Source organism: Jaculus jaculus, chromosome 9 (assembly GCF_020740685.1).
Source record: "Jaculus jaculus isolate mJacJac1 chromosome 9, mJacJac1.mat.Y.cur, whole genome shotgun sequence".
Classification (NCBI taxonomy): Eukaryota; Metazoa; Chordata; class Mammalia; order Rodentia; family Dipodidae; genus Jaculus; species Jaculus jaculus.
The window spans coordinates 93,774,739-93,901,159 of NC_059110.1; the positions used below are offsets into that span (position 1 = coordinate 93,774,739).

The 126,421-nt window shown below is 46.4% G+C and overlaps 1 protein-coding gene and 1 long non-coding RNA gene across 7 annotated transcripts; one reads left to right on the forward strand and one right to left on the reverse strand.

Annotated features, from left to right (window-relative positions):
* Positions 1-13,736: 13,736 nt before the first annotated feature.
* On the reverse strand, positions 13,737-15,609 carry LOC123463587. Of its 2 annotated transcripts, none has more exons than XR_006639000.1 (2): positions 15,416-15,609; positions 13,737-14,828 (listed from the first exon to the last, which is right to left on the reverse strand). It is a non-coding gene; the product is annotated as an uncharacterized LOC123463587 (long non-coding RNA). The 2 variants fall into 2 exon arrangements; XR_006639001.1 differs by having other exon boundaries at positions 13,737-14,841.
* Positions 15,605-77,377, forward strand: Hnf1b (HNF1 homeobox B). 5 transcript variants are annotated; one of them, XM_004664549.3, is made up of 9 exons: positions 15,605-16,312; positions 20,887-21,086; positions 26,501-26,687; positions 28,345-28,580; positions 52,804-52,964; positions 58,666-58,798; positions 64,088-64,282; positions 66,673-66,791; positions 76,455-77,377. In XM_004664549.3, exons 1-9 carry the CDS (start codon positions 15,969-15,971, stop codon positions 76,473-76,475), a joined length of 1,596 nt encoding a protein of 531 aa, XP_004664606.1. In that variant the 5' UTR covers positions 15,605-15,968; the 3' UTR covers positions 76,476-77,377. The 5 variants fall into 5 exon arrangements, with proteins under 5 accessions (XP_004664606.1, XP_004664604.1, XP_004664605.1 ...); XM_004664547.3 differs by having other exon boundaries at positions 15,607-16,312; positions 26,423-26,687; XM_004664548.2 differs by having other exon boundaries at positions 15,608-16,312; positions 58,663-58,798.
* Positions 77,378-126,421: the final 49,044 nt, after the last annotated feature.

The following is a 126,421-nucleotide window of genomic DNA, read 5'->3' on the forward strand; positions in this document are numbered from 1 at the left end:
CTCTGACTCTTCCACTTTGGGCCTGGCTCCTTGGCTATACCTGAGAGGTGCTTAAGGGATGGAGTGGATCAAAGAGAGGTTCAATCACCTTCATTTACATTAAGAAAACCAGAGCCCAGAGGGGGTCATTTGCTTACCAGAGTGAGCCAGCAAGCAATCTAGGGCGAGCTCTGCAAAGAGCTAGGTCAATGGCTATCCTCCCTCCCTGTCCCAGTTGTAGAATGAATGAAACTAGTTAGAAGGGAATCAAGGCTTTTGATGGACTTGGACCCTTTGATGGGCTCATGGGATCTGACAAGGATCCAGAGGGGTTCCTGGTGGTGACAGTCAGATAGAACAGGGGTCTTGAATGGCCCCTTGAGCTTCTGGGATTTCTCTGGGGCCTGCAGTGTTTGCACTGGTCTAGACATTTTCCACCAAACCTCCCTGCAAATATTTGAAGGCCCCAATACAATACCATACAAATATCCCTATCTAAAGCTGTCCCATGTAAACAGCCTGAAGTCCTTGGTTAGTCAGCAGGGATCTCAGAGGAAAAAACAAAACTCAAACTGGCTTCCTCAAAGCAGTTTTTAGAAGGAAAATCTTAAAGACTATCAAAGAAGTGGTGTATTTTTGTGGTGGCTAATGACACATTGAGATTTATATGACTCATTGAAAGCTGGTGTGTGTGTATGTGTGTGTGTGTGTGTGTGTGTGTGCGCACACGCGCGTGTGTGTAAAAGAGCTTTTCTAAGATATTAGCAAATGTTGTTTTAAAAAGTGATTTTTATTTTTAGCTTTTAGTTTATCAAGGTAAGGTCTCACTTTGTCTCAGGCTGACCTGGAATTCACTATGTAGTCTCAGGGTGTCCTTGAACTCATGGTGATCCTCTACCTCTGCCTCCTGAGTGCTGGGATTAAAGGCGTGTACCACCACGCCTGGCTTAAAAAGTGATTTTTAAACTTCAAGAAATCATTTGCTTCTCGTTCCATCCCAAGCATTGCATGCACAATGTTGTTTTAGTAATGGGAAGGGGGCTTTGGAATTGGATTAAGCGGGGGAAGAGTACCCTGAGTTTATGAGATGGTTTGTGTAAGAAATTTCCTATTGTTGGAAAAGAAAAAGAAAGTACTATCTATTCAATCTTAGCAGATCTGACAGAAGCATTAAAGATTTCCTCAGGGAGAAAGAGGTTCATGTAATATCAATAGCAGTTTAGACTAGAAAAACCACAGCCAGGAACCACAGATTAGAAATTACAAAACCATTGCATGGCCTAGCTACTCAAGGTATACCATATGAGTAAAATAATATTTATTTAAGAGAGAGAGAGAGGCAGATAGAGAGAATGGGCATGCCAGGGCCTCTAGCCAAAGCAAAAAACTAGACACATGTGCTGCCCCGGCTTTATGTGGGTACTGGGGAATCAAACCTGGGTCGTTTGGCTTTGGTAGCAAGTGCCTTAACCGCTAAGCCAACTCTCCAGCCCTTGTAATTTTTTTTTAATATCTTTTTTAAAGTGAGTATTTATGTAGCCTAGAAAAATATTCAGTCATGAGACAAGGAAATCACAATGAAAATGACAAATTTAAGCTGCTATGAACTTGGGGAGTGCTTGCTAGATTGTTAGATGGGCAGGGCTCACCCCACACCCAACACCATGCCTATTTGCTTGTTCCATGTCCATGAACTAGATCCTGTTGTCCTGAAAAAAAAAAAAAAAAACAAGCAAGCAAACAAACAAACACAACCACTTCACCAGAATGAACAAGTAACAAATCTTCCCAAAGGAAATGAAAGTACTCAGGTGACAACAAAGGATATGGCTCGGCACTGTGTAACTTGGGCCCCAAGTTCTTGAGCCTCGTTATTTCCACACTGCCCACTCTGTGATACTGGGGTCTGAACCAAGGGCCTAGCACATACTAAGCAAGAACGCTGCCACTGGGCTGCAACACTAGCCTCCTTTTACTTAAAAAAAAGAAAAGAAGTTGACACAATCTCACTAAGTATACCAAGCTGGCTTCAAACTCATTTTGCAAATCAGGCAGGCCTTGAACTTATTGACCATCTTGCCTCAGTGTGCTGAGTAACTGGGATTACCAGACCTGTACTACCAGGCCTGTAAACCCAGTTCGCTTTGTATGTGACAAGATTATTTTGAAAGTCCACCTTTCATTGTTTCAGCTACTTATCATTATATGCCACCTGTTTCAGGGTTCCATCAACTCAAAAGAAAGAAAGAAAGAAAGAAAGAAAGAAAGAAAGAAAGAAAGAAAGAAAGAAAGAAAGAAAGAAAGAAAGAAAGAAAGAAAGAAAGAAAGAAAGAAAAGAAAGAATAGAAGGGAGGGAGGGAAGGAAGGAGGGAGGGAAGGAAGGAGGGAGGGAGGAAAGATTCACCAAGAAAGATTCACCAAGAAAGGATTGTGTGTGCTTGCATTTTGCATTACTTTGTGCAGCATCTTTGTATTATTTTATTTTGGATTTTTTTTTTCCCCATTCATTCTACATTGAAGTGGCTTCTCCTTTGTGGGTATTTTTTTTTTTTAATTTGACAGAGAAAGAGAGGGAGAGAGAGAGAAAAAATGGGCGTGTCAGGGCCTCAAGCCACTGCAAACAAACTCCAGAAGCATGTGCCACCTTGTGCATCTGGCTGACGTGGGTCCTAGGGAATCGAACCAGGGTCGTTTGGTTTTGCAGGCAATTGCCTTAACTGCTAAGCCATCCCTCCAGCACCTCCCTTTTTGTTTTAGTTTTTTGAGGTAGGATCTCACTCTAGCCTAGGCTGACCTGGGATTCACTATGTAGTCTCTCATCTTGGGGTGGCCTCAAACTCAGGGATCCTCCTACTTCTGCCTCCCCAAGTGCTGGGATTAAAGGTATGCGCCATCATGGTGGGGCTTGTTTTTTTAACAAAGATATAATTTCAAAGGTTCTAAGACTTTGAACACAATGGTATCCTGATTGTCTGTAAACCGGATTATCTCCCAGTTCCTGGGGAGGTAACACCCAGGTCAGAAGTTTCTCTGAAAGACCTGGCAGCTCCTCTGCGCCCCCATGGCCAGCTCTGGCTGCAAGGAGAAATTAATGAGGTGTGTGGGACAGGGATGGGAGAAGTCGGGGTCCCCGTCACTGCCGACACACCACTCCACCAAGGGAGGCCATGGCGGGGAACTAGCTACAGAGGAAGAGACAGAGACCAGAAAGTAATCTCCACTTCATTTGCTGGTGGTTCTGAGTGTGTGGAAAGAGGCCAATGTCCAGCTTATAGACGGTGACCCACATTCCTGCAATGCTGAGGGCTCTGAGCTAAGGCCAGGCAGAAAGTGGACACACTGCCCCTGAACAGTGGTATCCAGGAACATTGTCCCCTCTTCTCCCCTCCTTTCTCCCTTCTCTTCTCCCCTCCTCTCTCTTCCCCTTTCCTCCTCCTCACCTCTCCCTTTTCCTCCCCTCTCCCTTTCTTTCATTTCTTTCTTTTTCCTTCCTTATCTCTCTCACTTTTATCTTCCTTCCCTTTACATTTATTGTTCTTATCTTATTTCTCTTTATCTTCCTCATCTTTTTTTGCTTTTATTCCTTTCTCTTATCCTATACTTCTAATCAATTTCCCTCTTACTTTGTTTCCTCCCAAATCTTACAAAACCCTTGAGAAGAGGCTAAAATAACTTCTATCCAGATCTCTGTTTATTAAAAAAAAAAAATTATGGCAAAATATAATGACAACATTCCTGTGAAAATGCTGTAATAAAACCTGTAACTTTGTGTGCTAACTTAAAATTAATTAAAAAATAAAATTAAAATAAAATTTGGGGGCCTGGGGAGATGGCTTAGCAGACAAAGTGCTAAAAAAGATGGAATGCCTAAATTCAATCCCTAGACACCACATAAATAACCACAATCTAGCCAGGCATGGTGGCGCACACCTTTAATCCCAGCACTCTAGAGGCAGAGGTTGGAGAATGGCTGTGAGTTCGAGGCCAGCCTGAGACTACATAGTGAATTCCAGGTCAATTTAGGCTAGAGTGAGACCCTACCTCGTAAAACTAAAATAATAACAATGAATATTTTTGTTAATAGCCAGAATCTGAGGTAGGTTTCTGTAATCCAGCTGTGGTGGGCTTCTGTAATTCCAGCAAGATGGCACTGAGGGTAAGATGAGAGGAAGAGACAGGAGAATCTCCTGGAAACACAGTAAGCCCAGCAAAGAACAGCAGAGCAAGCCTTTAATCCCAGCACTCAGGAGGCAGAGGTAGGAGGATCACCATGAGTTAAAGGTCTGCCCGAGACTACATAGTGAATTCCAGGTCAGCCTGGGCTAGAGCAAGACCCTACCTCAAAAACAAAAACCAAAACAAGCAAGCAAAAAAACCCAGAGTACAAAAGCCTGACTCAAGTAAGGTAGACAGGTGGGAACTGACTTGAAAATTGTCCTCTGCCCTCCACACGCACGTTGTGAGGTGTGCATGCACACGTGCACGCACACACGCATATGAATAATAAAATAAAATAAAAATTTAAAAATAAAGTTTGTTAGTTCTGTGCATGAAGACAGGAGTCCCCAAAGTGTGCTGTTTAAGACGCCCCATGGAATGAACAGTAGGAAAATCTTAACTCTTGTTTTCATATCCATTAACTCCTTTTGAAGTTTTAAAAAATATTATATATTTATTTGAGAGAGGGAAAGAGGGGAGAGAGAGAGAGGGAGAGAATGGACACACCAGGGCCTCTAGCCATTGCAAATGAATTCCAGATGCATGTACATGTGCATCTGGCTTATGTGGGTCCTGGAGAATCGAACTGGGATCCTTTGGCTTTGCAGGCAAATGCCTTAACCACTAAGCCATCTCTCCAGCCCTCATTTTGAATTTTTATGCTGGTTTTATAACGCACATAAGAAGGTCCCTGGGCGAATGGTGTAAGGTAATTAGGACAAACACTGCTCAGTGACTGCCTTCCAACAGACCTAACAGCCCTTCCCCACCTCCTGCCTACAGAAGGGCAGAAGGTCCCTGGAGAGTCTCCACCAGAGAGCACCCTGAGCCACTGTGTCTGTAGCTGGGCCTCCTGGGACAATTGTCACATAACAGTGAGAGACTGTTAGGAGCTCTGGAGGTTGGATACACTTTGAATACACAGGTGTGTTAGCAATCCAAAGCCTGAATCGTGGTGTTTTGATTCCATCTTGGTCAATTTTGTAAAATGGAGGCAATGAGCATGACTTCAGATCACTTTAAAGATCCAGTAAGATAGCGGTGTAAATCTTGAAGTGCTGGAAGTAGTAACAAACAGTCACTCCTGTTGTTACAAGTATTCCTGGTTTTGATTTTTTAATATTTTATTTTTATTTATTTATTTGACAGAAAGAACGAGAGGGAGAGGGAGAGAGAAAGTGGACGTGCCAGGGCCTCCAGCCACTGCAAATGAACTTCAGAAGCATGCGCCACCTTGTGCATCTGGCTAACATGGGTCCTGGAGAATCAAACCTGGGTCCTTTGGCTTTGCAGGCAAATGCCTTGACTGCTAAGCCATCCCTCCAGCCCAGTTTTGAATTTTTGAGAAGGGTCTCCTGTAGCCCAGAGTGGCCACAAACTATGTAGCCAAGACTAGCCTTGAACCCCTGATCCCCCTGCCTTTATCTCTTAAGAGCTGGCATTACAGGTGTGTGCCACTGTGCCCAGCCTTTATAACCACTCTTTATAAAGCAAACAATGACATAAACCTTAAAAACTTCCAGAGAGTCTTCCTTCCCTAAAGAGAAATATTCAGAGCTGGGTGTGGTGGCGCACGTCTTTAATCCCAGCACTTAGGAGGCAGAGGTAGGAGGATCACTGTGAGTTCGAGGCCACCCTGAGACTACAGAGTGAATTACAGGTCAGCCTGAGCTAGAGTGAAACCCTACCTCAAAAGAGAGAGAGAGAAATATTGAGAACTCTAGGCCTACCATTCACGGTTGTTAGTCGCCAGCCCTGTCTTCCCTTTCTGCTGTCTCCCAACCCGCCATCACCTCTTCCCCCGTTTTCATAACTGTAAGCTTTTCCTCAGCTCTTCCTCCTGCCTGAAATGCTGTATGGCTTTTCCTTGAAGTCAGAATCATGCTTTTCCTTCAGGGGCGCTGAGTCTCCCAGAACTTTGCTGCCTCCTCTCTTTGAATGCGTGTCCATGTGTGTGTGGGTGTGTGCAGGTGTATGCGGAGCCCAGAGGTCAATGTCAATGTCTTCTCTAACCACTCTGCCTTATTTAGTCTAAAGTTTTTTTTTTTGTTTGTTTGTTTTTTTGAGGGGAGCTAGAGGGAATGATTCAATAAAGTGCCTTCCATTCCTTCCATTCCCTTCTCATTCCCTTCACCTTCCTTTCTATTTCCTTCCCTTCTCCTTCCCTTTCTGTCATTCCCTTCTTTTTCCTTTCTCTTTTCTTCCCTTCCCTTCCCTTCCCTTCCCTTCCCTTCCCTTCCCTTCCCTTCCCTTCCCTTCCCTTCCCTTCCCTTCCCTTTCTTTCCTGTAAGGCTGCTTACTTCCATCTAGCTAGCTGTACAGGTAGGTGTAGCCATGTCTATACCTCATTCCAACTCATTAGAGCAGCGCTCAAATCTCCTTTATCCCAATAGTGCCAGACTCCTGACACAGCACAGTCAGGCAACTCTCGCTGCAGCGGCTCAGCATACTCGATCTGGAAGTCAAGTCTGTGTCTAGTCACCAAGGCAGAGAAGGAGACCTTGGCGACTCCTTGGTGTGAGGCTGAGTGGTTATGCCTGTGTGTCAGGGGACAGGCTGTGCACAGCATCTTGCTAGGGCACACCAGACAGCAGGGCAGGGTGCTCTGCTCAGAAAGAGGAACTCTATGGTTGAACAGAAAGAGAATTCAGTGAGGGCTACCCAGAATAACATCGAGTGTGGGGGTCCCCAACTCGGAGCCTGTGTCCTCTTCTAATGCCTTTTCATGAAAGCAAAACAGCCAAAGGGCTTGTCTGTCACTCAAGCATGACATGAGGAGGGAACATGGCATGTTCTTGTGTCTCAGGCCTTGTGCCTCCTCCTGGGCTGTGCTCTGTGTCCAACATGTTGTTTTACAAACACAGTATCACGTTAGAGAAGCCTGGGGTCTAAATGCAAAAGCATTTGATCAGCATCCTTTCCCAGCCTCAGTTTCTCCATCTGTTAGCTATGGAATGCCTTCACAGGGCTCTCTTTATAAAAATTTTTTGTTGTTATTTTATTTATTTTAGAGCAACAGACAGAGAGAAAGAGGCAGAGAGAGAGAGAGAGAGAGAGAGAGAGAATGGGCACGCCAGGGCCTCCAGCCACTGCAAACGAGCTCCAGACACATGCGCCCCCTTGTGCATCTGGATAACGTGGGTCCTGGGGAATCGAGCCTCAAACCGGGGTCCTGAGGCTTCACAGGCAAGCGCTTAACCACTAAGCCATCTCTCCAGCCCCACAGGGCTCTCTTGGGGATAAAACCAAAGAGAAAAGCTCTTCTACACTATGCGACACTACAAGTATTATAATTCTCCTTACATCAGGAGCCTTCTCTGAGAACATGCGAGGCTATCTATCATCTCTCTATCCACCCACCTCTTGCTCCCTCCTTCCTGCCCTCCCCCAAAGATTTCTCTCCCTGCTAAGTGCTTGACTGCTCAGGGTGCTCCTGAGTGTCCCACTCTAAGTGGAGACTTGGAAGGTGCAAAATCCCAAAACTGAGTATTTGTCATACCATTGAGGGTAGGGGGGCCTCAGTCTCAATCCAAGGTATCAGTCCTCAGTCCTCAGCAAGTTCTTGGGCCAACCCTCACCCTCTCAGAGCTTCTATCTTCTTCCCATTCAAGTAGGAATGGTACTATCTTGCAGGTTTGTGAGAAAGGAAAAGTGTGGGAGGGAACTTAACAACGTACCTCATTGGCACTTATTTAAAATACTATTCTGAGCCGGGCGTGGTGGTGCACGCCTTTAATCCCAGCACTTGGGAGGCAGAGGTGGGAGGATCATCGAGAGTTCGAGGCCACCCTGAGACTACATAGTGAATTCCAGGTCAGCCTGGATCAGAGTGAGACCCTACCTTGAAAAACCAACCAAAAAAAAAAAAAAAAAAAACTATTCTGAAAACAGATTCCAAGACATTTTAGCAATTGTTTCTTTTTTTTCTGAATACTTCAGCCTGCCCCATGCCATTTATTTAATAAGCATTCATGCAGCCAGTGTCTACTGTGTTCAGCTGAGCCCACTGCCCGTCTCCACCTAGCTCCACCACGCTCGCAGGTGCTGCAGGAGGAGGAAGTGTGGGCTATTGTTCTGAAGTGAAGGCTCTCCGTGCTGGGTGTAGTATTTATTAGTTTAATATCATACTAGGTCACTAGTTTTTAATCTTTTACAAGCTTCTGGGAACACCCTATTTCTAAAAATGACCCAGCAGAAGGATGTGAATCAAAAGGAGAGAAATATCTACCCTTAGGAGTTTCCCTAAGGCCTGGTGATCTGATAGCAGCAGGCTCAGAGACAAAGAGTTCCAAGCTGGTGGGCTGGAGAGATGGCTTAGCTGTTAAGCGCTTGCCTGTGAAGCCTAAGGACCCCGGTTCAAGGCTCGGTTCCCCAGGTCCCACGTTGGCCAGATGCACAAGGGGGCACACACGTCTGGAGTTCGTTTGCAGAGGCTGGAAGCCCTGGCGCGCCCATTCTCTCTCTCCCTCTATCTGTCTTTCTCTCTGTGTCTGTCACTCTCAAATAAATTAATTAATTAATTTAAAAAAAAAAAGAGTTCCGAGCTGGGGAGAGATCTCTAGAAAGGAAGTTGATGGCTGTGATCGGTGGAATTTGGGATATAGCAGATTCTTGGGAGTGTTTGGTAGTGAACTTTTCCACAAAATGTGCTACATGCACAAACGAAGGAGGGAGGGAGGGAGGAGGTTGGAAGGAGAGCAGCAGGAAGAGGGAGGCCCTGAGCTGTGCGTTATGACTGAGCAGCCGTGGATTTGGGGACTTGTTTGTGCTGGCCCCATACAAGGCGCTTTTCTGTGTTACTTACTGAAGTCTTCCAACAACCCTATGATGCGTGACTTCCATTATTATCAACATTAGCCTGTGCTCATAATACACAACCTGTAAGAAGTGGAGCCAATTCCCCACTTCGCGCTTCGCATCCCCAGGAAGCAGCTGGAACCACCTGACTCCAAAGCCGGGATGTCCTTGTGCCGGTGTTAGATCTCTTAGGAAAACCATTTATTGTCCCAAATAAAGACTCTGCTTCCACATCCCAAGAAGAAAGAAACAAAGCGAGACAAATTCTAAGGTCCCTTTTAGATCAGCAGATTTTGATCTGCATAAACGGTTTGCCCAGGAATCAATGATCTGATGGGCCAAATTCAGTCAGCCAAATATTTTTATAAATAAAGTTTGTGGGGTTTTCTTGTGGAAGGATTTTATTGTAGCCCAGGTGGACCTGGAATCCACTCTATATCCCTGGGCTGGCCTCAAACTCATGGTAATCCTACTACCTCAGCATTCTGAGTACTGGTACGAAAAGTGTGTGACACCATGCCCAGATACAAATAAAGTTTTATTGGAACACAGACACAGGTACTGTGGCTCCATTTTTTGTATTATAGAATAAAATTGAATGGTTGCCACAGAGACATTAATGCCCACAAAAATCTTACTATGTGATCCCATACATATATATGGAGAGAGAGAGAAAGAGGCTGAGATTGTTTTCATGAAATATACTACTCTGTGGGGTTTGGTTTGGTTGTAATTTTTGCATCAAGGAGCTTAGGCTAGCCTCGAATTCAGGATCCTCCTGCTCAAACTTCCAAGTGCTGAGATTATAGGCATGCACCACCACACATCTTTCCAGTCTATAGATCTTCATGGTGATGAACTATATGTGGTAGACAAGATTCTGGAGGGCCCTGGACAAACTGTAAACAACTGGGGAGGAGGTAAGGAAGTGACTGCCACTGTTCACATTTAATACTTTGGGTTGTTCTTATTTTGTTTTTTTTATTAATTAATTTGTTTATTTGAGAGAGAGAAAGAAAGGGAAAGAGAGAGAGAATGGGTGTGACAGGGCCTCCAGCCACTGCAAATGAACTCCAGAAGCATGTGCCACTTTGCGCACCTGGCTTACATGGGTCCTGGGGAATTGAACTTAGGTCCTTAGGTTTTGCAGGCAAGCACCTTAACCACTAAGCCATTTTTTTCAGCTCTTAATTTGTTTTATTGTAGGTTTTTGAGACAGAGTCTCAGGTATTTCAGGCTGGCCTCAAACTCTCTAGCTCAGGCTAGGCTTAAACTCCCTGTCTCCACCTCCCAAGCTCTACCATGCTCCATTTTGGAACTGTTTTTAATATTTTCACTCAGTTATAACTTACATACATGGGAGTGTGTGTATATATATATGGAATATATATATATGGATATATGGGATATATATATGGATTAAAATGCATAAGTCCTACAAGTATGTCCTAATGATGTGTTCACCATCCCAATTGAAGCATAGAACATTCTAAAACTCCACAAATTGCTACCAATGTGAATTTATTTTGTTAGTTTTTAATTAAACAAAAGTGTAACTACATAGTATATAATGTTTTGTATCTTGGAGTGTTATTATTTTCAGAATATAATTTTATTGCTGATAAATAGGAAAACCTGACAAGTATCCAATATCGTTCTTTTTAAAAAAAAATATTTATTTGTTTGTTTGTTTGTTTGTTTGTTTGCAAGCAGAGAGATATAGAAGAGAGACAGAGAGAATTGGTACACCAGGGTCTCCAGCCATTGCAAACCAACTCCAGATGCATCTGCCACTTTGTGCATCTGGCTTTACATAGGTTCTGGGGAATCAAACTTGGGTGGTTAGATTTTGAAGGCAAGTACCTTAACCACTGAGACATCGCTCCAGCCTCCAATATCTTTTTATTAATAATTTATTATTTATTTATTTATTTATTATTTATTTATTTTTGGTTTTTCGAGTCTTGCCCTAGCTCAGGATGACCTGGAATTCACTCTGTAGTCACAGAGTGGCTTCGAACTCATGATGACCCTCCTACCTCTGCCTCCCAAGTGCTGGGATTAAATGCATGTGCCACCAAGCCCAGCTTCCAATATTTTTTCCCAATATTATTTTTTAAAATTTTATTTATTTATTTATTTATTTATTTAGACAGAAAAAGAGGCCATAAAGAGAATGGGTGCACCAGGGCCTCCAGCCACTGCAAACGAACTCCAGACATGTGTACCCCCTTGTGCATCTGGCTAATGTGGGTCCTGGGGAATCAAACCTGGGTCCTTTGGCTTTGTAGGCAAACATCTTAACTGTTAAGCTATCCCCCAGCCCCTCAGTATCATTTTTAACAATACCATTTAGAGACACCCACTTCTTCATTCATTCAATAAGTTTGTGTGTGTGTGTGTGTGTGTGTTGTGTGTGTGTGTGTGTGTGAGAGAGAGAGAGAGAGAGAGGGAGGGAGAGAGAGAGAGAGAGAGAGAGAGAGAGAGAGCATCTGCCATGTGTTCTGCAGCTCTCCAGGCATTGGACAGTAAGACATCAGACAGTCCCTGTGCCTCATGGAGCTTACTCTCTGTGGCATGATGTTTTACTTATTTTATTTTTATTTTTTGACTTTTCGAGGTAGGGTCTCTAGCTCAGGCTGACCTGGAATTCACTATGAAGTTTCAGGGTGGCCTTGAACTCACGGCGATCCTCCTACCTCTGCCTCCCAAGTGCTGCAATTAAAGGCGTGTGCTACCACGCCCGGCTTCTTTGGCATAATTTTTCATGGGCCACTGCTATGTTGAGGTCTATCTTCAGCTGTTATGTCACCTGCCTAAAAGCCTGGAAATAGATGTCCTAGTAATTTAAGACCCTTAAGGAATTTTGGATCATAGAAAAGTTGGGGAACTTAAATGGTATCCAAACCTAGGGTACTTTTTTCTAAGTACTGAAAGGCCAGAAAGAAAGAAAAAAAAAAAGTTCATCAACGCCCTTGTGGAAGATGAAGGGTCATCCAGAAAAGAGTAGTAAAGAACCTCAGGCTCCTGACCCTAAAGTCTGGAATATTCTCTAGGCTGCTTCACTGCCCTCTAACAATAAGGCTTCCAACCTCCCTCAGATTGGGATGGGGTGGTAATTATGTTTTATTCTAGAGCTGATTGAATTTTGAGGCTTCTATACACACCATCAATTCAATGGGAAAATCTATCTCTTACTTCCTCCTAATTTTTTTTAAAAAAATTTTAATGTGGGAGAGGTAGGTAAACACATTTAAAGGTTCTTTTAGTTTTCCTGCTGATTCTGAATTGTGTGTGATGGGCATGTATGCATGTTTATATGTGAGGGGTTCCACTGTACGTCAGCATGTGTGTGTGTGTGCATGCACAATCACGAGCGTGTGTGTGTGTGGTGTGTAGACCAGAGGGCAAACTCAAGTGTTATCCTCTAGAATGTCATCTACCCCTTTGAGATAGTCTCTCTCATCGGCCTGGAACTCACTGATTCAAGCTAGATCAACGAAGCACAAGCTCCAGAGATCCTCCTGCCTCTGCCTCTTCAACTCTAGGATTACAGACATGCACCACCATGCCCAGCATTTTACATGGATATTGGGAATTGAACTTGAGCCCTTATGCTTGCAAGGCAAGCACTTCATCCACTAAACTGTTTCCCCACCTCCTGAGTCTGAATGTTTGGGCCTGTTTGCCCAGCCTTTCCAACCACAATGCCACTCCCCGATCCTGAGAACTCTAAGCTATCAGAGTGTTAGATTTTTCCCACTGCGAACTGGCCGCCTGCCCTTCTCTCAGAGGGAGCAGCAGAAATTGGAAAGACCCTTCTGTAAGTAAACAAAGAAAGGGGGCAGTTGGGGGGGGGGGGTTGTGTGCGTAAGAGCAGAAAAAGAAATATCACTTCTGCTGCGTTACAGGGGAGGTGACTTTGCAGGAGCCACTTTCTCCACTATCTGAAAGGGCTGGCATAGTGCTCAGAAATCCTTCACAGACATGCACCAACTGCATTTCGACTTCTTGCACACCTGGGCCAACATCTCCCACAGCAAACCTCGATGATCAAGTACAAGAACGTAACATGGTCTTTTCACATTCCTGAGCCCCAATCTCGGCCGTCCCATGACCTTACTCCAGGAACTACAAGCAATCTCTTTAGCCTCCAGTGCCTTGCTTCCCCAATCATACCATGTTTTCCTCTCTTAGGGATGTTTTACTGATGGGGTGAGAGAAATCATTTAGTTAGCATCAAGGGTGCTGAAGAAAAATTTTTAATTTTCCATTGGAAGGGGTAGACATTGAAACTGCTCACAGATCTATAGGTGTGATTACTTGGTGAGCACTCACATTGCACCAAGCGACAATTGCACCGTGGGTCCAGGCAGGAAGATTTCAAAAGCTGCTGGATGTGAACAGTCAGATTACCTGTGAGACATACATGGATGCTCACTGGGAAGTTTACCCTGTGCCTTGTGTGTGGGTAGCTTGTTATGTGCATTCCCATAGGTGGCTGGGCTGGGGAGGAGAATGGGCTTGCTGACACCTGGATTTTGAGAGAGAAGGAGGCTTGGGAGCCTGGACGGGCCCGCAGCAGATGGAACTGTAAATCAAAGCTGTGCTTTTTAAAAGGGTTGTGATCACTGGCTTTTTAATGGGCTTTCCCAGCTTAACACAGAAACTAATGCTCATTACACTGGATGTTTCCAGCATGATCGTCAGTCAGAGAAAGAAAAAGAGGTTGTTCTTCCAGGGACATTTACTCTGAACACTTTATTATCCTGTTTGAATGGTGATGGGGAGGCCAAGAGTTTTCCTACTGGGTAGAATTACAAGTGGCAAGGATCTACCATATGTCACAACAACCTAGAAAGCAAGAAGGTGACATGAAGGATCTTTATTTCCATGAACTTAAGACTCCTTTGACAGGTAAAGGTGGAAACCTTTAGAAGGACTCCTCACACACTCACACACAGCCACCCCGTCCTTCTCCAGGGTTCCCACAGGTGAACCCAGGCACCTGGAACCCACCCAGTCCTCCAAAGAGGTACCCTCACTCTTGGCAGCCTGTCCTGCGCAGATGACGTCAGCCTTGACATATCCAAGACATTTGATCCTGTATCTAGCAGAGGAAAACCGCTAGACCCTTCTTCCTCGATGCTAAACTTCCTTTCTATTCCTAACCTAGCCCCAGGGTCTTCCTAACTATCTTTGAAAGTGGAAACGATAGAAAAATGTGCTCAAAAGTTCCTTGGCATTCTTCCTGCTGATTCTGAATGTCTATGATGTGCCCAGACCCTTCAAGCCCAGCTCCGGAGCTCAAGGTTTCTCAGCTTCCAGGATTTCCCGCTGGGAACTGGTCTCCTGCTTTCACAGACTGGAAAGTATGAACACTAGTTGTTGGACCTGTGGTTTGTTTTCCCTGGTGGTCTCACTCAGTTGTTTAGAATTGGTTATTAGGATCCTAAGGCTCTAAGAGGGCAAGGCGTGGTGTCTGTCCTGGCGTTACTTGTCTCTGAACTGTGGATCTAAGGAGCCTGTCACTGGTCACCACTGCTCTTGTACAAGCCAGGGCCGGGCCTGGAAGTGTGGGTGCGCTTGTGTCTCCTTCTTTCCCCCTCGGGGGTCCCCAGGGAGATGTGGTAGAAACTCCCATGGCGCTGAAAGGCCCATGGCTTCCTTCCCAGCCAGGCTTAAGTGAGAAGGGGAAGAAAGAAAAAACACCTTTTCCTTCAACGGCTTCCTGGGTGCCTTCTCTACGCGGCCTTCAAGACTCGGGGCAGCTGCAGGCGACCTTGTCTTTTGCAGAGCGAGTCTCTGGCTCCCCGCATCGCAGATGGGGGACACTGCGAAGAGGAACTGAGAATGGCTCAGGGGAACAGGCGGCTTCAAGTGTCCGTGCAGCCACAGGTCTAGCTTTGCATTCACCACTGGGAAGGAGTCCCAGGACTGGGAGGCGCTTTGATATTCCGGGCTTGCGCCGGAGAGCAAGCAAGCCCCAGGTGCCCGGCTCCCCCGCGGCTTGGGCGAGGCCGGGCTCCGGGGCAGCCCGGTGGCTGGGCAGCTCCACTTTCGCTACTCCCTCCGGCCATAAATCAGTCGCAGCCTCCTTCCTCGGGTCCCGCCGGCCTCCGGCACCCCTTGCCTACACTGTCTAGGCCGGCAGTCCTCGCAAACCCAAACGGCCAGCCCTGACTGGCCAAGGCCCTGGAGGTAGAAGTAAATGGGGTCTCTCCAAGTCGCACTGACGCGGGCCATGGCCGCAGCAACTTCGATCGGGGTCTCCACCCGTTTCCCCCCCAAGGGTGAGTTTCTCCCCCACCTCTCTGGCTCTCCAGGTCTACCACCTGCAGACGGAAGCACCCTGAACTCTTCTCGTCCTCTCCCAGTCCTGTCTTCTAAGAACACCCCACATTTGCTCCGGCTCTCTCACCTGGACCCCGGAAGCGCAGTGTCTTCTTTCTGGACTAAAGCCGACCCCGCCGCCGCCAGCGGAAAAGCCCCCCACCTAGGCCGCAAGCCTCTCGCTTCGCAAGTCCAAAGGTCACCTAGGGCCCGGCTGATAAACCCAACGGTAGAGAAGGCCTGCAGCCCCCCCCAGCCCCCCTCAGCGTGAGTACAATGGGCCCTGACAAGCCCCGGTCTGGCCTGGGTCTCCGGATCCCGAGGACTGCCCCCTTAGGCGCACCCCTCTCGGTTTCCACACCCCCCTCCCCACCACCATTTGCATCCTGCCGAAAGCCGAGCCCTTCCCACTCATTTGCATGTTTTATATGGCCTAATGGTGGCGATCATGGCAAGTTAGAAGTTTTCTGACTCCTCTCGGAGGAGACTCCGGGACCCGGGGGAGTAACAGGTGTCTGGAGGCTGAAGGGTGGAGGGGTTCCAGGACTTGGGGGTTCGCTTGTGAAAATCCCCTCCACCCTCCTCTCTCACACCCCCTCATCCCCCACCCCTTTTTTTCCCACCCCCCTGGTCCTTGGAAAATGGTGTCCAAGCTCACGTCGCTTCAGCAAGAACTCCTGAGCGCTCTGCTAAGCTCCGGGGTCACCAAGGAGGTCCTGGTCCAGGCCTTGGAAGAGATGCTACCATCCCCGAACTTTGGGGTGAAACTGGAGACTCTGCCCTTGTCCCCCGGGAGCGGGGTCGATCCCGACACCAAGCCGGTCTTTCATACTCTCACCAATGGCCATGCCAAAGGCCGCTTGTCCGGGGACGAGGGCTCCGAGGACGGGGACGACTATGACACCCCTCCCATCCTCAAGGAGCTACAGGCACTCAACACCGAGGAGGCGGCGGAGCAGCGGGCCGAGGTGGACCGGATGCTCAGGTGAGGCAGGAGCGCAAATCCGAGCTCCAAGAGCCTGGGGCCTGCACTGGCCAAACCTCTTTCTCATCGGAGAAATCCCCCGGCCGCGGGAGAGAGCTCCGCGTCTCTCCCAAATACCTGCACACTTCCCGGTGGTCCTGTTGGAGGGCCACCCTCGGGTCGGAGGTGCCATCTGTCCTCTGCCTAGGCCCAAGCGCCTTTCCCAGAGGGGACCCGGGTTCGGCCCCAGGAACCTAAGGTGTGCAGCCCTCGGCCCGGGAGGCCAAACAATCTGAAGGTGGAGGGTGGGTGCATCGAAACAGCTGCGATTTTCCGGGACCCGAGGCTTGTCCCTCGGGCCATGCGTTTCTCCTGAAGTGCCCTGGCTATCTGGCCGAGGGCCCTTGCAGCACCGCGGGCCCCGGAGGCCTATTCTTAGGCGCTTGGGGTCGGTGTGCAGTGCCCTAGGATCAGGGTTCCGTTTGCAAACGGGCTGCTTGCGCGCAGGCAGGGCCGGGGGGACCCGCGCGGGGCCAAAGAAACCACGGTCGTCGGCTCAAGTGGGGATCGGTGGAGTGCGTGTGGCTAAGACCCCCCGCCCCGCAATTGCAGAGGATTTGTGTGTCAGATTGGAAAAGGCGGCCGTGTACGCTTCTCTTCCGTAGACACCCGGGCGGGCGAAGTTCCCCAAGGGAATTCGGGCGGGCTGGAGGTCTCTCCACCGGGCCGGGCGCGGTGGCTCCCGATGCTCTCGCACCGGCCTAGGCTTTGACAGCTAGTTACTAATTATCCAAGGAAGCCCAGCGGTTCCCTTAGACCGCACGTCGCTCCCGGGTCACCCGGCTTGGGGAAGGAGCCCCACAGTGTGGCCTGGGACACTTTTAAGCCCCGTGGTATCGAAGGTTTCTGAGTTCAGAGCCGAAAGAGCCGAAGTCGCGCGCGCGCGCCCGGGGGCTTCCAGGTGGCCACCTCGGCCCGGCCCGCAGCGCGAGATGGAGGTGGGATGTGACCTTGCATTTGAATTTGCCATCTGGGGACCCTGTCGCTGCTAGCCTTCTAGCTAAAACAATCCGGAGGAGTCACAAGTTGCCCCACCACCACCAGCAGCAATGGTTTGCTATAATCCAAACTTGCGGCGCTTCCCTCGCCTTCGGGTGGCAGTGGTTTCTCCCTGGCCGGGGTTTAGAGACCCGGAAAGTGTCAGGAGCAGAGAAGCTAGGGACTTCGCCTCGGAGCCCCCGAGAGCGGCTGGGACGCCTGGGTGGCGGGTAGGTTGACCCGGGCCTGGTGCACCGACCCTGCTCTGGCCGTCAGCCATCCCCAGAACCCCGGGCTCTTCGCCCAGCCGCGGCCGCCGGGCTATCCAGCAGGGCACCGTCGGGGGCGGGGGAGCCGACCCGGGGCGCCCCACGGCAGCCGTCACTCCGCCGGGCTGGAGGCCCTCGGAGATGTGACATAAACTGCAGCACGTGGAGTTGGGGTGTTATTAATTTATTCCTATAAATCATCAACAGAAAGATACACAAAGAGCCGCGATTAGGTTGAAAAGAGAGGCGGGTTATTCATTGGTGAGGTTGTAAACGCGCCTTGGAAAGGGAAGGCCGTGGAGACGCGGGCGCGGGGACGCTGGAGGGGCGCTCGCGGGACACACGCCCCGCGTGGCCGGTGGGGACGCGCCCACCCCACCCCCACCCCGGGAGGGAGACCCCCGAGCCCCGGGCCCGCGTCACCCACACACACACAGGTCCCCAAGGAGGAGAGCCAGGAGGCCCGGGATCTGTCCTCCCCCAAAGGAGGTGAGAAGCAGCACTGGGGAGGCCCAGGTCCTCGCTGGGGGTGGGGAGGCAGCCTCTGACCACCCCCCCCACACACACAAGCTTTTGTCCCCTTCCCAAGCGGGCGCTGCCTTCCATCCCCCAGCCCTGGAATGCCCAACTTTATTAAAGTCATTTTTCAAGAAAAAATTGCTTGCGGTTCCCAGGTCACTGCACAGAAAGAACACCAGGCACTCCCCTCCAGTTTTTTAAAAAATATTTTATTATTTATTTGCCCACCCTGTTCCCCTAAAGGCGGAAAGAAAAGAAAGGGGTGGTGACTTTGCCGAGCGCCTGGTGGCCCTTCACCTCTCCTAGAAGTGAAAAGGCAGAAAGTTAGGTTGGTGGGGTGGGTGGGGGTGGAAGACATCGCGCTTCCTGGTCCCCAGCTGCCACCCCGAGCCTGGCGGGCGCGCGGGGCCGCAAGGAAAAGCCGGGGTTGGCTCGGAAGCCCGAGGCCAGGCTTCTGCGGCCCCGCGGCGGTTCTGAGGTCGCCGTGTGCGGAGGAGCCGGGCTAAGCCGGCCGGGCGACGCCGCGGCCCGCGCCTGGCACCTGCGCTGGGGCACCAAGGCCGCGCGCCACCCGGGACCCGCAGCACCGGGGAGGTATTTCCAAATAAAACTCACCACCAGATCACCCTGCTCGGCTCAGACATACCTGAGAATTCTGCAGCCCCAGGTAGAAAGGCGAAACAACGCCATTTTACCCCACAATTCTAGTCTTTGAATTCCGGGCTGAAAGGTTTTTGCCTTTATTTTTATTATTATTTATTTTTGTAGGCTTTTTACAAAAAAAGATTAACCGTCTCTCTAGTGCAGCTAACTCCTTCTTCTCAAAGAAACATTCACACTTAGAACCTGGAACGATTTCGCTAGGTTTCTTAAACACGCAAAATGACACAGGTAGAGAATTGGAACAAAGGAAAAATGGTCACACAATCTGTTAAAACAATACAATATTAACTGTTAAAATCCAGATACTTTCCCCCTAACTTTTGTAGCTATTGTTCATACCTGTTAGAGGTATTTTTCCTCCACACTAAAAGTATCTGTGGAAATATTTGCTGGAATTTTAAATGATCTCTGGTGTTTTCGTAGAGATGTCTAAAATGTGTATTGCTTTATTTGCCTGTTTGGCACCGGGATGCATTTTTCTTTGTTTTTGTTCTTGGAGTGACTTCATTATACTATTTTACTTGGAAGTACTTTTATCAATGCTTGAGAAATTTGTTATTAACTTACATGTAATTAATCTGAAAAGTTTTACATTTCTCAAAAAAAAACACAACTCTTTCAAAACTGGATCCTCACGAATCCAATATCAAAGCCTGCTGAAATGATTACAACAGTTCTAAGGTCCATAAAATATTTCATTTCATTTTTAGAGATTTTTAATACGCTAAGCCAATTTAACTTTACTTGACATAGGCACCGTTGAGAAAAATTTGTTTAATATTGTACCTAATTTGGTCTTCAAATTATTGTTTTATCTGAATTTAGTTTCCCCTTTGTTTTTTTTTTCAGTTTCTATTAAGCTAAAATATACATACATATAAATAAATATATATATATATCAACATACAGTAAAGGGGTGATTTTCTAAATTAAGTATGCAGTGGTATTAAATAAATACTATGCATGCAAATATTGCTTCTTTAATGGTTGTGTTTTCTACTGTACATTCCATCCTTACTTTCTTAATTTCAGTTTTATCATTTTTAAATCAACTATTTAATAAGCAAGAAAAGATATCTGGAAAGTTGAAAACATTTTACATAAGCCTCAGAGACACCATCCTAAGTGCCTTGCACACCTATGTTTATAGGGAATGGAAACAATGGCCACATTCTTGATCCAAACTTGAAGTTTACCTTGAGAAACATTGCCTTTGAGATTCCCCTACCCTATCAGAGGAGAAACGTAAGAGTACAGGAAAATGGGTGTTTTGGATTGTTAATGTCTTGCTCTGAAATTGAAACTACTCTTCCTCATTAGGTTTTATTTGGAAGGTGGGGCCGTGGATAATTTTTTTTTTTACATTACCTGCCCTTTCAAGCGGTATGATTCTTCAACGGGGGGGGGGGGGGGGGAGTTGTCATTGCATTTATGAACACTTTCTTAAAACTCTCTGAAAACAATATAAGTAGCTAAGAAGGAATCATAATCATCCTTCTAAAACATCTCTATGTGAATGCTGGTGCTTTTTTAATACAGTAAACAGAAGTAATTTCATTTGATGTAGCGCAGGAAGATTCTGTGATTCCTCCTTGCTTCTTGGGGGGGGGGTTCCCCATTGATCACACTCCTGTGCCAGCCTTCCAGAAGGAAGATAAGGTGGCAGAAGTTTGGGCTGAAGTTAAATGATTTTGGAAACTGATGTGACTCCCCTGTCATGGCAGGATCATCCTACCCAATGCACCCTCCTCCCCACTCTCCCCGCATCTCCACTTCCCAGAGGACTCCTGCCTTTGAAGTGTCTTGGAGTCCAGGGAAAGGAAGGGAAGAAGGGTAAAATAAGGGTTTTTTCTCTTCCACTTACTGCAAGCAGGCTGGCTCTTGTTTATTCTCTGCTCATCTCAGAAGAAAGAGCCTTCGGTGCCTCTCCCATGTAGGTTTTATTTTGGCCCCACACTTCTCCCAAGGTTGTAGCTTGGACAGGCAGAGAACCACACGAAGATCAAGGGTGCACAGGCCACCTTGTGTACCTGCTAGAAGTATTGTGAGTATTTCTCTGGGGACATTTCCCACCAGCACCCTAACCCCCTCTGCTTCTCTGTCTAGCGAGGACCCCTGGAGGGCTGCCAAAATGATCAAGGGCTACATGCAGCAGCACAACATCCCCCAGAGGGAAGTGGTGGATGTCACAGGCTTGAACCAATCACACCTCTCCCAGCATCTCAACAAAGGCACCCCCATGAAGACGCAGAAGCGCGCTGCCCTGTACACCTGGTACGTCAGGAAACAGCGGGAGATCCTCCGACGTAAGTGCTTAAATCCTGTCTCTGCCTCAACCTAGAGTGACCTTTGCCCTCACAATGACCGCTGTGTGCTGCCTCAGTTTCCCCTCCATCAAGAAGGACTTCGGAAGTGCCTGGCTAATGTACAGACTGGCAGGTGGATTTGGCCTTCAGTGTTGCTTCCCAGGGGCTGGCTTGTGCCATTTTCTGCACTCAACCCTCCGCTGCCCAGCCAGTTGCTTTGAAAACCCCTTCAGCATGTGCAGTGTACTTGAAATATTTTAGCCTTTCTTTCCAACATTCACTCCCTTGTCTTCCCTTTATATTTAACCACAAGTCAAAATTTCCAAAGAAGTTATTTTGACCCACCAATTCTTTTCCCCATTATACCTAATTTTAATTACATTTAGTTTGAAAGAAATTGTGCAAGAAAAAGAGGGGGGGAAGTGAACCACTTTGGAGCATCTTGCCCACATAATTCCCACCTCTAACAGCCTTACATTGTACAAACGAAAGTATTCTCCACACTCTTCATGCAACCATCAAAATTAGGAAAGAAGTGATGAAATAATATCACCGTTAAATCTTCTGTTCCAGTAATGACTTCTAGAGCAAATTATTCATGGCGGAATAACACATCAGTCTGATGGCTCAATTCCTGTCATTCCAATTCTTATCCCCAAATTTACCGTCTATCCCAAGAATGCCAAAAGATGTTGGTTTTGAAGTCAGGAGAACTTTGAGCTGCATTGGAATAAAACCAGTTTGACTAGCATGCTGGTTTCATGTGGGGAAAGTATACTTCCACAGTCCAGCCCTTTCTCTGGGGAAACTTGGCATCACTCAGTTGCCCACACATCACTGTCTGGGCTTTGTCAAATTCACCCATTTTCTGAGCAGGATTCCCCTCTCCCTCTCATTAGTCATTTTTAAAATCACTCTTTTTGCCACACACTGCTCCATGCTGGTTATGCTTGAATTTATTGTGTTATTGTCTGTGGGTGGAAAGGTCTTAAGATGGAAGGAAAGGTTGGGGGAATTCATCTGATGTTGGGATTGTTTGCTCTGTGTCAAGACATTCCATGGACAGAGTAGAAGCCCAGTAAGACTGCTTGCTGCTTACAGGAGGTGGCCTTTAAAGTGTCCAGTTACTCCCCCCCCCCCCCCGAACACTCAACCACAGTGATTGGTGTGAAGGATTTGAGTTTCTGACATGAAACAACTCTGTAGTTCCTGCATAGCCCAAGAAAATTCTCAGGACCAATAGTCTCCAAAGGCCAGAGCAGCCTTGAGACCAGCCCAGTACTCCAGGCTATGTTCAATGTTCCCTCATGAAGGACTTAGACCTTGTAACAAGACAGAAGTCCCAGAAAGAGTCTCAGGAAGAATGAGAAGGGTTGGTTCAAATCTGGTGGCAGAGTGCAAGGGATGTTTTTGTTGTCATTGTTGTTATTACTGGTTTAAGATCATAGGAGACATTAGAAATTAAGAAATATCATTCCCTCTGTAATTATTATGTGCAGACCTATTATGTATGAAGCACTATGCTAGATTGTGGGATACATAGGTTTTTGTCACTGAGGAAGTTGAAATGCTTGAATAAATAAGGACATCTACTTTCTAAGATCTCTTATAAAGGTATACAGGGGGAGAGCATTAGAGGAATGGCAAAGATAGCCTGGAGAAATGATGGAGGGCTTCCTTGAGGAGGTAACATCTGAACCAACTCTTAAAGGGTAAATGAAAGGGGCTGGAGAGCTGGCTTAGCAGTTAAGCGCTTGCCTGTGAAGCCTAAGGACCCCAGTTCAAGGATCGATTCCCCAGGACCCACATTAGCCAGATACACAAGAGGGCGCATGCATCTGGAGTTCGTTTGCAGTGGCTGGAAGCCCTGGTGTGCCCATTCTCTCTCTCTCTCTCCTTCTCTCTGTCTGTCACCCTCAAATAAATAAATAAAAATAAACAAATTTTTTTATAAGGGTAAATAAAAGACATATGAGCATGATATAAAAATTAGGGAGAGGGCTGGCTTAGCAGTTAAGGCACTTGCCTGCAAAGCCTAAGAACTCATGTTCAAATATGTAGGTCCCATGTAGCCAGACACACAGTGACACAAGCACATGAGGTCACACATGCGCCACAAGGGGGGCCACACATGTGTGGATTTCGCAGTGGCTGAAGGCCCTGGCGTACCCATTCTCTCTCTCTTTCTCCCTCTCCCTCGTTCTCTTCTCGCTCTCAAAAAAAAAAAATAGGGACATAGATGAAAGAGGGACCCAAGCAGTAAACAGGGCAAATGAAAAGAGAAAAAGAGAGAGGGGGGAAATAAAAACAGGATGATACATAGTTGCAAGTTATTATGAAAAAGTTAAAATTAATACATGACAGTATTCATGGGCTTGTCTAAATGCATACAACTTTCTTATTCAAACCAGCTCCCATGTCTAGGATGAGGCTGTGGAAACCAACCTCCTCATTGTCATTTTCATGGGCCCTCCTTCCATGCCTACCTACCCCAGAAGGAAGTAGAGGGGCGTCTGAGACCTCTGGAAGGCCTGTGGGAAGCTAGTTCTTCAACCTCAGTGAGGTCAGGCCGTGCCCCTGAGGTCAGTAGGGCCAGGGTGTTCCTGAGCACCTACAGGCGAACCCCTGGCTGATCCAGACATGTGCTGGGCTCTGTAAGCTGTGCAGGCTGCTGCTTCCCCAAAGGGCAGCTGAGACACTGAGGAAACCCCCATGCCAGGCAGCAGCAGACAAACAATGCCTCCCTGGCAGCAATCAGGTCTGGGGAGTCTGGGGGTGTATTGTTTGAGTGACTCACGAGCTAGTAGTTAGGTGCTTTGCCATCTACAGGCTGAGTCTACACCCTTCATATGAGCTTCTGTCCCAAGCGCACATGACTTTGAACAAGTCACTGGAGCACTCAGAACCTCAGTGTCTTCATCTGTAAACCAAAAACAATAGCTAGACGTGATGGCAAACACCTTTAATCCCAGCACTCAGGAAGCAGGGTTGGAGGATCACTGTGAGTTTGAGGCCAGCCTGAGACTACAGAGTGAGTTCTAGGTCAGCCTGAGCTCTTTCTCTCTCTCTCTCTCTCTCAATAAGAACAAAAATAATAAATAATAATAACAATAAATAATAAATATATAAATATTTTATCATAAATATGAAAATAATAATAAATTAAATAAATAGTAAAATATTAAATAAATAAAACTAAAGCTTTTTTTGTTTTGTTTTTCGAGGTAGGGTCTCACTCCAGTCCAGGCTGACCTGGAATTCACTATGGAGTCTCAGGGTGGCCTGGAACTCATGGCAATCCTCCTGCCTCTGCCTCCTGAGTGGTGGGATTAAAGGCGTGTGCCACTATGCCCGACTCAAAAATAAAGCATTTTTTAAAAATTAAAAATGCAATAACTAATTATGTGTCCAGACTCATTACCATAGGGCTCTGGAGATTGTGGCCTTAATGCAGTAAGAACTAACTAACTGCAGGCATAATTTCAGGAACTGAGAAAGAAAAACATCAAGTTCCAGGACCAGGGGCGAGGAAATGAATTTATGTGTCTTGCTCAGCAGGGCGCTTGGCCTCTATGCTTATTCATCTGTAAAATGGAGTGGCTTGCCACTGTGGACCCTGCTCCATGCAGAAGTGAAGGCCAAAACGGTTTCTTCTTCAAAGGAATTGAACATCAAATCCCATGTAAACCGTCCAGGCCAATGCACTGCCACTGGGGCCAGGCTGCCATCTTTCTTGCATGCATTCAACCAACCATGGCTAGACCCAGGAGCTTTGTTCTGCCCGCGCGCGTCTTTCTCTAACTTATTAATGCCATTCCCAGAAAGATCTGTGTTGTGGACTCTGCACTTGTCATCTTTCAAATGATGTGGGCAGATCTGATGTTGTCTCCCTCTTACACACACACACACACATGCACACATGCACAAATACACACAGAGCTGCCTTTGCAATTGTGTTTGAAATACAAGGAGCATCTCTTTTGAGTACAAAGTTCCAGGTGTATTCTATTTATTTATTTATGAGAGAGAGAGAGAGAAAAAAAAGAGGCAGATAGAGAGAATGGTTTGCCAGGTCATCTAGCCACTGTAAATGAACTCCAGATGCATATCCCTCCTTGTACATCTGGCTTATGTAGCTACTGGAGAATTGAACCTGGGTTCTTAGGCTTTGCAGGCAAGTGCTTTAACCACTAAACCATCTCTCCAGCCCTCCATCTGTATTTATTTCAAAGCACTATTTTAAAGGTTTGGGGCTTTGTAGTTTTCATCTCCCTCTTCTTTTATTTTTAATGTTTTTATGAGCATGAGAGAGTGAAAGGGAGAGAAAATTGGTGTGCCAGGGTCTCAAGCCAGTGCCATCAAACTTCAGATGTGTGCACCACCTTGTGCACATGCGCGACTTTGTGTGCCACATCACCTTGTGCGCCTGGTTTACAGAGGATGTGGAGAGTCAAACATGGGGCCTTAGGCTTTTCAGGCAAGCTCCTTAGCCAATAAGCCATCTCTCCTGCCTTCTTTTGTCTTTGAGGCAGACTCTGGCTCTAGCCCAGGGTTAGCTCCAGGCTGACCCCAAACTCACTGCAGTCTTCCTACATCATCTTCCCCCAGTGCTGCAACTAAAGGCCTGCGCCAGTCACACCCAGCAGTTTTGTGATTCTCTAAGAACCTAGCATTAAAATGCACATGCTCAGAGTAGAGAAGGAGAGAGAACAGGTAGGGAGGGCTATTTAAAGTCTGAATGTGCTGGCTAAGTATAAGTCACATCTTTGAGTAGCTTCCCCTGGGCCTGAGATTTTGTTGAGCTGATCCCCTCATCATCAGAATATAAGAGTCTGGGATTCAGAGTGTTGCTTCATGTCAGAAGATCATGAGTGAAAGGAAAATTTTTGCAAAACCTGGAATTGGGAGCTGGGGAGATGGCTCAGGGGCTAAAAGGGGCCCAGGCTCAATTACGAGCCACCCACACAGAGCCAGATACAAAAATGTGGTACAAATACCTGGTGTTCATTTGCAGGAGCAAGAGATTTTCCCCCCTCCACCCCACATGTGCTAATTAATCAATTAATTATAAAAATAAATAAATAAAACACTGACTTGGCTACAACTGGGCTCTATCAAAAGAAAGGAGAAAGGTGGGGGCACCCAAGATGGGCAGTGAGAGGCTTGTCAAGAAGGGTGCCCTCCATGAATTTGAAGCAGATTGCAGAGTTTAGGGAAGCAAAATTATAGGGGTCTTTGTCTGTCTGTTGTGTCTGTCTGTCTGTCTGTCTGTCTGTCTGTATGCCAAGTGAAGGAAGGCTACAGGCCCTATCAAATCTACTCCTTTCTCTTTTCAGAGTTCAACCAAACAGTCCAGAGCTCTGGAAATATGACAGACAAAAGCAGTCAGGATCAGCTGCTGTTTCTCTTTCCAGAGTTCAGTCAACAGAGCCAGGGGCCTGGGCAGTCCGATGACCCTTGCTCTGAGCCCACCAACAAGAAGATGCGTCGCAACCGCTTCAAATGGGGGCCGGCATCCCAGCAAATCTTGTACCAGGCCTACGACCGGCAAAAGAACCCCAGCAAGGAAGAGAGGGAGGCCTTAGTGGAGGAGTGCAACAGGTAACAACACCAGAAGCCCACTTGAGCAGGCAGGCAAGCACACGGACCCGGGATCCATTTCCCTCCATCCTGGAATACAGAAGCAATGGTTATCCAGATACAAGTGGCTCCATCTGGGCTCCCCAAATTGTGTTCTACAGAACCCTAAATTCAGTTTATTAACAAATAAGTTGAGGTACATCATATGAATACTTCCTCTTAGGGAGTCACAATGTAAATATATATATATATTTCATATTTTTTATGAGGGGGACAGAGAGAGGCACACCAGGGCCTCCAGCCACTGCAACCAAACTCCAGATGCATGTGCCACCTAGTGTGTGTGTGCGACCTTGTGAGCTTGTGTCACCTTGTGCGTCTGGCTTACACGGGATCTGGAGAGTCGAACATGGGTCCTCAGGCTTCGCAGGCAAGTGCCTTAACCACTAAGCCATCTCTCTAGCCCAACAATGTATATTAATGTATTAAAAGCTGAGAAGTCCTGCGGTAAAGAAACCTTTGGAGCTATGTTGGTTGGTGACATGGAGTCTCTCCTCCGTGAATTCTAACACCTGCAGAAGCCATCACTCCAGGGAAGATCCTATTCCTTAGCCACAGAACCATACACTCATTAGTTCAAAAGAAAACATGGTGCAAGCATGGTGGCACACACCTATAATCCCAGAACTCAGGAGGCAGATTCAGGGGGATCAAAAGTTCGAAGCCAGCTGGTGCTTCACAGCAAGTTTCTGTCTCCAACAAACAGGCAAGAAAACTCGACAGAAGAGTAAAAATTGGCTGAGTTGGTTCAGTGTGCTCTGCCCATACTTACTCAACAGAGTTCTTTTTGCATATTACCTATGCAGGCACCCCCCCCTTTTTAAGTAAAACCTGGAAATCCTTGGAATTTTTTGTTTGTTTGTTTAATTTTAGCACTATTCACCTTGATTCCAATAATGCCTTGAAAACAACTGCTCTTTGCTCTGCCAGAGGCCTGTGGAGACTTTGCTCTGTCTCTAGGTTGGGCTGGCTTGGGTTGTGGAGGGATCTGGCCAGTGAGGGCAGATGGAGAAGCAGCAGTGCATGGCACAGGGCAGCCGGGCTATGCCCTATCTCCTGCTCATTCGAAGGCCCCAGCATCTGCTGAGACTTAAGAATGTTGATTATACCTGGGTGCGGGGTTTCCTCAGCACTCAGAAACTAGATCAGCCCTCCCTGGAGTCTCCTTTATGTCCCACCCAACTAGCCCTTTGTAGGGGTCCTTGGTATGGATGAGAAATCTGGCTTTTCTGGTACCTTTCAAGGTACCAAGCCTTGAAAGCCCAGTTGTCTCTCAGAGTGCCTGGAGGACGCTCAGAGCCAGCCAAGGACTGTGCCTTTTGTGAGATGGGAAACATGGCAAGATGAAGAGGTGTCAAGAGGCCCAACCTGGACCTTGTCCTGGTACTGCCTGTCCCCTGCTCACTCTCTTCTACCAGAAGCCACACCAGGGGCCTACACGCCGCCTTCCGTGCTCTGGGCCTGTGCTCAGGTCTTGCTCAGGTCCTTCTCACTGGACACTACATGGATGGCAGGCTTTTTCCCAGCCCCCCACAAACCCTCAGCTTCTACTCTGACTATACGTCTGAGGCCTGACTCCAGCTGCCTTCACTCACCATCTCCCCTTTATCCATCCCAGGGCAGAATGCTTACAGCGAGGTGTCTCCCCCTCCAAAGCCCACGGCCTGGGCTCCAACTTGGTCACGGAGGTCCGTGTCTACAATTGGTTTGCAAACCGCCGGAAGGAGGAGGCCTTCAGGCAGAAACTGGCCATGGACGCGTATAGCTCCAACCAGACGCACAACCTGAACCCTCTGCTCCCCCACGGCTCCCCACACCACCAGCCCAGCACCTCCCCTCCAAACAAGCTGTCAGGTAAGCTCAGGCCCAGCCTCACTGCCTCAGCATGACCATCCCGGTCCTCCCTTCCTGTCTCCTCCTGACAAGATGATTCAGAGGAACACATGCTTGGGGACGGCCACTGGTTTCTTTCTGTGGCCAGAGCAGTTCTCATGAACGAGTGGAGTGTGTGGCCTCAGCGCGGGGCTTCTTCTCGCTCCTGGCTCCGCCGCTGAGGTGTACGAGACAGCTTGGCCCCCAGGGAGCCCTTTGTCCTGCTCTTCTTTGTCCTAGTTCTTCTCCTTGTGTGGCTGCTGACTCAGCCGCTAGCTCCGATCACTCTCCCAGAAGGCTGCCTTGTCGGGTCCGAGCTGCCGGCTGCAGGGAGAGGCAGGGAGAGGTCACAGTGGTGCATCACCAGTCACTATGATGGAGAATGGCAGCCTGGCCGCTTTCCACCATGCTTTGTCCTGCCATGTCCTCCCCTGGCCCTCTCAGCTTGCTCCAGCAGAAAAAGCCTGGCGGCCATTAGGGGAGGACCATGGAGGTGACAGGCCTGCTTGTTGGCTGTTGTGTCTCACCTGGGTTAGGGTGAGGTCAGTCGTCTGACATCTTCCATGATGAGTTGGCTGGAGTTGGCCGGAGTTGACGGAGGTGATATTGTGTGCGAGGCCCCAGCGTGGGTCGGAATGTCTCTGCTCTGAGGTTAGGGCTTGTTGGCATGGAAGCCTGCATCCTCGTGCGGGAAAGCATCTCTCGGTGTTGAGCACTGTGCCAGCTACATTTTCTCCGCCTGGGTCTTAGTTCTTCCGAGAAATCTGGTTGCCCAGAGTTGATGTGCTTAGCATTGTCTTCTTGGTGCCCACGAGGACCTAACGGAGCACAGCCTTCTGCTCTGGGGAAAGTTTTGGAAGCAAAAGGTAAACCACTGGGTGACCCTGCAGTGACTCTGTAGCCTGTCCCTGTTCTCACTTGCTGATTGTCATTCTCATGGCCAAAGCCTGGGCATAGGCTCAGAGTCACCAGCCTAGCAACATGCAGGCATTCATTCCAAGCCTTCACTCACACCATCGCCTCTTCCATGGTCTCTGGGGCCTGACTGTGCCAAGCATGTTGCCCGGGGCTGGGCTAGGATGTCTCTGGGACCTGCTCTGACAGTCAGGAGGGGCTCAGCCACCTGGAAAGAAAGCGTGGCTTATTCTTGACAGGCAGAGAACCTCCCCCCACCCCCAAGCAACTATAGCCTGACCAAAGTGTCTCTTAGCACCCTCACAGCAATCCAAAGCAGGGTTCAGGGGATAGTGGTGGATGGCATTGGACTGGTACTGAGCAGGGCTCGCCCCCCATGGCAATCCTTAGGAGCTGAATCTGGAGGCTGGGGCGGGGGCGAAGGGGGAGTGTGATTGGGATAAAGAGCATTGTTGAGAAGACAATGGCCATTGTGCTGGGACCTGTGATCTCCACACCAAAGTCAGGAGCCTGGATGCCAAACAAAAGCCCAGCAACTTTCTGACAAGCTCGGGTTGCGCTAAGGTCACTGTGGGGTCGTTACCGTAGGCTGTGTGTACCCTGGCTAGACAGCCAGAGAGTGAGAGCTGCAGGCAGGGGCAACAGGTATGGGGAACAAGGCAGGGCCGAGGCAGGAACGCAACCAGGGGACCCCTCATATGGGAGCCTAAGAGCGTCCCATTGGAAATGGATCCTCTGGCGTGCCCCAGAAGTCTGAATCTTTATAAAAATATGGAAGGATAGAACCAAGAGGGACTTCAAAGAAAGAAACCGAGGCCCAGAAAGAGGTAGTGAGTTGTCAAAGATTCACAGAGTGATCATAGCAAACAACCATCCGATATCAGGTCTGCTGGTGCCGGCACCATACTTTCCTTGCAACCTAAGTGTGCGTTGAGGGCAAACCAAGTCCTGGCAATGTGGTAAGGATGAGCTGGGCTGTGGCTCAGTGGTGGAGTGTGTGCCTGGCCAGCATGTTCAAGAGTGGGGCGGGTGGCCTGGAGAGATAGCTTAGCAGTTAAGGCACTTGCCTGCAAAGCCAAAGGGCCCAGGTTCGATTCCCCGGGACCTACATAAGCCAGATGCACAAGGTGGCAAATGCACCTGGCATTTGTAGTCGCTGGAGGCCGTGGTGCTCCCTCTCTCTCTCTCTCTCTCTCTCTCTTCCTGTCCCTCAAAATAAATAAATTAATTAAAACTTAGTAAAAAAAAAAAAAGGGGGGGGAATGAGGAGAAAATGCTGGGACACACAGTCCTACATCTCACATGTTATTATCTAGTAGGGAAGATATGAATCCAGCATGGAACCCCCAGACCCAGCTGGGGATCAAGATTATCTTTGGATGCTTCCAGAGCTTTTCTAGGAAGGGAAAGAGCTTCCTGCTACTTCTGAAGGAATCACTATGAGACACTGTGGATGTTTCCAGTGACTGCTTTCCCTCCACTTTAATTTTCATTCAGAGCTCATCAAAATATCCCTTGACTCCCAGCCAAGAGCTGGATTCTCTGGGGGTAATTTTGAACCTCAGTTCTAAGCAGCCAAGTGAAACATATGGCTAATTCATATGACTTCTCTGAGTCTCTTATGTGTCAAGTGGACGTATCTGGGGGTATCTGCCCCACAGGGTGCATTAAGTGGCTGAACCCATGAACACCACCTTTCCCAACAAGCCATAGTAGGGTCACCTCAGTATTGCAGAGGATCGCCAGGAGGTCATGGAAGGAAGGGCAGGCAGTGGAAATCTGTTTTCTTTAGTTCGACACACTTGGGGATAAAGTCCTAAGCTATGTCCTGACTTTGGGAATGGAAGAGAAGTGGCCACTGTGCTCCGGAATGTGGGAATGGCAGCCCTAGCTGCCCATCTGCCAAGATGGCACAGGAGCTGAAAGGGCTTTCAGGCAGCATGCCCAGGGCTTGGCAGACCCAGCAGCGTTCAGGGAAGACTCCAGCCTGCAGAGCCTCACTGTGCGCCTCTTATCACGGGGTCTCCAATCGAGGCACAGTCTTTCCTATTGGAGCGCAAGGCCTTTCCTGCCTAGCCATACTAACGGCCTGTGCCCCGCTTGCCCACGATGACCACGGGGTGACCCTGGTCCTGGAATGTGCCGCACAATAGGGGTGGCAGGAGGAGCACTTTGCCTCTGTCAGCTGCGGGTTGGTTACAAGGTGCCCTGCGAACACATTGTCGGCAGAATCAGCTGTTTTCAGCGCAGGCCCCTCCTCGACTTTACAATCACACACCAGCATGCAGCCAGGGGTTGTCATGGCTTTGTCTCCCTTATGCATGCTTAATTGACAATTAAGCTGGGGCTTTGAACCATCCTGGCTGCCGCTGATGGGCCTTCATCTTTCCAGTGCGTGTCACAGGGGCACCCTTTGTCTGCTCTTCTTGGGGGCCTGAAGTTACTGTAGCAGGCTGCAGGCAGCCATTTATCTTCAGCCTGGAAGGCCTTTATCTGCCCCTTTTCCCTTCCAGCAGGAGCTGTCCCTGGTTATAGGCCCCCGTGACAGCCCATTCTGGGACCATTGAGCCGGCCCGGAGTGATGGCCTCTACCTCCATTCTGGAGCTGAATCGAGGAAAAAGGCCCCCAAAAGGTCAAAGGGCAGGGCCGTGGCATGCAAAAGGAACTGGTTGGAGACTGGTGCTTGTATTGATGGGCTCAGAAGAGGAGGAAGTTGACGTGGGATGGGACCTGGGCTATCCTTGGCCCAAGCCTGGTATCTGCTGGCTGATCTGGGTGTCCTTGCTGCACACTGCACACTTTCTCCAGTCCCCAGCTAAGTCACCTGGCCAAGCACCCGGAGGAAGCGAGGGAGGGACATGCAATCTCCATCAGTTCTCATGATTTTGGGAAGGAAATAGGGACTTATTCTTCAGTAAAAAGAGTGAGAGGCAAGAAAGAGAAAACAGCTGCCCAGGGTTACTTTCAAGCCTAGGAAGAGATGGGGGGGAGGGGTTCTGACTGCTTCTCTTCCCTACCTTTGAACCCCATGCACCCTCTTCCAGCCCAGCATTCTTTTCTAAATAATATTTTATTTTTATTTATTTATTTATTTATGAGAGAGAGAGAAAGGAAATGGGTGTGCCAGAGCTTCTAGCCACTGCAAACGAACTCCAGACACCTGTGCCACCATGACATGCCACCATGCATCTGGCTCGCATGGGTCCTGGGAAGTAAAACCGAGGTCCTTAGGCTTCCCAGGCAGGCGCCTTAACTGCTCAGCCATCTCGCGGGCCCCAGCCCAGCATTCTTGACTTCCCTAACGTGCGTCAGAACTTGAGGACAGAGAATCCTGCCTCCCGCGTCTCCCTCATCTCCTTTCACACTGTCTCCCACGTGGCCCGTAGGAATCTAACACCAAGGCTGAGACAAAGCAGATTCTTGACCCGCGTACCTGTGTGACTGCTCTTCTCCCTGGCAGAGACATACACAGGGCTCAAGGAAATCTCAAATGTGCCAATGACAAGATGGTGACTAAAGGCAGTGAATATTAGTCCCAGTTGATTGGGCACGGTCTTGGTTTGAGGCTCTCTGTTGACACCTATATGTATCATTTCATGTAATCCCAGCAACCCAGGGGAATGGAGGCTAAGAGAAGCAGGATGTTTAGGATGTAAGCAATTTGCTCATGGTTAGTAGGCAGAGGCAGCAGGGTTTGAGCTTCTTATACACTGCCCATCTGTCTTTGCTGTATGCAGACACTTAGAACAAACACGAGAAAGCCAGGTGTGGCGGTGCACGCCTTTAATCCCAGCGCTCAAGAGGCAGAGGTACAAGGACTGCCATGAGTTCAAGGCTACCCTAAGACTATATAGTGAATTCCAGGTCAGCCTGGGCTAGAGTGAGACCCTACTTCAAAAAACAAACAACTACAAAAACCAATGAGAACCATCCCCTACACCACCGCACAAAATCCAGGTTCTCCACCTGCCGCCCCCCCCCTTCTCTTAAGCTCCCACTCTCCTCATTTGAATGACCGAGGCTTTGGGTCAGCATGGCTGAAAAGGCGGCTGCCAGGGCAGGGGGCGGCGGGGCGGGGGGAAGTCCTCACAGTCTGCTTAATTTACTGTTTCCTTTCCAACTGTTGCCTCAGACCAAGGTGGATCCTGTGGGAAGAAACGAGAGCCCCTTCATCCCCAAGCCCATCCCCATCTGTGTGGGGATTTGAACTGCCCTTGCTTTCGGCACTGTCTGGGGCACTAAATGCCTTAACAACTTAATGGGGCCTCGGAGACAGTGCAAGCACCTCAGTTCACCTCTGGGAGCTCCTCCCCCTCCCTGGGCAGCAGACAAGAGGAGGGGTTTATGAGGGCAGCTGTAAAAATATTCATCTTAGCAGCAAAGGTTCCCAGAGTAAATGAGCCCCATTGTCCCTACGTGGGGCATCAGTTCAGTTCCAAAAGGGGACACATCCTGCCTTGGCCTGCTACTAGAGGTCCATTGCTGGCCATGGCTCCACCGGTAGCCTTCTCAGCAACTTTATCTGGCTGCAATTTTATCTCTTGAATTTGAAGGTCATTTTATCTTGCAGGTACCACCCCATCAATTCCCAATAGACTGGGGAAGACAATCAGGATATTAATGAGATTAAGAGGCCTACCCTTCAAGGCATTCTGCTGTGTGTGTTGGGGGGGGGGGATGCTGATAGGGGTCCCTGGTCTGCATACAAAGAAACTATGCTGAGAGTTGGTGGGGCCTCCAACCTTCTCACACAAAGGGGACTTCCCCCCCACCCCACCCCGCAGATATCAGATGGACTCCTATCATGGAAGTCAGCCCCACTGGCTATACCAAATCACCCCAGAGGGCTCCAGGATTCCTAGCTACCTAGAGGCAGCTCTGGGGAGGAAGGAAATGGCTAGCAAGCACAAGGCTTCAGCCCGCAGCTTGTGAGAGAAGTGCTCTTGGGATCTGTTTGTAAAGTACCAGAGGCACAGAGAGAGGCAGAGTTGTGTGTTACAAGGGCCTTTGAAGCTACCTGCTCAGTGGAAGGCACAAGATCTGGCTTTATGCCTTCGCCCCATTTCTCAAGGGGAAGTAAAAACATGAATGAGGAAGGCGGGAAGAGTGTATGCATTATATATATATATATATATATATATATATATATATATATATATATGTATGTATGTATGTATACATAGTATACATATATGCATGTGTTTATGTATATGTGTATCTATACAAAAACATATGTAATGTATCCAGAAAACAAAGTCAAGTGAAGCAGTCAGTCCTGGTTATTGTCCTGGGCTATTGACAAGTACTCCATAACAGGGTCAGCCAACTTTGTCAGTAAAGAGCCCAAGAAGAAATATTTTAGGTTTTTCAGGCTGTGCAGTCTCAGCCATGGCCACTCAGCCCTGCCTCTGTAGCCACAGACTGTCCATAAATGTGGCTGTCTTCAATGCAACTTTACTCCTGGGGGCTGAAATTTGAATGTCATTTTTATGTTTCATAATATACTCTCCTTTTGGCATTTTTAACCAATTAAAAAATGTAAAACCTGGGCTGGAGAGATGGCTCAGCAGTTAAGGCATTTGCCTGTAAAAGGACCAGGTTAGATTCCCAGTACCCAAGTAAGTCCAGATGCACAAAGTGCTGCATTTATCTGGAGGTCGTTTACAGTGGCTGGAGGCCCTGGCATGCCCATTCTCTCTCCCTTTTTCTCTCTCTCTCTCTGCAAATAAATAAAACATATTTTTTTAAAAAATTGCTAGGCGTGGTGGTACACACCTTTAATTGCAGCACCCAGAAGGCAGAGGTAGGAGGATCACCATGAGTTTGAGGCCACCATGAGACTACATAGTGAATTCCAGGTCAGCCTGAGCTAGAGTGAGATACTATCTCGGAAAAAAAAAAAAAAAAAAAGTAAAAACCGTTCTTAGTTCACCCATCATGTGAAAAGCACACTGTGTGGGCCAGCTAATCTCTCCCCTCAGAACTGTGGTTCTTATGCTCTGTAGCCCATTCAACTGGAATCTCTGGAGAGTAACACCAGGAAGTTACTAAAACCTTCCAGGTAAACCCAATTTACAGCCAAGTTTGAAAACTGCTCTTGAGCTGGAGAGATGCCTTAGTGGTTAAGGCTCTTGCCTGCAAAGCCCGAGAACCCAGGTTCAACTCTCCAGAACCCACATAAAGCCAGATACACACGGTGGCACATGTATCTGGAATTTAGTTTGCAGTGGCTAGAGGCCCTGGTACACCCATTCACTCTCTCATAAATTAATAAATTAATTAAGCAAATAAAACATACAAAAACCTAACTCTAAAGCATTTTACTGTAAGCACTCATTACCTGAGCATGTGTTAAAATGTGGAATCTTATCCTGTGTGTATGGAGTAGGGGAGGCCTGAGCTTCTGCACTTTGGTGCTGGCAAAGAGGAATCTCACTTCAAAAAAATAACAATGATAATAATAATTAACAATAACTTAATTTTTATCGCTAATAATTTCATTGTTAATAATTAACAAAATTAGTGGGCATCTTGGTGATGCTCAGTAACTAGTCTCCCTCTCTCCTGGCCTGCTTTTGCCTGACCACCTCCAACCCCAACATTGAATATCTTCCTAAGGATACTGGGAGTAAATGCTCTTATAAGCCCAGTGGACATGGCAACAAAATCATGGTCTAGGGAGACAGTTCTGAATTTCAGCCTCACCTTGGCCACTTGTTGCTGGGTGACCCTGAATCTGAGCTTTAGAGTCATGGTGGGTAAAAGGAGCATGCCCACTTGTGCAAATGTTGGAACGTTAAATGGGATGACATTTATGAGAATATATAAAACACCCCAGACATAGCAGTTCTTTTGTAAGTGATAAGTACTGTCATTCCTTACAGAGGTTTGCTTTCTCGTTACTTTGGAGCTTGGTTTTGTTTTTCGTTGTTGTTGGCATTATTGTCGTGGTTTCGGTTTTTTGAGGTAGGGTCTCGCTGTAGCCCAGGCTGACCTGAAACTTACTATGTAGGCTCAGGCTGGCCTCGAACTCACAGCAACCCAGCTACCTCTACCTCCCGAGTGCTGGCATTAAAGGTGTGCGCCACCATGTCCGGCTGAGCTTTATGTTGTTGTTGTTTTCCCCTCATTTTTATCTCTTAGATATTTCATTCATTTCTGATTTTTAGAGAATTTGAGTATTTCCAGCTAGATGCCCATCTTGATGTCTGAGGCAGATTCAGGGTGGCTTCTAGTTACAGATGGGTATGAGGCAGTTTCCCATTTGTCCTTGGCTTGCTCTGTGAAACTGATTAGGTATATCCAGTGTCATAAGGCATTTAATGCAAATAACGTGAAACAGTGAGAGGAAGTTAAAAGTGCCATCGGTGGGTATCCAGGCAAGGGCTCAGGACCATGCAGCAGGAGGTCAGGTTCATACGATGACCATGAATTTCCTGAGTCTAATGGGGCATTTTTCTTCCCTAATGAAAAGGAGGTGTGAGTACCCCAGTCGTGTGTATTGCTGGCTGGTAATTAGCCTGGGGAACCTGATAATTAGAAGGGGTGTGGTGCTCTCCTGGTAGATGCCACATGGGACAAGCTCACTGCCCTTTGTTCCTAGAAGGAAAGCTGTTTCCAACTTCAGGCGAGGGAGAGCGAGAGACAGACAGAGAGACAGACAGACGGGGGTGGGGTGGGGGTGGGGGGAGAACGGGAGACAGACAGAGAGATAGGGAACCCAACCTCACAGGGAACACGGGAACCCTTGCAGCTTCAGCAGGCTGATTTTTCTGGAAGCCACTCTCCTCACTCTGGGTACATGCTTTTTTTCCCCTCACACTGCTCTGACCCAGAGGCCTCTGCAGTAGCAAAATATGTGGCTTCAGATACTGAGTCCCCAACAAGGAAGGACTCCATCCTTCTACTCCTCTGGGGAAATCAAGAGCCAATTTTCTTTTTCTTTTTGCTTTTTAATCTTTATTTTGTTTATTTGCACGTGTGTGTTTCTGCGTATGATGCACCAGGGTCAGTGCAAATGAATACCAGATGATTGCGCCACTTTTTGTGTCTGACCTTACGTGGGTGGCTGGAGAACTGAACCTGGGCCAGCAGGCTTTGCAAGTAAACATTTTTAACCGCTAAGCCATCTTCCCAAGCCTAGGAGCCAAGTTTCTCAGACCTCATGCTCAGTAAGTCGAAGGAACGTCGTAGAAATGGACTGGGCATTTAATGACTTCCCCGGGGAGAAGTCTGTGTGCTGTGAAGTACGGTGCAGTTCAGTGCATACAAGTGCCCTCTCTTCAGCACCACACTGAGGTAGAGGCGTCTTGCAAGCAAGGTACAGCACCCACAACACGCTGTGCTTGAACCGTGGTTCTGTCACTGCCTGTCTGGCAGTATGCCCTCCAAGAAGTTCCTGAGCATCTTTGAATCTCAGTTTCTTCATCTATAAAATAGGGACCCTGTTATCTAAAAAGCAATAAGAAGCCGGGCGTGGTGGCGCACGCCTTTAATCCCAGCCCTCGGGAGGCAGAGGTAGGAGGATCACTGTGAGTTCGAGGCTACCCTGAGAGGACAGAGTTAATTCCAGGTCAGCCTGGACCAGAGTGAGACCCTACCTCGAAAAAGCAAAAGATTAAATAAATAAAATGTAATAAGGCACCAACAAAACCAGCTCAGTGCCTGACAAGGAAGGTTTGCTACCCTGACAGCACTCCAGGACTGACTCAGAAACCGCTGGGGTGTTAAGATTAAGGAAGGGCTCTAGATCTCCCTGGGTTTCTGACAAGGGTGTGGCTTTGCAATTTCACTCTGAAAGGTTTTCCCTTTCCATGAACTTTGGTTGTCATTTGAGACATCATAAGCCATGGAATCTAAGCAAAGGCAACATCTGGGGTTCGCAAATTTCCTTCCTATACCACAGAAAAACCATCAGGGAGCTTATTAAAAACAAACATGGGAGCCTGGCATAGTGGCACATGTCTTTAATCCCAGCACTTGGGATTATGAGTTCGAGGCCACCCTGAGACTACATAGTGAAGTCTAGGTCAGCCTGGACTAGAGTGAAACTCTGCCTTAACCTCCCCTCACAACAAAGAAAGAAAGAGGGCTGGAGAGATGGTTTAGCGGTTAAGCGCTTGCCTGTGAAGCCTAAGGACCCCAGTTCGAGGCTCGACTCTCCAGGACCCAGATGCACAAGGGGGCGCATGCGTCTGGAGTTCATTTGCAGTGGCTGGAAGCCCTGGCGCGCCCATTCTCTCTCTCTCCCTCTATCTGCCTCTTTCTCTCTCTGTCACTCTCAAATAAATAAATTTAAAAAAAAGAAAGAAAGAAAGATATGGGTATCCACAGGCATGGTGGTGGCGCATGCCTTTAATACCAGCACCTAGGAGGCAGAGGTAGGAGGATCATTATGAGTTCAAGAGCAGCCTGGGCTACATTTCAGAGTGAATTACAGATCAGCCTGGGCTAGACTGAGACTCTAATTCAAAAACCTAAATAAAAACAAAAACAGACGCAGTTCCACCACTCACCCACCTCTGTCCGATCAGCCTTGCTAGGATGTGATGTTGCTCAAGCATAAGAAACTGTAAGCAGTGTCCTAAGGCTGCATAGCCAGGGCTGGCTGTCAGTAGTCTGGATAGAACAGGAGAGTTCTGAGGAGTTGACAGTGATCTGATGGTGCCTTGCTCAGCTAGAAGAGGAGAGAAATAGTGGGAGCCCAGAGCCGCTAACAAGCAGGAGTGACCTTGGGCAAATCACGGAACTTCGCAGAGATTTTGGCAAATGGGAATGTTGTAGGAGGACGTTTCGGCTCCGATGGGTTTTGTCACTCGGAGCCTGTGTGTTGCTTCCAGTCCTAAGGTTGAGCGCTCCACCGCTTGAAATGCAGAGAGAGGCTTGCCACTTATACTTTTATTGTTAAGCTCATCATCTGTCTCCCTGCCTCCCTTCTTCTCTCCCTCTGTCTCCATTTGAGGAACTATGTGCTGTTAGAAGCCTTCCACCTTTATTAGGGACCATTAGAGCTTTATAGCATCAGCCGATTGGGTGGAGCCAGTCACAATAAACAGATTTATACTGTGTATAAACGAGACACCTATAACTGCTGGAGGTTAACACTTTCGGGTCCTTTGAGTGGCAGCCCGCATGCCCATGTCTTCATGCCCTGTCTGTGGCAGGATGCCTCTTCCTGGTCGTCACCTGTTAGACTAGGTTGACAATGAAGCTCTTCTGAGTCCTTGTTCAGCAAGGACAGAAATCCTCTAAGCAACACCTCCTGCTTGTGTAATAAGCTGGAGTACAAAGTCAGTGTTTCATTGATCTCTAGATGTTTCACAGATGCAAACAGAAACGAGCAGCCCATTATCCTCTTATCTAGACCAGGTGAAAAACAGAGCTGGCATCTCTTCCTGTCAAAAGAAAACACAGACAACTAAGCCTCGTTCCCACGGTGACACAAGACCCTGGAGTCGAAGCACCTATCTTTCTGCGCGTGTATTCTGAGCAGTAGAATTGGGAGCTACGCCAGCCCCTGCTGGAGTCTTCACTATAGTCTCTAGCCTAAGCCCGGACCATGGCAGCCATTCATCCCACTTAGTTGTAGAATGAAGATATCTGTTATAGCGGGGTGTGGAGGGGTGCACCTTTAGTCCTAGAACTTGGGAAGTTGAGGTAGGAGGATCACCGGGAGTTCAAGGCCAGCCTGGGCTGCAGAGTGAGTTCTAGGTCTGCCTAGGTAGAAGGATTGCTGTGAGCTTAAGGCCACTCTGAGACTACATAGTGAATTCCAGGCCAGCCTGGCCTAGAGTGAGACCCTACCTCAAAAAAAAGAAAAAAGGTACCAGTTATAGACAGCTTCCTGTCCAAATGCTTAGTGCACAAATGCTCTACTTTATACACTTGTTATTCAGGTTTAGAATAGCATCTATTATTATTATTATTATTATTATTATTATTATTATTATTTGAAGCCCATCTTCCCTTTTCTGAATGTCACAAAGTCCTCTGCTCCCCACCTAAAGCTAACAGTTCACAGCACAATGCCGATGTTAAATGCTACCAAGCCAGTTTTCAAAGGACGATGGGGCTTTCTCTCTGAAGTCCCACCAGCGTGACTCCTTCTAGTTCAGTCCACTCGTTTAGTTTAGGCGTACTAGTTTCATGTTCTACTAACGTAGTTCCACTTGGAATCCCTTCCCAAGATTCCTTGGGTAAGAAAAGAGTTTCCTCTGAGTGAATGGAGGCCTATGCTTTGCAAATCCAAGCCCCCCCGCCCCCGCCCAGGGAGAAGCAACAGCCACACTGCTTCTGAGCAGCCCTCCATTCTCTGGAGGTGCTCCCCAAGCCCTCTTTTGGTGCTCCTCTTCTCCCAACAGAACGGAAGCCAGTCATCATGCGCCTGCCAGAGCGTCAGTGCCTGACACCTGGTGCTCCCTGGGGCCGACATCTGTGAGCCTCTGGGTGATCAGCAGCTGTCTGTCATGATCCCATGATGATGGTGATGATGCTTCTGGTGCCGCCCTCAGGAATGAAGAAACTGGGGGCCAGGCAGACCCCCATAATGAGTCAGCTTAAACACTTGTCAAGCCCCAAAGAATCATGTCCCTGGGTATCACCTCCCAGTAGGGTACTGCTTATGAATAGGTCACAGTGGCAAACCTCTCTTTCCTAGGGAACTTTTATTAGCCCTTCAGTCACAATGCAGATTGTCTGTTTATAGGTCCTTACTTTGTGTGGACATGCGGTGGCTCAGTCTCTGGATGGCTTTACAGCCTTTCTGCCATTGCCCAGACCCACTAGGAGCATCGCCATTCTCCCTACCAGCCAAGCCCAGGAGCCTTTGTTGCAGCCATATGATCCCTGCTCGCAAAGGCAGCCTCTCAGAAAAGACCAGACCCCAGGAGCCAGACTGCAGCAGGACACTGTCTGTCACCACAGGCATTAGGCCTAACGATGTCCACTGTTAACTTGTCTCGGTTTTTCACCCTAGTTCTTTGGAGAAAAAGGCACTGAGGTTACTCATGTTGCCATAGTGAATCCCATTAACTGACACTTTTCCTTACCTCAAAAGTCTCCAGTGAGGGCTGGAGAGATGGCTCAGCGGTTAAGGGGCTTGCCTGCAAAGCTTAACAACCTGAGTTCGATTCCCCAGTACCCACATGAAGCCAGTTGCACAGGTGGCACATGAATCTGGAGTTCCTTTGCAGTGTCTAGGGGCCTTGGTATACCCATATTCTCTCCCTTTCTCTCTCTTTCTCTCATCTGCTTCCTTCTCTAACTCTCTCTCAAATAAATAAATAAAATACTTTTTTAAAAGTCCCCAGTGGACTGTTTGGAAGGACACACGTGTATGTACTGAGGCTCCCACCAATAACCACTTGGTACTATGGCAACCTCCTTGTGTACATTTCTCTTAAAAGCGATATTATATCTGCTTGTATGAGAAACTCAGTAACCAGTAAAATGACTGCATATTCCTGACTACACATAGTAAGGAACGTGCACACTGTTTTATCCTTTTAAAAGTTTTATTCCACAAGTAGTTTAAGATGAAACTTATATAAAAGCATTTTTATCACAAAATAAAGATTACATGTCAAGCTGAAAAAAAACAAGTCCCCAGTGGACCAAAAGCTGAGTTCTAATACAGTGAGTATAAACTTGGGGTTCTTGTTTATAGCCCCAAATCTCTATAGATGGTTGATCAATGCTAATGGAAGCCCCCATTCCCATCCCCTTAAAGAGTTCTAGCTGACAATATTATGCTTCACTCTCAGGCATAGAGAATGAAGCCCCCCCCCCCAACACACACACAAAACATCTGCAGCAGCAGAGCTCTGTGTGAACTCTCAGGTGAAGGAGGCTGTCGGCACATCCCACTTCTCCAGGCACCTGTCTCATGTCTTCACACATGCAACTGCTCAAATCTCTCAGTACTATTTCTTCTGTGTATTATCTTAATTTCTCTTCCTTTTCTCCTCCCCTTCTTCTTACTTGAAAAAAAAAAATAAGGTGCTTGTCTCCTCGGCAGATGCCTGGGTGCCTAGCACAGGTCACGCTCCACGTGAGGCGCTCAGGAGACAGTACAGAAGACAGGTGAGGTCCTGCCCTCAGGGATCTTATGTTTCCATGGGAGATTCAGCCAAGAAACAAGCCTACAACCCCTTAAAATCATGATGAAGTGGCTTAAACAATCCAGAGTCAGTTTGGGAATTATGAGGGAGAAAAAAGAATGAGTTTCAAAACACCAGACTTGCTGAGTGACTTTTAGCAAGAGGTAGCTTAAACAACCTCCAAGCCTCAGCTTTCCGTTCGGTCAGGTGGGCATTTGTGGCACAATGGGAAGCTGGCACCATGAAAGACTTCTGGGGGTGAGGACCTCTGGAGTTCTCCAGGCAGGATCTTCTGGCTATAACCGTGGTCTCCAGGTTGAAGTGATCTTGTGAACCACCTGATGTTTGCCTGCAGAAACCGGCTCTCTGGCAAGGGCACAGTGAGGTACCTAAGGCCGGCAGAAGGACACAATGTTTCTTTCCCTCTTTTCCCTCCTGCATGTGTGATATTTCTAGAGGTAGCATGAACATTAGCACTCTTTCTTAGGCAAGACATTTTTGGTGGAAGACAGTGTTGGTTGTTCTGCTCCCCTGCCTCCCCTGTTACATGTACTTTGATTTTTTTTTTTTTTTATAAGAAAACCAGTTTGTGGGCTTCCCTGAAGTATCATTCAACTTTTTACTCCTCGACTCAAGAATGTTTACCGTCCCTACAGGCCTGTCTGTGTTTCTGCTCTTATGAATTGGGCTCCTACCTAAGGCACCTTGGGATCTGGAATTAAAACTAACCCAGTGTTGAAATTGCTTTCATCTCGCATTGGCTGTTTTTCTTCCCCAGGTTTTCACATTTTTTAATTTCCTAAACTCTTTGCAAACATTAATCTTTATCTTAGGAGGAAATACTATTAAAGCAAATTGGCAGGCATCTTGCATTACAAATGAGGAAACCGAGGCAGCGCAGTGACAATTAATTTGAAGGCTTGCATTTATGGAGTCCCGAGGTTCAAACTGAGCAATTGTTCACATTCTTTTAACCCCAAATGAGCGTCTCAGAAACTCACTGGACTGAATCATTGGCATCTCTGACTCTGTCCTCAACAAAATTGACTTGTGCAGGAGGAAGGTGGAATTACTAGAGACAGGCCTGGACCATCAAGACTGGTTTCATTCCCTCCCATGCTCTCCCCAGGACAAGGTTGGGGCTTTATAGGGAAAAACAGTTCTGTCTATCCATCATCTATGGACACGCCATTTCATTTTGGAAGAACTTTCTCATTTGCATGCCCACTCCTGTCTGAGTTGAAATTTCCAGTTTCTAGACCCAATGAGTTTGGGCTGTGCTCTGCATGAGGTTAAGAACACAGGGAAGAATGTGTGTGACAGAGCCCTAGCCAGTTGAGTAATGTTTACTCTGTTGGTAGCTGGGACGCTCACTAGAGCTGGCATAAGTCCACCAGCCAGAGGAACATTCCTGCATTATCAGGGGTGAGAGAGGCTGGCTTTGAAATATCTAGGGTGAAGGCATCCTACCTGATCCTGGGTGCAGCTCATAGACCCCAGCGAAGGGGACCCTCAGACTTCAGTGCCAACGACCATATGGAGAACGTACTGAGCCCACATTACCTATAAGTCTCCACTCCTATCTCTGTTCTTCTACAAGAAAAGTTCTGGGCATGTTTTCCTGGCTGGCATCGCTTTTCTGTTCACCCAACATTTTGTCTCCTAGAAAAAAAAAAAAAACTATGCGTCTCTAATGTCATTTTTTTAAATCATGAGTCCGGCATTTGAAGAGAGAGATTTATGCCTATTTTACAGAGGGACAAAAAGAGAAGATCAAGGTGTAAAAGTTGCCTGATCCAGAATCATCAGGAAGTCACTATAGACAGAGGCAGAAGAAGAGGGAGAAAGGGAGGAGGAGGGAGGAAAGAAGAGTGAGGAAGGAAGGAAGGAAGGAAGGGAGGGAGGGAGGGAGGGAGGGAGGGAGGGAGGGAGGGAGGGAGGGAGGGAAAGGGAAGGAAGGAAGAAAGGAAATAAGGAAGGAAGGGAAGGAGGGAGGAAAAGAAAGGGAAGGGAGAGGAAGGAAAAAAGAAAATAGGAAAGGAAGGAAGAAAGGAAAGAGAGAAAAAGAAGAAAGCATCTGAGGAGAAAGTGTCGAAAGGCCTGTACTCTGTAACTGCATCTGTAACTGGAGCCACTGCTGTTTTCAAAACTTTTAGACTCAAAATAAATAAAAATTTTAAAAAAAGAAAGTAGATTATAGATCTCAATAAAATTGTATTAGTTCTTTCAATTAAAAAAAAAAAAAACTTTTAGAGAGTTGGATTAGCCACCCCGGACTGTATGGGCTGTAGTTGGAAACCCCTGAAACAGATCTTTGAAAGGTCACCATAGTCAATGGCACCCTGAGCAGCTCCTCCCTGGGGCCCTCCTGTAAAGCAGTTGCATCTCTTGGAACATACATGCACAGCTGATTCTGTAACACAGAGCGTGGGCATTTCAATCCACACTGCTAAACTACACAGGAAAACTCACAGGCTGGTGGAGAAAATAAGGCTAAAGACAGAACACTCCAAAACTCCCATCAGTAACATGCTTTTCAAAGATAAGTAGACCATAAAAACATTAACAGTTTCACACCTGTTAAATGATTTGAAAGTATATAAATGCTGTCCAACAATAAATATGGCACTGGAGCATGGAAAAAGTCCTGAAGTTTGCCCAAGGAAGGAAGCACCGGAAGGACTGTAGGTCATTCTTGTGAACTGGTGGATACAGGGATGTCTGAAATCAGAAGGAACATTGTGACTCCTGATGGGCATAGATGTGGTTTATAGCACACGGAGGTGGCTGGCAGATGTTCAAGGGGTGTGTGAGCATACACAGAAGAATCATTATATTCCTGGGTGGCCTCATTCGGCTGTGTGCACCTTTCTGGATTCACCTGGTGACGCTCAACTGTGAAATCCATGTGACTCTCAAACTGCTCTCTAGCAACAGAATTGGAGCGGATTCTTACTTTTCATTACAGAACTATCATATCTCCTTCTTTCGCTTGTTCCTGGATCTGGGGCACGGGTACTCAAGGCAGCTAAGGTCCTATTCCTTTATTCAGAAGCCAGGTTCCCTGCTAGGCTGAGGATGCAACATGAGTAAGAGTCAGCCATCTCTTCACTTGAGAGGCAAGTAAACACAGCAGAGTACAGGGTGACCGACTCTTGCTATGAGTATCTAGAGGCTGGAAAATACAAAGGATGGAATCACCAATTAGCAGAGTGAATTAAACGTGTTTTCCCAGGGCTAGAGACATGGCCTACCTGAGAAGCCTAAGGTCCCAGGTTTGATTCCCCAGCACCCATGTAAGTCAGTTGCACAAGGTGGCGCATATCTCTGTAGTTCATTTGCAATGGCTAAAGGCCCTGCTGTGTTCTCTCTCTCTCTCTCTCTCTCTCATAACTAACATTTAAAAAAAGAATGCCATCCCAGACAAGATGATACTTAGTCCTTCCAAGGGATGTGGCATGGAGAAGACGAGAAGAACTTTCTAGGTTGAGGGAATAGCATATGCAAGGCACAGAGGCAATGGTAGGGCTGTTTCTTCAGGGTAGCCACACGTGACATCATAGTGAGGGATGATGTCAATAAGACAGACCGAGTCTCAGGTGTTGAGACTTCTCCATAAAGTAGGGAGGGAGCAGAGGTGATTTCATTTTAGAAAGAAGTCCGTGGGTGCAGTAGGATGAAGAGCACCCTAGACCTGGGTGCTGGCATAGGAAGGCCAGGCCAGGGTCACTGGCCTCTTGGGACCATACATTTCCTCCATGCTGTTGACATGACCGGTCTTATTGGATAGACACAGCTGATACTTATCCGTTTCATAGCCATTGGAAGTTCAGAAGTAACCCAATGCCTATGGCGTTGCTGCTGGAGCGGAGGATAGCGGGTGAGCCTCCAGGACTTCAGAAAGGTCTCTAGGATCCACCAAGGATGCCTTGGGCTGCTCGACCCACTTTCTGTGGTCATTAGGTCCACAGTGATGGGGAATATGATCAATCAATCTCTTGAGCCAGAAAATGAGTGGACGGTGTGTGGCCGCCATCTGCCATGGTCACTTCTCCAACAGGTCCTCGACAGCAATTAACCTGGCATCTAAGGCAGGTCACGGCTAACCCAGAGCCTTTGTCCTCTTCCAGAGCTTACAACAGTGAAAGAAGAAAAGCTGCCAATAAAAATTCATTGTTTAAAAATTTTACTTTTATTTATTTATTTAAGAGAGGGAAAGAGGCAGAGAGAGAGAGAGAGAGAGACAGAGAATGGGTGTGCCAGGGCTTCCAACCACTGCAAATGAACTCCAGATGCATGAGCCACCTTGTGCAACTGGCTTACATAGGTACTAGGGAATCAAACCGAGATCCTTGGGCTTTGCAGGCAAGCACCTTAACCACTAAGCCATTTCTCCAGCCTTAAAAAATTTTTTATTTTGATTTATTTGAGGGAGAAAGACAGAAAGAGGCAGATGGAGTGTCACTATGTGCACAGCCAGGGCCTCCTGCCACTGTAAACGAACTCCAGACGCATGCACCACTTGTACACAGGGCTTTAAATATTTTAAAAATATATTTATTTAGTTAACAGAGAGATAGAGGCAAATAGAGAGAGAGAGAGAGAGAGAGAGAGGGAATGGGTTGCAGGGCCTCTAGCCACTGCAAACAAACTCCAGATGCATGTGCCACTTTGTGCATCTGACTTACATGGATACTGGGGAATTGAACCTGGATCTTTAGGCTTTGCAGGCAAGCACCGTAACCATTAAACCAGCCCTGCATCCAGCTTTATGAGGGTACTAGGGACTCGATCCAGGGCCACCAGGCTTCACAAGAAAGCACCTCCAACTGCTGAGCCATCTTTTCAGTCCCCACATACGTCTTAATGAAGGCTTCTTAGCAGAGTGCCTGGGTGATTGATACATTCTTAGTGCAGTTTCATGACCTGAGCCTTCCTAAAAGAGGTCTTTTCAATGAAAACAATCTGAAACTAGTAAGGAAATGAAATGGGAGTGATGGTTCTGTGTCAAGCATGGCTTAGGTATTTTCACATCCATTAATTCATGCCTTCTTTCCAATGACCTAATGAGTGGGTTAACAGCAAGGAAACTGAAGCTCAGGAAAGGTTAATAATCTCGCCCAAGGTCACAGAGCCTGGTGGAGTCAGGATTTGAACCCAAGCCACCTAGCTCCAGACCCTACACACTGCACTCCACTTTCATGGTCATTTCAAGTACGTTCCTGAATTTGTGAAATATAGAAGGCCTTGGATTTTTTTTTTTCTCTAACAAGATCACCAATTTCTGATATGTGACCCACTGACATCTAGGAATGAAAGTTCCCCTGTCAGATGACTGGCTGGTTACAGCAGCCCTTGCAGGATTGAGCAACTGTCAAGTCCCTGGCCAGAGGAGCATCAGTGGGCAAGTACAGTACAGGTGGACCCTGAGCTGATGAGCACCCTTCTGTCCACACTGCAGTGATGACAGCCCCCTGCCTACAAAGGGGTGTGCTCCAGCTCGTAAAGAGGAAGAAGAGCTCACCCAGTAAATATATGTCCAAGCCGTGACCCAAACAGGAATCTCCTAGGTCCCAGCCAAGGTTCTATCTGCCAGCCAGAGGTTTGAAAGGGCAAGTTCAGAGAGCTGTCTGTCTTTAGCAGAGCAGCTCAAACATAACAATGGGCTTTCTAGAAAAATGAAAGTGTGCTAACCCGCAGCAGCCTTGGGCTACGCTGTGGACTTCCAAAGATCAACTCCACTGTGCCCCCTGGTGAAGAAAGGCTTTTGCTTCCTGAGGATATCCTTAGTTTTTTGGTTTTTTGTTTGTTTGTTTGTTTGTTTGTTTTGTTTTTTGAGATAGGGTCTCACTCTAGCTGACCTGGATTTCACTCTGTAGTCTCAGGGTGGTCTCGAACTCATGGTGATCCTCCTTACCTCTGCCTCCCGAATTCTGGGATTAGGGGCATGTGTCACCACACCCGGCTTAGTTAATTATTTTTAAATAAGTAATTGTGTGGCCTGTGGTGGGGAGAAGCCTCCGTGTGACCCATATTTGATCATCAGAGGGCTAGCCCTTTTCCTTCAGCCAAATTAAATAGGCTAAACCCAGAGACTATTTGATTTGAGACCAAATCGATGAGGGGGACAGGCTGGGAGGTGAGGTACACCTGACGCCCAGCGTTATCACCACTCTCATGGGAGCAGGGCATCTTGGGGAGGTAAACAGCTTGTCGGGGAGTCAGAAAATGCAGGTGAAACACAAGGCAATGTCCAGATGTTCCAAAAGTAAAGAACAGCAGGGTGGCGGCCAGATCTCCTGCCAAGCTGCTTCCTGGGGAGTGCATCAGGGGTCCTGACAGAGCAGGAGCCTCAAGAATCTGGCTCCCAAATCTAATGACACATACCATTACCAGCTCCCTCCCCACAGCATCACCACCCTCAGTTGCCATATGTGTGATGTTGTATTAGGAGCTGTGCAAGGAAGCGCATGTGCCAAGAGGGAAAGTAATTTTCTCATGACCACACATCCATTAGGAGCAAAGATGGGGTTTCAACCTAAGTGTATCTACCTAGTTTTAGTCCCTACAGTCTTCCCACTTCCCCTTTTTGCTAGAAAATTCTTCCTGTTTGTGGACTGGAAACCTGCCTCGCTCTTTTTCATTGGTCTAATTCTTGCCTTTGGAGAGCCTTCTGCCCTCAGGAAGTTCAACTCTCTTCTTCTGCTGGGAACCTGGTGGACAATGTGAGTGGAGAAAAGGGACCTGACGAGCCAAAGGGATGGAGCAGAGGGTGGTAAATGGAAACCCAGAAGGGCTGCAATAGGTGCAGCGGGATGCCAGGACTAGGAAGCGCTGTTGATTTGAAGAGGTGGAAGCCTTCTCTCCTTTGAACTTCATGGCTCCTGTCTTTCCTCAAAAATGTGTCGAGAAAATGGGGCTGCAGGCTGGAGAGAGAGACAGCTCAGCAGTTAGAGGCACTTGTTTGCAAAATTATATATATATATGAATATATAATTATTTTATTTATCTATTCATTTTTGGTTTTTAAAGGTAGGGTCTTTCTCTAACCCAGGCTGACCTGGAATTCACTATGTCTCAGAGTGTCCTCATGGCGATCTTCCTACCTCTGCCTCCTTAGTACTGAAATTAAAGGTGTGCACCACCACACCCAGATATATATATAAAATATAAATATATGGGACGGGGTGGAGGAGGTGGTTCAGTGGTTAGAAGTGCTGGCTGCACAGGCCCTATGACTGGAGTACAGATCTCCAGGACACACATAAAGCTGGTATCTATTACCCTATGCACCTACAGCAACAGGAGGCAGAGTCAGGAAAATCCGAAGCCCATAGGCCAGCTACTCAGGCATTCACAGCAGCAAACAAGTGAGACCCTCTCTCAAACAAAGTGGAAGAAAGGAACAAGACCCTGAATTTGTCATTTGACCTGTGCTCACACTCCATGGGACATGCGCCCATACATACACATTATACACGAAGTACACGCCCTCCCTCCCTCTCTCTCTCTCTTTCACACAGACACACACACAGAATAATGTCCGGTACCAATAACCACCAAATTCCAGTGTCAAATCACCGCCATGAACTGCTCTTGAATCATAGGATGGGGAAACCCCCCCTAGAAAAGAACCACAAAAGCCTGGGGATGACTCGGGCAGTAAAGTGTTTGCCTTACAAGCATGAGAACCTGAATTTGATCCCCAGAACCCAGGTTAAAAAAAAAGAAGAAGAAAACAGGGCTGGAGAGATGACTTAGCACTTAATAAGCTTGCCTGTGGAGCCTGAGGACCTAGGTTAGATTCCCCAGGACCCACGTAAGCCAGATGCACAAGGTGGCACATGTGTTTGGAGTTAGTTTGCAGTGGCTAGAGATCCTGGAACATCCATTCTCTCTCTCTCTCTTTCTTTCACTTGCTTTCTCTCTCTCTCAAATAAATAAATAAAAACATTTTTAAAAACAAAGTCAAGTGTGGTGGTGCACACTTGTAATCCCAGTGCTGGGGAGACTGAGACAGGCAGATCTCCAAGGAGCATGGGCCAGCTAGTCTAGCCTAATTAGACAGATTCCAGACCAGTGAGAGACTCTGTCTCAAAAAAAAAATAATGATAAGACAATGTCTAAAAAACAACAATCAAAATTGTCCTATGGCCTCTACCCATGCACATAGTGCGTGCATGGCCACCCATGTGCACACACCCACACACAAGCCTGTAGAACCTGCATCAAACCATGTCATGGGCAGACAGCCTGCTCTGAAGATTAGAGCTCTGCTTTAGCACCTGGTTGCTCCCTAGTCCTCTTGGGCTCTGGGTTGTATCAGCCTTAGACGAAGTCATTAAGCGGATCTTGGAAAATTTCTCCTGAATCTCTTCTTGGAAGGCTTCAGCTTGTGGAATGGGAGTCTGTTGACCACGGGCTCCAGAGGGGACTTGGTAATCTCCCCTGGATGCTTGGGCTGAGGTGGGTAAGCAGACAGGGCAGGGGAAAACAGCAATAGAACTGATACACAGGGTTGTCTCAGTCTGGAAAGCTGGGCAAAAGAGCACAACCAAAGAACTGGCCGGCTTCTCCAGATGATCCTAGGCCTGGAACATCTAGCCGCTCTCTCCTGCAGGACGGAAAACCCCATGCCCCACCCACAAACCTTTCTTTCCAATCCAAATCACTGCCCAGGGTGAGACTTTGCAGGTGAGATGTGTCCAATCTTGGCTATGTCATGGGTGTCTCAAGCAGGGTTATTTTTCTGCCCGCTGGCCCCAGTTTCTTTGCTCCTCCATGTCCTCCAGTAGTCTCTGACCAGCGCGTTCATTCCCTTTCCCTGAGAGCAGCCCTCCTCTTAGATTCCTAAGCAAGGGGCAGGGTCAGAGCAGTGAGGCTGTGAACATGTGTGGTTCTCCCCTCCCTTGCAGACCAAACTGCAAGTGCTTCAGAAAGCATTCACATTCTGCCTGTCTGTCTGCCTGCCTCACCTCCGGGCAGACACCCTTCTCCTGCACCCTGGCAATCAGCCAAATGGGACCTCAGATTCCATCAGAGGAATGTAAGCTGTAGAGCCAGGGGCTACTACCTGATGCCCCATCCCTTCCCACTCACTCTGTGTCCCTGGCCTCTAGGGCTTGGCCAAAAAGTGGTACCCAGAGATGATGCCTAAGCCATGGCTTTCTAAAGGGTTACTGGACAAGGGTCAATTCTGTGTCAAGTGGTCGACCTATGTGCTTCTTAGCTGCACATAGCCAAGAGATGCCAGGCAAGCATTTCTAAGAAGGCTTTGGAAGAATAAAAGAAATAAGGCAACCAGAAAGAAAAGGCCAGTCTCAGCCTGTAATAGCATCCTAAAAGAACTAGGAAGTCATACCAAACAGAATCCATCATCCATCCAACAGTTGGCTGAGGGACTACCAAGTGCCAAAACACTGAGGATACAAAGAAGAATTACATATGAAAGCATTATACATTTATTTAGCATAACATTGCAACATGACATTGTCATCTACACAGTTCAAACCCAAGGACCACACAACTTTCAATTTTTTTTGTATTTTATTTTTATTTATTTATTTAAGAGAGAGAGAGAAAGGGTGAGAGAGAATGGGACTGCCAGGGCCTTTGGCCGCTGCAAATGAACTCCAGATGCATGTGCCTCCTTGTGCATCTGTCTTATGTGAGTCCTGAGGAATTGAACCTGAGTCCTTTGGTTTTGCAGACAAGCATCTTAACCACTAAGGTACCTTTCCAGCCCCCCTACCACCTCCTTCTTTTGGTTTTTTGAGGTAAGGTCTCTTTCTAACCCAGGCTGACCTGGAATTCACTGTGTAGTCTCAGGCTGGCCTCAGAGCAACCCTCCTACCTTGACCTCTCAAGTGCTGGGATTAAATCCTGGGCCACCATGCCCAGCCAATTTTCAGATTTTTTGCGGGGAGCACATGCATAGCTATGCCAGGATGCACATGGCCAGTGGACCACAGGTTGGATACCCCGGGATCAAAATGTTTCCCCCTCAACAAGCTTACATTCCACAATTAGAGGCCAGGCTACCCTTGATCTCAGAGAAAGACAGCGATGCTTCTTGTGTGTGGACGGGGGAAGGGAACTTTTTTTTTTTCTTGTCATTCACCCTTGAAAACAAGGAGCTCTGAGTCAGTGTTCAGGGACCCTGGTGACACGAACGTTTTCTGGTGTTTTTCAGGTGTGCGCTACAGTCAGCAGGGAAACAATGAGGTCACTTCCTCTTCAACAATCAGTCACCATGGCAACAGCGCCATGGTGACCAGCCAGTCGGTTTTACAGCAAGTCTCCCCGGCCAGCCTGGACCCGAGCCACAGTCTCCTCTCACCTGATGGTAAAATGGTGAGTACACCTGGGCCATTGTAGCTCTTGACGCTGATAAGATAAGAGGCAAAACAAACACAACTTCTCACAAGGCCTGCCCGGAACAATGAAGCATTGTAGGCCCACCAGGGAAAATGGGGAGCTGGAACGGAAAGGTAGGCTGCTGACCCAGCCTTCGGCGGGTGGAAGAGGTGTTCAGTTTGAACCCAGCCAATAAATCTGACAGAGCTCTGCTCTCATTTTATTGATTGAATGCCTCCATAAAGACGCAAGCCGGGTGGGACGCTGTTTGTTTTGGGGCTGCCAATGACATTTGTGTTGATAAAATGTTCATTCATCCCTCCCCTCCAAGGCCTCCAAAACCAGTTGGTATTAAAAAAAAAAAAAAAAAACACCCAGAAAGCAGTCCACTTTGAAACAAGCCTCCCCCTTTAGCAGCCCCTTGGCACCGATGAGGATGGTATCAGCCGGTGGCTGCGGGCGGGGGGGGGGGGGGGGGGGGCAGGGGGGGGGACAAGCTTCCTGAACAGAGGAAAGGACGTGGAAATGGAACAAAATGGCAGGCAGGGTGGGGAGGTACCTGGAGTGACACATGCCGACTTTGAAAGTACAATGACCAACACCCAAATCCCAGCTTCTGTCCTTGATGGTGGATAGCCTTGGTACAGTTTCCTCAATGACCTTGGGTCTCTTTTCCTCATATAAAATGCGGGCCACAGTAATACTGTGACAGTGTGTGTGAAATACTCAGCTATGTTTGCCACGGTAAATATTTCATGAATCGTGGTGCTGTTACTACCACTCATCAATTATTAATATCAGTGTCATTCTCAGAGTTTTCTCTTCCCATAAACCACAGCTCACACCCAGATGGAGGGTTAGCCCACCGGCTAAGGAATGGCTCACTTGAATCGTCAAGGTTCTGATGCCTTAACAACACAAGGGCAAGGAGAAGGCTTGTGAGACAACAGAAGTATTTCGACACCAGTGAGGAAGGAAATGGAAAACTTTATGCTCTAGGTCATGCTCCGTTTCTGGGGAGGGAGCGGCTGCGGGCTCCTGACTTCCACGCCGAAGGTGGGGCTGCACACATTCCCGAAAGGTGTCTGACCCCAAGACCAGTGGGGGCCAGAGTAGGGGGAGGGCCGCGGGGAGCAGATGCCATTTTAGGACCTTGACATATGAGCTGTGTAGGCAACACAGGAACAGTGAGTCACAGGTGATCCAGTCCCCAACTCCCTAAAGGGAAAACAAAGTGTTGTTGCTGTGAGGAGCGCTGGCCTCAGACCCGGGATGGTCTCCCTGGTGGGGGTCTTTGCAAATAGAAATGAGAGGGCACCCTGGTGAAGGCATTTTGCAACCCTTTGTGTGCCCCCTCTGCCATTCCTTAAGTGAGATCCTTCTTGTCTAAGACCAGTTTGTGTCAGCTACCTTGTAAGAGGCAGACACAAGTCATTATGATTTAAGTCACACATTGAAAAAGAGAATAAATACAAAGAAAAAGAAAAGAGTCACACATTGAAACCCAAACACATTTGAGTTAAGCATAACCCTGACTTCCCTAGAAAAGAAGGCCTTCTCAGTGGAGTAAAAATGCCCCGCCTAAGAAGAAGGTGTGAAGTGGGACTTGGGGGATATTTGATCAAAATGCAATTCATAATGAAAATGTTAAAAAAAAAAAACACTCCGAGCTCTTCATTTGGGCATGCAGCTTGGTGATAGAGAGCTTGTCTAGCATGCACAAGGCTGCTACCACTACAAAAATGAGATAAAATTAAGTTCCGAGTCTCAGCTCTCACTGTTAAGCATCCTTGCTGGTTCCCTTTGAGGTCTACTATTCCTTCCAAGAGGCAAGCTGCCCAGGCTGCTTGCTCCCCGTGGAACCTGCGGACATGCTCTTCCTTTGCAGTGCCCTAGAGGGGCAATATATTATGGGATTGATGATTGACCAGGACAGCACATCTCAACGTTAGCAAACATCTGGAAGCCTGTTTGCAGAGAGTAGCTTTTCACTTGTCTCCAACACCTTGCCTCATGTGTTAAGTCATTATCACTGGATGCCCAAATTCAAGAGTCTGCTGTCTGTTAATATATAACAAGTGCATCACAGATCTTGCCCCCCCTCCCCCGCCGCCACCCAGACACCCTAAGTCAAGTGTGGTGTATGGCTCAAAAAGAACAGGAATGTCCCCAAGTCTTGGCTCTGTTATTTACCAGCAGTAGGGTGAAAGAATGGCTTAGCCTCAGTTTTTTTCACCTGTAAAATGGAAAGCAATGAAGCCTGTGCCATAATATTATTGTGAGAATTGCTTCTAGTACAGTTTGGCGGGGGAGGGGGGAGGGGGGAGCCAGCCCTGTCCTGCAAATGATAGTCTCTGTATGCTAACTTTCAGTAGCACATGCCTTTGTAAATTTTTAGCACATCATTACCTGGGAGCTCTGTGTTACACTGTTGGCCCACCCCACACCTCCATGTCAAAAGTGGTATGTTCAGTGTTAGGTTGCAATCTGTGTATGCTAATTAAGACAAATACTCATACAGAATACTTTTCCAGTAGCGTCAGGCCTTGGAGGCTGACTGTTTTCAACCCTGATGCTAACACTTGGGTACATTTCTTTGAAAATTATTTATTTGAGAGAGACAGAGAGAATATGGGCATGCCAAGTCCTCCTGCCACTGTAGACAAACTCCAGATGCATGCACCACCTTGTGTAACTGGCTTACATGGGTACTGGGGAATTGAACCTGGATCCTTAGGCTTCCCAGGCAAGCACCTTAACCACTAAGCCATCTCTCCAGCCCCAACTTCTCTAAATTTCAGGTTTCTCCTCTGCAAGATAGGAATGATAGTACCAACCTCATAGATTATGGGCATATGAATGGGCATAGCAAAAAAGCATTATATAATCCAAGCTCTTCAAATTATAGTATAAGGGACTATGGTATCTTTAGAAACTTTGGTTTCTTTTTGTTTGTGTCAAGGCAGGGTCTCACTCTAACCCAGGCTGCCCTGGGACTCACTCTGTAGCCTTAGGCTGTCCATGAACTCACAGCAATCCCCCAAGCACGCTACCACACCTGGCTAACTCTCTGGTTTCTATACATCCTGGAGGCGAATGGAAAATAGTGCTTACGTCTTAGAATGGGCAGTCACCTGAGCAAGGCTGCCAACACAGTAAGTGGCTAGAATTGAAACAGTGATGCTTGAGTTGAATTCAGGCTTCCTCACGTACTAGACAGGTGACCTTACACCTAAGCTCATCTGTGCATCTCCGAGGGTCAGTTTCTTAGTGGGTAATAAAGGGACAAGAATGTCTGCCCTGTTTGTGTCATTGTCACTGTGGACTGAGGACATTCATGAAAGCAATTTACACATACTACTGCTGTATACATTTCAGTCATTTTTATCACTGGCGGCCACATTTCTGTTGCACCATCAAAACCAAATGTTGAAATACCGTCTTACTGGCCTGAGCTTTGTTGGCTTTCTCCAAAAGACCATATTACCCAAGGGATTTGGTCCTGGGGCAGGTCATAGATTTTTTTTTTATGACTCTGACATTTTGAAAAACAAGTCCAGCAAACAGGCTGGTTCTCTCTTGTTTGATGTGGTCAGAATTCCTTCTTGGCCATGTGACTTCCAACTCATTTCTTGATGCCCATTTTAAAAACACAAACAAACCTTTTGGTCTTTCTCTTTCTTCCTTCTTTCTTCCCCCTCCTTCCCTCCTCCTTCCTCTCTCTCTCTCTGTCTTTCTTTCTTTCTTTCTTTTCATTCTTCAAGTTAACCTTGAAAACAATGGTGCTAAACAGAAGGACAGAGAGGAAATAGCATTTACTAGGCACTAGTGTGAGACCTACAATGTGGGAAGTAGAGACATGGAAGTAGGAGCCAACAGTGGACCCTAAGTCTACATCACCTCTCAGGGCTCCTGATGTTCTCAACATGGTTTGGGTTTGTTTAGAGTGAGCCAAGAGAGGCCTTATATTTTAAAATTGTGAATAGTGAGCTATTTTATTATGAAAAAAGTGTGGCTAGGCATGGTGGAACGCATATTTAATCCCAGCACTTGGGAGGCAGAGGTAGGAGGATCGCCATGAGTTCAAGGCCAGCCTGAGACTACATAGTGAATTCCAGGTCAGCCTAGGCTAGAGTGAGACCCTACCTCAACCGCCCCCACAAAATTGTATATATATAAAACTGGCAGCTCCATTATAATTATAGTAAATGGAAAAGCATTAGAAATAATTTGACTGGGGGAGGGGATATGATGGAGAATGGAATTTCAAAGGGGAAAATGGGAGGAGGGAGGGTATTACCATGGGATATTTTTTATAATCATGGAAAGTGTTAATAAAATTTGAAGAAAAAAATAGTTTGATTGGGCTGGAGAGATGGCTGAAAGGTTAAAGACACTTGTTTACAAAGCCTGACAGTCCAGGTTTAATTCCCTAGTACTCCCATAAAGCCAGTTATACAAACTGGCACACCCACCTGGAGTTCTTTGGCAGTGGCAAGAGGCCCTGGCCTGCCCATTCCCTCTCTGTCATCTCATTCATTCATTCATTTTCTCTCTCTCTCTCTCAGCTTGCAAATGAAGTAAAAATATTTTTTAAAGAAAGAGTTCTGATAATATGAGAATCAAAACTAGCACATCTATTACAGTAGTTATTATTTAATCCTATTCAAAAAGTACTAATTAGTGGATATATAGGCATATTTGTTCAAGCAAAGATGAGCCCATTAGCATTTGATGCTTAAAATATTATTATACTCTTGGAAAAAATATTTTTTAAAGAGGGGAAAGATTTGTAGGAATAAATAAAAGGATTCAACTCAGCAGTCATGAGCAAAATAAATCCAAAAGAATCAGTTGCTTTTCCCTGTGACTCTATCATTAAGATGTAATGATGATGCAGAAATGGGGCTTGTTTAGCAGTTTTGTCACTGCATTACCAGCTCCTCAACAAAAAGGGGGAGAAAGGGAGAGGGAGGGAGGAAAATTTGTAATGTAAAGTAGATAAATCAAAGACTGTCTCAATTCCCCAATCCTTAGTCATTATTTAATTAGTATGGGGAGAGGAGAGGGGTGCCCTCTACAACAGATAAGACCTTGAATTCTAGGATCAGACTGACCTGGTTTACTGGTTTACTGGTTTCAGGGTCTTAGGCAGGATACATATCCACTCTGGACTTCAGGGTTTTATCTGGGAAATGGGAATGATGAAGGTTTCTACCTCTTGGCATATTGGTGGGGGTCTGTGAGCCAGTGCCTGAGCAGGGCTCAGTGATAGCTGTTCTGCCCACCTTCCTAGTCCCTAATCTACTCTCTCTGGGGAATCCTGGGGCGTTTCCTCAGTCTTTCAGCAATCGTGTGTATGTAGCGCAAATAATCCAGAAGACAGAAAGCAGGGCAGAGGGCACTGGAATAGTGAGTGAAATCGCATCATATACGTGAATAGAGGAGTTTCTGAAGCAGGCTGGCAATGCACAGGTAATCAGCAGGTACAAGCACTGCCATGAAGGCAGAGCCCTGTGTTTCTTACCGCACCCAGCACAGGGTCTGTCCCACAGTAGGTGATCACTAGTTGTTGTTGAGTGAACTAATGAATGAATGAATGAATGGGTGCCAAGGAATTGCTAAGACATACTGTTCTAGAAACTTCTTTTGCATTTCCATCCCACTCACGCTGCTCTTGTTTTTTCCTCTTCAGCAGTTGTCAGTCTCAGGAGGAGGTTTGCCCCCAGTCAGCACCTTGACGAATATCCACAGCCTCTCCCACCACAATCCCCAGCAATCTCCAAACCTCATCATGACGCCCCTGTCTGGAGTCATGGCCATTGCACAAAGTAAGTTCCTTTCTCTGTGAGCAAACTTGGGGACAGGGAGGGGCATGAGAAGCAAGTGAGCATGGTAAGAGAAAAAAGGACCCTTTGCACCTGTAGGGGTTTGCGAGGGGAGGCTGGGAAGTGACACAAGATCTCACTATGTACACCAGGCTGGCCTTGAACTTGTGGTGATCTTCCTACCTCTCCCTTCCCAGTGCTGAGACTACAGGCCTGCACCATCATACCTTGCCCACCCATGGATTTGATTTAACTTCTTTAGATCTTGCTTTCCTCTGCAGTGTTTAGACTGTTTACCCTTAAACAAGAGGAAAATCTTAGAATGGATTTGGATCCTGGTTACAGTTTACTAGCTACACAGCCCAGGTCAAATCACTGAGCTGTACAGGGTTCTAGAGAGCGGCTTGTGTAAGCTGTCCAGTGACAGTGAATACAGACATGTTTGTAAATCTACGAAGCATGAGTGGGCATAGTATGTAACTGATGCTTTTGCCCGTGTGTTCATTTTTGTTTTGTTTTGTTTTGTTTTTCAAGGTAGGGTCTCCCTCTAGCCCAGGCTAACCTGGAATTCACTATGTAGTCTCAGGCTGGCCTCAGACTTACTGCGACCCTCTACCTCTGCCTCCCGAGTGTTGGGATTAAAGGTGTGTGTCACCATGTCCGGATCCATGTGTTCATTCTATTGTTCCATGAGCATGTGGCAGATTTTCCAGAAGGTTCTTTGTGTTGATGAACATGGGACAAAACATGACAGGCTTCTGTCTAACATTGAATTGTATGCCATAGATGAGCCCTGCTGGGTTGGTGGTGAAAATACGTAGAGAAGACTGGAGGGGAATGGCCAGAGGGTCCAAGCTTTAAAACTTCCAGGAGAGCTAGGTTAACACATGCCTGAAGATAGGAGATGGGTGAGATTCCTCTAGCCCCATGAAGCTCCTGTTCTCCAACCATCAGGGCTTGATGTCTCCTGCAGTGGGTGAACAGGGAGGTAAGATCCTTGGAACTCCCTGGCCACCTACTCCAGCCTCACCTGTCACAGGTGGGCCGTTCCCAGCCATGGGAAGGCTGGCACAGGTGAGGCAGGCTGTGATGATGGAGGTCTCTCTGAGAGTTTTCATATTCAGTGTATCTTCAGCTCCACGTGGCAGCTCAGGCCAAGTGCCAAGTCACAGTTTCTCAGAACAGTCATTGTGACATTTGGAAATCTTCCTGAGATGACTCAGGAGTGTCCTAAAGGATGGCACACCAGTCATTGTCTTTTCAATCTTGTGTTGCCCCATGGTCCTCTTCTTCCCCGTGTCTTTTACATCTTTGTTTCATTCCTGTATTTTGATTTCACTCCCCCTTCCCAAATCAGCTCAAGCAAGGGGAGGAACTGGGATTACTTCAGAAAAGAATGATTTATGAGTCCCTTAAGGGCAGAGCAGGGATTGGATGATTGAAGGCATGCAAATTTATTTAGTAACTTAGTGTGGCTCTTATCCTGTCCTTAGCTGTTGGGAAATCACCACAGCCTGCATTTATTTTTGCAGAAGGGAAATGGGAGTAAAGAAACCTTTGGGCCGGGCGTGGTAATGCATGCCTTTAATCCCAACACTCAGGAGGCAGGGGTAGGATGATTACAGTGAGTTTGAGGACACCCTGAGACTACAGAGTGAATTCCAGATCAGTCAGAGCTAGGGCGAGACCCTACCTAAAAAAAAAAAAAAAAAAAAAAAAACCTTTGAGCCTGGAGAGAGATGTTAGTCAGTACTTGTCTTGAAAGAATGAAGACCTGAGTTCAATCCCCACAATCCACGTAAAAATCCTGGGCATGATGGCGTGTATTTGTAATCTATTTGGGGGAGCAGGGACATAAGCATATCCTTAGAACTCCCCGACCACCTACTCTAGCCTGATCTGCAAGCTCCACACCAATGAGTGAGTTTCTCTCAAAGCTGGGTGGATATCTAAGGTTGTCTTCTGGCTATAACACACACATACATTACATTGATATGCACACGCATGCACATGCACTTTTTAAAAAACATTTTTTGGGTTTTTGAGGTAGGGTCTCACTCTAGCCCAGGCTGACCTGGAATTCACTATAGAGTCTCAGGTTGGCCTCGAACTCACGGCAATCCTCCTACCTCTGCCTCCCGAGTGCTGGGATTAAAGGCGTGAGCCACCAAGCCCAGCTCAACACATGCACTTTTTAAAACAGGAAGCCTTTGGAAGACTCAAAGTTATTTTAGATTTGCTGACATTTAACTGGACCTTCTGCTACATGGACTATGGTGACCAAACTAATACAGAATTTGGATGGAAAATAAGATAAGGTGCCTAAAATAAGCTTGTTTACCTTCTAAAAAATTTTATTAAAAGTCCTGGGGTGGGGGGGACTAGAGAGATGGCTTAGCAATTAAGGCACTTGCCTGCAAAGCCTAAGAGCCCAGGTTTGACTCCCCAGAACCCACATGAGCCAGATATGCAAGGTGATGTGTGCACGTAAGTGGCACATGCGCACAAGGTGGCACATGCATCTGGAGTTTGTTTACAGTAGCTAAGGCCCTGGTGTGCCAGTTCTCTCTCTCTCTCTTTCTCTCATAAATAGAAAAGAAAAAAAAGGTCTATGGGGCCAGGCATAGTGGCACACTTACAAGATGAATACTAAGGCTGAAGTAATAAGATTGCAAGTTTAAGGCTAGGCTGGGGTTCAAGACCAACCTGGACTGCATAGTAAGATCCAATCTCAAAAAAACCTAAGCCGGGCATGGTGGCACATGCTTTTAATCCCAGCACATGGGAGGCAGTGGTAGGAGGATCGCCATGAGTTCGAGGCCACCCTGAAACTAAAGTGAATTCCAGGTCAGCCTGGGTAGAGCAAAACCCTACCTTGAAAAAAATCAAGGAAAAAAAAACTAAAAAGAGGACTGGAGAGATGGCTGAGCAGATAAGGCACTTGCCTGCAAAGTCTGAGGACCCATGTTTGACTCTCCAGATCCCACGTAAGCCAGACGCATAAGGTGGTGTAAGTCAAAGCCGCACATGCACACAAAGTGGCTCACACGTCTGGAGTTCAGTTGCAGTAGCTGGAGGCCCTAGCATGCCAATCCTCCCCCCCCATTAAAAAAAAAATGAAAAAGAAAGAGGCCTATGCATCATATACCTACTCCCCTATTTCTTCAACCAAAATGATTCTCAAATTGCCCCACTTTTTTTCTTCCTAATCCAAGCTTGGACTGACATACGCATATATGGTACTGTAGATACTTTCTGAGCTAAAAGGCTCCCTAGAGTCGTTCCACATTTTCCAAGTTTGTTCTTTTTTATTCACTTGCACCCACGCATTTCTTCCTCCTCACAGCGTCTCCTGCAGTGGGTGTGCACACTGACCTTAGGAGCATGTGTATGAGCACGCTGAGGCAGACAGAGCCTGGGGAAGGGTGAAAATAACAGGAAACCCGGCTGAGCAGGGCCCTAGCCCTAGAGATGAGGAGCGGGTTTCAGGCATCCTCATGTAGCGGCACACAGAGGCCTCAGGACCACAGGGCTTCGGCTAAATGACTCGTCGGTGCCAAGTCCTCGCTTTCTAAATATCTGCTGGCCTGCATCCATGAGGTGCTTCTTAAGCTGGATCCCATGCTGAGAAAATGGGCAAAAAAGGCCATAGAAGTCACACACTGCTGCAGCCAGAATGACATCAGAGGTTCTCAGTCCTGGAACGGAGGCACATCAGGACCACAGTCTGTTGAAAATAAGATTCTTAGGCCCCACCCAGTAGGGTTCTGACTCAGTAAGTCTTGGGCAAGGTCCAGGAATGTATATTTCTTAAAGAAATGATGGCTCTAAAGCTCGGCAGGTTTCAGAACTGTGCCCTCAAATGGCATACAACTCTGGATTTACTGATGTTTGGGTTTTAATGCTCTTTCCTGGACAGGAATTTCCCACATGGAGTAGTGGGCACGAACTCAGAAAAACAAAATCCACAGGGCTGATGAGGAGGAGGTTTTAAGTGAGAGGTGGAAAGTGGGCAAGGATACTGGGTGGGAGACAGATTTGGGGAGAAGCTGAGCTCCACAGGGAACTGGGTCTAGTGATATTGTGTGGGTGATCAGAGGGTGCCCCAGCCTTCACTCAGAGGACCCACAAAAGAGGCCATCTCCCCTTCCTTTTTGCTCAAGGGTCTCACCTGTTAGGTTTCTGGTCTCAGACTCAGCTGAAGCACCGGCTAGGTAATTGTTGAGGACTTTGTGCTCGCTCTTTTGAGGACTTCCCACAGTCCTGTTTGTAAAACCCTCTTTCCTTTCAGGAAAGCCTCTCTGGGTGGCTCTCCCACATTTACCTACAACAGTTCTCTCTATTCACCCCACTCTTCCCCCGCCTTTCCAGAAAGCTTGCTCAGGAACCTTGGCTGCCCCAGGAAAGAGGTTGGGATGTCTTCTCTCCTGATCCTCCTCTTTCCACACCAGCCCTTCATCCTCCCCAGAGTTCCACCAGGTAGCAGCTAGAACATGGAGACCAGGTGAACCAGTCCTTAGGCTGGGGTCCTAACAAAGCCTCTGGATATAGACATGGAATCAAACCACAGAGTTCCCTATACCTCCAGAACAAGAAGATGGGCAGAGCCATTGTCACTGTTAATGGCAGACCTTTAACTTACTGCTTCTTCCCTCCTGGACCTGGTTCTTTAGATACTGTGGGCTCTGGGCAGTCACAGGGTGTATTCCCAGTCCACAGACTGGCAGAGTTCCTGTTTTCTTCCCCTCTCTGCTTCAGAGACAGAGGCACCTGACCTCTCCCAGGGTCTTTGCACGCTCTGCTAAGTGAGTGTCTTCAGAGGGCACACTCCCAGGACAACAGAGAAGAGTTTGGGTTGAATCAAAGGGCAGGTGCCTGTGCACACTGCTGCCCTCTCCTGGAAAGACAGATCTGGGCAATAATCCATGTCCACAGTACACACCTTGAGCTCTATCAGAGGACATCAGGGCAGGCCTCTCTCACAGTCTAGCAAGGATGGAGCCAGCTCTCTCAGGGCCCTGGTGACCTCAAAGGCCTCTGAATTCGGAGGGTCATAGCATGACTTTGGGAGACCATCAGGGTGCAGCCACAGTGGTTTAAAGCCTGATTCCATCCCACAGCTCCCTGTGGAATCAAAAGATGTAGATGCTTCCCAAGTCATCTCCCATGGGATCTCTTCTGTAAGAGGCCGAGTCCAGTGACAGGCGCAGGGGCTCTGCGGATGACCATTGGCGCTCATTTCCCTCAGTTCACCTCCACACCACCTCTGACCATTTCCTCTCGCTCTCACAGGCCTCAACACCTCCCAAGCCCAGAGCGTCCCTGTCATCAACAGTGTGGCCGGGAGCCTGGCGGCCCTGCAGCCCGTCCAGTTCTCTCAGCAGCTGCACAGCCCTCACCAGCAGCCCCTGATGCAGCAGAGTCCCAGCAGCCACATGGCCCAACAGCCCTTCATGGCTGCAGTCACTCAGCTACAGAACTCCCACAGTAAGCACAAGGGCAAGGTGGGATGGGAAGTTTCTTGGGATCGCTTTGATTATTTGTCCTTCCATATAACCAGGGCAATTTCTCCAGCCTGTGTCTTCTCTAGACTTGTCCCTAGTCCCTAAGGTCCCAGGGGCAAAAGGTTTGCAGAGGATCACTTAGGCTTACATGCAAAGAAGCATTGGCAAGAGCATGTGAAGCATATGGTACAGTTTCCCATTCCACACCCCGCCTTTCATCCGGAGTCCCTACCTTCTTCTGTTCTGAGCCCTGGGCACTGCCACCACACCTCTCCCAAGGCCTCGCCTTAGCAACCATCACCAAATGATCAGAGCTCCCCTGCCATTTGCATCTTGATTGTCTCCCTGATACTAAAGAATCTTCTTAGAGTCCTTATGTTCCCAAGGTGCTTCAGAACCTTAGGCTGCAGATAAAGCTCAGTGGTGGAACACTTACCTATAAGTGTAAGCCCCTAGGTCCAATCCCCAGCACCATAAATGAAACAAAACAAAACAAATAAAAACCTAAGCATGAAGCTAGGTGGAAACCACTATCTGCCCACTATAAGGTCAAGGAATGTCAGTGTTTCTGCCCAGTGCTGAATCTCCCACATGCAGTTCCTACACATCCCCTAAGTATGCTTATCCCTGCCCTCCATCCTGAACCGTGGGCCTCTGCTCTTTTGGATGGATCTGGCTATAGTCCCTGGCCTTTGAGTTTGTAGAGGAATTATAAGGATGAGTGCCTTCTCTGCTTTAGGAATGCCAGGGAAGTGCCCAGCCTAGACTAGTCATAAATCAGACTTAAATCCTGGCTCTGGGACTTGCCAGCTATGTAGCCACTGACAGCTTACCTAACCACTGCGAGTCTGCTTCTTCATGCATAAAATAGAAATAGTATGCTTACGGGGGTCATTATGAAAGTGAAGTAAAAATAGAGCTGCTCTGCATTTCATAAGCATGCAGAGTTATAGACATGCAAGTGATTATTTATTAAGGGACTCTTGGAAGTTAAGGAGGGTGAAAAGGATTTGAGTTGCTCCCCTGGCTGCCTCAGATGAAGATGCAGGTCTCTGAAGGAGAACAGGCTTCTCTTCTCAGGGCAAGGTCCCTACTCGGGCCTGCAGAGCTGGTTTCTAGGCAGCATCTCACATTCCAATCACATATCCGTGGCTTCTTAAACTCTCCCACAGCTTGGTGCAGAGTCTGAGGCATGTACCTCGCTTCCTCTCCTCCAGAGCCAGGCAGCATGCTCCTCACTCACTCTACCCACTTGCCTCACAGGCCTAAGTGGGACAGTCACACAGTGGTCACCATGACCTGTGGGTTGCTCAGACCCAGCAAATCTGCCCAGCCATGAAGACAGCCAGTGGGGGCCCTGCACCAGGAAATAATTAGCAGCCAGTGACCTTCGCTCCCATTCCCTTCTAGAGGACTTCTTGGTAGGATCTGTGTTTTGAGAACAGGTTGGACCCTCCTTCAGGGCCAAACACCCACATGCTTTCATTGTTGGTTGTGTGACTTGGAATCTACATGGATAACTAACATGAGTCATGAGGTTCCAGATGTGGTAGACAGGTACTGGAGAACTAAATCTTGAGTCACATGCTCCTGGAGATGTTGTTTATCCTTTGTATTTCAGTGATGTCATAAGGCTGTGATATCATTTTAAAATTGTTTTGTTTATTTTTATTTATTTATTTGAAAGTGACAGACAGAGAATGAGGCAGAGAGAGAGAGAGTGAGAGAACGGGCACTCCAGGACTTCCAGCCACTGCAAACGAACTCCAGACGCGAGTGCCCCTTTGTGCATCTGGCTAACGTGGGTCCTGGGGAATTGAGCCTCGAACCGGGGTCCTTAGGCTTCACAGACAAGCGCTTAACTGCTAAGCCATTTCTCCAGCCCTGTGATATCATTTTAGTGAGAACTGGCATAACACAAGATTATGCAGTTAATTATACATGTGGCTAATTATAATTGTTAATTATACAGAGCCTCCAACTCTGCGGGGATACCTGGAGTTTGAGTCATGGCAGGAACACCCACTTCATGTTGACCAACAAGTGCACCCCATATGAAGGGTCATTGCTGATGCCAGGCACCTAGTATTTTATTGAGCCAGGGAAACAGGAGCATGTGCAAGGCTGTGTATGTGATTCAAAGTAGTTTAAACACAAACTCACCTAATTCCCCAACAGATATGGCCCCCATTTTACAGGTGAAGAAAAGTTAAGTAACTTGATTAAGGAACCAAGATTTCTCCACACTACACTGCCTTCCCAAATAAAACCGCCACCGTCTTTCGTTTGTCCCGGGAAGTGGGAGCTAAGGCATTGCATGTGGATGAACTGTGTCTATGCATCTTGAGTGTGTCTTCCTCTGTGTCTCTCCAGTGTATGCACACAAGCAGGAACCTCCCCAGTATTCCCACACCTCCCGGTTTCCATCTGCGATGGTGGTCACAGATACCAGCAGCATCAGTACACTCACCAACATGTCTTCCAGTAAACAGGTAATGGCAGCAAGATGGTGCCTGTGTGTGTGTCTGTGTGTGTGTGTGTGTGAGATGACTCAGGTATGGTGAGTGTGTACTCAGTCATGGCTTTGTCCTTCCAAGGCTCCTGAAAAGAATTCTTGTGATCACGGGACAAAAAAAAAAAACAGATGAGCCACAGACCAAAGAGGTTTATTGCTTCCCAACATGAGCATTTGGTGAGGATTGATGCTGGATGGTTGTTCATACAGAGCTGTTAGGCACTGGGCTGCAAATTCCCGAATGGGATTGTTGATGACCCATGCCAAGGGTATTTCCAAGGTGGGGTCAGGAGGTCAGGTTGTCTGTTGAGCCACTTGTTTTGCAAAGGTGCTCACTGGAGAAAGAAAACAGTGAGTCAGGGGTCCTGGGGGCTGATGCTCCTAGTCCACGACCCATGACAGCCCCCCCCCCACGATGACCCAATTCTGCCAGTCTCTGAGGTCCACATTTTCACTCGGTTAGTTCATCGAGAAGCTTAGAACCAACTTCCTGGTGTACTGAAAGTGAGGAATCACAGGCTTAGTCACCAGCTCAGTTGCTGACTAATCCCCACCTCCTGAGGAGGTGATGGACAGGTAATGACCAGCAACCAACCACAAGGCTCATGGCTACAGCTCAGACAGCTGGACTGCCGTGGGCCACTGACAAGATGTCTGAGCGGGACAAGATGACTGGACATAGCTGCGGATTCCAGAGGCACACAATAAGACCTTGTAGTAGCAGAGGTCTGTGTAGTGTGGGAACTGTTTGGCCTGTATCGATTGCTAGATAAAGAGGCAGTGACCTTGAACTTCATGTCAGAGTCACTCTGCAGGACTGCTCTTGATGGCCTTTTTTCCACGTGAGCCCTTCCAGTGACACACCTCAGCCGTGTGCTTCCAAACAGATTCCTGTGCGGGCTTGAGAGGTTTTCTTTGGACCCTAGATTGTAACAGAGCAGGGGAGTCCTGTTCTTGGTTCTGACCTGCCTGTATTTTCATTTCATCTTCAAGATGAGCGAGCTAGCATCCATCGTGAGGACTCAGAAGCTGTGTACACTAAGTGTCTAGCGCTAAACATGCACGTGGCTCAAGCAGCTGGGCCCTGGGGTCGGGGGTGGACGGAGAGGTGTGTGGGACCTGCTTTGCCACTCTTCTCTCACCCAGTAGAAGATTAAAAGACACCCCCTGTTGCCTTGCCCTTCGACTCCCGACTCCCGTACCATTTCCCACTCTTTGTAGCGAGCAGGGAAAACATTTATCGGTGCTCACAAATCTCAATCAGGGGAGCAGCCAGGCGCAGCAGCCCTCCTTGGGAATACCTTCCTCTTTGAAAGGTTTATCAATCCATCTGCCGCTTGGGCAGCCCTAGACAGGGCTCTGATTAATTATTCCTGTCTTTCCCAAGTTGACTTTGATGCTTGCTTGTTGAAACGAGTCCTCTGAATTCAGGAAATGGTCTCTTAATCAAACTGCTTTAAGATGCTTCCTGACATGCTGCCTCCAGCCCCTGAGTGGCTTCTCCCTCTGTTGGACAGAGTGGCCAGTCGACCTTGAAGCTGAATGAGCCGCTTCCTAGTCCTGTTGGGAAGTGTCCCCATGTCCCGGGACATCTCAGGAATCTGACGTGACCCCCATTTCTGCAATGATGAAGATGATTGTTATACTTAATAAGAAAAAGATTCAGCCAGGCGTGATGGCCCATGCCGGCACTTAGGAGGCTGAGGCAGAAGGATTGAGAATTTGAGGCCAACCTGGGCTATATAGCAAGATGCTGTTTCAAAAAAATATGCTCATAAAGGACTTTCCAGTTTATACCTCTCATGAACATTACCTCGTAATTTTCTCTTAATAATTTCAGTCATCTAAGCACAAAGGAATGAACTAAAACCTAGAGCTGGAGAGTGACCTGCCTAAGGCCACACAGCGAAAAACTCTGGAGCCCGGACTCCAGGTTTTGGTCTTTGACTCTGAATTCTGAACTCTCTCCATTGGCACACCTGTCTTCTAACATCCATCTTCAGACTCCCTGCAGTCTTCGCTACTGCTCTTGCTGTCATTAGTGGTCAGAAACCAAAGTACAAACTTTCAACCAGAAAACGTTCTTCCTGTGAACTAAAAGAGAAGGGAGATAGGGGAAGGAAAAATGAAAGAAAATGAAATTAAAGGTGCCATCTCCTGACGGCAGAAGTGAGCAGTTTGTGAAACTCTCTCCCGAAGGTAGAGTCAGTCACAAGCTGAGTTCCTGGGGACATTTCTTTCTACTTTTTCTTTGGTTTAATGTAGTGTTTTCTGAGAAGGATTTCAAAGCCCAGGTGTCACAGGCAAGTGGGGCCAGGGGAAGAGAAAGATTCCTTGGTGAACTACGTTAGGCTGGGCTTAATCGTTAAACCCCACTGGGCAGGCCTTCTCAGAACATTTCATGTGCCAGCGTGTGTATTCAGCCGGGCAGCTAGTCTATACCATGCCGGGGTCCCAGGGACACCTCCTGGACAATGATGTTTTCAAGGCGTGTGCAGTGGAAAAAACTTAGAGACCTGAGCTAATTTCAATCCTGCCATCCTCTTATATGACCTGGGGCAGTGACTTTCCTGCCATGATACTATTGCTTCCTCTGTAAATAGGGGAAAAAAATCCTACCTTGTCTCACAAAATAGTCAAAGTGTCTGGAACACAAAGTACACAAAGTGGAGCTTTCCGTCCTCCTCCTGGATGTCTGTGGTCCTGTATGAGACCACTGTCTCGCCTTCTACCTTCTCCTTTAGCATCTCCTCAGTTCCTGCTCTATGTGTGGTAAAAGGAGGTCCTGACAGAAACATTTCTCAAGATTAGGACCATCTCTCAAGCAGATCCCTTCTCCAGGGCCTGGGCTCCAGACCGCTGGTCTCCCTTTCTGCTAACACTCAGGTACTCTTTCTCCCACCTTCCTGGAAAATAGCAAGTGATTCAGGGGCCACCAGAAGGACCTTTGTGTTTTGCCAAATGCCTAGGCTCTAGGTAGATAGTCAATAAATGGGAATGGGTAAATGGTGGATGAGTGGGTAAATAGTGAGAATAGATTTAAAACTGTAATTTTTTGAACCTCCATTATTTTTGCATGGGTAGGTATGTGTGGTGTGTGTGAGTGTGTATCTATCTATCTATTCATATGTGTGTGGGTGCCTGGGTATGTAAGGCTGCATTTGAACATGCCCGAGGTGTCTTCTCTCAGTGAACATAGAACTCACTGATACGGCTAGACTAGTTGAGAAGCAAGCCCTAAGGTTCCCCTGGGCCATCTCCCCAGCACCAGCCCCACTTTTTTTTTTAATTATTTTATTTTATTTATTTATTTGAGCTACAGACAGAGAGAGAAAGAAGCAGAGAGAGACAGAGAGAATGGGCGTGCCAGGGCCTCCAGGCACTGCAAACGAACTCCAGACGCACGCGCCCCCTTGTGCATCTGGCTAACGTGGGTCCTGGGGAAATCGAGCCTCGAACCGGAGTTCTTATGCTTCACAGGCAAGTGCTTAACCACTAAGCCATCTCTCCAGCCCCACTTTTTTTTTAAAAAATAAGGATTCATTGTACAGCACTGGCTGGCCTGGAACTCACTACGTAGATCAGGCTGGTCTACTTTGGATCTTTCTGCCTCTGCTTCCCAACTCCCTTCTCACCCCCTCCCCGCCCCCCTACCCCTGGGCCCTGTGTTGGAATCACAGGCATGTGCAAAGCTTACTATTTCTATTTTTAAGCACCCATAATAATAACCCAAGGTCATGTAGGTAGAAGGCCAAATCTAGGATGTGAACTTGTAGCTGTCTGATGCCAGCACTTACTGTTGTTAGAACAGACCTGGCCTGGGGCCTCGAGGAGGTGGGGATCGTATTTCAGGAAGCCCGGGCTGCGACTTTCACTGCCAAGAATCCTGCTGCAGCGGCTACCATTTGTCCTTTGCAGAGCGCATGCCTCCTCCTCCTCCTCCTCAAGTCTTGGATGCTGGCGAGCCGCATTCGGAGTGGGTGGGTGTCTGAGCCTTGCACAGCACTGCCCCACAGGTCTGGAAACAAGGCTGCAGCAAGTGCTGGCCTCAGTGAGAACAAGTGCAGACAGGCTGAGAGCTGACTCCTGTTCCACCGCTCTGTCTACCCGCAGCCTCACTTCCTAGTTTACAGGGAGGCCAGGGAGGTCAGGCGAGGCCCCCGGAGCAGTCACTAGTCAAAGGTGCTGACAAGAAGGAAGTGGAAAGCCTCATGGTAAATCCCTTGCAGCTGTACCCCCTCCCAACCTCACTAGGGTGAGAGTGGGAAAGGATGGACTAATGGTTAGGAGTGCCAGCCTGGGAGCTGGACAGATCCAGGTTCAATATTCTATACCTTCTGCTTCAGCCGGTGTGACCTCAGGGAACTATGTCAGGCTTCAGTTTCCTTCCCTGTAGAGTGAAGGTAATGATACCTCTTTCAGGATCATTGCAAGAACCAACTTCAGGCCGGAGAGATACCCAGTGATTAAGCTACTTGCCTGCAAAGTCGAATGATCCAGGTTCAGTTCCCCAGTACCCACATAAAGCCAGATGTACAAACAGGCATCTGGAGTTTGCAGTGACTGGAGGCCCTGGCCCATTCTCTCTGTCTGTCTCTCCTCTCTATCTTTCTGCTTTCAAATAAATAAATAATTTTTTTTGTTAAGTAGTTGGTACACCATTTTTATTTTTATTTATTTATTTTTGCTAATCTTGCAGTGTGGGTTCAATTCTTTTTTTATTTTTATTAGTATTTTCCATGATTATAAAAAAAAAATCCCATGTTAATTCCCTCCCCCCCCACACTTTCCCCTTTGAAATTCCATTCTCCATCATATTACCTCCACATCACAATCATTGTACTTACATATATACAATATCAACCTATTAAGTATCCTCCTCCCTTCCTTTTATGTCTCCTTTTTAACCTACTGGCCTCTGCTACTAAGTATTTTCATTCTCACGCAGAAGCCCAGTCATCTGTAGCTAGGATCCACATATGAGAGAGAACATGTGGTGCTTGGCTTTCTGGGCCTGGGTTACTTCACTTAGTATAATCCTTTCCAGGTCCATCCATTTTTCTGCAAATTTCATAACTTCATTTTTCTTTACCGCTGAGTAGAATTCCATTGTATAAAGGTGCCATATCTTCATTATCCACTCATCAGTTGAGGGACATCTAGGCTGGTTCCATTTCCCAGCTATTGTCAATTGAGCAGCAATAAACATGGTAGAGCATGTACTTCTAAGGAACTAACTGCAAGATGACTTGTAATATGTCTTCCTCAATGCTTGGCCCAAGGGAATACCCAGTCCTGCTGACCACCCTGCTGTCTCCAGAGCCCGAGAAGGGGGTTTGTAAATGGTCAAGCACATCTGTTTCTCCCCGATGCCCCACTCAGAAGACAGAAGATGATCTTATATTAGTGGTTGAGCACCCAAGCTTTGCTGGACAGGTTATTTATAATCTCTGTAGAGTGTTCTTCCCTCATCTGCAAAACTGGAATTACAATTATTACTGTAATTTCACAGAGCTACAGTGACCTTCACAGAAGTTAACCAAAATCACCTATATTCACCAACTGTGCCCTACCCCTCACCTTCACCTCTGTCTTGTGACCAGTGCAGACTGCTCCTGTCCTCTCATCCCACCAAGACCCGCTCACTCTCCCCTCCATGTTGCTGAGTGCGGTGGTCACTTTCGTAGCTCATCGCCTGCTCCTTTTGCTCTTGGGTTTGAGGACCCCATCATTCTGATTCTCCTCCAGCGGCGCACGCCTCCCTTCCTTCACAGCAGGTTGTCTTCCGCACAGTGGAGTGTTGGGGAACCAGGCTCATTCTTTGACTTCTTCTCATCTGTGCTCACTCTTGAATCTTCTCCTCCACGCCCATGGCCTTGGGTCAAGCGCACACACTGATGGTACCTGCCATGTGTCTCCACGGAAGTCTTTTCCACTGAAGGTTCATTGACAAAGTCAGGGCATGGAAAACTTCTCCCCTCTGTTCATGTGAGAAACATTGATTCTTCTTTCTGCCCTCTAAATCCTGTGCATCAGTCAGAAGTCCTTCAGAGCGCACCCTCCATCTGGCAGTTCTCACAGCTCCTATGGGTGCTACGCTAATCCAAGCTCAGATGGTTCTTGTCTGTAGTCGGTCACCATTAGTGGCTCCTGACTCCCACTTCTGTCCTTGCATGCAACACTACAGTCTGCTAGCTACCCAGCAGTCCGAACCATCTTGTAAAAAGAGAAATCAAGCAAGTGTATCCCTTCCTTGTCAAAGCTCCTTCCTTGCAACCAACCTGAAATGGTGGTGGATTTACAAGGCTCCATGTGATGAAGCTATCTGCACTCCGCCCCTCCTTTGCTCATTAGGCTTCTATGGAACCAAGACTAAAGTGACCCTATCCAACTTGCTTTGCATTTGGCCTTTCCTGCCTAGAATTTTGTTTGTTTGGTTGGTTGGGTTCTTGTTTTTGTCCCTGAGGCCCATTATTAAATTATTTGGGACCTCTCTGAAATTTTAACTAATTTATTTATTTATTTGAGAGAAAGAAAGAGAGAAGGAGGCAGATAGAGAGAGAGTGGGCATACCAGGGCCTCTAGCCAGTGCAAACAAACTCCAGATGCATGTGCCACCTTGTGCATCTGGCTTGCATGGGCACTGGGGAACGGAACCTGGGTCCTTAGGCTTTGCAGGCAAGTGTCTTCACTGCTAAGCCATCTCTCCAGCCCTGGAACATACTGTCATGTGACTCTTTACACACTTGTTCCTTGGTTGCATTCAGCTGAAATGTTATCACCTCCCTAAATTGTTCCGTTTTCCTTCCACCAAATCTCCTAGGTCACTAGGTTCCTGACCGAGCACTCATGGGCACCTAAGCACTGGTGATGGCAGTATATGCATGGATTGTTTGTTTAGTGGTTTATTGCTCAAAACTCTCACTAGAATGTAAACTCTAGGAAGTTGTGGGTAGGTCTTGTTCACAGGTGCATGCCCCCGCCCCTGGGCCCATCACAGATGCCCAACAGAGGGCTAAACAAGTGAATGGCAGTCACCTGCCTTAAAGGACAGATGGTGGAATTCAGTGCAATGTATGCCAAGCCCTGAGCATGGTGCCTACACACAGTGGGGCCTTGATACTCATTAGCTATGCCCATTATGTAATAAGGCCTCTGGGTAGAGGGCCACAGCTCACGTAGCTTTCAGATGGGAGGGTCGTACGGTGTTGCTCCCGGCCAGGCCTGTCTCCACGGGGCTGGTTATGCTGAGACCACAGTGCAGCCTTTATCAGATGTTTGTGTTTAGACTCTGAAGGGGGCAAATAACTCTAGTTCCTTTGACAACATTTAGGACTCTGCCACCATTTTATTATGTGAGCAAACATTTGATAGCTAGGAAGCCCATCCCTAATGACAGGTCATAGAATCTTGCTGGCGTCTCCTTATCTTCCCCTCTTGTTTGCTCTTCTATCGAAACCCCGCAAGGTCACAAGCCATTTTCTTTCTCCTCCACCTGAAATCTGAAAATTGGAATAAAGGCTGATAGTGGGAGGTAACGAGGCTGGAGGGTGGGGGTGGGCAGAGACAAGAAGAGGAGGCACAGAGCATCAAAGGACCCTGACCAAGGCCTCAAGAATGTAGGAAGGTCAGAAACCTGTCTGCTCACATGAATGCACAGCTTGCGCTCACTCTCAGGAATCCTCAAGGCAGCAGGGATGTGGAAGGAACACGACAGTACTGAAAGTGCCAAGAACTTCACTTGTACCATCCCATCCACACCCACTGCAGAGAAAACTTGACCAAGAACAAAAAAAGCTAAGTAGAATCTATCAGCGTCAGATACAAAAGCATGAACACATGCTGGGAAGTTGCCAGAACTCCTCTGAATCTCATTCTACACTCTCCCAATTCTGAACCATCACTGACTCACTCTGGGCCTTGTTTTCCTAATCTGTAAAATGGACACAATGGGGATCTCATATGGAGTCATAGTGGAGCCACTGAGTCACGAGAGAATGGCAGGCCTGTGGTAGCAGAGCTCGGTTTATATGTGATCATGGGCATGTGTTTGAAGGGGACACACGGAGAGAAAAAAAAAAAAAAAAAAAAACCTCACTAGGCCAAAGTACAACTCCCGAAAGTGTCGACAAAAGTGAAAGGCAAGGAAGCAAAAAGGGAAATGAAAATGACTCCCCGGAAACAGAAAGGGGTATAAGATGGTCTGGAATGGGGCTCGGGGCTCTGAAAGGGGAGACTGCCCCATGTGTGGGTGGTGCGGCTCCATGTAAAGGGTTATTCCAGACATTGCAGAGGAACCTCCCCAGTCCACCCAGAGTGTAGCATCAGCGAGCATGGCAGCCCTCGGGTCCGTCTCTGATCCTCTGAGTTTCTTGTCCTCGTTGGAACAACCCTTGAGAAAGCAGCATTCAGGTTGGAGAGATGGCTCAGTGGTTAAGGGACTTGCCTACAAAGCCTAATGACCCTGGTTCAATTCCTCTGTGCCCACTAAAGCTAGATGCACAGTGGCGCATGCATCCAGAGTTTGTTTGCAGTGGCTGGAGTTTGCAGTGGCTAGAGGCCCTGGCACTCCCATTTTCTCTATCTGTCACCTCTCTCTCCCTCTCTCTCTCTCTCTCTCTCCTGCTTAGTATTTTATTTTTTTAAAGATTTTATTTATTTATTTATTTGATTATTTGAGAGTGACAGAGAGAGAAAGAGGCAGATAGAGAGTGAGAGAGAGAATGGGCGCGCCAGGGCTTCCAGCCACTGCAAACGAACTCCAGACTCGAGTGCCCCCTTGTGCATCTGGCTAACGTGGGACCTGGGGAACTGAGCCTCGAACTGGGGTCCATAGGCTTCACAGGCAAGCGCTTAACCACTATGCCATCTCTCCAGCCCCTGCTTAGTATTTTAAAAAGCTAGAAAGAAAAAAGGAAGGAAGGAAGGAGGGAAGGAAGGAAGGAAGGAAGGAAGGAAGGAAGGAAGGAAGGAAGGAAGGAAGGAAGGAAGGAAAGAAGGAAGGCAAGCATCTTTCAATTTGCAGAGTCCTTTCCCTGCTGGAAGATTCTCACTTGCCTTATGGCCACTGCTCCAGGCACCCCGGCAGCATCAGTGCAGTCTGGTGAGTTCTTAGAAACACAGGCCCTGGGCCACCGGAGGTCTGAGAACCAGAGCACAAGCAGAATCTACATTCTAACTGGACTCTGTACTGGTAGGCTAATTCAAGTTTGGGAAGCAGTAGTCTAGGTCACCCGTGCTCTTGGAGGCCTGAGAAAGACACCTGCTTCCACAGGACCTCCCCACGCAGCTGCCTTTGCAGTCAACCCAGGTACTCGATGAATAACCATTCTGTGGAACGAGGAGCCCCAGCTTCGAGGTTAAGGTCAACAACTGAGGTCTATTTCAAGGTCCCCAGCAATGCACATCTCTTTTCTGAAGTATGCAGGAAAGGCAGCTGGGAGGTTTCCTAAAGGAAGTGGGTCTCACTACCAGTATTGTAGAGTCAAGCAACCACTGCATGCCCAGCCACCCCCCCCCCACCCCCAGCTCTTGGCTGACTGAGTTGGGTGTTGGAGCCCTTAGAGAAACTAAGCTAATGGCCCATGTCCCTGTTCAGTGGACACAGCTAACTTCTCTCTCCTCTCTCTTGTCTCCGCAGTGCCCACTGCAAGCCTGGTGATGCCTACAAACCACTTACATTGTGCGCAGCAATAAGGACCCGATTTTCCACACCATCACTTTCTGGGCAGCTGTCACAGAAAAGCCCAGTGATGTGACAAGCACCTGGGAGACGTCCCCGCTGACCCGACATCCTGCTGACACCTCGGACAATCTGCTCTCAGGAAGCGCAGCCTGAAGCCCAGCTTCTCTTCTCTGCAGTATTGTCATGATGCCTCTCCCAAGATGCCAAGTGCTCTTGTCTGTCCCGGAGGTAGGCGGCATGAAAGGGCGCAACAGGAAGTGAGAAAGCGACAGAGTCTACGCTGTGATCCTTCATGATCGAACAAACTGATGTGAAAACTTGAATCTGTTACTGAAACGGGGAAAAGGAGGATGTGTGCTGTTGAACTGAGCCAGTCACTGTAAATACCAACAAATGCCCTCTCCCACCCCATCCCGGATGATCGTGAGCTTTCTTTTAAAGAAGTAAATTTGTCCAATGGGTGTAAACTATAAACTACTGTAATTAAGTGCAATTTCCCCTCCGCGTTCTCTCCCCCTGCCCTGTATATAATATCAAAGTGTCTATTAGTCTTCTTTGTAAAGGTCAGAGTTGAAATTTCAAAAGTGACTTCCCCCTGGAAAGACACCCAAAGTGGGAAGTGAGACCCTTCCCCACCTTCGGCCTGGACACACAAGGATGGCATACTTTGGACTGACTGCCAGCGTAACTCCAATCCTCTGGTGTTGACACACCTCTGGATGTCCGGAGGGGTAAAACATAGTGTCAGTGTGATGTCCTAGCTTCCTGCGGGCCCAGGGCTCAATCAGTGCACCCTCAAGAAGCCCCAAGGCAGGGACACTGACTGGCTTACAGCCATCTCAGGAAGCTTCCTATTAAAACAGTTTATTTTGTCACTGCCCAGAGTCTCCTATTTCTGACACAGAACCAGACAAAAGCAGAGGAGAGGAAATCTCAGTGGGTCCCCCTCTTGCCCTTTCATAAGGCTGTCCGGCACCAGGAGCATGGCGGATGCCATCATTATCTCCGGCCCTCTCTCTGGTGAATGCTAATCACCCAAAAGGTGAAAAGCCAAATAATAATAACTGAATTCCCTACAGCAGGGCTTTGCCACAAAGACTCCAGCACCGACTCCAGGAGAAACAACCAAGTCCCTGGCATCGTGACTGTCTCCACGTTGGTACAGCACGGCTCACAGTCTGCTTTTCTTTCTTCTTCCTAGAGCATTTCCCAGGGCAAGTACAGGCACAGAAATTGTGGTGACTAGGCCCTGGAGAACAGGTTTCAAATATCCCAATACAGTGGAAGATGCCGCTGTCAGGGAGCTGGGAAGATTTGCAGAGGACCTAATCTATGCCCAGAGCAGGGACAGCGAGCGCCACTGGTTCCTGCCTCCTACCCCTCACCCCCAAACAATGTAAGTTTTTGGCTGAAATAGTCAAGAGGAAGTTTGTGTTTAGGGTGAGACAAGGCCTAGACACATGTCCAGAGACCACAGGATCCTCTTGCACTACATGACATGATCCACAACCGTATCTCCAGGTCCCAGGGAAACACAGGCTCTGAGCCCCAGCCTCAGGGAGAGCCCAGTAGTTGGATCTCCGCGTTTGGAACAACAAGCATCTGCTTCTGACATAGTTCAGATCCTGCATAGCTGCAGTTAGCACAGAAAGCCTAGAGATCTTGTTGATCCAGGAGGTCACTGGAGCAGAAGTAGGGGTGTAAAGAGGAGAGAGGGTGAGTTAGGGGTCACTCTTAAGGAACTTTCCCTAATGAACCCTATTTGAAACAAGACACATAGAAGGCACTGAGGGTCCCCAGGAAGTTTGCACCTCCTTTCACTAACGGAAAAGGGGGAGTGGTCACTTGCTGTGTGGGTGTTCAGGTGCGTGTTACCCACTCTGAAGATTCGTTTACAATGAACCCCCCCCCATTCTTTCTTCTCAGCATCTTAGGGACCAACACTTTCCAGGCAATCTCTGCACAAGCTAAGAGATGTGTGGCTGGTTTGGTTTTTTACAAGGACCTGTTGTGCTTTCATGTTCAAGGAAGAAGGAAGGCACTCTTCCTTTTTAACATTCAAGGATGGAACACGAAAATAGTAATGAAAACCTGCCTTCAGTCACACTGAACTGTTCATGTCAACTTGTTGTGGGGTCTTCCCTGTCAAGACGCAGATAGTTCTGTTCACTGGGAATTCAGGTGGATAAGAATACAATGCAGTCTGGGAGTCCCAGCTCTCCACCCACAGCTGGGGGCAGGCCTTTGATGTGTTTCTGGAGCCAGAATACCTTGATTAAAATCAACAATGCCTTCCTATGTAAAACTGGGACGACAATGATGATACCTACTTTATAAGGTCAGTCGAGGAGAGACTTAGCTCACGCACGCTAGCCTCTTAGAATTCTGCCTGAGCACGGTATGTGTGTGTTAGGTATTAGCAAGCCTTCTTTATTCATCCAGGGTCTCTCTTGGTGTCTTCAGGCCTCAGTTCATATTTTCAGATGCCAATAATGATTGGTATTTGGCTCAAAAATAACCAAACAAACAAACAAAAAAAAAAAAAACCCTACCAATTTGGTCAAATGCTTTTATTCACTTCTATGGTAGGTAGCATGCCAAGTGGTATAGGAAGCTCAGGCCAAGGGAAGAGGGCTTGATGGGGATGTGTGGGGTGGAAGGGAAGGCTTTCTCTTCCATAGGGAAAGAAGATAGAATGGGGTGAGTGGACGGAGGAGGGTGTACGTAGAAAGGCCCAGAATGCTGGGACTCAAAATGGCCCATATTCCAAGAGTGGTGGGGAATTCTGGGATGACCTGGGGAGCCAGGAAAGATGAACAGAAGGAGGAGGCAGGAGCTAACTCTACCCAAAGTAAGGCAAGGCCGCTGGCTCCCTGAGAATGAAGGATTAATTCAAACGAATGCACCGAAAGCCACACTGGAAGAGAAGCGATTGTCAGCAATAGACTGCATGGCATAGCGGGGTGGAGAGGGCAAGAGCGGGGCAGAGCTTAGGGCCTCAGACACATCCCAACTGCGTCACACAAACCAAGTATTCATGACAAATTACAATCAGCTGAACTAACTGCCTGTCCGCTTCCTCCCTCTTACAGCTCTTCCCCTCCTCTACCTCGGAGGGCAGAGGTCATCCTGGCTAGGCAAATAACTTGACTGTCTGCGGAGATTTATAGCATGACTGCTTTATAAATGAATCCTTGGCGGGTGCAGGACTTTGCACACACTTGGATGAACTTTCTTTCTTTCTTTTCTTTTTTTCCAAGGTAGGGTCTCATTCTGGCCCAGGCTGACATGGAATTCTCAGGGTGGCCTCAAGCTCACGGCGATCCTCCTACCTCTGCCTCCCGAATGCTGGTATTAAAGGCGTGTGCCACCATGCCCAGCTTGGACGAACTTTCTTTCTCCTAAAAGTATGTGAAAGGGGCCGGAGAGATGGCTTAGCGGTTAAGCGCTTGCCTGTGAAGCCTAAGGACCCCAGTTCGAGGCTCGGTTCCCCAGGTCCCACGTTAGCCAGATGCACAAGGGGGCGCACGCGTCTGGAGTTCGTTTGCAGAGGCTGGAAGCCCTGGCGCGCCCATTCTCTCTCTCTCCCTCCATCTGTCTTTCTCTCTGTGTCTGTCGCTCTCAAATAAATAAATAAAATTTATAAAAAAAAAAAAGTATGTGAAAGGAACATTTGTAAAGGGAGAATGTATAAGCAAAACGAGGGTGATGTCAAAAGCAGGACCACCCAAGCAGCTTTCCTGAAGCCTGCATACCTATATTTATGCCAGCAGAGGACACAAGACAAATCCAAAAGGTTTATTTTGCATGTACTATATTTTCTCACTATGTGTGTGTGTGTGTGTGTGTGTGTGTGTGTGTGTGTGTGTGTTCTTCCTTGGCCCTTTTGTCTTAATAAACCACTGTATTAAGTTACCCAAAATTAATTATGAAAAGGACAGACAAAGCTAATTTTAAAAAATAACACAGGGCGCTGGAGAGATGGCTTAGCAGTTAAGCGCTTGCCTGTGAAGCCTAAGGACCCCGGTTCGAGGCTCAATTCCCCAGGACCCACGTTAGCCAGATGCACAAGGGGGCGCACACATCTGGAGTTCGTTTGCAGTGGCTGGAAGCCCTGGCGCACCCATTCTCTCTCTTTTTTCCTAGTTGTATCTGCCTCTTTCTCTGTCTGTCCTTCTCAAATAAATAAAAATAAACAAAAAAATTTAAAAAAAAAATAACACAGGACTGGAGAGATGGCTTAGCAGTTAAGGCACTTGCTTGCAAAGCCAAAGGACCCAGGCTTGATTCCCCAGAACCCAAGTAAGGCAGATGCACAAGGTGACCTATCAGTCTGGAGTTCACTTGCAGCAGCTGGAGGCCCTGGCATGTCCATTCTCTCCCTCCCCCCCTTCTTTCAAATAACTTAAAAAAAAAAAAAGAATGCAGGGCTGGAGAGATGGCTTAGGGGTTAAGTGCTTGCCTGTGAAGCCTAAGGACCCCGGTTCAAGGCTTGGTTCCCCAGGTCCCACGTTAGCCAGATGCACAAGGGGGCGCACGCGTCTGGAGTTCGTTTGCAGAGGCTGGAAGCCCTGGCGTGCCCGTTCTCTCTCTCTCTCCTTCTATCTGTCTTTCTCTCTGTGTCTGTCGCTCTCAAATAAATAAATAAAAATTTTAAAAAAATATTTTAAAAAAATTTAAAAAAAAGAATGTATAAGGTAAGCAGGTCTGATTCCTGAGCCATTATAATAATTTTCTGTGTGCAACTTGGTTTGGGGAAAGATCTTGTCTGAAATAATCTTTCCCTACTTGCCCCCCAACACAGTAGGCAGTGCATTAGTCTCATAACATAACCTTTCCCCTTCACTTATTTAAGAGGTATTTACTGATGCTATATGCCAGTCTTCCTCATTCTAAACACTGGGGAGACATCAGTGAACCAAGCAGATGTAAAACTCTGACCTTCACCAAGCTTTTAGTCAGTGAGGCAGATACTAAATAAATGTAAATATGAGTAGGTGTGCTGGTAAGTACTGGCTAATAAAAGGAGATCTATGAAAAACGCAGCAGGTTGCAGTGGGGTAGGCATTTTAAACAGGATGGCCAGGGGAAAAACATCCAAGAAGCCTGAAGTTGCCTGCTGAGCCATAAGGATCCAGGGGGAGAATATTTCAGGCACTGGAACAGCAAGCACGAAGGGCCTAAGGCAAGAGCAAAGGCAGAGCCGTGGAGCTGAGTGAGAGGTAAAAGTGGATCAGCACACCTTCCAAGGCTCAGGGTCTAATGCAGAAGAGGTGGCAGAAAGAATGTAAGAGCCAAAGGAAGGGTAGGACTCCTTACAACGTTCTCCTCCAGACATAAAATGGCCTGGATACCCATGACCTCACAGTGCCTGACACTACCTACACAATACCATCATAATAGGAGGAAAAGGCCATGACATCAAAATAAAAGAGAGACTGAGATGGGGAGGGGATATGATGAGAATGGAATTTCAAAGGGGAAAGTAGCGGGGGGGGAGATGGAGGGTACTACCATGGGATACTTTTTATAATCATGGAAAATGTTAATAAAAATTGAGAAAAAAAATGTGGCTCAGGCAGCAGGGTACGGGGTCTGCACAGCAAGCTCCAGTGGGCTCTATGGTCATTCGTGGAGACTAACACAAGCTTCTGGAAGAACTTTGGCTGAGTAAGGCCGGAGCCATCAGAGGATTTTGGAAGGCAGCTATGCTCACCACTATACCACCAACGCCATCAGAGGATTTTGGAACAAATCAGGGACAAAACCTGATAAATGGTTTAAAGGATCCTCTAAGTGCTAACCTGGGGTGGGTTTGGGGGGAGGGGCTCACCGCTAGAGCAAAAGGCCACACGTCAGACCTGTGTGTGCTCAAGGCGGTGAGAGATGAGCGAGTACGATTCAAAAACAGAATATGAGGGCTGAGGACATGGCTCAGCAATTAAAGGCTCTTGCAGGCTGGAGAGATGGTTTAGTAGTTATGGCATTTGTCTGAAGCCTAAGAACCCAGGTTCAATTCCCCAGGACCCGCGTAAACCAGATGCACAAGGTGACACCTATGTCTGAAATTCGTTTACAGTGGCAGGAGGCTGTGGTGCACCCATGCTCTCTATCTGCCTTTTCCTCTCTCTTTCTCCCTCTCTCTCTCCAATAAATAAATAAAATACATTTTTAAGGCTCTTGCTTGCAAAGCTTGCTGGCACAGGTTCAATTCCCCAATACCCACATAAAGCCAGATGCACAAAGTGGCATATGCATCTGAAGTTTGTCTGCAGTTGCTAGAGGCCCTGGCACACCCATTCATTTTTCTCTCTCTTTCTGTCTCCTTGCAAACAAATAATAAAAAAAAAAAAAAAAAAAAGAAAAAGAAATTCATACTCAGAAAGAGAATTTTAGGGGCTCATTTCCTTTGCACAACTTCTTCCATTATAATTTATCATTTTAAGAGTTAAAATTGGTTATCTTACTCAGAAAACATGGTACTGAGAAAGATGCTTATTTCTTAATCTTTATAAAATCGTTCAGGAGCCACACTTTGGGGCAGCTTGAATCAATAAGTAAATGAAAAACTTAATCATGTTGCTTGTGCTTATGTTGTGGAGACAAAACAACAGGCTACCACTACAGTTAGAGTTAACCATTCATCTACTCATTTGTTCTTCTAGTAAATATTTACTGCAGCCGTGTAGAGTTGAGGCTGGGAACTCAGGCTTGTGCTGGAGTCATCCACTGGCATAGCACTTGTCTAGTATGTGCAAGTACTAAAAGAAAATGGAGGGCTGGAGAGATTGCTTAGCAGTTAAGTGCTTGCCTGTGAAGCCTAAGGACCCTGGTTCGAGGCTCGGTTCCCCAGGTCCCACATTAGCCAGACGCACAAGGGGGCGCACGCGTCTGGAGTTCGTTTGCAGAGGCTGGAAGCCCTGGCGCGCCCATTCTCTCTCTCTTACTCTATCTGTCTTTCTCCCTGTGTCTGTCACTCTCAAATAAATAAATAAATAAATGAGCAAAATATTTTTTAAAAAAATCTGGATTCAAATCTTGGCTCTGACCACTTTCTAGTCACAATAACTGGAATGCAAAGTGAACCTCTCAGAAAATGGAGTTGGCTGGGAATTAAATGAGATATAAGGTGCAGAAAGTCCTTGGCCTGACACATAAGAAATCACCTTACAAATGTGAGCTGTGGTGCATAACATGGTACATGCACCTGGGATTTGTTTTCAGTGGCAAGAGGCCCTGGCATGCCTGTTTTCTGTCTCCTTCTCTCTCTTGTACACATAAATAATAAATATAAATATACATAACATATATTTTAGGTGTAAGCTGTTTGCGTTCAGGTCCACTATGAGTACAGCACCAGCTAGCATGACAGAACCCAGCCCCATGTCGCTGTCTTTCTCGGCTAGAACGTGAGCTCTGTGAGAAGGGGATATGCATGAGGCTTTGTCCACTTTGTCACCTGTATCTGCTGCCTGACACTCCGTAAGTATTTTAATGAATATATGTGTGTATGTGTGCAATACAGTATGCTAGCTTTATGTTTTGGAATATGACCCAAAGACCACTGCAATCACCCCCATTCTGTGGGGCCTCCAAAGATTCCAACTAAGGACTAAGTCATTGGTATTAAGTGGATGAGGATGAGGAGAAAGACAGAAAGATGGCTGCTCCAGGAGGTGCTTTGTGGCTCTTGTAGGGCTACAAGAAGTTACGACCGTGGCTTACTTAGAATATTCCAAAAGTGCAAATTAAAAGGATTGAAAGAGTTAAAGTCACAATAGAAGGCCAGGAAGATGGTAGAATTGGTAAAGTGTTAGATGTGTGTTGCAGTCCGGTTCACATTGTGGGTAGAAATCACCCAACCAAGAGCAGTTTCTGGGAAAAAGAGGTTTATTTTGGCTTACAGGCTTGAGGGGAAGCTCCACGATGGCAGGGGAAAACGATGGCATGAACAGAGAGTGGACATCACCCCCTGGCCAACATAAGGTGGACCACAGCAACAGGAGGGTGTGCCAAACACTGGCATGGGGAAACTGGCTTTAATACCCATAAGCCGGCCCCCAACAAAACACTCCCTCCATGAGGCGTTAATTCCCAAATCTCCATCAGCTGGGAACCTAGCATTCAGAACACCTAACTAAGTTTATGGGGGACACCTGAATCAAACCACCACAATGTGTAAGTACAGGGACTTGAGTTTGTAACCCCTGCATCCACCTTTTACAAAAGAAGTGTGTGCCTATAACACCAGTGCCAGGGAAGTGGAAACAGGAGGACCCTTAGGGCTTGCTGACCAGCTTGTTAGTCAAATCTGTGAGCTCCAGGTTCAGTGAGAGGTTCTGTGTCCAAAAAAAAAAAAAAAAAAAAAGTGGGCTGGAGGAATGGCTTAGAGGTTAAGGCATTTGCCTGCAAAGCCAAAAGACCCAGGTTCAGTACCCAAGGACCCATGTTAGTCAGATGCAGAAGGTGGCACATACATCACATACATCTGGAGTTTGTTTGCAGTGGATGGAAGCCCTGGAATGCCCATTCTCTCTCTCTCTCTCCCCACTTTCTCTGTCAAATAAATAAATATAAATATAAAGTTTAATCCCAGAACTCGAGAGGCAGAGGTAGGAGGATCACCATGAGTTCGAGGCCACCCTGAAACCACATAGTGAATTCCAGGTCAGCCTGAGCTAGAGTGAGACCCTAGAAAAATGAAAAACAAATATAAATAAATAAAATGGAAAGAAATTGAACAAGTCTCCACACACATAAGAGCATGCTGTGCACATGCATACCACACGTACATAAACACATGGAAAAAGAAAAAATTAGATCTCTTCTCAAATCCATTTAGACTTCTGACCTAGGTTCGAATTCCCAATCCCCATTATAAAAAGTGGCGCATACATCTGGAGTTCGTTTGCAATGGCAGGAGGCCCTGGTGAGCCCATGCTCACTCTCTCACGCTCGCTCTATCTGCCTCTTTCTCTCCCAGGTAAATAAATCAATAAAAATATAACAACAAAACAAACAAGAAGAAAAAACTAACAACCAAAACAAAACAATTCCACTTAGGGGAAAGAATGTAAAATCCAGAGATGAGGAGGAGTGCTGTGGAATACTGTCTTCCCGACACTAAGAGGCCAGTGCTCTCTTGACCTCACAGCAGCTGTCATTTCCCACACAAGACCTGCTCTATATTGAGCCCATCAATATGTTGTCATGGACGATGCAGGAGGGTAAGATAAAATGACATCAAAATAGAAGAGAGATGAGTTGGGAAGAAAAGGGAGTTCGGTGGAAAGGAGGTAGGGGACCAAAGGAAGTAATGAAAAGGGATTATGATCACAATACATTATGGAGATGTATGAAAATTGTCAATTTAAAAAGTTTAAGGGAGACTAAAGAGATTGCTCAGTGGTTAAAGGTGCTTGCCTGCAAAGCCCAACCACCTGGAATCAATTCCCCAGTACCCACATAAAGCCAGATGCACAAAGTGGCACATGCATCTGGGGTTCATTTGAGGCAGCTAGAGGCCCTAGCACACCCATTCTCTCTCTCTCTCTCTCTCTCTCTCTCTCTCTCTCTCTCTCTTCTCTTCTTTTTGCCTCTCTCCTTGCAAATAATAAATAAATAAAATATTTTTTAAAAGTTTAAGGGACTGGAGAGATGGATGAGAGGTTAAAGGTGCTGGCTTGCAAAACCTGATGGCCTGAGGGAGGTCCCTGATGCCCCAAAACATTATAGGCCATTGCCGAGGCCCTTGGTTTCCCACCAGGAATAGATGGTAAGACCCTATTGCTGAAGACTCCATATACTTGGGCTACAAGGCCACTGGGAAATCTTGCTGGATCTGAGCTGATAACCTCCTCCACGTAGACCAGCTGACAGAAAGCTGGAAGAAGCCACTCTGCATGCAATTCAATGGGAGAAAGAGAAATCACCAGTGAAGATACTCATCAATGGATACTGCAAGCCTTATAATTGGCCAGCCAGGCCAAATGAGCCAACGGATACAATAGTGGCACATCTGTTATGGGGGAAACCAACTGCCCTCTAATTGGACTGGAGGCCTGCTCCATGGGAAGGGAATACATCCCTGATACTGTAAACTTAAAACAGGGGTAGTCATGAGCCCTAGGGGTGTAACACCTGCTGCTGTCTGGCCAAATGTATATACTATGCTTATCAAACTGCCCAGTAAGCACTTCTCTTAATGCTCATACCATATATTAAAGCTACTCTCACTTTTGGTAGACAGCCTTCTCTTTTCAAATGGCAGTGACCTTGGGATGACTCAGAAGGCATCATGGTGATGGAAAGAAATGACCGCAGGGCTCAGTACCGCAATATCTGTATCACTCCTTCCAAGGCTCAGGGTCTAATGCAGAATTGGTGACAGAAAAAATGTAAGAGCCAAAGGAAGAGCAGGACTCCATACAACATGCTCCCTCCAGACACAAAATGGCCTGGATATCCATGGCCTCACAGTGCCTGATGCTATCTGCATAAGACCATCATAAGAGGAGGAAAAGATCAAGACATCAAAATTAAAAGAGAGACTGATTGAGATGGGGAGGGGGTATGATGGAGAGTGGAGTTTCAAAGGGGTAAGTGGGGGGAGTGAGGGTATTACCATGGGGTATTTTTTATAATCATGGAAGTTGTTAATAAAAAAAATTAAAAAATTTTTAAAAACCTGATGGCCTGGGTTCTATTCCCCAGTAACCACATAAAGCCAGATGCACAAAGTAGTGCATGTGTTTGGAATGGGTATGCAGGAGGCCCTGGCACACCCATTCTGTCTGTCTGTCTGTCTGTCTTTCTCTCCTTGAAAATAAATAAATAACTTTTTAAAAAAAGTTTAAGGGAAAGCCAGGCATAGTAGCACATGTTTTTAATCCCAGCACTTGGGAGGCAGAGGTAGGAGGATCACTGTAAATTCAAGGTCACCCTGAGACTACATAGTTAATTCCATGTCAGCCTAGACAAGAGTGAGACTTGCCTAAAAAACAGTTTAAGGGGCTGAAGAGATTTTTCAGTGGTTAACGGCACTTTCTTGCAAGGCCTAATAGTTTGGCTTTGGTTGCCCATTGCCCACATAAGCAAGGTGCACAAAGTGACACATGGAGTTCGTTTGCCATAGCAGGAGGCCCTGGTGCACCCGTTCTCCCTCTCTGTCTCTGTCTGTCTGTCTGTCTGACTGTCTGTATCTCTCTGTCTCTCTCTCTCTCTTCTGTCTCTCCCTCCTCTCTCCTCTTTCTCTCTCTCTTTTTAATAAATAAACTTTTAAAAGACAAAAATAAAAACCTTTCACCTACCCATGGATCCAATCTCTGTGCTTTAAATATTCCTACCATTTATAAAAAGATGACTGCAGACTTCTTAACTACAGAAATCTTATATCTTATTCTGCCAGCCTAAACTTATTTGGTTTAATGCATTCTCTGTACATTTTATTTTTATTTTTATGTTTAGTTTTAGTTTTATTATTTTCTTGGTTTTTCAAGGTAAAGTCTCACTCTAGCCCAGGCTGACTTGGAATTCACAAAGTAGTCTCAGGGTGGCCTTGAACTCATGGAGATCCTCCAACCTCTGCTTCCTGAGTGCTGGGATTAAAGGCGTGCGCCGCCACGCCTGGCCCTCTGTACCTTTTTATTATGTAAATTAATTAGATATGATGGGTGGACATGCAGTAATATATGCTTGTGGTGGTTTGAATCAGCAGCTGTCCCCATAAACTCATGTGCTTTTTTTTAATTTTGGTTTTTTTGAGGTAGAGTCTCACTCTAGTTCAGGCTGACCTGGAATTCACTATGTAGTCTCAGGGTGGCCTTGAACTCGTGGTGATCCTCCTACCTCTGCCTCCCAAGTGCTGGGATTAAAGGCATGCACCACCACGCCTGACTAAACTCATGTGCTTTGCATGCTTGGTCCCGAGCTGGTGGCAATTTGGGAAACGGAGCCTTGCTGTAGTGTTGCCGATTTTGAGGTGTTATAGCCAGCTCCCCCTGGCCAGAGCTTGGCTCACTCTCCCTTGTTGTTTTCTACCTGCTGTGGCAGAAGTGTGCAAATCCTGATGGCCTGAGGGAGATCCCTGATGCCCCAAAACATTATAGGCCATTGCCAAGGCCCTTGGCTTCCCACCAGGAATAGATGGTAAGACCCTATTCCCGCTAGCCTTTCCCATGCCGTTATGAGGCTTCCCCTCAAGACTGTAACCCAAAATGAAAGCTTTCCTCCCATCAGGTGCTTTGTCCCAGCACTGAGGTGACAACAACAGTGTCATTCTCACACTCATTCAAGGAACCTCTTTTGAACACTGATTTCCAGCCAGGCACTCTGGTGGGAGCTGGAGATTGCAAGATGCCCGGAAGCAGATCCCAGCCTAGCTGGAGAGACAGACAAGTCTGCGAGGGGTCTCAGCCCTGCGCAGACTTTAGAATGTGTGGTGATAGGACAGCGGACGACATCCCGCTTGGGTGGAGATCAGACAATGTTCCTTGGGAAACATATTACCTACATGTCGTGAAGAATGAGTGACAACTTACCAACCAGATGGAGGGTGGAGGAGACATTCCAGGTTGAAGGACCATGAGATTCGAAGAGAATGTACATGTCAAAGAGCTCCTACCGTTGCCTCAGCCCAGACTTCCTGAAGTCCTCCTGAGTCACTCACCCAGCTAAGCATGATTAGGACCCCTGCCTGACTTCTCTTGTAAATCATGACCTGACACAGAGAAATGTGTGCTCCAGGCTTTAGGGTACTTGGGTCAAGGTAATGGGTCACTTGACAGCCAGCACTTCGGTAGAGTAAACCCTGGGCTGAGACTCAAACCGGAGGGCCCCACATCTCAGATGAGCAGAAGCAGGGCATGGGGTAAGGCGCGTGATGTTTATGTTCAGAAACTGCAGAAGCCACTTGACTTGCAAAGTGTCCTTACAACTGCAGGCAGAGGGTAATTTTCCTGTTACTCAAGGACTCCTGATCAAGTTCTGATTGGCTTAGTGGGGATTGTTTTATGACCCAGAGCCAGGCAGTGATAGATAGGAGATGTGGTTTGGTGGGCAGAAGTTTACAAGGCAGGAAATTGCTTCACTGGGCAGCACCATTCATAAGAACAGCTCTGGGAAATGGAGACCCGAGCTCTTGGTAGGACTGCCCTGGCCTCTTGTTTACATCAGCAACAACCCATGTTCCTGGTTGCACAATGTAGCAGCGTCACTTGGAGTGGGGGATCTTTGCCCCTTGGAAGAATAAACACATTCCTCCCTTCCAGTGGAATTAGTGGACCACACAGACTTCAGTGACTCTCCTGGAGCTCTTAATGTCATAGGAAGGTGACTCTGGACCCCAATAGCCATACCACCAAACTCACTCCACATTCGGTTGAATCTTCCTTTAGGGCAGTGAAGGTATACATGAAGTCTATCCAAAGGTGAAAGGTGGCCAGTCCTTTTTGGAAAGATACAAAAGGCATGCCAGGAACAAACTTGCCCCTGGTTTCAGAGTCACTGGTCAGTCTGAGAGGAAGAAAGGACACGGGTGTGGGTTGCTTGGCAATGTTCCAAAGCCCATGTTCCCATTGAACCACCAACCCCGCAAGACCATAGCTGAGCTCTAGAGTCCAGATGCTTCACTGCTAGAGACATCCAGTCTGTACACCCTACAGAGAGGAGAGATAAAGGACAGCGGTTGGAGTCTCCAGAGCCATGGGGGGTCTGTCTGGCAAGTGCCTAGCAGCCTGCCGCCCAGCGCTAGTCCAGTGAATCAAGAGTCACCAAATCAAGGCTGGGCATGGTGGCACACACCTTTAATCCCACAACTCTGGAGGCTGAGGTAGGAGGAACAACTTGGGTTCAAGGCCAGCCTGGGCTACAGAGTGAGTTCCAAGTCAACCTGAACTACAGTGAGACTCTGCTTCCAAAAATAACAACAATAATAATAATCATCACCAAATCAAGACGTCCTCCTCCTTCCTTCCCACCTCACCCGTAAGCCTCATCCCAGTCCTGTCCTGGCTCTGAGCTTTGGCAGGCTGCCTCACTTCTCTCAGGTCTCAGGGTTGCTGTTGTTGTTGCTTTTTAATATATTTTTTAAAAATCCCAGGTCTCAGATCCTAGGTGTGTGATGTGGAAGGCTCTGTGGCAGTTTATAGTTCTAACATGAGAACGCAGCACAACAGTAAATTTCTTCATTTGCAAGAGTGTGGGCACACTTCGAGTTTGCTTCATGGTCTCTGGAGCAGTTGGGAAGACAGAAGGACTTGAAGGAAATATTGATGTTATGGTTTCGTTTTAATATTGTACTTACTTATTTGAGAGTGGGAGAGTGAACATGGGCACACCAGGACCTCTTGTCACTGCAAATGAACTCCAGACATAAGCGCCAAAGTTGTGCATCTGGCTTTACATGGGCACTGGGGAATTGAACCAGAGCTGGTAGGCTTTGCAAGCAAACACCTTTAACTACTTTAGCCCCCATTTTTTAAAAAGTATTTTTATTTATTTACATGCAGAGATAGAAGAGAGACAGACAGAATGGGCACACCAGGGCCTACAAATGAACTTCAGATGCCCATGCCACTGTGTGCATCTGCTTAGCCCCCATTTGATGTTTTTTGCTCTCCATATGACTAACCATGGCTGACATATCACTACCTCTGACTTAGTCTGAATCTACTACCTGCACAGCGAGGCTATTTATTTATTGGGCATAACTTCCAAAGTCAAGAGCAATTAGCCACACGCGGTCTTGGACTGGCCCCAGTTGAGCTGATTTTGTTTGCATTCCTGGAGACCATTCATTTCATTAGGTCTCCCCCTTACAGAGTTGTAAGGGGACCCAAACCATGCTATTCTCACTCACTGCTGTATCTTCACGACCTCATGCAGGTGCTCCATGAAGACTTATTGAGTAAATAAATCCATGTGTTAATGCATGACTGAATAAATGAATGGGTTCTGTTTCTTTGAAAAATTTGAAAAGTAGGGACTTGGGAAAATAGCTCAGTTAATACAATGCTTGCTGTACAAGCATGAGTACCTGAGTTCAGATCCCCAGCCCCATGAACAAAGCCACATACGCGTGCCTGTAATCCCAGCATGCCCACAGCAAGACTGGGGGCAGAGACTGGAGACTCAAGCTCGCTGGCCAGCTATCTCATCTAATGCAATGGTAAACAATGAGAGATCCTGTCTCAACCAGGGGGACGATGAGAACCATCACCAAGGCTGTCCTCTGACCTCCACATGCATGCCTGCAGACACACACGCCCTGCTAGAGGAACCAAGATAAGCCTGCCTGCAGGTCAGGTGGTTGCTAAACTGGGGAATCGTGTGGCCCTGGTGACGCAGTTTAAGTTTACGGTTTGGAATAGACGGTGCAAGTGTTCCAGAGGCCCACATGGGAGTGCCACCCTTGAAGATAGTCCATGTTCTCAGCCTGGTGCCCTGCAAGGAAAACTACTCAAGCTGAGACACAAGGCACAGAGCCAAGGGGCACAAGAGCCACAGGAAAGACATTGTCCTGGAACTTCAGTGTGGCTCAGGGCTAGGTGATTTGTGAGTGCATTTTGATTTGAAAGCAAGTTGATAGGTTATGGTAGCAAACAGAATTTGAATGCGTTTTTAGTACGTGTGCTGCCGAAGCAAGCACTAAATGCATTTTTAAAATAAGTTATGAAGCTTCAACGCAATTTCCTGTTTGCAGCTTTAAAATCCCAGGTCCCTTGGGAGCCTGCATCCCCTCCTTCTCTGCCATGATTAGTGCTTTGGTAAAGAAGTTCTAGCTGGGCGTGGTGGCACACACCTTTAATCCCAGCACTTAGGAGACGGAGATAGGAGGATCGCTGTGAGTTCGAGGCCAGCCTGGGCCTGCAGAGTGAGCTCCAGGTCAGCCTGGGCTACAGTAAGACCCTTCCTCCCAACCTATTGTCTAGGAGCCACACAGAAAGCACAACATATGTGGAACTTGCCCGTAAGTACTTCTAGGCCCTCACAACATCCCACAAAGTTCCCCTCGGTGCAACTGTGGCACTGGTACAAATAGCCATTCTATCCCCTATGTCCACTTGCTCTTTTCCTCACAGGCTCTTGGGTACAGGCGCCATGTGCACCCTTATGCTGTTCTCTGCTCCCGGTGGCCTCCGCAGCTGGGCACAGATGAGACACTCCATAACCACGCATCAGGGTGACCTGAGCACCAGACAAAGGCTGCCTCCCTCCGACTTCTGCCTGAGGCAGAGGCAGCCCTGGCCTCCCATCGGCAGGAAACCCAACCAAACAAAGCACATGGGCACGTCTGACGGTGCCAGCTCCAGCTAGGGTCCAGAGGAGCAAAGTTCACTTCTAGTCCTCAGGATAAAGGGCTAGACAATTTCCTCCCCAAGTGGAGATACTAGAAACGGGTTATATCCACATTCCCGAGAGGAAAACGCTGAAATCGCAGGTGGCAGCTATGCCTACAAGGAGCTGGAAAGTTAGTAGTTGCACACTGGAATATTCTGAGGTCAAGGGTGAATGGCTATCTCTCTGGCTCTGGGGAATCTGATGATCTCTCTGTTCATACTGGACAAATACACTTCTGATTATCAACGTGGATTCCCTGGGATACCCAGTGCCAGCTAGCTCCCTTTTCTGACCGCTAAGTAGGCAAAGATCCAGTGTCTCCTTGATTCCAGTGTAACTTTCCAAGGATGGGAGCAGTGCCTCACTAATCATTGTACCCCTACTGCCTAGTGAAGTCACTACCCCTTAAATGGCCACCACCTCAATAAATATTTGCTGGTAATAAGACAAAAGCGTTCAGCTCATCATAACAGACATTTGTGTCTTGCACAGTCCACTGGACAAAGGGATTCAATAATGGGAAATAGGCTGAAATTGGGCATGTGGCTCTGTGGCAGAGCACTCGCTTAGCATGTGTGAGGACCTGGGTTTGACCCCCAGCACCACATGCAAAAGTCTCTTCCCTCAAAGAGCTATTAGCTTAGTAGGGAAGGCTAATGCAAAAAATATTCATTGCAGTGAGCATTGCCCAATGCCCATTGTAAAAGTGCCATGGCAGAGGCATTTCTGAAATAAAGAGCCAGCCAGCACCAGGGCCCTCCAGATAGCATGAGTGCTACCTGCTCAATGGAGGGAGGGCTCAGAAGCTAACGTGAAGACTCCTAAAGCCACTGAGGTAGGCTTAGCCTCCCAGAGCTGAAGTCATGGGGTGGGCGGGGGGGGGGGCAGCAGAGGAAAGGTCACACTCAAAGGTAGCTTTTCACAATCAAAGGAATGCCCAGTGTGGGTGGGCCAGGGGTGACCTCTCCATCACCCTGTAGGAAAGTAAGGCCCAGCTCACACCTGTTGAGACAGGTAACTCTTATTTACCCGTTGTCCTGTGTTTGCAGAGGAGCCACAAGGAGCTCCCTGGGGTGTGTGGGGGGGGGGGGGCAGGGTAACAGGGGATCACAACCAGGCGAGCCTCCTTTCGGCACCACTTAGGACAGAGCTAGGGTGAAGGTGCTGGGTAGGATTTATAAATCCTTTCTCAATTATGGACATGTCTTTGTAAAGGGAGCAGGCCAACAGGGCACCCTGGAGAGGGGGCTGGGAGAGAGACTCTGGGAGCAGCAATGCACAATAAGGATGCTTCAGATGGAGAAGCTGAGCAGGTGGGCAGATGGAGATCTTCCCGGCAGAATATCCTGTGGGACCCTGAACTGGTTAATAACAGTGTTTTACTTCCTGCCCCATCCCAAGCGCAAAGGTAGTAAACATGTTTTGGCCCCTGATGAAATCCCAGGGCAAACCCAGAGAACCAGCCAGAGGAGCATTGTTTTGGGCCAGGCTCCTGCTCACGAGGTATTTTTTCCCCACCCCTTGGAGTCTTCCCCAGTGCATTTTACTGGTCGTGGTTTGAAGGCAGGTGGCAGTGCCTCTGGTCATGGCCTAATGTTTCTGAGGCTGGCATGCAGGGGGGCTACCCCTGGGGAATGTGAATGGTCTACCCACATTGCATTGGTGGTGGAAAAGACCATGGTGCTAAAGTCAGGGAGGACACTGGCAGAGAGAGGGGAGAGAAAGAAGACGAGAGACTGCAAGCAGGGACCTCAAGGCGAAATGGACACTCCTGTGTCCCCTGAAGGCCCCGTTGCTGCCACTGGATGCCTCTTTCAGATCTTCCCCGACTCTCACTCTCACCCGATGCCACCAGCGCCCAATGGAAGCACCACACACAAGCATTCGCCCTGTTTCACACTCCTGCAGACCACCTTGAAGGACAGGAACAAGAATTCCTTTTAGTGAGGGCCCGTCACCAGCCCCTGGAGACTTAGGTTTGCCCTGTGTCCTGCTCCTAGGTGGGGGTGGAGGCTCAGGACAAATGGGAAGAAGCCCCTTGGCGCATGCCTCCCCACTGTTCGCCTCCCCAGAGATATCAAACGCAGCAGACCTGGGCGAGCGGGCGGAGTTAACAAACAGCAAGACCTCTCCTTCAGACTCCCAACTCCAGCCTGAGCAAATCCCGCCTGTGACTTCAAAGCCAGCAGCTTGTTTGCCTGGCCACAGGCTAGCAACAATGCTTTCCCTTTTGACCTAAGAAAGCATCCCTGGTATCAAAGCTGGAGAACTGCTGGCTGGGAAGTGCTGAGCTGAGCATGGACTCCTGTTCTGGGGCTCTGAGGTGGGCATTCCTGGCAGCCTGCATTGCTGATCCAAGGCCAGAGGAATGGACGGGGCAGGCCTGATAGGAACAGTACCCCATGTTTCAATCAAGCCTCAGGATAGAGAGAAAACAGGATGCCTCTCCCCGCCACCACCACCCCAGCTGAGCTTGACTGGTCACATCAATGCATCCAGAAACGGTGGCCACGACATTATACACTTAATGGTTTCCTGGCAGCTCCCCTTGTTTGCAAGGACTTCTCACCACAAATGTGGTGGGATGTGTGCTTACCTGCTCCAAGGAGATGTGTGTCCCATGCATGAGTGTGCACAGAGATGTGTGTGTCCAAGTAACCCCAGGCACCAACACCTTGATTCATATTCTAAAAACAAATATTTAGAAGCAATACTAGCACTATAGAGATTACTCAGAGGTTAAAGGCACTTGCTTGCAAAGCCTGACAGCTTGTGCTTGGTTTCCCAGTACCCATGTAAAGCCAGATGCACAAAATAACATATGTGTCTAAAGTTCATTTGCAGTGTCAAGAAGTCTTAGTATGCCTATTCATTCTTTCTTTCTCTCTCTCTCTCTCCCTCTCTCTCTCTATTTTATTTTTATTTATTTATTTGAGAGAGAGAAAGAAAGAATTGGCATGCCAAGACCTTCAGCTGCTGCAAATGAACAGATACATGTGCAACATTGTACATCTGGCTCACATGTGTCCTGGAGAAGCAAACCTGGATCCGTTGACTTTGCAGGCATCTCTCCAATGCCTCTCTCTTTTCTTAAATGTTTTATTTATTTATTTGAGAGAGAGAGAGAGAAAGAGAAAGACAGAAGCGAGAGAGAGACTGGGCACACCACAGCCTCTAGCCACTACAAACAAATTCCAGACACAAGTGCCACCTTGTGCATCTGGCTTTATGTGGGTACTAGGGAATCAAACCTGGGTCCTTTGGCTTTGCTGACAAACATCTTAACCACTAAGCCATCTCTCCAGCCCTCTCTCTCTTAAATAAATGAATAAATGACTTTTAAAATTGAAAAAGTAAAATGAAAGCAAGACAAGAAAATGATATGGCAGAGTGGGATAGCTCTCAGCTCGGGGAATGGAGAGCCCTGTCTTAGAGCAGGAGAAGCTCCTCATCCTCCAGTACCTTTCCTGGGTTGGCAATGGGACATACCCTTTCAGGAATTCTTACTTCAAAAATTGAAGAACAGGACTGGAGAGATGGCTTAGCCATTTAGGTGCTTGCCCGTGAAGCGTAAGGTCTCATGGTCAACTCTCCAGTTCCCACGAAAGCCAAACGCACAAAGTGACGCAGGCACGCAAGATCGCACATGTGCAAAAGATGATGCATGCATCTAGAGTTCAATTTCAGTGACTGCAGGCTCTGGGGCACCAATTCTGTCTCTCTTACTCTCTCTATCTCTCTCTCTGATAATAATAATAATGATGATGATGATGATGATGATGCCAGGTGTAGTGGCACATGCCTTTAATCCCAGCACTCGGGTGGCAGAGGTAGGAAGATGGCCGTGACTTTGAGGCCACCCTGAGACTACACAGTGAATTCTAGGTCAGCCTGGGCTAGAGTGAGACCCTTCCTAGAAAAATAAATAATTAATAAAATAAAATAAAAATTGAAGAACAGTCCCAGACTTTATCGTTCAGCACTGTATTAGTTACTTTTTTGTTGTTGCTGCTACAACAAAAATAGCTGGCAAAAACAACTCAAGGAAGGGAAGGCAGAGTTGGGCTCACAGTTTGAGGCTACAGTCCATCAAAGCAGGGAATGCATGGTGGCAGGAGCGTGAAGCAACTGGTCACACGGGGTCTATAGTCAGGAAGCAAAGAGTGACGAATACTGATTCTCAGCTGGCTTCCTCCTTTTTATTCAAGAGGAATGGTGTTGCTGGTAGTTCAGATGAGTTTTCTAGGCTGGGGAGATGGCTCAGCCGTTAAACATGCTTGCTTGCAAAGCTTGCCGACCCAGATTCAATTCCCCAGTACCAGCCAAGGCCAGATGCACAAAGTGGTGCATGCATCAGGAGATTGTTTGCAGGGGCAGGAGGCCCTGGCACACCCATTCATACTCTCACTCACACAACAAACCCCCCACAAATGGTTAACTTGAATGAGTATATGTGCACCTACATGGACTTACAACTTTTTGATTTGGAAGATTTTTTTATTCTTCCCATTTTAAAAGATAAGTGTTATATTTTTGGTAATGAAATTCAAATTAAAATATATGGAGGGGTTTGGGCTGCAGAGATGTCTCAGAGATTAAAGGTGCTTTCTTGCAAAGCCTGATGGCCTGGGTTCAAGTTCCAGCACCCACATAAGGTCAGATATGCAAAGTAGCTTGTGCTTCTGGAGTTTGTATGCAGTGGCAAGAGGCCCTAGTGGTCACTCACTCTCTCTTTCAAATAAATAAATAATGTGGAGGGCTTAGTCAACCTTAAACTGGACATAAGTCCTCCATGTGCTATACTTTTTAAAAAGACAAATACCTTGACTGGGGGCTGGAGAGATGGCTTAGTGGTTAAGGCGCTTGTCTGCGAAGCCTAAGGACCCATGTTTGACTCCCAGATCCTCCATAAGCCAGATGCACCAGGTGACACATGTACAAGGTTGCCCATATGCTCTAGGTGGCACACACGTCTGGAGTCTGACTGTAGTGATTGGAGGCCTTGGCATGCCAATCCTCTCTCGTTTTCTCTCTCTCTCTCTCTCTTTCTCTCACTAAAAAAAAAAAAAAAAAACTTGACTCCATTATAGAAGTCCAGATCATGTGGCATAACAGTCACACTTTGTCATGAGGCCACACCTTAATGTTTGGTCATCACTTTTAAGAAGGACATTGACCAATTAGAAAACATTGCCAGGTGAATGATAGGATAGGGAGACGCCTGCCACCTATCTCACTCAGCAATAGCCAGAGGTAGGTGATCCAAGAGGAGAAGGCCTGAGGAGAACAAGCACGCACTGAGCTGCTATGTGGAGGAGAAACCCCCTCTCCAGATTGGAGTGCAAACACGAGCTACAGGAAAAGCGCTAGACCATGTGTCCATGAGCCGACCTGTTCCTGCAGCTGTGATCTCCATCACTACCATAAATAGGGAGTTGGAGAAGATAAGATGTCATTCAACTCTAAGAGTCCATAAATCGGTGTGTATGAAATAAAGTAATGTGTTTAGGGCTAGAGGGATGACCTAGTGATTAAGATGCTTGCCTACAAAGCCTAAGGACCCAGGTCTGATTCCCCAGGACCCACATAAACCATATGCACATGGTGGCACATGCGTCTGGAGTTCATTTGCAGTGGCTAGAGGCCCTGGCATGCCCCTTCTCTCTCTCTGCCTCTTTCTTTCTCTCCCTCTCTCTTAAAATAAGCAAATTATTAATTGATTTTTAAAAACTAATGTGCTTAGGGCAATGTTTGACACATAATTAGTACCACATAAATGCAGACATATACATGTATATTCATTCAGATTCTGTACATGTACAGAATATATACACTACTCACACATATGTATAGCATATAATACTGCACATATTTAGCGCCTTCAGGCAAAAAGAGGATGTGCACCTAAAACTGCTACTACTGGAGTTACTTAAATGTGTAAAAGCTTTGATTGTTTGAGAGTCTTTTGTTTTTGTTTTTGTTTTTTGGTAGGGTCTCATTGTGGTTCAGGCTGACCTGGAATTCACTCTGTAGTCTCAGGGTGGCCTTGAACTCACAGTGATCCTCCTACTTCTGCCTCCCAAGTGCTAGGATTAAAGGTGTGCACCACCACACCCTGCCAGAGAGTCTCTGTTCTTAAATGCAATGTGTTGTCTAAAGAGGGTAACAGTTTAGAACCAATGGGTGATTTTTCAGGTAAGTAGCTGGAAGGGAGTGTAGAATCATGGAAATGGCAATTGACTGGGAATCAGATTTTGAATCTCTTACTTATTAACTGTGATCTAGGCAAGTAACTCACCTCTTTTTGAGTTTCACTTTCTTCACCTATTGAATAAGAATAAAAACACCTGTTTCCAAACACCAAAGGCATGCACATTCTGCAGGGACAGTGTGTCTCTAGAGCCAATAGTTGTGGCAATAGTTAAGGTGGCCTGACCCTTTAGCTAACAGGTAGCAGCTTTCGCTACTTTCATTCAGCATCCCACTGGCTAGCCTGACCCATGCACCACAACAAGGAAGGAAATAGAGGGGATGGAGAGACGAAGTAAGACTGCTGCTGTTTGTTGACAATCTGATTGTTTACATACAAACTCCAAGGGAATGTATAGGCAAACGATCAGAACTATTAAAACAACCACAGTGGCTCAGTGGTTAAGGAACTTGCCTGTAAAGCCTAATGACCCGTGTTCGATTTCCCAGTATCTACATAAACTCAGATGCACAAAGTGGTGCATGCATATGGAGTTTGTTTGCAGTGGCTGGAAGTCCTGGCATGCCCATTCTCTCTTTCTCTCTCAAATAAATAAAACATTAAAAAAAGAAGTGCTAAGCCAAGTGGAGAAAAGTACAAAACCTTTTTTCAAAGGACATAAAAAGGCCCCATTAAAGAGCATGAACAATCTGCCATATATATGAGTTGAAACATCCAATGTTATAGAAACAGTCAATATTCCTCCAAATTAATCTATGCATTCAATGTAATTGCAATACAAGTCCCAACCTGATGCTGGGTGTGGTGGCACACACCTTTAATCCCAGCACTAAGGAGGCAGAGGTAGAAGGATCACCATGAGTTCGAAGCCACCCCGAGACTACAGAATGAGATCCAGGAGCTAGAGTGAAAAAAAAAAATCCCAACTTAACCATTTCTGTGTAGGAAACTTTCAAGCTAATCTTAAGATATGAAATAGAAAAGAAAGCGAGAATGGTGAAGACAATTTTGGGAAAAGAGAGGGAGAGACATTTGCCTTACGGCATGTGAAAACCTAGGATAGACATCTATCAGTTAGGGGACTGGAGAGACAGTTCAGCTTTTAAGGCTCTTGTTTGCCAAGCCTACCAGCCCAGGTTTAACTCCCCAGACACCCATGTAAAGCCAGACACAAAAGTGGTTCAAGCACTTGCAGTGACCCTGGCAACCCCATACACACACACACACACACACACACACACACACACACACACACGCACGCACACATTGTAAATAAAATTTTAAAAATAAATAGAACTGCAATAGGATCCAGCAGTACCATTTCTGGGCATTTATCTAAATGACTTGAAATCAAGTTCTCAAAGAGTATTAGACATGCTATTCATTGGAGCACTAGTCATAAGAAGCAAGATGTGGACCCAGTCTAAATGTCCATCAATAGATGACTGGATAGAGAAAACATGGTATACATACAGTGGAATACTATTCAGCCTTTCTAAAGTATATTTTTATTTATTTATTTGCAAGGACAGAGAAGATGGAGGGGGGCATCTTATCACTGCTAATGAACACCAGATGCATGTGCCACCTTGTACATTTGGCTCTATGTGGGTACTGGGGAACTGAACCTAGGCCATCAGAATTTGCAAGCAAGTGCCTTAAATTGCTGAGCCACCTCTTCAGCCCCTTTATTTAACTGTTTCTTCTTCTTTTTTTTTTTTTGAGAAAAAAATTCTATATGTGGCAATACTGTGGAGATGTCTTGCTAAATAAAATAAGCCAGTCAAAGAAAGACAAATACTGTATGATTCCTCTTATATGAAGCATCTACAATAGTCAAGTCTACAGACTCAAAGAGTACTTGGGAAACAGAAAACGGGTGGTCACAAATCGATGGGCATGAAACCTCAGTAAAACAAGGCAGTGTCTACTATAAAGCATTGTAACTACAGTCAACAATATAGTGTACACTTCATAATGCCTTAAAAGGAGGTTGGGGAGATGACTTAGTAAAACATTTGCCATGCAAGCATGAGAACTTGAGTTAAGATTCTATGAGCCTACATAAATGCCAGGCATAGTGGTATGCGCCTGGAATCCCAGTACTTGGTGGGGGCAGCAGAGAGACACAGATTCCCAGGACAAAGGGCTACCTAGACTAACCAAATCAGTAAGTGAACTCTGGGTTCAGTGAGACACCTGTCTTGATTTTTAAAAAAAGGTGGACAATATCTGGGTGTAGTGGTGCAATCCCATCACTTGGGAGGCAGAGGTAGGAGGATCGCCATGAGATCAAGGCCACCCTGGGACTACAGAGTGAATCCCAGGTCAGCCTGGGCTAGAGTGAAACCCAACCTCGAAAAACAACAACAACAAAAAAGTGTTAAACAGGTATATCTCATAGTGTTATTATCATAATATGATAAAATGGTACAAAAATGGTGTTATCACAGATCTGTGGGAAAAGAAAGACAATTTACTACATGGTGCTAGAACAATTGTTTCTCAGGATGTGAAAATAAAATTAGAGACTTACCTCATGTATCTTACACATATGGACAGCTTACTGCGACATAAAAAGCACATCGTTAGGGCTAAGGATGTAGCTCAGCTGGTAAAGCAATTGCCTGGCATGGATGGAGCTCTGGGTTCGATACCCAGCATGGCATGAACCAGGTGTGGTGGTGCATGCTGTAATCCCAACAATTGACAAGTGGATTCAAGAGGGTCAGAAGTTCAAAGTCACCCAGAGCTTGAACATAGAAAATTCAAGGCCATCCTGGCATACATGAGACCCTGTCTCCTGTATATATATATATAATATATATAATAAAAGTATATATATAATATACAATATAATATAAATAATAATAATATAAATGATAAATATAATATATACTATATATAATAATAAAATTATATATATATATATAATTTTCATGCATGTGTGTGTGTATGTGAGTGTACACCAGGATCTCTTGCCATTGCAAATGAATGCCAGACCCATATGTCACTTTTGTCTGGCTTTATGTGGGTGATGGAGAGTTGAACCTGAGCCAGCAGGCTTTTGCAAGCAAGTACCTTTAACTGATGAGCTATCTAAGTCCCAAAAGTACATATATATATATATGTATATTTGTTTATTTATATTAATTATATTATATAAATATATATATTATGTATATATATATTTGAGAGAAAAAGGAGAAAGAGGTAGATAGAGTGAGGACTCAGGGCCTCCAGTCACTGTAAATAAACTCCAGATGCATGCGCCACCTTTTGCATCTGGTTTATGTGGGTCCTGGGGAGTTGAACTTGGGTCCTTTGGCTTTGCAGGCAAACATCTTAACAGCTAAGCCAACTTCCCAGCACCCAAAAGTATGTTTTTACAGCTCATAAAATAAAATACTGGAGAATTGTCTTCTGTCTTTAAGGTAGATTGGATTTCTTACCTGCTAACCACACCAGCTTATAGTTTTCAGTCAGTGAGCTTCTGAGAAGTGTGTGGCAGATAAGAAAATCCCTGAGCTGGGAATGAGAAGACCTGAGGTCTCCCTCTTCTGATAGTTTCTTGGTGAGCTTGAGCAAATGCTTACCTCATGTTCTAAAGTATGAAGCAAAAGAGCTGAACTAGATGGCTGCAAAGTCCAAATCTTACTTGAGTGATCTGTTTCATGCTAACCATGTCAATTAAGCCTTCTCTTTATTTTTTTTATTTTATGTTATTTTATTTATTTGAGAGAGTGAGAAAGAGGCAGAGAAACACAGAGAGAAAATGGTAGAATGGGTGCACCATGGCCTTCCATCGCTGCAAACAGACTCCAGACGCATGCCACCTTGCACATCTGGATTTCGTGGGTCCTGGCGACTCGAACCTGGGTTCTTTGGCTTTGCAGGCAAACACTTTAACCGCCAAGCTATCTCTCCAGCCCAATTAACTCTTCTTTATCTGGGATGTGTAAAGCATCACATTTCTTGGGGCATCCAAGCATGCAGAGGCTATAACAGTGATAAATGCATGCATAGATGAAGGAAGTGGAGTTTTATCTTTATTTATTTATTTGCAATTGTGTATTATGTCATGTGTGTGCACCACAGTATGCGTGTGGAGGTCAGAGGACAACCTCAAGGTGTCTGTTTTCTTCTTCCACCTTTGAGACGGAGTCGCTTGCCACCGTGAGTACCCATCTAGCTCACCTTGAAGCTTCAGACCCTCCTGACTCTGCCTTCCACTACTGTAGGCATGCTGGGATCACAGACACATGCACCACTTTGTGTCCAGCTTTACTTGGGTGCTAGGGAATTGAACTCAGGTTAGCAGGCTTTGCAAGCAAGCGCCTTTAACCACTGAGCCATTTCCCCAACCCTAGAAGTGAAACTTGTACCAACTTCCTTGCAGAAAGAAGGCTGCCCCTTCTTTGGTTAGATGTTCTGAGAGGAGGAAAGAAGGCTCCTGTCTTCTTCTTTGGCTTCAGTTGCTTATCACCAGTTGAGTCTGACTCACACCTGGGACATAAATAAATACAGCCAGCTTCTCCCCAGGCCTTTCTCTCCAGACCCAGCTGTATGCTAGAAGCAGAAAGCGAATATGCAGAGTGGCCAATTAGTTCACTGTGGTGCCCTCATGACCTCTGACCCCTGCTGGGCCTTCTCATCCATTAGCTGCCCTCTTCCCCTTCCACCCTCCTCTCTCACAGTTTGAGTCTTGTCTTGCCATTCTCTTTCAGCAAAGAAACATGGTCAGGCTTGGGGCCAGCAGCTTCCACCCTCTGCTCTTTTGTCTCCTCCCTCTGTTGCCCTTGTTGCTAACCTGGTCACCACTCCTTGACCCTACACTCGCCCCTCCTGAGGCTGGAGAGGGGCGGAGTCCCAGGGCAGGGCTTGCTGGGAGGAAGAAGGGCAGCTCTTCTCTTTCCTTTTCACTTGGACATCTGTCCACAGACCAGTTTTATTCCTGCTCCTCTCAGATAATGCCCTCTAACGCTGTCTCTGAGGTGAAGATTTCTTTGAAAAGCAAATATTTGGAAATATTCATGTGGGTGAAGGCAACAGTATGTTCCTTCATGAGATAGATAGATAGATAGATAGATAGATAGATAGATAGATAGATAGATAATAGATGATAGATGAAAAGTTAGTTTAAAATTGGGCCCATGTAGAGTGAATAAATGTAAAGCAATTATCAAAAAAAGAAAAGAAAAAAAAGTAATTCACTTGTAAATATATTATTGAAAAAATAGCCTTCCGGGTACTCATAACATCTGCTGACTCTTCAGAGTTCCAGCTGGGAAAGAAAAGGAACTGGTAGTGTCCTCCTGTGACAGACTCACTGGGCTATCTCCAAATCCTGCCCCTAGTTAATTGGGTAGGTTGGTAGCAATAGTAGCTCCTATTTTCTACGTGCCAAGAACTTTCCACACATCATCTTATTTTATCCTCATAACAAGCAGTGAGGCTTAGGTTAGGATTAGTGATCTTTCTCACCATATATATAAAGAAACAAAGACTGGGGCTGGAGAGATGGCTTAGCAGTTAAGGCACTTACCTGTGAAGCCTGAGGACTCAGGTTCAACTCCCCAGAACCCACATAAGCCAGGTGCACATGATGGCACATGTGTCTGGAGTTCGTTTGCAGTGTCTAGAGGCCCTGGTGCACCCATTCTCTCTCTCTCTTTCTCTCTCTCTCTCTCTCTCTCTCTCTCTCTCTCTCTCTCTCTCCCTCTCTCTCTAAATAAGTCAAAATAAATAAATATTAGCCAAGCATGGTGGCACTCGCCTTTAATCCCAGCACTCGAGAAGCAGAGGTAGGAGAATCACCATGAATTCAAGGCCAGCCTGAGACTACACAGTGAATTCCAGGTCAGCTTGGGCTAGAGTGAAACCCTACCTCAGAAAAAAACCAAAAACTAATAATAAATAACTAAATATTTTAAAAAGAAGGAAACAAAGACTGAGAGAACTAAAGTCATTTGTTCAGGTAGTGTCAATAGTAAGGGCAGGAAAGGAACGTGGTCAAGGTAGGCATAGCTTCAGAACTCATAAGCCCGGTGTGGTACTTCCTCCAACTTAGAAAGCCCTCAAGGGATTTAGCCTTGATGAGTGTTGCTCTCCTCCCTGTAAAATGACCGCAGGTACAGCTTCCAGGAGCAATGACTAACGACTGCATGTGTATGTACGCCAGGCATCTTTCTGAATGCTGACACGACTTATTTACTCCACACAAAGTCCCAACAATTAGGCTTTATGATCCCCATATTATATAGGAGGAAACTGAGGCCTAGTGAGGTTAAGAAACAACTAACTGGCTGGGCGTGGTGACACACACCTTTGATCCCAGCATTTGGGAGGCAGAGGTAGGAGGATCACCATGAGTTCGAGGCCACCCTGAGACTACACAGTGAACTCTAGGTCAGCCTGAGCTAGAGTGAGACCCCACCTCAAAAAAAAAAGAAAAGAAAAAAGAAAAAAAGAAACAACTAACCCAGGGCTTAAGAGATGGCCTAGTGCTTAAAGTGCTTACCTACAAAGCCTAAGGACCCAGGTGCAAGTCTCCAGTACCCATGTAAGCTAGATGCACAAGGTGGCACATGAATCTGGAGTTTGTTTGCAGTGGCTAGAGGCCCTGGTGCACCCATTCTCTCTTTCTTTCTCTCTCTCTCTTGAAGATAAATAAAAAATATAAAAAAGAAACAACTAACCTAGATTACACACAGCTACTAAGTAGAACTAGTATTATAATTTGAGTCGGTTGGACCCCAAAACCTGTGCTCTTTGCACTTCCTACTCTGTGACATCTGTCTCCAAAAGTCCTCTATGGAAGATGTGGTATTTACACAAAGAGGATGGCACAATCAGAGGGGCAGAGGAAACGAACTGAGGATAACAGGCATAGCTTTATAAAAAATGTAGACATAGCCAGATGTGGTGGCACACGCCTTTCATCCCAGCACTCAGGAGGCAGAAGTAGGAGGATCACCATGAGTTCGAGGCCACCCTGAGACCACATAGTGAGATCCAGGTCAGCCTGGGCTAGAGTGAGACCCTACCTTGATAAACAAAACAAAATAACAACAAAAAAATGTAGATATTTACTTGATGGAAATTCACCTTAATGCCAGAAGATTTAGAAACACAACTGCTCTATAAAGTTAGGCACAAGCTCTACTAGGTACCAGCGTTGATGCTAAAGATGCCATCCAGCTCCCTGTCCTGAACATGCCTAGCCAACAGCAGGGCAGGAGCTGTGCCTCACTCAGCTTGTTCTACACCCCTTCTTCTGCTCCCCATCTCACCCCCAATAAGTGCACAATAGCGCTTTAAACATAGAAGGCTTGGAATCGATATTTCCAAAACGAAGTGAAGGATTTGGTGGGCTGGTTTGGAGAATGCTGCAATCCCGAGGCTTGAAGATCTTTCTCTCTCTCTCTCTCTCTCTCTCTCTCTCTCTCTCTCTCTCTCTCTCTCTCTCTCTCTCTCCTTCTCATCTCCCTGCAGCTCCTCTGACAAGCCTATAGAATGAGTGATCAGGGAGGGCCACTATACCAGAGATGATTTATGGTTCTTTGTTATACAAATCTTCTCACATTCCTCCCCATCCTCTTTCTCAGCCAATTCATCATGATATCTCAATGCCACTTTGGATAGTGCACTGTGGCTCGCAGCCCCAAAGGCAATTGTTCAGGATGCTTCTGCTATTCAGATCTACAACAGGCTGCCTCTCCACTGAGGCTATCTCAGATGACTCTGCTTTTCCAAGGACCCAGATACTTGGCCAGAGCAGTGCCAAGAAAGGGAGTCACAGGCAGCTCACTGGCAGGGAGGGCCGCACTCTGCAGCTATATCATAATCACAACTACAGAAGCCCTCCGGAAGAGAGGACCATGTTTTAGCCTAGGCTGCAGAATAACTTTGCAAAGATGTCCCCAGAGATATTATATTCAGTGCTATGTTGGGTCAATTTTTTTTTCTCAGTGCTAGAGATTGAACTCAGGGACTCCTATATCCTGGGCAAGCTCTCTTCCACTGAGCCACAACCTTCCTCCCCAAACAACAGCCCCAAAGTAAAACAGTCGTGATTCTTTGTGCCATTACTAGAAGCTGACATTAAATTAATCGAAGCAGGGTTGGAGAGATGGCTTAGCATTAAGGTATTTTCCTGCAAAGCCAAAGGACCCAGGTTCAATTCCCCAGGACCCACATAAGCACAAGGGGGCACATGCATCTGGAGTTCATTTGCAGTGGCTAGAGGCCCTGGAATGCCCATTCTCTCCCTCCCTCTCTGTCTCTCTCTCTCTCTCTCTATCTCTCTATCTCTCTCTCTCAAATAAATAAATAAAATTTTTTTAAGTTTAAAAAAATTATTAAAGCATACTTAATTTTTTCTTTTTTTGAGATAGGGTCTCACTCTATCCCAGGCTGACCTAGAACTCACTCTGTAGTCCCAGGCTAGACTTGATCTCACAGTGATCCTCCCCAGTGCTGGGATTAAAGGCATGTGCTATCATGGATATATGAGTAAAATAGAAAAATTCCCGTCCATCTGTTATTAAGCCTATTTTAGACATAGCACTCATATGTGTTACCTTGTTATTATCTTCTCTGTATCAGCACAGCCAGTAGAACTGAGACTTAACATCTCAGGTCTGAAGAGACGGGTCAAAGGTTAAAGGCACTTGCTTGCAAAACCTACCAGTTGGGGCTTCAATTCCCCAGAACCCATGTAAAACCAGACACAAAAGGTGGGCATGAAGCCTGGCATGGTAGCACACACCTTTAATCCTAGCACTCGGGAGGCAGAGGTAGGAGGATGGCTGTGAGTTCGAGGCCACCCTGAGACTCCTTAGTGAATTCCAGGTCAGCCTGAACTAGAGTGAGACCCTACCTAAAAAAAAAAAAAAAAAAAAAAAAAATGGGCATGAGAGCCAGACGTGGTGGTACACGCCTTTAATCCCAACTCTGGGAGGATCGCTGTGAGTTTGAGACCACCCTGAGACCATATAGTGAATTTTAGGTCCACCTGAGCTAGAGTGAGACTCTATCTTGAAATACCAAAACAAAACAAAACAAAAATTGGCATGAGAACTGGGGAGATTGCCTAGTGGTTAAGGCATTTGCCTGTGAAGCCTAGGGACTCAGGTTCAATTCCCCAGTATCCATGTAAGCCAGATGCACAGGGTGGTGCACGCATCTGGATTTTGTTTGGAGCAGCTGGAGGCCTTGTCATATCTGTTCTCTCTCCCTTTCTCTCTCTCTCTCGCTCTCTTTCACTCTTGCTCTCTCCCCCCCTTCTCTCTTTCCTTGAAAATAAATAAATAAAATATTTTTTAAATGGCATGAGCACCTGGTGTTGGTTTGCAGCAGTAAGAGACCCTGTCATGTTCTTTCTCACACACGCATACACATATTTTTAAAAATTAAATAAAGATTACCAGGCTGGAGAGATGGCTTAGTGATTAAGGTGCATGCTTATGAAGCCTAAGGACCCAGGTTTGATTCTCTAAGTCCCACATAAGCCAGATTCACATGCATCTGGAGTTTGTTTACAGTGGCTAGGGGCCCTGGCATGCCCAATCTCTCTCTCTCTCTCTAATAAATAAATAAATAAAAATAACATATTTTTTAAAAAGGAAACTGACTACAGTCCTAGTAGAAGATAATTTTTAAAAATTAATTTTAAAAAATTAAGATTACCAAATCCACATAAGCCAGATATACAAGGTGTGCATATATCAGGAGTTCGTTTGCAGCACCCGGAAGCCCTGGTGTGCTCATTCTCTCTCTATCTGCCGCTCTCTCTCTCTCTCTCTCTCTCTCTCTCTCTCTTCTTTCTTTCTGCTTCTTTCTCTCTTAAATAAATAAAAATATTTTTTAAAAAACAAGAACTGAGGGCTGGAGAGATGGCTTAGCAGTTAAGGCATTTTCCTGAAAAGTTAAAGGACCTTGGTTCAATTCACCAGGACTCACATAAACCAGATGCACAAGGTGGCACATGCGTCTGGAGTTCCTTTGCAGTGGCTAGAGACCCTGGCACACCCATTCTCTCTCTCTCTCTCCCTTTCTCTCTCGCTCTGTCAAATAAATAAATAATTTTTTCAAAAAAAAGAACTGAGACCACTTCTTGGGGAAAAATCACATATGTGCCAAGCATAGTGGCGCACACCTTTAATCTCAGCACTCGGAAGGCAGAGGGAGAAGGATGGCCATGAGTTTGAGGCCACCTGAGACGACACAGTGAATTCCAGGTCAGCCTGAGCTAGAGTGAAACCCCACCTCAAAACCCACCACCACCCCCCAGAAAAAATTACATACGCTGGAACTGGGAAGATGACTTCGTGGTAAAGTCACTTGCTTGCAAAGCTTGCCAACCCCGGGTCAATTCCCAAGCTACCCATATAAGCCAGACACAAGTGGTGCAAGTGTCTGGGGTTTGCAGCAGCAAGAGGCCCTGGTGTGACCACACACACACACACACACACACACACACACACACGCATACTCACACACACTTGTAAATGTCACATATGCCAATTCTAATACAGGAACATTTTGAAATGGGCATTTGTGACCACATTTGTGGGTTATTACATGCTATTGCCTTACTGTGGAGAGGACTATAACCAATAGAAGATAATAATTGCATGAATTTTCATAATCCACATAAGAGATACATTCTAATGTCCTGGGTTATGTTAAATAAACTCACTGCTTCTCTCCATACATCATTTCCCCTTTATATACATGCAAGGAGGGAATGTTTACTTCCTATTCTAAAAAACAGAAAACTCAAAATGTAACATAAAGCAACAAAGAGGACTTTTTGGTGTTTATTCATTTGTTTGTTTGCATGGTTTTTAAAAATTCTATTTATTTAGTTATGTTGAGAGAGTGAGAGCGAAGAGACAGATAGACAGAATGGGTGCTCGAGGGCCTCCAGCCACTGCAAAGGAACTCCAGACGCATGTGCCACCTTGTGCATCTGGCTTACATGGGTACTGGTGAATAGGGCCTGGGTCCTTAGGCTTTGCGGGCAAGTGCCTTAACCGCTAAAGCTATCTATCCAGCCCCTGTTTGCTTGTTTTGAGACAGGCTGTCCTTACGTAGCTGGGCCTGGCCTCAAACTCCCTACTATATCCCAGCCTGGCCTTGAATTTGCAATCCTACCTCAGCCTCCCAAGTGCTGGACTTATAGAAGTTCACCACCTAGCCCAACAAAAGATATGTTCTTGCATGCGTGTGTGTATGGAGTAGGGTGGTGTGGTGTGTGTGATATGTGGTGATGCATGCATGTGTTTGCAGATGCATGCCTCCCATGTCAGAGGAGAGTATCAGGAGTCCTCACTTAATCCATGGATTCCCTCGAGACAAGGTCTCTCCCTCAACCCAGAGCTGTCATCTGGGCAGTGAGGCTCAGGTCTCTGCCCTCCACACCATGCACTGGGGTTACAGCCATGTGCAGCCATGCCCAGCCTTATTTATTTTTTTATTTATGAGAGAGGAAATTGGCAGGCCACATCCTTAGCCACTGCAAATGAACTCCCAGATGCACGTGCCACTTTGTGTGCCTGCATAACCAGTGAACATGTGCCACCTTGTGCATCTGGCTTATGTGGGTTCTGGAAAGTTGAACCTGGTAGGCTTTGCAGGCAAGCACCTTAACCGCTCAGCCCCATGCCTAGCTTTTTTTGTTTGTTTTAGATGTAGGAAATTTTATTTTGATAGTTTTCTTATACAAAATAACATCAAATGATTAAATATTTAATTGCCTTTTGTTTTGATGAAGAATAGGATCAAGAATTGCATATTGATGGACTGGAGAGATGGTTTAGGTGTTAAGGCACTTGCCTGCAAAGCTTAAGGACCCATGTTAGATTCTCCAGATCCCATGTAAGCTAGACTCACAAAGGTGAAGCAATCAAAAGGTCATATATGCCCAATAGGTGGCACAAGTGTCTGGAGTTCAATTTCAGTGACTGAGGCCCTGGAGTATCAATTCTCTCTCTTTCTCTCACTCTCACCTCTCTCCCTAAAAAATTTTTTAAAAGAATTGCATCTTGAGGGCTGGAGAGATGTCTTAGTGGTTAAAGCACTTGCTTGCAAAGCCAAAGAACACAGGTTCAATTCTCCAGGACCCATGTAAGCCAGATGCACAAGGTGGAACATGCATCTGGAGTTTGTTTGCAGCAGCTGGAGGACTTGGCACAGCCATTCTTTCTGCCCCTGCCCATACACACAAATAAAGAAATAAAAATAAAGAGCCAGGCGTGGTGGCGCACGCCTTTAATCCCAGCATTCAGGAGGCAGAGGTAGGAGGATCGCCGAGAGTTCGAGGCCACGCTGAGACTACAGAGTTAATTCCAGGTCAGCCTGGACCAGAGTGAGACCCTACGTCGAAAAACCAAATAAATAAATAAATAAATAAATAAAAATAAAATATAGTTTTAAAAAATCTGGGCATGGTGGCCCAAGCCTTTAATCTAAGGATGAAGTGGGAGGATCACTGTGAGTTTGTGGCCAGCCTGAGGCTATTCCAGGTCAGCCTGGGCTAAAGCAAGACCCTACCTCAAAAACAGCAACAAATAATTGCATATTGAATTTATTAGCTCCTCCAGCTCCTGACAGCCCCATTTTCTCAGAGTTTGGTTCTGTTCAGTCTCTTTCTGTTCTTAGTCCATACACATAGTCTCATTAACATCCCCTTGTCTTGTCTATGTCTCCTGCCCAATCTTCTGAACTACACTGGACCCTCCTTGAGAACAATGGTTGGGTATTACTTTCCTCAAAGTCTCCAGTGTGCAGGCTGGTTCCTAGACCCCTGATGTTTCCACTGTTTTTATTTAGCTGAAATGAATTGAGGGCTGGAGAGATGGCTTAGCGGTTAAGTGCTTGCCTGTGAAGCCTAAGGACCCCGGTTCGAGGCTCGGTTCCCCAGGTCCCACGTTAGCCAGATGCACAAGGGGGCGCACGCGTCTGGAGTTCATTTGCAGAGGCTGGAAGCCCTGGCGCGCCCATTCTCTCTCTCTCCCTCTATCTGTCTTTCTCTCTGTGTCTGTCGCTCTCAAATAAATAAATAATATAAAAAAATTTAAAAAAAAAAAGAAATGAATTGAGTGTGGTGATTCCTAACAAAAGTTTTAAGTAATACATTGAAACATAATCATCCTATACTCAGATTACAGAAAGCATTTGGAGAGTACTTTTATATATATATGTATGTATGTATATATATATGTATGTGTATGTATATATATATACATATATATATATATATACTTTTATGTATTCATTTATTTTCATTTATTTGACATAGAAAGAGGGAGACAGAGATAGAGAGAGAGAAGAGAGTGGGCATGCTAGGGCCTCTAACCTCTGCAAATGAACTCCAGATGTGTGTACTCCCTTGTGCATCTGGCTAACGTGGGTCCTGGGGAATCGAACCTGGGTCCTTTGGCTTTGCAGGCAAACCATGCCTAGCTTTAAATTTTTTTTATATTTTATTTTATTTATTTGACAGAGAAAGAGGGAGAGAGGGAAAGAGAATGGGCATGCCAGGGCCTCCAGCCACTGCAAATGAACTCCAGATGTGTGCACCCCTTTGTTTGTGGAGCTGACTAACGTGGCTACTGGGGAATCGAATCAGGGTCCTTTGGCTTTGCAGGCAAACGCCTTAATCGCTAAGCCATCCCTCTTGGCCATGCCTGGCTTTTTATGTGGATTCTGAGGAGTTAAACTTGGTCTCCTCCCTCAAGGAGGCCCTCATGCTTAAGTAGCAAACACACTCTTAATGGCTATGCCATCTCCTGAGCCTGCAAAGACATTTTATAAAGCAATGTGTTTAAAAGTGTCAGTCATATACTTCAATTTGAGTCAACACATCAAACTTTAAGTGTACCAAATAATCTCATGTAACATTCTTTTATAAAAATAATCAAACCCCTGCTGGGTATGATGGGGCATGCTTTTAATCCCAGCACTCGGAAGGTGAGGTAAGAGGATCACTGTGAGTTTGAGAGGGCCACCCAGAAACTACAGAGTGAATTCCAGGTCAGCATGGGCTACAGTGAGACCCTACCACCAAAAAAGTAATAATAATAATCAAATCCCTTATATACTCATTTAGAACACTTTAACTAACAAATCTAAGAAGTTCAATTAAACCTTTGACTTCTCTCTATGAACTTTATCACATAAAATATTTTATTACATATATTATCAGATGAAACACTTATCATGTACTGTCCTTGCTTCCCACTCCTTAAGCGCAAGCACTTACCTTTGGCCTATATGATGTTAACATTTTATTGCTCATTTAAAATGATGCTGTTTCTATTTTGTTGCCATAAATAGAAGTCTATCCCAAAGCAATCGGATAAAAGACATTCATTTAAAAGAGACACCAATGGCAATACTTAAGAAACAGTAATCAAAGCTGGGCATGGTGGCTCACGCCTTTAATCCCAGCACTCAGGAGGCAGAGGTAGGAGGTTTGCTGTGAGTTCAAGGCCACCCTGAGACTCCATAGTTAATTCCAGTTCAGCCTGGGCCAGAGTAAGACCCTACCTCAAAAAACCGGGGGAGGGGGGAGAAATAATAATCGAGTTTAATATGAACACTATTATGTAATGTCAAACAGGGTGATCTGATTTCTATTCCCTCCTCCAAAGAAGTCTGTATTTCTAATAGAACAACTATAAAACAGTGGCTCTCAAACACCCTGGAATGACACAGCCACAAGTTCATTGGTACCATAAAGAACATTTAGATTTTTCAACGACAATACAGAGAAATTATTTGTTGGAAATTACATAAACTACTAGTATGAGGTCAATCATGTGTCAACATGAGACTAGTTTCCTTCTGATCATGTCACATCTTTGCAGAGCTGAGTTTTCAGCAACTGTGTGATAAAATAAACAAGCACGAAATGAATGATATGAACTAGCTACATGGACCAGAAAATGAATGTTGTTGGTGCTGTCCAAATGTGACCAGTGTTCAGGAGCTTGCACAGCACCCATAGGCTCGTGGTCTCACTTACAAGTATGTGTGTTTATTTTAAAATGAAGTTAAGGGCTAGGGAGATGGCTCAGCAGTTAAAGGCACTTGCTTGCAAAGCATGCCAGACCATGTTCAATCTCCCAGTATCCACACAAAGCCAGATGCACAAAATAGTGCGTCTGGAGTTTGTTTGCTGTGGCAAGAGGCTCTGGTACCTCCATTCTCTCTCACTCTCGCTCTCCCCCCTCCTCATTTTCCCTCTTTTCCTCCCACCCTTTTTTCATAAATAAGTGAAGTTAAAATGGTTTTGTTTTATTTTCATTTTGTTTGATTTGCGTCTTTTGAGACAGGGTCTCACTCTAGCCCAGGCTGACCTGGAACTCACTCTGTAACTCCAGGCTGGCCACTAACTCACAGTGCCTCCTACCTCAGCCTCCATAGTGCGGGACTAAAGGTGCATGCCACCATGCTTGGCTCTTTACAGAAGCCCACTACGGCTTTAGGATTTTTGTTTTTTAACATGGAGTCTCTCAGGCATTCATCTAAGTGGTGAGTACTTTATCTACTGAGCCATCTCCCCAGCACTAAATTTTTAAAATTTTTTTTATATTATATTTGAGAGGTGGGGGCAGAGAGACAGAGAGAATGGGCATACCAGGACCTCCATCTACTGCAAACAAATTCCATATGCATGCACACACCCCCTTGTGCATCTGGCTTACATGGGTCCTGGGGAATCGAGCCTGGGTCCTTGGACTTTGTAGGCAAGCACCTTAACTAGCCCCTAAAATTAAAACAAAATAACATTTTACTTTTTATTTATTATTTGAGAGACAAAATGGGCACAGCAGAGCCTCTCAGCATTGCAAATGAACCCCAGATACATGCGCCTCCTTGTATATCTGGCTTTATGTGAGTATTGGGGAATGGAACCTGGGTCCTTTGGCTCTGAAGACAAGTGTTATAACTGCTAAACTATCTCTCCAGCCCTAAAATGTTTTTTAATCAAATTATGTGTATCATGTTTTCAAATGGCTTCTAAGATATGAAGTCATAGACATGTGTTAAGATAGTTAGACTTAATAACTTAGTATATTGAATTTTAGGTGTTTTTCTTTTTTTCTTTTTACTTATTAACTTTTTGCTTTACTTCCCTCCCTCCCCACACACACACACAACTTTCTAATCTGATTTGTCTTATTCCTTTGCAGGCAAATGATTTAACCACTAAGCCATCTTTTCAGCCCTGAATCCCGTTATTATTAATAAATTCATATATCTAACCCCAGAATACCCAGAAAGTGGTTTTGAATCAGTACCAAAAACAAAAAGCTCTCTACTGCAGGAAAATAAACTATTATTTCTGTTTTTTAGAGAAGCAGTGAGAGCAAGAGAGAAAGGCTGGGGCGGGGGGGGGGGGGGAGAGAATTGGCACACCAGGGCCTCCAGCCACTATAATTGAACTCCAGATGTGTGCACCACCTTGTGCATGTGTGTGACCTTGTGCACGCATCACCTGTGATTCTGGCTTATGTGGGCTCTGGGAAGTCAAACATAGGTCCTTAGGCTTTGCAGGCAAATGCCTTAACCACTGAACAGTCTCTCCAGCTCTGTTTGTGGTTTTGTTTTTTTGGTTTTGGGTGGTGTTTTTTTTTTTTTTTTTTTTTTTTTTTTTTTTTTTTTTTTTTTTTAAGCAAGACCAACAGAGTGTCCTTTTTATGAGAGAAAGAGAGAGAGAGAGAGAATTGTTATGCCAGGGTCTCCAGCCACTGCAATTGAACTCCAGACGCTGCTCTTGTTCTTTCGCAGGGCTCCTACCTCTGCCTCCCGAGTGCTGGGATTAAAGGCGTGCGCCACCACATCCAGCTGCTCTTGTTCTTTCGCAGGGCTCACTGAGTGCTTCTGGGAGACTCCTCTGTCTCCACCTCACCTCCCATCTCACTGTCAGAGTGCTGGGATTCCAGGAGCTGCCATGATTTTCAGCTTTGTGCGGGGCCTAAGGGTCAAACCTGGGTCCTCAGGCTTGAGCAGTGAGCACTTTATCCACTGAACCATCTTCCCCAGCTCCTTGTGTGCATGTGTGAGCTTATGCACGTGTGTCACTTTGTGCATCTGGCTTACATGGGACTTGGAGAGTTGAACTTGAGTCCTTAGGCTTCGCATGCAAGGGCCTTAAATGCTAAGCCATGTCTCCAGCCACTGTTTATGTTTTTAAAAAATATTTTACTTGCTAGGTGTGGTATCACATGCCTTTAATCTCAGCACTCTCAAGGCAGAAGTAGAAGGATCACTGTGAGTTTGAGGCCAGCCTGGGACTACAGAGTGAATTCCAGGTTAGGCTGAGTTAGAGCAAGACCCTACCTCAAAAGAAAAAAAAAGAAAGGTTATCTTTTTCTGAGGTAGGGTCTCACTCTAGTCCAGAGTGAGAATAGTCACGAGAACTGTCACTCTTTCCACTCAGTCCCCAGCCCCTTCACCCTTTTTACCTTTTTCCCACCTACCTTTTATTGGCAGCTAGCCTCATTAGTTTCTGGATTGTTTTTCCTGATTTTCATTTTGGTCAAAAAAGTAGTTAGAGGGCTGGAGAGATGGCGTAGCGGTTAAGTGCTTGCCTGTGAAGCCTAAGGACCCCGGTTCGAGGCTCGGTTCCCCAGGTCCCACGTTAGCCAGATGCACAAGGGGGCGCACGCGTCTGGAGTTCGTTTGCAGAGGCTGGAAGCCCTGGCGCGCCCATTCTCTCTCTCTCCCTCTCTCTGTCTTTCTCTCTGTGTCTGTTGCTCTCAAATAAATAAATAAAAATTAAAAAAAAAAAAGTAGTTAGATGTATATTTTCTCCCCTCCCTTTTTTTTCTAACCCCAAAAAGTAGCATATTAGAGATACTCTCATATATTTTGCCTTTTTCCACTAAATAATATATCCTAATTAATCATTCTTATTGGCTCACAGACATCTTTATTTATTTATTTATTTATTTATTTATTTATTTATTTATTTATTTGATGTAGCATTTCACTCTAGCCCAGGCTGACCTGGAATTCACTATGGAGTCTCAGGGTGGCCTTGAACTCACAGCAATCCTCCTACCTCTGCCTCCCAAGTGCTGGGATTAAAGGCGTGCACCACCATGCCCGGCTTTTTTTTTTTTTTTAACTGATATACAGTGTTTGTTCCATCACTTATTCAACGTCCTCCCCAAATCTGGCCATTAAGTGACCTTTATTGTTTTGCAAATACAATTCTACAGTAAACAACCTTGTGTGTATGTATTTCCATGTTAAACATATAATCCAGGTTAATTTCTCAGAAGAAATTTTTTAGATACCTAACAAGGTTTAAATAAAGCAATTCTATTCAAGTAGTTTTTGTGACCATGTTCATTACATATGTTACAAGTAGGTGCTTTGTTTTAGATTTTGAGTCACTAGGCTTTATATGTCACAATGTTTTGATTTGATTTTGAGACAGTGTCTCTCTATGTTACCCAGGCTGGCTTGAAACTCACTGTGTATCCAGCCTCAGCTTCAGCCTCCTGAGCGCTGGCCTTAGAAAGTGAATCACCCTGAAAGCTACTTTATATAGCTTTAACATGTGTGTGTGTGTGTATGTGTGTGTTCATGTGTGTGAACATAGGTGTATACACAACTTTTTGGGTCCAGCCTCACAGGACCTCCTCCTTTGAGGCATGGTTTCTTTCCATCTCACTCTTGTTCTTTTTTTTTTTTTTTTTTTTTTTTCTGGTTTTTCGAGGTAGGGTCTCACTCTAGCCCAGGCTGACCTGGAATTCACTATGGAGTCTCAGGGTGGCCTCGAACTCACGGCGATCCTCCTACCTCTGCCTCCCGAGTGCTGGGATTAAAAGCGTGCGCCACCACACCCGGCTGCTCTTGTTCTTTCGCAGGGCTCACTGAGTGCTTCTGGGAGACTCCTCTGTCTCCACCTCACCTCCCATCTCACTGTCAGAGTGCTGGGATTCCAGGAGCTGCCATGACTTCCAGCTTTGTGCGGGGCCTAAGGGTCAAACCTGGGTCCTCAGGCTTGAGCAGTGAGCACTTTATCCACTGAACCATCTTCCCCAGCTCCTTTATCTGTTACAGGGCATGGATATGCCTGGACAAATGTGTTTTGGTAATAAGTAAGTGAGTAGTAGAACCCTAAGCAGATTTAGATTTTTTAATATTTTATTTTTATTTATTTATTATTTATTTGACAGAGAAAAATGGAGGGAGAAAGACAGAGAGAGAGGGAGAATGGGCCCCAGGGCCTTCAGCCACTGCAAACGAACTCCAGACGCATGTGCCCCCTTGTGCATCCAGCTAGCATGGGTCCTGGAGAATCAAACCTGAGTCCTTTGGCTATGCAGGCAAATGCCTTAATCACTAAGCCATCCCTCCAGTCCAGATTTAGATTTTTTTATATCTTTATTTAGTTATAGTTTCACACCAAAATTAAGGATATACAATAATAGGGAGGGAGTCCCCTAGGGTAAAGGACAGGACACATTCTGCTTGTAGGAATGATCAGAGATAATATTTATTTATTTATTTATTTATTTATTTATTTATTTATTTATTTTGGTTTTTTGAGGTAAGGTCTCACTCTAGCTCAGGCTGACCTGGAATTCACTATGCAGTCTCAGGGTGCCCTCGAACTCACAGCGATCCACCTACCTCTGCCTCCCGAGTGCTGGGATTAAAGGCGTGTGCCACCATGCCCGGCAATATTTATTTATTTATTTATTTGGAAGTAGAGAGAGGGAGAGAGAGAGAATGAATATGGGTGTACCAGTCCCCTGCAAACAAACTCCAGGTGCATTTGGCTCTACATGGATACTGGGAAGTTGATCCCAGGCTATCAGGCCTTGCAAGCAAGTATCTTTAACCACTGAATCATTGCTCCAGCCCCAAGATAATATTTTTTACTTCTCTAAGTATGTTTTCCTTCAGGGAAAGCTTCAGAGCTGAAGTTGCTGGTAATTTGATGAACTGTGAAGGATGCCAGTCTGCAGTGACAGGGAGATGGCTAATTTTACTGTAAGTCATGCAAACTTTGATGTGTTGAACCAAGTGTCCCAGCTTCTCTAGATACCTTCTCATTTTTTTTTAAAAAAAGGCATTTTTACTTTTATTTTTTTATTGACAACTTCCATAATTGTAAACAATATCCCATGGTAATTCCCTCCCTATCCCCACCTCCCCTTTGAAACTTCACTCGCCATCATATCCCCTTCCCCTCTCAATCAGTCTCTCTTTTATTTTGATGTCATGATCTTTTTTTCCTGTTATGATGGTCTTGTGTAGGTAGTATCAGACACTGTGAGGCCATTTTGTGTCTGGAGAAGCATGTTGTAAGGAGTCCCACCCTTCCTTTGGCTCTTACATTCTTTCTACCTCCTCTTCTGCAATGGACCCTGAGTCTTGGAAGGTGTGATAGAGATATTTCAGTGCTGAGCACTCCTCTGTCACTTCTCAGCACCATGATGCCTTCTAAGTCATCCCAAGGTCACTTCCATCTGAAAAGAGAAGCTTCTCTAACCAAAAGTGAGAGTAGCATTAATATATGGGTATGGGCCTTAACAGAAGTGCTTACTGGGCAGTTTTGTGAGCATAGTGTATACATTCAGTCAGACACCAGGAGATGTTAATTTTTTTTTTATTTTTTCTTTCAAGGTAGGGTCTCACTCTAGCCCAGACTGACCTGGAATTCACTATGTAGAACAAGACAGGTTTGATTCCCCAGTACCTGCATAAAGCCAGATGCACAGGGTGGTGCATGCATCTGGAATCCATTGGGCATGCCCATTCTGTCTGTCACTCTCTTCTATCTCTCTCTGCTTACAAATAAACAAATAATTTTTTTTTAATCTTCTGTTAACTGGATGTGTTGGTGCATACCTTCAATCCCAGCATTCGGAGGCAAAGGTAGGAGGATCACCGTGAGTTCAAGGCCACCCTGAGACTATATAGTGAATTCCAGGTCAGCCTGGGCTAGAGTAAGACCCTACCTCAAAAAAAAAAAACAAAACAAAACAAAAACTCTTCCGTTGCCCCTGTTTTCTCCATTGTGAAAACAAAAGGGTCTCTAGGGCACAAATACTAAAAGTTTACCATATTTGCTCTAACTTTTTTTGGAGGGGGGTTCAAGATAGGGTTTCACTCTAGTCCAGGCTGACCTGGAATTCCCTCTGGGGTTTCAGGGTGGCCCTGAACTCATGACAATCCTCCTACCTCTGCTTCCCAAGTGCTGGGGTTAAAGGTGTGCACCACCACGCCTGGCTTCTGCCATTTTATCCTTTGATAAATTTTCTTCACATGGTATCTACCAGGTTTCTCCACTGTAAATGTGATTTTCTCTTGTGAGTAACAGATACCCTTGCACAACATTCATGACTGTAAATATGCTGTTTCCCATTTGTGAGGAGGTTTCATGGAGAAGCCTCAGATTCACTACAGGTGCCCTCACTGGATTCCCTTGAATAGGATACAACTCATGCTAAGTTTTATCAATGACTGCTTTCACCACGGGATGAATAACATGATACAACCCAGACATACTCCAAGAGTTCAAGCCCTGAATCACACGGATTGGGGTCAGTGTTCAGCGTGGTAACTTGAAGGCTATGTAGGCTGGACCGAAACTCACTATGTATCCCAGGCTTGAACTTATTATGTTCCTGCCTCAGCCTCCTGAGTGTGCCAATCTACTTGACCTATCTCTTTTTAAAATTTATTCATGGGCTACTGAGATGGCATTTAAGGAACTTGCCTGTGAAGCCAAAGGACTCAGGTTCAATTCCCCAGGACCCACATAAGCCAGATGCACAAGGTGGCAAATGCGTGTGGAGTTCATTTGCAGTGGCTAGAGGCCCAGGCACACACTTTCTCTCTCTCTCTCTCTCTCTCAAATGAATAAATAATTTAAAATTCATTTATTTATTTTCACGTGTGTGTGTGTGTGTGTGTGTGTGTGTACACACATGTGCACACCAGATGCATGAGCCACTTTTGTGTTTTGCTTGCTGGGGAATTGACCTAGGCCTATAGGCTTTGGAAGCAAGCACCTTTAACCACTGAGCCACTTTCCCAACCTTCTTGATATTTCTTTATAAAATTTTTTTGTGGTCTGGAGAGATTGTTCAGTGGTTAAAGGTACTTGCCTGCAAAGCCTAAGGAATGGGAGCAATTCTCACATACCCACGTAAAGCCAGACGCACAAGATGGCACATGTGTCTGAAGTTCGTTTGCAGTGGCTGGAGGCCCTGGTCTGCCCATTCTCTCTGTGCCCCTCTCTGTCTCTCTGTCTCTCTCTCTCTGTGCCTCTTTCTCTCTCTCTCCTTCCCTCTCTCATAAATAAATATTTCTAAACAAGCCAGGTGTGGTGGTACATGCCTTTAATCCCAGCACTCAGGAGGCAGAGGTAGGAGGATCACCATGAGTTCAAGGCCACCCTGCGACTACAGACAGAATTCCAGGTCAGCCTGGACTAGAGTGAGACCTTACCTCAACCCCACCCCAAAAAAAAAACATTTGTGAGTATATATGTTCATGGTGTATAAGTGCAGGTGTGCATGTGTCACAGATCTGGGACAGAGGTCAGGGGACGACTTCCTGTTCCGTCCCCAGAAAGCCACCTCATGAGGCAGGGCTTCTCTGAGCCTCACTCTGCTCCTGTGGTTCCTTTCACTGTGCTGACTGACAGCTCCCGGGAAATTCCCCTGTCTCCACCTCCTATCTTGCCACCAGTGCCTGGGATTAGAGGCACTGGGAATTTAGTCCAGTGGATAAAGTGCTCATCACTCAAGCTTGAGTACCTGAGTTTGATCCTTAGGCCCCACACAAGAACTTGAAGTTCTGAGCTTTCTTTCATCCTCAGAAAAATGAGCTGCACCTAAAGAGTACTCAGAACTCCAGGAAGCACATGGGAAGCACCACAATGTAGTAGCTATTAATTCATTAATAATAATGAAGAGACTGGTTTTGTTCATTTTTATTTCTGATGAAATGTCTGCCTTTTTTTTTTTTTTTGAGGTAGGGTCTCACTCCAGCCCAGGCTGACCTGAAACCCACTCTGTAGCCCCAGGCTGGCCTCAAACTTGCAGTGATCCTCCTACCTCTGCCTCCTGAGTGCTGGGATTAAAGCCATGTGCCACCATGCCTGGTGAAACTTCTTTTGGATGGACACATTGTCATATTATATACCAATACTGCTGAAGCTGACTTAAAAAAAGCAGATCATACCTTATAATTTCCCTCTAGGAAAATAAAACTGTGGGGTCTGTAGATTAGAGTTTGTGTCAATGCTCACTGTAGACTGTCGACTTAGTAAGATGATTCTAGAGCTCATCTTGTGACAAGACTGGAGTGCCACCCTGAGGTCAGCTGTGCTGTGGGCGCTTTTCCCTCCAATTGTGTTTCGATCGCAAGAAAACTGTCTGTAGCCATTGCTGCCGTATCTTTGTCATTTATTTACAGTAAAGCCTGCAGAGTACACTGTGTTGACTCTTCGTGGCAAAAAAAAAAAGTATGAAAAGTAAACACTTAGGTTGGATTACAAAGTACTATTTTCTTGGCATATCTTGAGAATAACAAATTTAAAAAAGTTAGCTGCAAGGAAAATGAGACTTTTGTCTCACTGTGTGAATGGCTGCTGGGTTCTTATCTACAGCCCACCATCCTGTCCGTAACCTGGATTTTATCTAAGGCCCTGGTGCTATGTTTTGGAAAGGAATGGCAACTCCTTCTTCCAAATGACCATTGGGACTCAACTCAAGTGCCCCACCAAAATCTCCAATTAAGCCTGCTTGGAATTAAACTTAGGATAGTTTCCTCACATAAGTTTTTATCGTCCACCAGTATTCCCCATCTCAATGAACAGAATCCATTCATATTATCTCCTTAATGAAGCTTTTAATGATGTGTTCTCTCCCCCTCCCCCTTCCTCCCTCTGTTGTGTTTTTGTGAGACAGAGTCTTCTCTATAGGCCAGGCTGGCCTCAAATTCATAGCAAGTCTCCTGCCTCCGTCTCCTAAGTGCTGGCATTGCAGGCACGAGCCACCACACCTAGGGTTTAGTGAGCTTTGGATCTGATCATTTCTTCTTCAAGTGAGGAAAGAAGGCAGGAACTTGACAGAAACTAATATTCATGTGGTTCCGTTGACTGGACTTGCCTCCCTTTCACACTGCTATGTCCTTTTAAAACTACAGTATTTCTATCACTGGCATTACTGATGCTCTGGGATGATTCTCAGTGCCTCCAAGGGCACGCGTAAGGGCTTTCATGAAGGTGTCTCACCCATCTGTCTAGCTCCATGTCTTGGTGCATCCTGGCTTCCAGCTTTCTTGAACCCTAGTTGGTAGATCCCCAAACACAACAGACTCTTTTCATGTTAGTTTTCATTCATTGGAGCTGTTTTCTCTGCTTACATAACTTTGCTTGTCTTGTGGTTACATCTTAATCTCTAAAGACTATAAGAACTTCATTTTCTGGACAGACCTTTCCTCACTTCTCACAAAGCCCATGGCATCCTGCCACCACACTGACATCCCTTCACTCCCTATAAGGTATACTGCTGTGCCTAGGGAATTTACTTCCTTGGCTTTCAAAGACATCTCTGTCCAAACTACTTAACAGCAAGGACAGTCATCTCCGTACCCCTCAGCCTTGGTCTCTGATGGACACACTATAAAAAAACACTATCATCAAAGTCTGTTGAATGATAAGTAAAAAGTAGAGGAGAAATTTTTCTCCAAAACACCACGACTAGGACATGGCATGGTCACATTGTTCATAACAACAAGCTTTCCAAGGAGCTGATATCATGGTGTTGCACAGACTTTGTGTTCTCACTTGCTATAGTTGAGAAACCATGTGTGTCTGCCAATCAGACCATACTAGTTTTTGGAGAAATTCCAGCTATACAAAAACATGATTTGATTTCCTCACCACTTTTATTGACAATGTTTTTAAATAGCCTTGTTTTGTTTCTTCCCCCAAGAGGAAATGGTCTCTCAATGAGTCAGTTGACACTGCCAAGTCAGGCAATCGTCTAAGTCTAACTGCTTCCGTTTGACTTCATTCATTCATTCATTCATTCACAGACTTGTCCAAAATTTTGTCTCTGAAGAGAATCTAGATACTGTTGACAATCAATATTAACCATGAGGGTAATCACCCAATTCCATTTTTAAAAATTTCCTCGGAGGGTTATAATGCATAATAACTCCAAAAGAGCAGACTGTAAGACAGAAAGGACCTACCTTATTTTTAATTAATTTATTTATTACTCACTTACTATATTTGAGATTTAGTTCTAAATGCCTTTTGCAACAGACAATTGATATCATTGATATAACCCATTGATGATCATCAAATTATTGAATGGCACACCAAATTCAATTTAAGTTTTTACTTTTTTATTTTTATTTTTCGAAGTAGGATCTGACTCTCGGCCAGGCTGGCCTGGAACTCACTCTGTAGTTCCAGGCTGGCCTCAAACTCATGGACAAAACAAGGTGGAAGAAGAGAATCCAAACCTGAGGTTGTCCTCTGACCTATATGTGCAGGAATTTTTTTTTTCTTAATTTCCGCTGGGCGTGGTGGCACATGCCTTTAATCCCAGCACTCGGAAGGCAAAGATAGGAGGATCGCTGAGAGTTCAAGGCCACCCTGAGACTACATAGTGAATTCCAGGTCAGCCTGAACCAGAGTGAGACCCTACCTCGAAAAAAAAAAAAAAATCCATCCCCTCTTATCCTATAATTCTTCCTTCTCTGTCCTATCAATAATTGCCACCTTTCCATTCTATATAATGTACAAATATCCCCTAACACCCATCTTCATTTTTGGGGTGTCTGTGTGTGTGCGGATTGCATGTGTGCATGTGTGGACACGTGTACATACAGATGCATGTGCTCATGTACAAAAGCCAGAGGAAGAGGTAAAGTGACTCTCACCTTATGTCCCTAAGACAGTCTCTCTGGTTCCTGCTTTTTGGTTAGACTGGTTGACTAGTGAGTCCCAACAATTCTCCTGTCTCTACGCCTGCCTCAGTGCTAGACTTCCAGGCATGCATGGCCATGTCTGCTTCTTCTTCTTTTCTTTCTTTTTTTTTTTTTTTTTTTTTTTTTTTTTGGTGAGGCAAAGTTTTATTGGGTAAAAAGAAAGAAAAAAAGAAAGCTGGTGCACCAAGTCTGCATCCCAGAGTTCAGGATCTCAGGATGCAGCCCTGAACTGTTTGGAGTGTCAGCTTTTATTGGAAATAACCACATGATGTTTATAGTGAAAACAGGATGGGAGTTAAACCACAAAGTTACATGCTATTAAACAAGGGGGTGGCTATTACAAGAAGGCACAAGGTTACATAGGTCACATACCATGACTGCTTTTTATGTAGTGCAGGGGTTCTCTTACTTGTACAGCAAGCATTCTTACCCAACCTGAAACTACATAGTGAATTCCAGGTCAGCCTGAACTAGAATGAGACCCTACCTTGAAAAACCAAAATAAAGTTTAAGTGGTAAAACAATAAAATACTAATTATATCTTATTTAAATTAATATATAAAAATATTAAAACACAATAAATGAACTTCAAGGGGAAAAAAAGAGTTGGTTCTGGATTCCCTTCCCTTACTGTATGCTTAGCTCCAGTGACCACGTTCTTGCTCATACTCTGGATATGGGTTTGTCACTACTTGTATAAGCACTGGGTTCAAAAGACAGCTCATTTTAAAAAAAAAAATCCAGCTGGGTGTGGTGGCGCACACCTATAATCCCAGCATTTGGGAGGCAGAGGTAGGAGGATCGCTGTGAGTTTGAGACCACCCTGAGACTACATAGTGAATTCCAGGTCAGCCTAGACCAGAGTGAGACCCTGCCTTGAAAAAACAAAACAAAAAGTCCAGGACTGGAGAGATGGCCTAGTGGTTAAGGTGCTTGCCTATGAAGCCTAAGGACTCAGGTTTGATTCTATTCCCTAATACCCATGGAAACAGATGCACAAAGTGGCACATGCACCAGGAATTCATTTGCAGTGGCTAGAGGCCCTGGCATGCCCTCCCTCCCCCCACCTCAATAAATAAATAAAATATTTCAAAAAATCTAAAAGCTGGGTATTAGGGCTTACGCCTGTCATCCTAGCACTTGGAAGATGAAGGCGGGAATACCAGAAACTTAAGGTTACCTTCAAGGCCAGCATGGGTTCCATGAGATCCTCTATCCAAAAATAAAGACCTATGAAGTTTTTGAACCTAGAAATTCTTTAAACCACTAAAATCACACTATAGTTTTATATGTGTTGATTATATACATAAAGTTACATGTCAAATTGGTCAACACTACATTTCCTAGTAAGTCCAATTGTTATTTTTCCTCCATGTTGTAA

Bases quoted from the DNA above. Each gene is read 5' to 3' on its own strand.
- Hnf1b (XM_004664546.2), top strand. From the start codon at position 15,969: ATGGTGTCCAAGCTCACGTCGCTTCAGCAAGAACTCCTGAGCGCTCTG. The intron at 26,688-28,344 runs GTAACAACACCA...TATCCATCCCAG, and splicing joins TTAGTGGAGGAGTGCAACAG to GGCAGAATGCTTACAGCGAG. The intron at 28,581-52,803 runs GTAAGCTCAGGC...GGTGTTTTTCAG, and splicing joins CCCTCCAAACAAGCTGTCAG to GTGTGCGCTACAGTCAGCAG.